This window comes from Mangifera indica, chromosome 1 (assembly GCF_011075055.1).
Source record: "Mangifera indica cultivar Alphonso chromosome 1, CATAS_Mindica_2.1, whole genome shotgun sequence".
Lineage (NCBI taxonomy): Eukaryota > Viridiplantae > Streptophyta > Magnoliopsida > Sapindales > Anacardiaceae > Mangifera > Mangifera indica.
Genome location: NC_058137.1, coordinates 2,387,890 through 2,531,708, shown reverse-complemented (window position 1 = coordinate 2,531,708; position 143,819 = coordinate 2,387,890). Strand labels below are relative to the sequence as shown.

The following is a 143,819-nucleotide window of genomic DNA, read 5'->3' as shown; positions in this document are numbered from 1 at the left end:
TTTGTTTGCACTCAGCCACAGTACGTGGCTCAAAATCATCATCATTCAGAATTTCAGTAGCTACTGCAAATGAGAATATATCATCAACTATAATTATTTCACGATTCCACAATTTTTGTGTATGAACATAATTTAAAGATATTTCAATATTTTCATTTTCCTGTTCTTCAGGATTTTGTACCACTTCAGGGGTTTGTGTCACTTCAGGGGTTTGTACCACTTCAGGGGCTTGTGCCACTTCAGGGGCTGGAGTCTCTTCAGGGACTATAACCTCTTCTGGAGGAATATTTGTTTGATTATTTGCCTTTCTTTTTCGAGGAACAGTGTCCTTTGATCCAACAGGTCTACCACGCTTCTGGCGTGAGGTAGATGGATCAGTCACGGCTCGAATGGACTGTTCAGCAGTCACATTGATTCTTGCTGGTGTATTAGCAGCTGGAACATGTGATCTTGTCACTTTTGCTGTATCAACAAATGCATCAGGCATTTGGTTGGCAATAATTTGTAATCGCACTATCCTTTGCACTTCAGTTTCACTTTGGGATGTGCGAGGATCTAAATGAGACATGGTAGGTACATACCAAGTAAGTTCATGCCTAACTTCAGGAGGCATTTTCTTTTCCCCTAAAGATGGGAAAGTTGTCTCATCAAAGTGACAATCTGTAAATCGTGCAGTAAAAAGATCACCTGTTAATGGTTCCAGGTACCTGATAATGGATGGTGAATTATATCTAACATATATTCCCAAACGACGTTGGGGTCCCATTTTTGTGCGTTGAGGGGACGCAATAGGGACATATACAGCACAACCAAATATTCTCAAATGAGATACATTAGGTTGGTAACCAAGAACCAATTGTAGGGGAGAATATTGATGATAAGAAGAAGGTCGCAAGCGAATTAACGCTGCAGCATGTAATATAGCATGTCCCCACATAGAAGTAGGTAATTGACTTTTTAATAATAAAGTACGTGCAATTACCTGGAGTCGTTTGATAAGAGACTCAGCTAATCCATTCTGTGTGTGGACATGCGGGACTGGATGTTCAACCTCAATCCCCATAGACATGCAATAATCATCAAATGTTTTGGATGTAAATTCACCAGCATTATCAAGCCGTATTGACTTGATCGAATAATCTGCGAAATGTGTCCTTAATTTGATAATTTGTGCTAACAGTTTAGCAAATGCAACATTTCGAGTAGGCAATAAACAAACATGAGACCATCGTACAGATGCATCAATTAAGACCATAAAATAACGAAATGGCCCACTTGGTGGATGAATGGGTCCACATATATCCCCTTAAATCCTTTGCAGGAATGATGGGGATTCACCTCCAATTTTGGAGGGAGATGGTCTTATTACTAATTTACCTTGAGTACAGGCGGTGCAGAATTGTTCACTAGACAATAAAATTTTATGATTCTGTAATGTATGTCCATGTGAATTTTCAATAATCCTACGCATCATTGTAGATCCTGGGTGGCCTAAACGATCATGCCAAAGCGTAAATGCTTTTGGATCAACGAACTTCTGGTTCGATACTGCGTAGGTTTCAATTGCCTTTATGGTTGTATAATACAATCCAGATGATAAAGCAGGTAACTTTTCTAGTATAAGCCTTCTTCCGGAGGCATTACTAGTTATACAGATGAATTCTGCACTATTTTCATTCATGGTTTCAAGATGATAACCATTTTTTCTTATATCTTTAAAACTTAGTAGATTTCTTCTGGATCTACTTGAATATAATGCATCATTGATGCTTAATTTGGTCCCATTATTTAACATAATTGTGGCTCTTCCTGAGCCTTCTATCAGATCAATTGATCCTGATATGGTGGTTACTTTAGCTTCAATTAATGCTAAAGATAAGAAAAATTTCTTTTCCTTAAGAATTGTGTGCGTTGTTGCACTATCCACCAAACATATGTCTCCCACATTAGCTTTTGAAGTCAACGCTTCAATTTTGGAGTCCATTTCCTTTCATTTAAAAATTACGTTAGTTATAACGTATACAAAATATTGAAAGGAAGAGAACATGATAATAAAATACAAAATAATATGCATGACTCCAAAATAAATATATATGATGGATTTAATTATAAAAATTTTTGGGCATTTCATACTCATAATAACTACTTCTGGTAGTTGCGTTCACTTCAGGGAACGATATATAACGAGAAAAATATAATTCATAATTTTTTTTCTGATATTGCTACTACAGGAGCAAAAATAAAATGTGGAGAATATTTTATCTTCCACATTCAGGAAAAGATTCTGAATATTACAGATTTATACTAAATATAGAATCATTGTATTCATATTTCGGCTTGCAATCCTTCAGGGATATGATGCCAAAAGATAATAGTCTCGTATTTGTCCTTCTGGGATATTTTATTTAGTTAGTTTTTCAAGGCTCACAAATTTTAAGTGGAGACTCATGTAAAAATCTCATTTAATATTATCCATCTAATTTTAGGAACTTCAGGTTCAATTATTGTTATATTTACAAAACTTCTGGTTTTGTAAACAATATATATGAGTTAATCTTTGAAACTTCAGGTTCAAATATTATTTCATATTTACAAAACAGCTGATTTCGTAGGAGAAATATTGGGATTAATTTTGGAAACTTCAGGTCCATATATTATCCCATATATACAAAACTTCTGACTTTGTAATTAGTTTTCAGAATATTATAATACGTATTCTGATTATATTTTGGACTTCAAGTCCATATTTTTCACACTTTATGCAAACTTCAGGTTGCAAAGGTGATATCATTATTAAAATAAAGACTTTGATGAAACTGGGGACTTCCGGCCCATATTTATGAAACTGAGGACTTCCGGCCCATAAACATGTATTCTCATGATTTTACAAACTTCAAGTTGTAAATTGTAAAATTCAAGACTTCGAGCCCATATATGATTTTCTCACGATTTTACAAGCTTCAGGTTGTAAATCGGATATAAATAAAAATAAAGATTCAAATAAATATGCGAATAAATAAATATTCAAATAAATGAAATACAATAAAAATAAACATTTAAATAATATCAGGACTTCCGGTCCAGATTCTTGGTTTTGTAAGCTTCAGGTTACAAATAATATTTATGACTTCAGGTCACAAATTTATAATTTCGTAAACTTCGAGTTACGAATGATGTTCAGGATTTCAGATCCAGATTCATGATATTCAGGACTGCAGGTCCAGATTAATAATTTTGTAAACTTCAAGTTACAAATAGGATTCAGAACTTTGGATCCAGATTTATAATAGTCCAGACTTCAGGTCTAAATTCATAATATTGTAAACTTCAGGTTACAAATAATGTTCAGGACTTCGGGTCCAGATTTATGATATTCCAGACTTCAGGTCTAGATTCAAGAGTTTCAGAACTTCAGATCCAGATTTACAATTTTGCAAACTTCGGGTTGCAAATATTGTATAATTATAAAGAAAAATTAAGCAGAAATATAACAGAAATTAAAAATCAACTGGGATATCACAACTGGGATATCCGTATTTATAATATTTAAGCAGCATAACAGCATAATATAAAGATATTATATACCTGAGCTGATCGTGCTGATAACGTGTTATAAAATTAATACACAAATATACAAAGATGTGTGGGTAAAAAATAATTGAGAAGAAAAAAAGAGAAAGCAATTGAGAGAATTTATAATATCCGGATGAAGAGAAGAAGAAGAAGATTTCTATATATTTCATGAAGAGTAAGGGGGCAGTATTTATAGACATTTGGCTGCCCCATTAGTCAACAAATATGGCTGTAAACATAGCCAATTTTCCAAGCTAATTTAATGCATTCCCATTGCCTTTTGGCCAAAGTCTTCTCACGTGGTGGAAAATCCACCTTCTGCAACAATATATATATATGTTGCAGATGGTGGATTTTTCCACCCCATATTGTTGATTTTGGCCAAAAAAAGATGGGAAGACATTAAATGCCTTAGAAACTTAGCATGGAAGAAACTATTTTTACCGCTGAAGGGGCGGCAATTCTCTTATAAATACCCTCTCTCTCTTCATGTAATATACACACAATTCCTTGCTTTCTTCTTGCTTCATCTTGGTTTTTTCTTCCTTTTTGTCGTGACTTTGCCTTAATAAAATCATAATTTTCTTTTGGCAATTCAATCATTTTACCATTTATTTCATTATATTTATAACACGTTATCAGCACGATTCGTGATAGGGGGGTGTGTTATGACCTGAAGTTTCATATCGCTCCCGTGTAGTCTACTGAACATGTATATAGACAGGGGCCAGAAGCCGTTAACTCAATAGACGCGTTTTAAAGCCGTAAGGGTCTGAAGCCCAAAGCGGACAATATCCGTTGGGCTGTTTATAACACGTTATCAACACGATCAGCTCAAGTATATTATATTTTTCTATTATATCGTTATACTGCTTAAATATTATAAATACGGATATCCTAGTTGTGATATCTCAATTATCTTTTAATTTATGTTATGCTTCTATTTACTTTTCATTATAATTGTATCATATTTGCAACCTGAAGTCCTGAAACTCTTGAATCTGGACCTGAAGTCCTGAAACTCTTGAATCTGGACCTGAAGTCCTGCATATTATTTGTAACATGAAGTTTACAAAATTATGAATTTAGACCTGAAGTCTGAAATATCATAAATTTGGACCCGAAGTTCTGAATCCTATTTGTAACTTGAAGTTTACAAAATTATGAATCTGGACCTGCAGTCCTGAATATCATGAATCTGGATCTAAAATCCTGAATATCATTCGTAACCCGAAGTTTACGAAATTAGAAATTTGTGACCTAAAGCCATAAATATTACTTGTAACCTGAAGTTTACAAAACCAAGAATCTGGACCGGAAGTCCTGATATTATTTAAATGTTTATTTTTATTGTATTCCATTTATTTGAATATTTATTTATTCGCATATTTATTTATTTGAATATTTATTTTTATTTATATCCGATTTACAACCTGAAGCTTGTAAAATCGTGAGAAAATCATATATATGGGCCCGAAGTTCCGAGTTTTATGATTTACAACTTGAAGTTTGTAAAATCATGAGAATACATATATATGGGCCGGAAGTCCCTAGTTTCATATATATGGGCCGAAAGTCTCAAGTTTCATCAAAGTCTTTATTTTAGAATAATAATATCACCTTTGCAAACTGAAGTTTGCATAAAGTGTGAAAAATATGGACTTGAAGTCCAAAACATAATCAGAATACGTATTATAATATTCTGAATACTAATTACAAAACCAGAAGTTTTGTAAATATGAGTTAATATATGAACCTGAAGCTTCCAAAATTAATCCCAATATTTCTCCTACGAAATCAGCTATTTTGTAAATATGAGATAATATTTGAACCTGAAGTTTCAAAGATTAACTCATATATATTGTCTACAAAACCAGAAGTTTTGTAAATATGACAATAATTGAACCTGAAGTTCCTAAAATTAGATGGATAATATTAAATGAGCTTTTTGCATGAGTCTCCACCTAGAATTTGTGAGCCTTGAAAAACTAACTAAATAAAATATCCCAGAAGGACAAATACAATACTATTATCTTTTAATATCATATCCCTGAAGGATTGCAAGCCGAAATATGAATACAATGACTCTATATTTAGTATAACTCTATAATATTCAGAATCTTTTCCTGAATGTGGAAGATAAAATATTCTCCACATTTTATTTTTACTCCTGTAGTAGCAATATCAGAAAAGAAATTCTGAATTAATATTTTCTCATTATACATCGTTCCCTGAAGTGAACGCAACTACCAGAAATAGTTATTATGAGTATGAAATGCCTAAAAATATAATTAAATCCATCATATATATTTATTTTTGGAGTCATGCATATTATTTTTTATTGTCATGTTATCTTCCTTTCAATATTTTGTGTACGTTATAACTAACGTAATTTTTCAATGAAAGGAAATGGACTCCAAAATTGAAGCATTAACTTCAAAAGCTGATGTGGGAGACATATGTTTGGTGGATAGTGCAACAACGCATACAATTCTTAAGGAAAAAAAATTTTCTTATCTTTAGCATTAATTGAAGCTAAAGTAACTACCATATCATGATCAATTGATCTGATAGAAGGCTCTGAAAGAGCCACAATTATGTTAAACAATAAGACCAAATTAAACATCAATGATGCATTATATTCAAGTAGATCAAGAAGAAATCTACTGAGTTTTAAAAATATAAGAAAAAATGGTTATCATCTTGAAATCATGAATGAAAATAGTGCAGAATTCATCTGTATAACTAGTAATACCTCCGGAAGAAGGCTTATACTAGAAAAGTTGTCTGGTTTATCATCTGAATTGTATTATACAATCATAAAGGTAATTGAAACCTACGCAGTATCGAACCAGAAGTTCTTTGATCCAAAAACATTTATGTTTTGGCATGATCGTTTAGGCCACCCAGGATCTACAATGATGCGTAGGATTATAGAAAATTCACATGGACATACATTACAGAATCATAAAATTTTATTGTCCAGTGAACAATTCTGCACCACCTGTTCTCAAGGTAAATTAGTAATAAGACCATCCCCCTCTAAAATTGGAGGTGAATCCCTATCGTTATTGCAAATGATTCAAGGGGATATATGTGGACCCATTTACCCACCAAGTGGGTCATTTCGTTATTTTATGGTCTTAATTGATGCATCTGCACGATGGTCTCATGTTTGTTTATTGTCTACTCGAAATGTTGCATTTGCTAAACTATTAGCACAAATTATCAAATTAAATGCACATTTCGCAGATTATTCGATCAAGTCAATACGGCTAGATAATGCTGGTGAATTTACATCCAAAACATTTGATGATTATTGCATGTCTATGGGGATTGAGGTTGAACATCCAATCCCGCATGTCCACACACAGAATGGATTAGCTGAGTCTCTTATCAAACGACTCTAGGTAATTGCACGTACTTTATTATTAAAAAGTCAATTACCTACTTCTATGTGGGGACATACTATATTACATGCTACAGCGTTAATTCGCTTGCGACCTTCTTCTTATCATCAATATTCTTCCCTACAATTGGTCTTTGGTTACCAATCTGATGTATCTCATTTGAGAATATTTGGTTGTGTTGTATATGTCCCTATTGCGTCTCCTTAACGCACAAAAATGGGACCCCAATGTCGCTTGGGAATATATATTGGATATAATTCATCATCCATTATCAGATACTTGGAACCATTAATAGGTGATCTTTTTACTGCACGATTTACAGATTATCACTTTGATGAGACAACTTTCCCATCTTTAGGGGAAAAGAAAATACCTCCTGAAGTTAGACATGAACTTACTTGGTATGTACCTACCATGTCTCATTTAGATCCTTGCACATCCCAAAGTGAAACTAAAGTGCAAAGGATAGTGCGATTATAAATTATTGCCAACCAAATGCCTGATGTATTTGTTGATACGGCAAAAGTGACAAGATCACATGTTCTAGCTGCTAATACACTAGCAAGAATCAATGTAACTATTAAACAGTCCATTCGAGCCATGACTGATCCATCTACCTCACGTTAGAAGCGTGGTAGACCTGTTAGATCGAAGGACACTGTTCCTCGAAAAAGAAAGGCAAATAACCAAACAAATATTCCTCTAGAAGAGGTTATGGTCCCTGAAGAGACTCAAGCCCCAGAAGTGGTACAAGCCCCAGAAGTGACATAAACCCCTGAAGTGGTACAAAATCCTGAAGAACAAGAAAATGAGAATATTAAAATATCTTTAAATTATGTTCATACATAAGAAATGTGGAATCGTGAAACAATTATAATTGATGATATATTCTCATTTGCAGTAGCTACTGAAATTCTGAATGATGATGATTTTGAACCACGTATTGTGGCTAAGTGCAAACAAAGACATGATTGACCTAAATGGAAAGAAGCAATTCAAGCAGAATTAGCTTCTCTGGCAAAACGTCAAGTGTTTGGGCCTGTAGTTTCAACACCTCAAGACGTACAACCCGTTGGATATAAATGAGTATTTGTGAGAAAAAGAAATGAGAAAAATGAAAATGCTAGATATAAAGCCAGACTTGTAGCCCAAGGCTTTTCCCAAAGGCCCGGTATAGACTTTGATGAAACATATGCACATGTGATGGATATAATCACATTCAGATATTTAATCAGTTTAACAGTCTCTGAAGGACTGGATATGCATCTAATGGACGTAGTTATTGCTTATTTATATGAAAATTTGGATACTGAAATTTACATGAAACTCCCTGAAGGATACAAATTGTCTAAAAGGGTTAATTCAAGAGGCATGTATTCAATTAAATTACAACGATCATTGTATGGATTAAAACAATCCGGACGTATGTGGTACAATCGCCTCAGTGAATATTTGAAAAAAAAGGACTATGTGAATGACCCTATATGCCTATGTGTCTTTATCAAAACGTCAGAATCGGGATTTGCTATTGTAGCAATTTATGTTGATGACATGAATTTAATTGAGACTCCTGAAGAGCTCTCAAAAACTGCTGAATATCTGAAAAAAAAATTTGAAATGAAGGATTTGGGAAAAACAAAATATTGTCTCGACCTGCAGATCGAGCACAATTCAAATGGAATACTTATCCATCAATCAGCGTATATTGAAAAATTATTAAAACGCTTTAATATGGATAAGACTTATCCTTTGAGCACCCCAATGGTTGTTCGGTCTCTCGATCCAAAAAAGGACCCATTTCGTCCCAAAGAAGAAGATGAAAAGATACTTGGTCCTGAAGTACTATATCTTAATGTCATTGGAGCCTTATTATATTTGGCCAATGCACAAGATCGGATATATCCTTCGCAGTTAATTTGTTGGCCCGATTTAACTCTGCACCAACCCGTCGCCATTGGAACGGAATCAAACATATTTTCCGTTACCTTTGTGGAACTAGAGATTTGAGATTATCCTATTCTGTCAAATCTCCTAAAAATCCTAGTTTGGTTGGATATGCAGATACTGGTTATCTTTCTGACCCCCATAAGGCCTGTTCACAAACGAGATATATTTTTACTTATAATGACACAGCTATATCATGACGCTCCATCAAGCAGACCTTGGTTGCAACTTCTTCAAATCATTTAGAAATTTTAGCTCTCCATGAAGCCAGCCGAGAATGTATATGGTTACGGTCTGTCATCCATCATATTCAGAATGCATGCAGTCTTCCTTCTACAACAAACACTCCTTCCATATTATATGAAGACAATACAACATGTATAGCCCAAATTAGAGGTGGGTACATCAAAGGAGACAGAACCAAACATATCTCACCGAAGTTCTTTTACACTCATGAGCTCCAGCAGAGTAAAAAAATTGATGTCAAGCAAATCAGATCTAGTGAGAATCTTGCAGATTTATTCACTAAGACACTACCAACATCAACATTTGAGAAGTTAGTGTATAACATCGGTATGCGGCGGCTCAACAAGCAACCAAGTTAATCCTACTACAAAGAGGGGGAGCGTTCATCAGGGGGAGCATTCATCAAACAAAATTTTGAAGTTTATCAAATATTAGACAAAAGGTGCACTGTACTCTTTTTTCCTTCACTAGGTTTTGTCCTACTGGGTTTTGTCCTACTGGGTTTTCCTAGTAAGGTTTTTAATAAGGCAATTTAAGCACGTCCAATGCCAACTTACAGGATATTTAATAATTATGTTTTTTTGCTTTGGTTTTTATCCCACTGGGTTTTTTCTTAGCAAAGTTAATATAATTATCTGTAAGTGGTGGAAATCCAAGGGGGAGTGTTGCAGATGGTGGATTTTTCCACCCCATATTGTTGACTTTGGCCAAAAGAGATGGGAAGGCATTAAATGCCTTAGAAACTTATCATGGAAGAAACTATTTTTACTGGCTGGAGGGGCGGAAATTCTCCTATAAATACTCTCACTCTCTTCATGTAATATACACACAATTCCTTGCTTTCTTCTTGCTTCATCTTGGTTTTTTCTTCCTTTTTGCCGTGACTTTGCCTTAATAAAATCATAATTTTCTTTTGGCAATTCAATCATTTTACCATTTATTTCATTATATTTATAACAATATATATATATTATAATGTAATATATATAATATAATATAATATTTTTTATATATGTATAAAATAAATGCGAGAAGTGCATGCGTGCACTTCCTTGCACTCCTATATTTATTATATTATAATATTTTTACACTGCACATATTTTACTCTCTAAGCACTCGCACTTATGTTATATTTTTGTTTTGAATTGTTTTATACCAAAAATTGATTTGATTTTGAATCTTCCAATAATAATTTGTCAAACACAAAGTATATTTTGAAAGAAAAGGTTATCAAAAAAAAATTATATCGAATCTAATATAGTTTACAGAAAGGAGTATTATTGGAAATAAAATTAAATTTACGTAGACTAGTAAAATCGTTTAAAGTTTGTCTGAAAAAGTTTAGGCAAAAACTTTCGTACCTATTTTAATTAATATCCCCTAATAAAATTTAGAATTAAAAAAAAAAGCCAAACATGATATATTTAGGAAAGTCATAAGGGATTTATTTTAAGGAAACAGGAAAAGGAGATACGTGTGAGATATCAGGGGTAGAACAATATTATTAGTATATATTTTTATATATAATTTAGATACATAAATAATATGTTATCATGTGATTGAATATTATTTTATATTTAATTTAAAATCATCTAATTATATGATGATATATTATTTGTATACCTAAATTATATATTAAAAGTATATACGCATAGTTTTATTGATTGTGAAATCAAGTTTAATAAAATTATATATACTTAGTTTTAAATATATAATTAAGTATTTTGATGATATATTTCATGTGATTGAATGATTTTAAATTAAAGATAAAATAATGTTTAATCATATTATGATAAATCATTTATATGTTTCTTCAGTATTCAAAACTGAGTATATATAACATTGTTAGTATATAATCTTGGTATCAAGTTACATAATATATAAATATGAATATGTTGTATATGACTTAAATAAAAAGGGTGAGGATTTGAATATTATTAATCATTTATAGTGACATATGCATGAAATATTTAAGAATAAATGTTTGGAAACAATGATGGATTCTTGATATTATAAATTATTAATCTTTTTACTTTAAAGTTTGGGAAATTTTATTTAAACTAATTTATAAAATATCATATATATAATTTATTTTGGTGTTAAATTATATAAAATATTGAATTATAATATATTATGTCAATTGAGTGATTTTTCCCTACAAAGTTTTATGAAAGTGATATTATATGACTTTGTTTATTATATGTTCATTCTTTATTTTCAGTTTTATAAATACAACTTCATTACTCAAAATATTGTTCTATGTGACTTCTAGTATAAAATCAAAAATTGAAAAAAATAATCAAAATATAGCATCTAATGCAAAGCCAAATGCTTTAAAATGTTAATTCTTCGGATGTCTCTGGATATCCAAAGTTTTCTTATGCTTGCTACCTTCCACCACGAGCCATCGAATGAGACTAGCGTATTGGATGACAAAGATATATATGGTGGCTAAATACAACAAGGACCCTTCTTTTAGTGTCAATTTGTTAATAAGATTTAAATTATGGTAGCATTAATAACGATTTGGTAAAATACTATAATATTTACAATTGTGTTATTGAATAACGTAAAAAAAAAGGGTCAAATGACTATTTCTCACCCAATGTTTGGTGAAAAGACCAAAACAAACCTATGTTGAAAAACTCAAATATTTACTCATCCTTAATTTCTATTAAAATTGTCGTTAAATATAAGAATAAAATCATTATCTTAATAATATTATTAAAAAATATAAAAATCTCATTTTCCCCCTAAGTTTTAAAAATAGACTTTCACCCCCAAATCTCAACTTTGAAAAATGATTTTTCTACCTCCAAATCCTTAGGTTTTCTCCTTTCTGACGACTCCACTGCTGACAGCCACCATCTCTATCCTCTCTTCTCCCTCTGTCACCGTCAACGACTCCGATGACATGCAAAGAAGCTCTGACTGATGAACAATCAAAGACGAATCGGGGATGAATTGAAGACCATCACGTTTCTGTCGATTTTCATCGCGTTCTGTTGACTCAGCTACAGTCATCGTGTTTTTGTGGCCTTCTGGTCTTCTCCTAGCCCATGGTTCCAGACGTGGCTGTCGATTTCAGTTGACAAAGCTGAATGATATCCCGGATGCATTTGTAATATTATAAACCAGCAAATCTGGTGCTAAAAAATTATAGAATGATGCTGAGACAACTGAGAAATGAAGAAGAGGGACTTGATATTCTTGAGCAATATTGACCAACCAATGATTATAAAAATCACAGACAATCCAGTCTGGGGATTGCTCAGCAACAGACTTTTTCACTGGATGTTGAAGCATATCGTAAGCAATCTTTAAGTGCTGAATTTGATCAAAAGAAGGAAAGTCCACTGTTGCCTCTGCACCTTCTGGAAAAAGTTCGTCATTGCCCAAGGATGGTAACGGAAACTCCACAAACTGATAGGGGTCACCGAATTTTGAGGAGGTTCAGGCAGCTTCTTGATGTTTCTTGGGGTTGATATGAAGGAGACTTCAACTCCAGATTTGGCTAAAGCTATGGAGAGGTGAAAGAATGGCGTCAGGCGACCGAAGGCTGACCATGGAAGCATCACTACGTGAAGTGGTTTAGCCATTTTCGATTATTTGCAAGGGTAGATGGCAAGCTTGGACGGCTAAAATAGAAAATATCAAACCATCAACAACTACTATGACCCTTCAAATAGAAAATATCAAAAACATTTTCCTTTCATATCATGCATGCATGCATTCATTCCTAATATAAATATCATTAAACCCCCTACCTTCATCTGCACCCACCTACCCACCATGCATGACTATTTTCGTGTTCAGTTCTAATAATTTGTTTTAATCACATAAACAATTATAAAAATCCAAAAAATCATAATTGATTCAATCAATTTCACACAGAATCACTAAAGCTGAAAAACTTTAATCTCATATTTGTAACATCTCAATTTTAATTATAAAACCATGTAGATCTCAACTTTCTTAGTAATAAAAGATAAAAGAGCAAGAAAAGATGCCGGTGTAAACTAGAAGAATTGACAACAAGTTGAGTATGCGAGTTTTGAAATATTGAAATTGATTCTAAGATAAGTTTATATAGGGGATAATTTTGCCCTACTAACCATATTTGTATAAACACCAAATGCATTTTATTTTATTATTAATATAAATGATAATCACCATTGGTAGGTGACCGCATTTGTCTTCAGATAGTCAACAAATCTACCAAGATAATCTTCTTGCAGATTCTTATCATTCAAAATCGAAGTGGCTCCTGTAGCTTGAACCGTCAACCTCTCTCCTTCCACGGAGACCATCGCTCGTCTCAAAGCCTTGGCAATGTCATCCCTGCTAAACGATCCATCTTCTCTTCTTTCCACTCCCAAAGCAAGACCCTTTTCAATCAATAGCTTTGCATTAGAAGGCTGATCGACTAAGAATGGTAACACAACAAGACGATGCCCAAATTTCAAAGTCTCTATCATTGATCCCCACCCAGCGTGAAACAATGACCCCCCAATCGATGGATTCCCTAAAATTTCTAACTGTGGTGCCCAGCCGATGCACACCATCCCTTTGTCTCCATTGAAACATGGAGGCAAAGCTTCAAGATCATCAGCAGCCCACTCAGGTTTCCTCAGTGCCCATAAGAACGGCAATTCTGATAACTCGAGCCCATATGCTATCTCATATACTTGATCCTTTGTAAGCTTACACTCACTACCAAACCCAACAAAAACAACTGATTTTGGTTTCTGCTGATCAAGCCATTGAAATATCTTCCACCATCTATCATCAGTAATTTTATCTCTTCTGTTTTCGTTTTCTGGCGTGAGTAAACCCACAGGAATCACAGGTTTGCCAATTTGCTTTTCAAGTAAGTTCAAGCGTTCGCCTTCAAATTCTGGACAACTACGAATAGCCACTGCTTGACATCCATTGAGAACGCTGCCAACCCTTTGCTTAGATGATATCCCGGATGCATTTGTAATATTATAAACCAGCAAATCTGGTGCTAAAAAATTATAGAATGATGCTGAGAAAACTGAGAAATGAAGAAGAGGGACTTGATATTCTTGAGCAATATTGACCAACCAGTGATTATAAAAATCACAGACAATCCAGTCTGGGGATTGCTCAGCAACGAACTTTTTCACAGGATGTTGAAGCATATCGTAAGCAATCTTTAAGTGCTGAATTTGATCAAAAGAAGGAAAGTCCACCGTTGCCTCTGCACCTTCGGGATAAAGTTCGTTGCTGCCCAAGGATGGTAACGGAAACCCCACAAAATTGATGAGGGTCACCAGATCTTGAGGAGGTTTAGGCAGTCTCTTGATGTTTCTAGGGGTTGATACGAAGGAGACTTCAACTCCAAATTTGGCTAGAGCTACGGAGAGGTGAAAGAATGGGATCAGGTGGCCGAAGGCTGACCATGGAAGCATCACTACGTGAAGTGGTTTAGCCATTTTCGATTATTTGCAAGGGTAGATAGCAAGCTTGGAGAGCTAAAATATACAACCGCTAGAGAAATGCTAGATCTTTATATATAATTTGTCAACAACATCCAATTAGGTCGAGACGTATTACCTAAATATTTTTTTAAATGCTCAAAATTAATGCACGTTTATTTTTTAAGAAAGTATACCAAACGATTATGTTAACGTTAGTGCAATAAAAGGCAAGTGCATGCAAGCTGATTGTCCTAAAAAGTGTGTGTCTATAAATATAAATATATATATATATATATATATATATATATTAATGAAAAGAGAAATGATCATATGGGTAGTGTCTCAAGGGACTGGCAAATGTCTTTGTCAGCGGAGAAAATTATGCTAACACTAGTAAAAGAAATATTAGTTAAAGTAATCATTAAAGATTATGTCTTTTGTCAGCGGAGAAAATTATGCTAACACTATTAAAAGAAATATTAATTAAAGTAAGGCCAAACGACTATTTCCCACCCAAGGTTTAGCGTTTTCTCAAATATCCCCCCTTTAACTATGGAAACACCAAATACCCACCCATGACCGGTTAGATTTAACAGAACCCTAACGCCTAAAAATTTAATCTCATTTTCCCCCCTAAAAGTTTAAAAACTAACATTTTTTCCCTAAGCTAAGTTTGCAAAGATTACATTTTCCCCCCTAGGGTTTATTTCCAAACCCTTCCAATTTCCAAACCCTTCTCCGTCGCTTTCTCCGGCGCCATCACCGGCCGTCTTCCCCTCCCAACGGTTTCTCTTCCACCGACGACCCCTCTCAACTCGACCTCAACGCATCCGATGATCTGGGAAGCCGTCTGGGAAGAGAAATCGTCTTCCCAGACGACGAAGACGAGATCGATCGATCTCGTCTTCATCGTCTGGGAAGACGATTGTCTTCCCAAATGAAGACGACTCGTCTTCCCAGAGGACGACGAGTCGTCTCGTCGTCTGGGAAGACGTCGTCTTCCCAGACGACGACGACGACTGGGAAGACGAAGAACTTCGTCTTCCTCGACGAAGTTCTTTGTCTTCCACAGCTTCTCCGACTCCGATTGGAAGTCCAAATGGGAGGAAAGAGATCTCCGGAAGGTGAGGATGCTTTGGGAGGGAGAGACTGTCGGCAATGGAGCCGGAGACCGTCGGCAACGCTTCGGGAGGGTGAAACTGCGATTTTTTAAAACTTAGGCTGGGGAGGGAATTTTAGTTTTTAAAGTTTAGGGGGGCAAAAATATTCTATTTTAGTTTATTTTTAATATTCTAGAGAAAATGACGATTTTACCCTTATAGGCGTTAGGGTTTGGTTAAATCTAACCGGCCATGGGTGGGTGTTTGGTGTTTCCATAGTTAAAGGGGGGACATTTGAGAAAACGCTAAACCTTGGGTGGGAAATAGTCGTTTGGCCTTAAAGTAATCATTAAAGATTTTGTCTAAACTTTTTTAGGAAAATCTTGAATGATTTTATTTTTTTTTAAAGTAAATTTTATTTTATTGTTAATAATATCTCTTTCTATAATTATATTAAATTTGATATAATTTTTTTGATAATTTTTTTAAGAGTATATTCTATGTTTGATATATTATAATTTGAAGGTTTAAAAATTTATTCAAAAATAAATTAATTTTTAATGTAATATAGATCAAAGTAAAAAAATGAATATAAAAACAAAAAATGAGTGCAAGTGCGAGGGATTGTGTGGATGCGAGTGCACCAAAAATATGTGTGCAATACAAAAAATTATAAAATATATATATGGTGCGCAGACATTATATATATATATATATATTATAATGTAATATATATAATATAATATAATATTTTTTATATATGTATAAAATAAATGCGAGAAGTGCATGCGCGCACTTCCTTGCACTCCTATATTTATTATATTATAATATTTTTACAATGCACATATATTACTCTCTAAGCACTCGCACTTATGTTAATTTTTTGTTTTGATTTGTTTTATACCAAAAATCGATTTGATTTTGAATCTTCCAATAATAATTTTCAAACACAAAGTATATTTTGAAAGAAAAGTTATAAAAAAAAATTATATCGAATCTAATATAGTTTATAGAAAGGAGTATTATTGGAAATAAAATTAAATTTATGTAGACTAGTAAAATCATTTAAAGTTTGTCTGAAAAAGTTTAGGCAAAAACTTCCGTGCCTATTTTAATTAATATCCCCTAATAAAATTTAGAATTAAAAAAAAAACCAAACATGATATATTTAGGAAAGTCATAAGGGATTTATTTTAAGGAAATAGGAAAAGGAGATACGTGTGAGATATCAGGGGTAGAACAATATTATTAGTATATATTTTTATATATAATTTAGATACATAAATAATATGTTATCATGTGATTGAATATTATTTTATATTTAATTTAAAATCATCTAATTATATGATGATATATTATTTGTATACCTAAATTATATATTAAAAATATATACACATAGTTTTATTGATTGTGAAATCAAGTTTAATAAAATTATATATACTTAGTTTTAAATATATAATTAAGTATTTTGATGATATATTTCATGTGATTGAATGATTTTAAATTAAAGATAAAATAATATTTAATCATATTATGATAAATCATTTATATGTTTCTTCAGTATTCAAAACTGAGTATATATAACATTGTTAGTATATAATCTTGGTATCAAGTTACATAATATATAAATATGAATATGTTGTATATGACTTAAATAAAAAGGGTGAGGATTTGAATATTATTAATCATTTATACTATAAATGATTAATAATATTCAAATCCTCACCCTTTTAACGATTGCATCTAGTCGGTTCACAATTTTGCAGATCATACCCCCACAGGCCAACCCAAAATTGAGAGGTTGGGCCATATTGTGGGCTGGCCATTGTCATCAATTATCATATTTTCTTCAATTTACCCTGTAAATACGCTATGTTTTAAACATATGTACATGTATATTTATTGTAAGTGTCAAAGGACTAAGTCCCACAGAAAGTTTGTTGTACTATCAAATTAATACCCTTTAAGTATTAAAAATCTAAATAGTTACTTGTAGGTAGTTGAAATTAATAAAACTAATTAAAATTATCTATTTCTTCCCTAAATTTAAAAAATTAATAATTTTTCTTTTTGATTAAATTTTGAAATATTATATTTTTTCATTAAAGTTTTTTTCTTTTCTTCCTCTTTTTTTTTTCAGCACTGTCATTGATCAGTTCTCTTTCCCTCTCATTTTTTCTCCTTTTCAGTTAAAACTCCAGAAGTGAAAATATAATATTTTAAAGTTTAATCATGAGAAAAATTATTAGTTTTTTAAACACAGAGGAAAAAATAGATAACATTTATTATTTTTAATATTAAATGATGATTTTACTCTTAAAACTTAACTATTATATTTAATTTTAATTGTCTATAGGTGAAAATTTGAGCTTTTAATAGTTAAGGGATATCAATTTGAGAATGTAATAAACTTTGGGTGGGAAAAGGTCCTTTGGCCTATTTTATATTAAATTTACAAATTACAATATTTATGTTTAATACCTGAAGAACAAATTTTGTCTAAACGAATGCAAGTTTATTTTAAGTTTCCCATTTAACACGTGGAAAAAGTTTTGCATGCAACTCCATTTGATACTCATTGTTTAAGTTTAAAGTATTGTTTGAAATTTCAATTACAACCTTAATTAGATCAATGGATTTTTATTGATTCTCTACTGAGCAATGTAATGAATATATAATTTAAAGTATTTAAATATTCAGATAATATACCATCATATGATTAGATAATATTTTATTTTTAATTAAAAATTACTTAATTATCTGATAATAAATCATTTATATACATAACTTTATGCTTAAAACTGTGTATATATGTTATTATTGTTCTCTATATTCTTTCTCTTGTTTGCTTTATCAGCATTTAACAAAATTTATCCCTTTTCTCGATATGAAGTCTACTTTTACTGTTGTTTCGTGTTAGTTGAACTAAACGGTTTAAATATGGAAAATGTTAAATGCAAGTTGGTAGAATTTTTTTGTATGTGACATTGAATCTGCAAAATATAATGTTTATTCATAAGTTAAATGCTTTAAAATGAATCATGCCTTTATATTTCACTTTCAATATGTCAAAAATATTGAAAATAAAAAAGGGTTGCATCTTTCAAATTATATATATAATTTTTTACATTCAATTTGAAATAAGAATAATTAATATAACATATAATTAGTTTAAATATAATTTATTTTGTGACACATGGTAAACTTGTTGTAATATATAATACTATAAATAAATTATTTATATAATTATTTTAATCAATTTTATTAGTGTTTGATGAGTGAGTACAAGAGGCACAATAATCAGTTCAAAGTTTAGTGTCAAAGATCATAGTTATATAGTAATTGCTGTTTTCGAAGAAAGGGCAAGGAAAATGTGCTCCCACTAATTAATTGTGTAGGAAAAATGTTTTGGTGTGATCCAAATAACCAACCAATTATGCATCATTACTCATTGGGATTCATTCTAGAATAAAGTTTCACCAAAATAAATAAAAATAACGATAATATTTAATTATATAATGATAAATTAATATATATAATATATATATATATTATAATATTATATGTACATATTTATAGTATATAAATTATGTATACAGATAATATGTTATTATATAATTAAGTATTATTTTATTTTTAATTTAAAATCATTTAATCATATGAAAACACATCATTTATATACTAAAAATATATATAAATAATTTTATTATATATTATTACTCTTTATATAATCTCAAGTACAGTTTTATCCATTAAGTTCTGGAATACAGTTGAGAAGCAAATCCCCTTAGGTTCTCTTCAGAATTCTCAGGGCTTAAGCTACGGGCTGTTCTAATTTCTAAATATAAAATTTAGTGAATATTCGAGGTTGATTTTTTTAAGATTTATCTACAGGCTTATATGATTAGGCGATGTGTGTATGCATATATATATACACACACACACACACATATATATATATACACAAGCCTCTCATAGCCACGCACACGTACATGTGTGTATGCAATAATTGTGTAAGGAAGGAAAAACATCTCTTACAAAGCCAATTCTCAGTTAATGGCTGATCGAAGAATTACTCCGGTAACGTCAACTCCTGACCGCGAAATAGAGTTTTATCAAAGTAGCAGGTTCTCATATGATGGGCAAGCTGAATCCTTTCATAGCCAACATGTTATCGAGGTGAATTATGGCAGTAATAATGGTGAAACATCAGCATATCCTTTCCTTCTTTCGTTTAACAACTTATCATACAGTGTCAGAATTCGTCCCAAAATGTTATTTGCTCCGATTCGAATGAGTGGGGGAGAATCACAAGAGATCCGCCGCAAGGTTTTACTCAATAACATTTCTGGAGAAGCACGGGAGGGGGAAGTTATTGCAGTTCTTGGTGCTAGTGGAGCTGGGAAATCGACTTTGATCGACGCACTTGCAGGCCGCATAGAGAGAAAAAGCTTAAAAGGATCCGTCACTTTGAATGGCGAAGCTATAGAATCGCATGTCTTGAAGATTATTTCTGCGTATGTAATGCAAGATGATCTTTTGTATCCAATGTTAACGGTTGAAGAGACGCTGATGTACGCCGCCGAGTTTCGGCTTCCTCGGATGGTCCCTAAGGCAAAGAAGAAGGCGAGAGTTGAAGCGTTGATCGATCAACTCGGGCTGCGAAGAGCAATGAACACTGTGATCGGCGATGAAGCTCACAGAGGCGTATCTGGAGGCGAACGCCGACGAGTTTCGATCGGAATGGACATTATTCACGATCCAATTCTCTTGTTTCTTGATGAACCCACCTCGGGGCTTGATTCCACCAGCGCATTTATGGTGATTAAGGTCTTGCAGGGAATTGCAAGAAGTGGAAGCATTGTGATGATGTCTCTACACCAACCCAGTTACAGAATTCTCGACTTACTAGACCGTCTACTCCTCCTCTCCCGTGGAAACACCGTATACGACGGCTCACCGCTTGATCTTTCCCGGTTCTTGAAGGATTTCGGCAATCCGGTCCCTGAGAACGCGAATCAAACTGAGTTTGCCCTCGATGTGATTCGTGAACTTGAAGATTCTCCTGGCGGAATCACAAGCTTGGTTGAGTTCAACCATTCATGGCAGATGATGAACAAAAAGAAAGAGGCACAGGAAATGCCAAATCTTTCACTTAAAGATGCAATCAAGGCAAGCATTTCAAGAGGAAAATTAGTCTCTGCTGATACATCTACAGATAATTCAAACTTCACCTCTATTCCAGATTTTTCTAATCCCTTTTTTATCGAAGTGACAATTCTTTCCAAAAGATTGTTAAGAAACTTATCAAGATTGCCTGAATTATTTGGAATGCGGCTAGGTACAATCTTTTTAACCGGGCTTATTTTGGCTTCTCTTTATTGGCACCTTGACAATTCACCAAAAGGCTCAGATGAGCGATTTGCTTTCTTGAGTTTTACACTAATCACCATCTTCTTCGCCTGCTTAGAAGAAATCCCCTTTTTCATTGAAGAGCGATTTATTCTCATAAGAGAAACAGCTTATAATGCTTACCGTATATTATCTTATGTCCTCGCTCACACTCTCCTGACCATTCCTGCTTGCATCACCCTTGCTCTTGCTTTATCTTTAACAACCTTCTGGTCAGTTGGTCTTTCAGGAGGCTGCTCAGGCTTCTTCTTCTACTTCCTCGTAATCTTATTCTCATTCTGGGCTGGAAGCTCCTTCACAGCATTCATATCATCAATTATTTCAGATACCACAATCAGTTTTACAGTTTCAGTTTCCATTTTGGCTTACTTCTTACTTTTCAGCGGCTTCTACATCCACCGTGAGTCAATTCCCAAATACTGGAAATGGTTTCATTATATTTCCATGGTGAAATATCCGTATCAAGCAATTACCAAAAACGAATTCAGTGATTCCAGCAAGTGTTTCATGAAAGGAGTGCAACTTTTTGACGTGACGCCATTCGAGGGTGTCTCAACGGAGACGAAGGTGACCCTTTTAGAAGACATGGGCACAACTTTGGGCACTAATTTCACAACCTCGAGCTGTCTCTCAACTGGTATGCAAATTTTGCAGCAGAAGGGAGTGACTGATATAAGCAAATGGAATAACTTATGGATTACTCTTGCTTGGGGGTTTTTCTTCAGGACTATGTTTTACATCGTGTTGTCTTTTAGGGCAAAGAACAAGAGGAAGTGAGGTCGATCGTTCTGTTTTACGTTGACTATGTCTTATGCCATGCTTTTTTATTTTATTTTTCGTTTTTTTAATTTATTTTTTATAATGTATCAAGAACAATAAAACTATGTGTACCTACTTTGGGTACACAAATGTGTACATATTTATATGTGTCATCATGTGATTGAATGATTTTGAATTAAGAATAAAACAATAGCCAATCACATGATGACACATATGAGTGTGTATATATTTATATACCCAAAATGGGTACACATAGTATTGCTATATCAAGAATTAGTTGCATATTATTTATAACTGAATGCAAAGTTTTATATATACGTATAAATTATTTATCCGGTTCTGTTCTAACTCTGCAGGGTAAAATCACTCAATTGACATAACATATTATACTTCATTATTTTTATATAGTTTAATACCAAAATAAATCAATTCATTTGAAACACACTTGAAACTATATATTCATTAGTATCGAGCAATATTTTAAAATTTTATATCATTTTTTTTAAATCATAAAAATTAACAATTTTTTGCTTAATTCAATTCTAAAAAATCACATTTTCCCTTAGGATTTATATTTAAATATCCGACCACTCTCTCTAGCGATCTCTCTCTCCCAATGGTTCTTTATCCTTTGGCAGTCTGTTTTAATATCTATTCTCCCCATCTAAATTTTAATCTGTTAGGACATACTTACAAATTTTTTGTTAGGGTCAAGGGGTAAATTCATTATTTTATCAGTAATATTAAAATAATTAAAATTATATCTTATTTTTTCCCTTTAGTTTAGAAAACTAATTTTTTCCTTAGGATTAAGTTTTGAAAAATTCACTTTTCCCTCTAGGGTTTCGATTTTTTCGTGAAACTTCTCTTTCCGCCAATTGACATTGATCAACTATTTCTCTCACTTCTTCAGGCCTCGTCTTCATCAGAGAAGACTAGTCATCATCTAGACAAAGACGAATTGACGAGGCCATCATTCAGCTTTGTCAACTGAAATCGACAGCCACGTATGGAACAATGGGCTGGGAGAAGACCAAAAGGCTACAAAAACACAACGACTGTAGCTGAGTCAACGGAATGCGATGAAAATCGACAAAAACGTGATGGTCTTCAATTTATCCTCGATTCGTCTTTGATTGTTCATCAGCCAGAGCTTTTTCACATGTCATCGGAGTCGTTGACGATGACAGAGAGAGAAGGGAGGATAGAGATGGTAGCCGTCAACGGTGGAGTCATCAGAGATGAGAAAACCTAAGGATTTAGAGGTAGAAAAGTCATTTTTCAAAGTTGAGATTTGGGGGTGAAAGTCTATTTTTAAAACTTAGGGGGAAAATGAGATTTTTATATTTTTTAATAATATTATTAAGATAACAATTTTATTCTTATATTTAACGACAATTTTAATAGAAATTAAGGATGAGTAAATATTTGAGTTTTTCAACATAGGTTTGTTTTGGTCTTTTCACCAAACATTGGGTGAGAAATAGTCATTTGACCCTTTTTTTTTACGTTATTCAATAACACAATTGTAAATATTATAGTATTTTACCAAATCGTTATTAATGCTACCATAATTTAAATCTTATTAACAAATTGACACTAAAAGAAGGGTCCTTGTTGTATTTAGCCACCATATATATCTTTGTCATCCAATACGCTAGTCTCATTCGATGGCTCGTGGTGGAAGGTAGCAAGCATAAGAAAACTTTGGATATCCAGAGACATCCGAAGAATTAACATTTTAAAGCATTTGGCTTTGCATTAGATGCTATATTTTGATTATTTTTTTCAATTTTTGATTTTATACTAGAAGTCACATAGAACAATATTTTGAGTAATGAAGTTGTATTTATAAAACTGAAAATAAAGAATGAACATATAATAAACAAAGTCATATAATATCACTTTCATAAAACTTTGTAGGGAAAAATCACTCAATTGACATAATATATTATAATTCAATATTTTATATAATTTAACACCAAAATAAATTATATATATGATATTTTATAAATTAGTTTAAATAAAATTTCCCAAACTTTAAAGTAAAAAGATTAATAATTTATAATATCAAGAATCCATCATTGTTTCCAAACATTTATTCTTAAATATTTCATGCATATGTACTAGATTGTGGACTTTACGATTGCATCTGAGTTATAATTTGTCCTGTAGATGGATCAAATATGACTCATTAAGAATATTAAAAATTTAATATAATGATTGGTCAACTTGTAAAATTGTACGGATTAGTTTATTATTAAAAATCTTATTTTTTATATTATGTATTATATAATGTATTTTTTAAATAAATTAATAAAATAATAAAAAAATTAATTAACACATCATCATTTTAAAAAATATCATAAATACCGTTAAAAATTTAAAATTTATCATATTACATTGTAAAATACGGAAACCCATACTGAGTCATACCCTAATCTTGTCATGCAAGGCCGGACTGGCAACAATACAAATATTTAATCCTCAGGCTGCAAGGGCAAGAACTAAATCCATCTGGCCCAAATCCCTTAGTCTGGGCCGTTTTGCTCTATTTTTTTTAATTTCTGGATCCTTAATTCCCTTGCTTTATAAAATTTGGCTAGCCTAAATCTCCACTTCCACCAACTACATTTCTAACATATGCAATTTCTTCTGCATACACAGAATTCGTCAGCTACAAAAGAAGAGAAAACAAAGAATGAAACTGTCTTCCATTTAAAATCTTACAAATTAAGAAGCCAAATTGCCCACCAGCACTCACACTTCATCCACTCTGAAAATCAACCAATTCTTGTATAAACAAGAAACTAATGTATTAAATCATTCATGTCCTCTTGTTCTTGCTGCCTAACAACAATGTAAAGTAAAACAGAACTCTGAAGAAAAATCCCCAAGCAACTGTAATCCATAAGCAATTCCACTTGCTGAGGTCTGTGATTCCTTGTTGAGCCAATACGTCAGCCCCAGTCGTCACACAAGTGTTGCTAGTAATATTTACGCCAAGAGCACTGCTCATACTACTCAGAAGCTTCAGTTTTACGGCCATCGGCACTGCCCCCAACGGCGTGTTGTCAAACATCTGCACTCCTCTCACAAAGCACTTTGTGGAATCATCAAATTCGTTCTGCATAACGCCTTCGTATGGGTACTTCACCAGGGAAATGTAGTGAAACCAAATCCAGTAGGGAGGAATTCGGTCGCGGGAAATGAAGAAGCCGCTGAAGAGGAGGAAGTAAGCCAAAATGGCGACAACGACTGTAAAGCCTAACATCACATGAGACACTACACCGGAGAGGAAAGTTACGAAGGAACTTCCGGCCCAGAAGGAGGCCAAGATTGTGAGGAAGAAAAAAAAGAACCCGGATGAACCACCTGAGAGGCCCACAGCCCAGAAGGTTGTTGCAGCAAAGACAAGAGAGAGGAAGATTAAAGAAGGAAGAGAAATGATTGAATGAGAAAGAACATAGGAAGAACGGCGGTAAGCATTGTAAGCCGTTTCTCTCATGAAAATGTATCGTTCTTGAAGAAAGACTGGGATGGCTTCTGCGCATGTGTAGAAAGTTGTGGACATGGCAAAAGCGAAGAAGCCTAAACGCTCTTGAACGCCTTTGGGTGAATTGTCGAGATGCCAAAACATGGTAGCGAGGATAATCCCAGTTACAAGAACGGCTCCCAAGCGAATTCCGAAGAGCTCAGGCATTCTTCTTGAATTGGTGAGTGATCTTTTGGCAATAACTATCATTTCAATCCAAAATGGATTGGCAAAAGTTGGAAATGAAGAAGTTGAGCTGGAGTCACATGGGGCACCAGAGACAAGTTTCCCCCTTGAAACGCTTGCACTTATTGCATCTTTGAGCGATAGGTTTGTGTTCTTGGATTCTTGTTTTCTTGGATTCTTTCTGTTTTGCCATGACTTGTTGAATTCCACCAAGTTAGAGGTTCCACCAGGGGTTTCTTCAAGCTCACGAATCAAATCAAGTGCGAATTCTGTTCGATTCTCATTCTCAGGAATCGGATGCCCGAATTCGGAAAAGAATTCAGGAAGATTGGCCGGTGTGCCTCCATAGACAGTGTTGCCATGTGAAAGAAAAATCAGCCGATCAAGCAAGCTCAAAATTCGGTAACTTGGTTGATGAATAGACATGATAACAATGCTTCCGCTTAGTGCAATTCGCTGCAGAACTTTGACAACCATGAAAGCGCTGGTTGAGTCTAGGCCTGAAGTGGGCTCATCGAGAAACAAAAGAATTGGGTCGTGAATTATATCAGTTCCGATTGACACTCTCCGGCGTTCACCTCCAGAAACGCCTCTATGTCCTTCATCACCAATTACTGTGTTGGCTGCGTTTCGGAGACCAAGTTGGTCAATCAGAGCTTGAACTCTAGCCTTCTTCTTCCTCCTTGAAAGCGAACGAGGAAGGCGAAACTCAGCCGAAAACATAAGCGTCTCTTCCACGGTTAACATAGGAAACAAAAGATCATCTTGCATTACATAAGCAGATATCACCTTCAAAAGCCTCGACTCCAAAATTTCACCGTTCAAAGTCACTGTTCCTTTCAAGCTTTCTTTTGCAATCCTGTCCGCAAGAGCATCAATCAACGTCGATTTTCCCGACCCACTAGCGCCAAGAACGGCCATGATTTCACCTTCTCTGGCTTCCCCAGATATATCATTGAGCAAAATCTTCTCTGGTGAATCAAGAGCGCCGTTTCCGAAACATGGAAGCTCCAGTTTTTTACCAACTTTGACACTGTATGTTAAGTTGTTAAAAGAAAGAACAAAAGGGTGCGATGTTGGCACGGAACTGCAAGAGTAGCTAATCTCAAGGACTCTATGATCAATCGGAGTGTTGTCGCCCGAACTATTGGCATCTTCAACACGCATTAAGAGTTCTGCAAGAGTACGTGAGACAACAGGCTTTTCTGTTCTCGGGTACTGTTGGAGCTCAAATGGCTGGTTTTGTTTAAAAAATGGAAAGTCGTCACCGGCCATTGGCTTCGCCAGGGACTTGGTTGAGCCTCCAACACGAGACATTAGGACGCTTATTTGGTGAGGTTTAGCTACAATTACTCTCTGGAAGGGATTTATAGCAGAAATGACCAAGACTAAAAGAGTAAGGTCAATATGTTTGGTGATTGAAATTATCTAACTTTCAATCCTATTTGCTTGCATTTAGTTTTTCATTATCAATGTCTAATTCCCTGGGCAAAAAACTTAAACTAGAAACCAATAGTTTATAAATACTATTTAAGTTACAATGCACTCAATTGGATATTCAAATTTTATTATATAATTAAATAATTCTGGTGATATTGTGATATATTATTTAGATATTTAATTAAATACTAAAAATTAGACGTGTATAGAATTTGGTATTTGCTAAGCAATTGTTTTAGTTGCGCCATAAATGCCAAACCCCAATTTCCTTCCTACAAAAATACCAACTGGCAACAAGTATAATAGGACCCATAACTTTTTATCATGAAAGTGAACATTCACTTGTGATGTCAATATAATGGCTTCTCTCATCTTCTTACTTGAATTTGGAATCCTGGCCAGTATTGGGATAACAATAGAATTATATATTCTTACTTTGAATATATAAAATATGTACACAATTATGTATATCATCATATAATTGAATGATTTTAAATTTAAAATAAAATAACACTCAATCACGTGATTATATATATAACTATACACTTATTTATATACTTAAAATAGGTACTGATACGTATAGTATTACTCTTGGGATCATTATTATTTATCAAGTATTTTTTAGTGCAGGAAGTTAAGGTTAGGTAGGATGTCAAACACATACTTGTTTTCACAAGCTAATTCAGTTGAATTATAATATCTAAGACCATGATCAATGTTAATGAAATGAAGGCATCAAAATTGGGAATAGCCAATTTTGTGTCACAAATGGTGGCCTACACTTCCTAATCTCTTGTCCGCACGCCTTCATTCCTTGACGATAACTCAATTTGACTGCAACCACAATTGTCATGCACGTAGGCTTCTTTTTTATCTATAATTTTTCTATTATAAATTGGATTTTCCTGTTAATGGTAGGTGTGGATGTTATATCTACTGTGGAATGGCTTCATGGGTGTTCATCTACAATTGAATCCCTCATAAAACTTCCAAGAAAAGTTCCGTCAAGTTTTTAAAAAATTAAATTGCTTTTGGGTGGCAACCATTTTCGGTTGAACCTAATTCTCTCCACGGGTGAACCGTGAAATTGCCATTCTGGCACGGGGTTTCTTCTGAAACGGATTGAAAGATGTCGCTACTTCACTTTGATATAGAATAATAAATAGAGCTCCAATGAGAATAGAGAATACAAATGTTTTGTGAAGTAATTCAAATCAGTCAACATCCCTGTTTGTGTGAACGGTTGAATAGGCTGCAGTTTTTAGGTAAATCTGTTGTCGCTGCTATTAAGAAAGAAAACCCAATTGTACACTACATTTGTCTATTATGGAAGAAATCATACGCAAGTTTTCCACCGAAACTGACCTGTGTTTTGAAGACACTTTCTTTTGCATTAAGCTAATGTATTAAATTCTCCGAGCTATCCTCCTAAATAAGTTTCCTCGTTTATAAACATTGTTATGTGATCAAAACAATAGGTATGATACTTACACCAGCACACAGGTCAAGTGAAAAAGTAAAGAAAACACGATTTTATTCCAAAGTTATAAATAAAAAAACAAATATATCATATCAGATAAGTTAAGAGGTTCGAATTTAGATTTTCACCGTAAAATTTTTAATGTTTTACTAGTTTTACTAATCTTTGGAGATATTATATAATTTAATAAATCAAAGTTTTATAAATATAAAAGAGATTCGAATACAAATATTCTAATTTTGCTAAACTGTATAAATATAAAAAAAGTTAAAAGACTGACTTTTACCTTGAAATTTTTAATAATCTATCAATTTTGTTAATCCTGGAAATACCATATAATTTAATAAGTTATATAGATAATCCTAACCCCACAAATATAAATTCAACACAGTTAAAAATGTTAAAAAAAAAAAAAATACTTCTAAGCATTCAATCAGAACTTGGAGCACTCTAATTCTATCTTTATAAGTTTATACTTTTCTATTAAAATACATTAAAAATCAACTATTATTATTTATCTTCCCAAACTATTCCTATCTTTGCCCTGAATTTTCAATGGTTAAGTGTATTTCTTGGTGCAAATATCTTCACCGACGCAAAAATTCTTTCTTCTTTTTTGTGGCCGAAATAAGGATATGGGCAAGCATAGTCACATCATTGTCTGCCAATCGCTTCAAAGGTTTCTTCTGTTTTACTCATTTCTCACATCTTGTATTTACATGATGTGCTGGCGTCGATTTTTGGATTCTTTATCAAGTTGTTCTTCGTAGCGTTTAAAGTATTCTCGATCAAGTAAATCAGAGCAGACAAATAGTAAAGGTGAAATGGAAACTGCTCTTGAGGCTCTGTTTCTTTGCTGCATTATGTTCTGAGACTTTTCTAAGAATGTAGAAAGAAGTGTAGCCTTTCTCCCTGTTACAAATTCCGGGACATTTCTGAAAGTTTGACTCTGAGAAATCTAGTAAACATCATCAGGGTTGTTTTTTGATGATTTAAGATCAACAACAGGCAACATAAACGTGAACAAGCAAGGAAAATTAGTCAACAGATTAATAGGAGAATCGACTTTGATGAATGATTGGAGCCAGACGTCCCATTTTTTGCAAGGATATATATGTGGCCAAAGGACTATTTCTCACTCAAGTTTGAGTGTGTTTTGAAAGTTCTACCTGTAACGTTTAAAAAACTGACAATTTTAACTGTAATTAAAATTTTTCATTAAATGTAACAGTAAAATCGTTATTTTATTAAAAATATTAAAAAAATATACAATTAATTCAATTTTTTTTTTTAAAATTTTAAAAATTAACAATTTTACCTCTTTCTAAAGTTTTTTAACTTTCAAAAATAATATTTTTACCCTCAAAACCCAGAGATTATTTTCCAGATGCTCTACGACCACTGGTTTTAATCCACCATCTCAAATGACCATATCTTCACTCTTTGGCGTAAGAAGCGATGAAGACCCATCTTCGTTGCATTATATGGAAGCTTTAGAGAGATGAAGGTGGCTAGCAATTCATGGATTAAAGCGTTTTCTCCGATGGTCAAAGAGTCTCCGGAAAATAAACTCCTGGTTTGGGAAATAAATGTTACTTTTGAAAGTTAAAAAATATTAGACAAATATAAAGTTGTTAATTTTTAAAACAGTGAGAGAGAAAACATAATGAATTTTATATTTTTTTAATATTATTAATAAAATATTAATTTTACGTTTACCTCTTTTAACGGAAATAAACCCATAGATAAAATGTCTTTTAACGTACACACACACACACATGAGAGTGAAGTCAATAAAATTTTGTACACCTAATTGTGAGTAGCACTCAATCAACCAATCACATGATGACTAATCATTGAATTATTTAATTAGTATTCAAAATTAAATACATATAATATTACTCTTATGAAATTCAACGCAAAATGAATTTAAGTTTATTAAATAAAGGTTTTTGAAATCTTAAAATTATATATAGCCAGTTTTGAATATTCAATTGGATACATAAATAATATTTCATTATGTAAATAATAATTAATCACATTATAATAAATCATCTAGATACTTAAATGAATACTTAAAACTATGTGTATTACTCTCTTGAAATAGCTTACAAATATTTTTTCTATAAAGCTAGACCACTCTATTGAAAAATGAAAAACGATTAAATCATATAAAAAATAATAAAATTATGTATATAATTTTATATATAAATAATAATATATTATTATATAATTAAATATTATTTTATGTATAATTTAAAATTATTTAATTATATAATCATATATCATTATTTGTATATAAAATTATAGGGTAATTAATTAAAATAAGCAAAATTTTAAGCGTTTATACGTTTTTAGGCCACTCTAGAAAAGTTTTATCAAAATAAGTAAACCGTATTTTTTTTTACCCTTTTTACCTTTATGTTGAAAAACCAAGTAAAAATATTTTTTCTGAGAATGTGCGTCGGTTTATGGTGGTTACGATGGTAGCTAGAGATTTTACAGTAAAACCCTAAATATGTCAAATTATGTATATGAATATTTTTGAATGTTTCAAACGCTTAAAATGATATAGTTTCAATGTTAATAAATGTCTGGAAGTATAGTCGTTGAGAGACAAATGCGTAAAAAGTGAACAATGTCACGCAAAAGTGAACAGTGTCACACAAACTGCGCAAATCGCGCAAACACTGTTCAACTGCACAACTGCTTGCAAAATCACGCAAAAATACTGTTCACAGACTATGATATCTACTTTTGCGCAATGTGAAAAGTGTTTGCGCGGCACTGTAAATTTGCGCAGTTTGCGTGACACTGTAAATTTACGCGCTTTTGTCTCTCAACGGCTACACTTTCAAACATCCATTAACATCGAAACTACATCATTTTAAGCATTCGAAACATTCAAAAACATCCATATATATAATTCGACATATTTAGGATTTTAGTGTAAAATCTCTAACCACCATCGTAACCACTATAAACCGACGCACATTCTTAGAAAAAATATTTTTACTTGGTTTTGTCAACATAAGGGTAAAAATGTTAAAAAAATATGGTTTGCTTATTTTAGTAAAACTTTTCTAGGGTGGCCTAAAAACGTATAAACGCTTAAAATTTTACTTATTTTAATTAATTTCCCAAAATTATATATATTATTTATACCTATAAATTAGTTAGAAAAAAAAAAAAAAAGCTAGCCTAAAAATGAGTCGTTACTACTAAATTACAATGATCAAATAAACTATCATAAGCAAACGTATTTGGTGGGTATTTATATTGTTTTTCTTCCTTACCAAGTTTTGGTAGAGCCGACTAAGAATTTTGATTTGACATTTGGTTTCTTTATGAATGTGAAGTCCCCGGATCGTATAATTTTATATTGTTTTTTCTCAACCATGAACCTCATAGAAGAGAAAAGACAGACGCCGTTTAGGAGCAGACTTATAACAAAGAAAATATCATATCATATTGGCAATATATAAGCTCTTTATGCAAAGTACGTTATCATCTTTGGTTTTAGTAGGTGAAGGCTGTTCTATCATCCTTGCTTTGTTGGTACAGCTAATCTTTATTTATCCCAGGTATTAAACGTCTTCAATTCTCACCAAACAGATGCCTCATTTCCTCATTTACACGGCCTTTAGCATATCAATTAGACGGCAAAAAAATAACTGAGCTTCTGTTGATTTCCATCACTATAGTGTGGTTTGAAAGAATGTATAAAATTAGAGACCTTGTGGAAGTCCATACAATTCCTTGTTGACTGGAGAAGGGTTACAGATGGAAGCAAAATTCAAATTCACACTGCATGTTTGATGATACTATGCTAGGGCAGGCATTATCAGGCTTACTGAGCAACTTCTCCATGAAGCTGTCAAAAATTGACTCACTCTGCTTTCGATTTTGAAGATTTCCTCCTTGACGTCTGAGATCTGTTTGTATATCTCCCCACAAACTTTAGAACCTCGTCGATAATAATGACAGGGAATGAAATGACCAAAACCAAGAGCCACTCATGAAAGCTTAGAGGCACAATGCCAAAAACTTTAGCAAGGAATGGCACATACAGGACCAAGAAGTGCATACCAAATGAAACAAACGTTGCCACTAGTAGCCAAGGGTTGACCCAAGGGGGCATTGTCAAGAGGCTCCCATCCTCCGAAAGGGCATTGAGGGAGTTAAACATTTCAATGGCGACCAACACGGAGAGGGAGAGTGTCGTTGCTTTTACTTTCCCACCTTGAAAATAATCACAAGGGTTACCATTGAAGGTGAAGACCTGACTCCCGGCTGTGAAGGGTGAAACAGTAAAATTCCCCCACGATGAGCACTGACCCCAGTTGGCAAGCTGTGAATAAGTGACAAGGGTGTGGCCATCCCTGAGAAGATCAATGCCCAAGAAAGAACCATGTGTATACCAAATGATAAAAATACCAACAGTTGCTATTCCAACATAGAGCCCGATGACCTGCACGGAGAAGAGAAGTAGATAAATTGCAGGCTCTAGTAAGATATTTAATAGTGTTCCCATGTGAGAATAAGTAATACACAACTATGGAAGTTGAATGCCTAAAATATGGGAACTGATGAGAGAGTAAGCAATAACCAAATATGAAAATTAAATGCTTAAAACATGTGAACCGAAGAAGATTAAATACCATGTAGCGGAATAAAGTCCAAGCATTAATGAGAGAGTCATCACTTCTTCGAGGGGGCTTCTTCATTATGTCTTTATCCGGGGGATTGAATCCCAATGCTGTTGCAGGTGGTCCATCAGTAACAAGATTTACCCACAGAAGCTGGACAGGTATCAGGCCTTCAGGAATACCTAAAGCTGCTGTTAAAAATATGGAGGCAACCTCTCCAATATTTGAAGATATCATGTACCTGAAACAGATGTAAAGTCTCAGTTGATATAATCCATGTGTTAGTGTCTGGAAATGAATTCCAGGGGAAAAAGTAAATAATAGGAGTACAGTAATTAAAGGTCATAATCAAGGATATATAAGAAAATTTGGTTAAGGGTGCCATTCATTGTGGTTAGTTCATTACAGTCAATGGAAATAAATGAGTGAGGAAACAAAAACAAAATACTGCTTCACAGGGTTATCAAGTGGGAGTTTGAACTCTAATTTTACAACCAAATCAGTTAGAAGACCATGCATCAAAGAAAACTTCAGCCAGGAATGACATGTTATATATCATTCAACTAGCTACACCAGAACTGTTGCAATTTACTGTCTTGACACCAACATATATCATTAGTGACCATTTCACTTCAGTCTTTAATGGCTAAAACGCATTGAATATCAACTTTCAGATAAAAGCATGTATCCTTTGAATATTACTATAGAAGCTGCACGAATGAGAGATAAAAAATAAAAACCTGATAAAAGCCTTCATGTTGCTGTAAATGGATCTGCCTTCACTGACAGCAGTAACAATTGTACTAAAATTATCATCTGCCAACACCATATCAGAAGCTTCTTTTGCAACCTGAAAATAGAGAATATAAAAATTATGAGAATGAAAGGAAAGGTAACAAATAACTAATTCAAACTAACGGGTATGACCCAGTAAACATAATAATTATTAACAATATAAAATCCCTCACAATCTCTTACCCAAAGGGGATTGGTAAGATAAATACTGTTGCATGATTCCCACTGTTCCACACTTAATAAAGTATTATACCCCTGACCCAATTAAAAAAGCGACATTTTGATTGCCCTTATTTTGCTCTAGACCTCACAAACCTAATTCTTCACATATCTGTTTTATTAGAATCAGGTGCCCTTCCTTACCTCAGTTCCAGCAATGCCCATGGCGATTCCAATATCTGCCAGTTTCAGAGCAGGGGCATCATTCACTCCATCACCAGTCATGGCAACCACTTCCCCATCTTCTTTGAGCAACCTCACTATCTCTTGCTTGTGGCTTGGTTCAGCCCGAGAAAACAATAGCCCACCACTTTGTCTTAGGTGCGCTTTCTTATCATGCAGCTTCATGAACTCCTTACCAGTCAAACTTTTCAAACTAATGTCTTCGCTAGGTTCAAATACACCTATTTCACGACATATAGCTTCTGCGGTATTCTTGTTATCTCCTGTAATAACCATGACACGAATTCCAGCTGCTCTGCAGTCCTCAATTGCTTGAGAAACCTCTTCTCTTGGAGGATCCTTTTAAGAATTCAAAAAAAAAAAAAATCAGTTCATCGAACAGAAATATAACTGCATAAGTGAGCAATATTCAAACATATATGATTACTCACCCTCAATCCAACCAAGCCGACAAAAGTAAGTTTGCTCTCAATTGATGCATAGTTGGATGGATTAAGTAAAAGTGCATGAGCTGGATGATCTTCACTACCATCATAGGTTTCAAAGTCAGGGAGCTCATCCTTGTATGCAAAACCCAAGCAGCGTAATGCACCGGTTGACATTTCGTGATGGGCTTGTAAAATAATGTTCTTTGAATTATGGTCTAGTGGCACAAGAGAACCATCTAGCAACTGAATCTTTGTGCTCCTTACCAGCAAATTTTCCACAGCACCCTGACATATTAGCACTGCATCTAAGAACTTTAAAAAAATCTTTTACAACTGACAAAATAAACAGAAATCATTATCACAGAGTATATGAGAGATAAAGTAATTATTAGTGGACGAAGGAGCATTCCATTTCCCGGACTACAGAGCTCTAGATATAGGTAGATGACAAAACATTCAAAATATAGAAAAAGTTAAATTAACCGTGAAGTCCTGGGTCATAGACTATCAAGACTTGAAAGAGCCCTAATGAGTGAAACTGTTGCCAATAGAATTTAGCTTGTGTGATGGGCCAGTCATGTGACCATGTCAAAATTCCTAGAAATCCAATAAAGCAAATAAGATATCTTTTGATAAAAAAGAGCCCTCAATATTTTCTGCCTTTACTCAACCATAAAAAGGGATGAATATGTAAAACTGTGCACCATTTGGCCACTTATAAGAGTGCAAAACAGCATTTTACATCTGATTTTCAAAATCGGTATATGTTTTATAATTGAACGTCATTCATATTAGCGGGTGGAGAAAAAGAAGGAACACCTTCACCAATAATGATTTCTTCCCAAAATGAGAGTTGGCAATAACGCCCATGGACTTCCTATCACGATCAAACTCAAGAGTTGCGATACGTTTTTCATATTCACTCCATTTGCGGCAACAACCTGGGGAAACATAGAACATTAAAGCAGAGTATATGAATTTCTAAATTCAAACAGTTCAGTAGCAAAGAAAATTGATTGAAAACAGTATGTGGAGTATTTAGCATACGTAGAATGTCATCCTTAGCAATTGCTGATGCATCACTAAACCCTTCTGGAAGACCCATTTTTTCAACTAGAACCTGAAACGAAAAATGGAAGAAATAAGTCAAAATGCGGAACTCCCCATAGCAGGTTGCATCAATACTATACAATGCAGAAATTCTAAGAAGAGCAAGAAAAGCAACCAATAGGGTTAAAAAAATTCCTCTTCAAGTTGCATCCTCCAAGAAGGTAGAAGTTGAGTAAAACCCAAAAATACACAAATAAAAATAAAATAAAAAGAATCGCCAAAATAACTATAAGGGTTAGATTCAAACTGAACTCATTCAAGGTCTAGTTCAAACTCGACTTAAATGAGCCCAAAACAAGCTAATTTTATAAAAACTCGATCTAGCTTGAATTCGAGCAACTTGTCAAATTTTTCAATTAAAAATTTTAATACAAAACGATATCGTTTTGATCAATATGTATTAAAATAATATCGTTTTAATAATAAAACAGTTAAAAACTTGAGTTCAAAATGAACCGAGCCAAATTCGAATTTGACTTCCATGAGATCTGCTATTATGAAAAATATGTTTGCGCAAATCATTAAATAATACAGAAACTTTAAGAAGCAGGCACACAAATAGAAACTATAGAATAAACATCAAAAGAGCGTACTTCAGAAACGATATTATAGAATAATACAAACATCCAAAAGCATAACAGAACAAACAAAATTGAATACAAACAGTCAAAACTAGATGGTCTCACCTTCAGAGCTGCCTCAGTAGGCATCCCATGAGCAACGAATTTATGATCTGACGGTGCAATACCAGCATCATTACACACAGCAGCTATCTTGGCGATCATTTGAAGATTAGCATCCAATTGACCCGGCTTCCAATCATGTATATATCCATCATAAGGATTATATGTAGTCCCATCAACCTTAAAACTTCTCAACTCATCAACTGTACCACCCATTGCTACAAGTTTGGTCACAGCCATCTGATTGGTTGTCAAAGTACCAGTTTTATCAGAACATATCACAGTCGTACAACCCAATGTTTCAACACTCGGCAACTTTCTCACAAGCGCATTCTTTTGAGCCATTTTACGTGTACCAAGCGCTAAACAAGTGGTAATCACAGAAGGTAAACCTTCAGGAATTGCAGCCACGGCCAATGCAACAGCAATTTCAAAGTGAAACGTACATTTCTCAAATGAAAACTTGAAATTCCTAGGCCACCCGTTAACGTACTCCCAATTAAGAAAGTGCTTAATATTAATTAACCACACAAACACACATGTAATTCCAATTATTATCGTCAAAGCCTCTCCAAATTCATTCAACTTCTTCTTCAACGGCGTATCTTCTTCACTTTGCGAAGCAGCGTGTATTTGCCTATGCACTTTCCCAATTTCAGTCTCCATACCCGTCTGTGTGACCAAACACGCACAATTCCCACTCACAATTGTAGTTCCGGCAAAAAGAATACACTTTTTCCCTTGAATATCAGCATCTGGAGGAACCACTTTATTATTTTTATTAACAGCCTCACTTTCTCCAGTTAACGAACCTTGCTCAGCTCTTAAAGTTGAACTAGTCAATTCCACAATACGCATATCGGCAGGAACTTTATCACCAACCTTGAGCTCCACAATATCTCCAGGTACAAGTTCCTTAGCCGGCAGCTTATGGAGTTTACTACCGTCACGAATCACCGTAGCGTGCTCTGATTGAATCTCCATAAGAGCCTCTAAAGCTTTCTCCGCATTATTTTCTTGCCAAACACCTACAACAGCGTTAATAATCAGTATAAGGAAAATCACTAACGGCTCTACAAACGCCGTTATTCCCATCTCGCCGCCTCCTTGGCCGTCATACCAAGCCAGCACGAACGAAACAACCGCCGCCGCAAGTAAGATTCGAACTAGCGTATCGTTAAACTGCTCGAGTATTAAACTCCACACGGACGGACCTTCGTGTTTTGCTAGTTCATTCGAGCCATAAATTCTACGACGCCGTTCCACGTCCGCCGAGTTTATTCCCGATCTTCTGTCAACCTGATAGTATTTTTCACACTCTTCAACGTCTTTCGCCCAGGCAGGGAAGACATCACGATGGCCATTAGATTTGGAATTAACTGTCTCCGGCTTACCGTTTTCTTCACCTCCTTTCCCCATTTAGATCCACCGCAACCGAAAATAGGTGTTTCTCCGGGAGAAAAGTTATGTTTGTATGTTCGATGTAGAAAAAGCAATATAAAATCTGAAACTCCAAAATCAATGAAAATGGATTCTATCATGCACAGCCTCGAGGTCTGTCTCCAATCACACTTCGTTATCTTATTCTACCTTTAATAAATAATCTCCAAACCGCCTCACTTACGTCACACCATTTTTTAATCAGGATTTAAGTTTAAACTAATGGAGAGGAAGTTTCGGCGCAGCATCCTTGGAGTTGTAGTTCAAATTTTTTAAACCAGAGAAGAAGTGAAGAACTGGTAACTGCCACGGCGATGGAGACAGACGTTATTAAAATATGACAGCTGGCAGAATAAAAGGATTTGGCATTATTTCATTGGACAGTTTCTTTCGGCATGGTGTCCTATTGGTTAGGTGTATTTTTCAAGGGAGTTGTTCGTTCCCTCCTTCCCCACGTAGATAAATTAATTTAATATTGTTTTTGCACTAATTATTGTTCCAACTAGGATGTTGACTTCAATTGAGTCCTATCCTCTACAGTGATTTTCCTAGTTTGACTAAATAATGTAATTATAATTATATTTTGGGCTTCCAGTTAACAATTTCCCTCAAGTTCCTCGTAATTACTATATAGCCGTTAAGCTGTGTGATTTTCGAATTCATACATGGGCAAATAAGTAACCATTGCAAGAGTAGCAACAAATCCACTCCAATTGTCAACTTGCTATGGCAGGTAATTACATCTCAAATATGGTTACTTTATTCATATTTATCTATAATCTACAAATAAAGTAATTGCCTTATTATATTACTTTGACTTAAAATATAAAAACTTAGATATATTCCATTCTTATAATTAAAGGTGGTTATGAATTAAGCCGAATTTAAATATTTATTAATTTAAATTTGATTTAAATAAAAATAATTTAATTTAAATTTATTAAATTAATATTAAAAATTATTTAAATTTGATTAAAAAATAGTTTAATTGAAATTTATAATTTGATTTAATGTACAACTGCAATGGAAGTGATAGACCTTGACGGACAATTGAGAAGCACAAAGCATTTCAAAAAGTCGTTCAAAACAAGCAGGAAGTCGCCAAGCAGTAAGCAGATACAGCTTCTTGTCAAAGTAAGAGAAACTTATGTCTGCGTCTGTTTTCGAATTTTAGCAATGATGTGACTGCCCACAGCCTTTTTTGTTTTTTCTTTGCCTTTGATCTGCAAGACTTTGACCGACGGAGAAAGAATTTGACGCACACTGAACGGAGGAAAAATGAGCACAGAAAACAGGAAAAAGATCTGGCGCAGACGCACCTCTAAGGTAACTTCTCCAAAAGGTAAAGCATCTCATTTTTCAAATCTCGATACATTACTCGTCATTTTAGAAATTAAAGTAAGATCATAGGCGTCTGCTATTCTCTCCTCAAATAATTAAAAATTGAACTACAGGTTTAGAGAAACTGCCGAGAAGATTCCTCTTTCTTCTACACCAAGCATATTCCATTTATGTTTATAATACACATACGTACTGGTAAGAAACTCTTATTTTAAACAATCAAAGATCCACAAAATGTGCATTTCTCACTTAATTTGACCACTAAATAGTACAACTCTATTCGATGTGCTGTGTTTGATTTTTTTTTTTTTTGATAATCTGGTTGTGATTTTGTCATTCTTGATGCTTTTTCACTTTGACTATTAAACTATGTATTTTAGATAAATTAATTTCAAAATAGTCTGCCCACCGTATATTAGAGTTAAGTGTTAATGGAGCTTAAAATTAAAATGATTAGCTTTACCTAAAAGTCTAAAACTTGAATTTAGATCCCAAACTGGTCATCGTTTTGAAAGCTACGGCAAGACTGACTGACTTTTTCTGCTATTTTCCTTTATCGAGTCGCCCGTCAGGAAGTTTCACGGAATTTTCTGAATGAATTAAAAAAATAAAAGTCAAGAGCGGTTGGGGAATGGTTGATGATGCATCTATTATAAATATATAAATAAATACATATAATTAAATATTATTTTATTATTAATTTAAAATTATTTAATTATATAATAATATATATTAATTATATATTTAAAATAAATATACATAATTTTATTATTCATGATTTTTGTTTATTTATAGGTAATATCCTATAATCAATTTATCATGTTCCCAAAACTAGAATATTATGTAACTAGGAATATAATTACTATAACAGCAAGAGTCTTCTTTTTTTTTTTTTTTTTTTTTTTGGGATCATTTGATTGTAAATTAAGTAGTAATTGTTCCAATCTTGTTATTCTTGGTGGATTTTACTGGGTTAAGGAAGCCCTTTATAATAGATATTTTATGACCAATTTTATATTTTAGAAATATTTAACTATTCTGCTTCAATTAGTATGATTTTTACAAATTTGTAAATGCTACTAATACTTGCTTAAATTAACAAAATCTATCAATACTTTATCATATATAAGGTATTTATGTAAATACTGGGTTGCCTCGCTCGCAAGAAATGTGAAATAGTTAAGCCAAAACGGTGCGTTTCTGATCCCCAGAGAAAATGCTTGAACGTGGCCATAACTTAGACTGTCGCTGTCGGTTGTTGTTGCCTCTAATTTAAGTTTCCAAGGTGTCAAAGCATATACTTCAAATTTCAAACACGTAAAGTGACGCCATATCATCAAAACCGCAAAACCAATTCATTACTGGCGGCTTGATGGGGCTTGTGATTTTTAAATAAAAGACATAAATGAGTAAAGTCAAATTTAAATTTGTTGATTCATAAGATCAAATGAAATTGATATATAGAGACAGGGAAATAGGCAAAAGAAGTTGGCAGTTGAATTGGAGGTACAGTACAAGGACGGCCGTAGAGATTTTAAGTTTCGTGTCTGAGACAAAGAGAAATTTCACTATCAACTTGAACAAAATTCTGTCGCCCCGAATGAAGCGGACGGTTCCACCAGATCACACAGGGCCCAAAATGTTTCTGCATATTTAGTGACAAACTAAAATAAAATCTCTTTTTAAGATTTTGATATTATTTATTTATTTATTTATTTTTTTTGAAAAAAGACACTGGATGGTCTGGATTTAATGATGGATCCATATACACGCGAAGAGAGGTAAATGTTAAGCCCCTTTTTGGGCTGAAAGCCTATAAATATAGAGTGATGTATGTGGCCTTCATAATACTCTATTTAGCCCGTAATTCATGTTAGTTTATTTTAATTCCAAAATTGCCCTTGTCTTTATTTTATTTTATTTTAATTAACATTTCACATATGAAACTTACATAATTCAAGCATAGAGGGAGATGTAGTCAATAAGAAATGAAGAATTCAATTAATTTTCTTAATATTGTACATAAAAGTATTGACCAATTTCGCGGATATTCTTAACTAGGTTTTTATTTTTTGGGACTAGCTCTATTTGAGTTTGAGGACACTTGTTAGCATAAGCTTAAGATGTGATATTGATACAAAATTATGAACTTTATATTATGAGAATTAAGGGTATTCTAGTCAAATCATTTCATCTCTATTAATTTTCAAGATTATCCATATCTATTTCTATTATATAGGTGTTCTATTATTTTGATTGTTGCAAATGAACCTAATTAGGAAAAAAAAAATCAATAGAAGGGCAATTTTAATGGTAATTGTCTTTAAGTGGGCAAGTTATTTGCCCACCATAAGTGAGTCATTATAACATTGTTAATTCTTACTGGGGTTCTAAATTTATCATCATTTTATAAGACTTTTTTTTTTTATGATTTATTATAATTATTTGAAAGCTTATTAAGCAGGTGTATAATTCATTCTGAATGTTGATTTCTAATTAATTTCTTATATTTAAGAATGATAAATTTATATATACAAAAAATGAGCACAATCAATGACACATCATCATGTAATTGACTGTTATTTTATCTATAATTTTAAACTATTTTATCACATTATAATATGTCATTAGTTATACATATTATTTGTGTATATAGTATTATTTATTTAGGAAACTTACTAATTGCCTCTTCACATAGTAAGGGAAAATAAGGGAAATTTAAGACCCATAAGATCACATATATTGTGATAATTCAGTTCAGTGGAACCAATATCATACGGTGATTGATGATCCAGTTTGAATGAGATTTTTTATTAAAAATATACATATATTATATAGTGCTGGGGTGGTATATTAATTAAAATAATGAGAGGGGAAATTCATGGTGGGTTCAATTATAAGCAACAATTATTCAGTATAATCTGGTTCATAAATATACAAATATAGCACTGCTGTAAAAGTTGCCTCTCTCCGATGTGCTAAGTAATCCAATAATATTAATTAAATATAACACACCTAGCTAGCTAACTTATAATAACACTTCTTCACCCTCTATTTAATTTTAATAATTATGGAAGCCAACTTGTGGAAATGCTTGGTAGGTTTAATCATTAAATCCCCAGGCCCAAAGATTCAAGAAACTATTTGAAGTGTGACTGACTCCATATGCACACTTCAATTTCAATAACACCTAGGCTAGGGAGCTTTGTTAAGAGATTATCACATCTAAATTAAATCAAAATTATCAAGATAATTTCTATTTATTATAAATTTATATTAAATTTTTAAAAAATATAGAAAATAATATTTTAAAAAAATATTAGCAATAAAGTAAAACTTTAAAAAATTAATTTCGTAATTTGATTATATAAAAAAAAAACTTAATATTAGAAAATATTAAAAAAATCTAATAAATAAATATTTAACATAATACAAATTAATTTAACCAAATACAATATCAATGCAATAATATTTTAAGGGTATTTAAATAAAATAACATTTTAATATTTTTTTACTAATATCAACTAAATGCAGTATTTTATAAATATAATAATAATTTATATTACTAGTCTTTCAACTAATTTATTTCTATAATAATATTTTATTTTTTTAAATAAAAGATTATTCAAAATAAATGCACCCCTTTAGTTGCTTGATGACCCTAGTGAGATATATTTCAAATTACGTTATTCTCTCTAAATTAATTACTTTGAAATCTTTTAAATTTGAGATTCGATTTCCATATATTTGACAAATATTTTTTTCCAAATTATTTTGAAATTATAAAAATACTTAAGATAGAATATTTCTTAAAATTCATGTAGCACAAGTATATTCATTGATATATATATATATATATATATATATATTAAAATTTTAAATAAAAATTTAGCTGAAAAAATTTTGACATTGAAATAAATTGATGAGAATTTCTCCAAAATAATGATGTTATATTCTTTTACAGGGAAAACCTTTAAGGGGCGTTTGGTTGGGGAATTTTAAGATTACCTTGATAATCTATCTTTTTGGTTTGTCAGTAATAAAATATTACAGTAATCTTCTATTATCAATGTTGACGTGACAAGTAATATAGATGGTAATCTGATTACCACCTTTACCTTAAGTATTTAAAGATTATTGGGGTAATCTTGAGTTTATTATAATTATATTATTATTTATTAATTTTTTTAGATAAAAATAAATTTATTTTTAATTAATATGATAAATAATATAAAAAATATTTAAAAATAATTATATTTAAGAGCATTTAAATAAAATAATTTACTAGTAATCTTTCATTACCTTTAATCAAACACAATAATTATTTATACCTATTAAATTTTATCAAACATAGTAATCATTTATACCCAGTAATCTTTTAAGTACTCTATTTTCAAGGTAATCTTTCTATTTTGGTAATAAAATATTACCCAAACTAAATGCCCCTTAATTTATTAGAGAAGATAAAAATTTTTCAATGAACAAGCCATCCAAACACATTCCATCACAGCCATTATGAAATGACCTATATACCCTTTGAATTCGAACAATTTCAATGATAAAACACTTTACTCAAGGCTAATTTCGTCATAAAAAGTAGGTTTTCGTTTAGACTGTCTACTCATCCAAATTCTCGCCAAACACAGCACATCACCCCCCCTGCTAAAAACACAGTGATGGCTAATTATTCCGAATCATAATCCCACTAAAAAAATTCCACTTTCTCTCCGTTTCCACGAATCTTTTCTTCCAATCTAAGCCTCCGATTCAGTTTAAAAACCCTAATTCCCATTTCAATTCCCTGATCATCTCCCGCAAAAACCGCTTCTCGAACCAATAATATGACTTCCGTTTGCATATCCAGCTGTGTAAACGACGCACGTGACCCGCGCGTTCCGGTCCGCGCCACCTACGTCAATCTCTACAAGTGGCCGGAGTCTGACGCCGAGTTCGTCCGATCAGTTACGTCGAGGTCTAACGTGCGCCGAGGGGTGCATGTGTATGGCCACCCTAGGGTTGTTGACAGCATCTCGTGCAGGCAGATGTACCTGAGAAGCTACCAATTCTCGCGAGATGATAGTAAGGAGACGGAGAATGAGAAGACGGCCATGTGTTTTGGGAGAGTGAAGGAGAAAGACAAAGAGAAAGAGAAGGATAATAAGAACGGAAGGATGACGAGTAAAAGAAAGGAGAAGGAACGACGTCGTAGAAGGGTTAAGTGTATGAGGAAATTCTCATGGAATGCATTGTATAAGCTTTTTCACAGGTTGCTGTCTTGTGGTGCTAGCATAGATGTCGCTGATCGTTGATTTCTTCAACATTTTCATGAGTTTAAAATAATCTGGTTTCTGGGTTATTTATTTTTAAGAAAATTATTGGTGTTCTTCTTTTCTTTTTTATTCATAATGTATTTCTTTTTGCAACGGGTTTCAACCAATCACACCAAATACGTACAAATTCCATGTCTAACTCTATAAAAATTCATTAAAATTCTTTTTTTTAGTAAAATCAGAGATAGAACCCAAAATTAAAAAAGAAAATAAATCGAGTTAAGGTTCCATAAAATCATAATTTAGAATCTTTTGAAGTTCATCCGGAGTCTCAGAAAACATAAAAAAAGTATTTGCAGAAGTAAAATTCTTTCTTGCAATCCAATTAGCAGCATAATTTGTTTGTATGTTAGTAGTAAGACTGATATTATAGAAATAGTGTCAACCGTTTCCTTACAATCAGACTCTATCTGAAGATTTGATAGATGATACATTCAAACAAACAGAGATTTTAATATGTTTTGATGAATGTCGAACTTATTATTTTACAGTGGGGATCCTACGTCCTTTTGACACTCAAACTGCCACTAATTAGCCGGCAATAGAGTTTATGGAAATCTTCATAAAATTTATTTATTTTGACCAAGTATAATTAAGTTAGCTATTGTAGCATATTTATTTTTGGCAGGTGTGTGATTTATCGATAAGTTAATCATGTTTAAATAAGATTAATTGTGAATTAACAGTGACGATTAGCCTCCAGAATATATTTTCTTTCGGTGCTTTTTGGCTTCTGGTGAAAGTGACAATGGAAAAAGAATGTGGTAAAATATGCATTGGATTCTGTTTATATACTTACCAAATATGTTGAATTTGTTTCGTTGACTAGCTACAGATAATAAAAAGGATGCCGTGAAACGAGGAAGGTTGATTAGGTTGAAGAAAAATATCTGTCTCACTGGAAAGCCTATAGTTTCAGTGATAAATATTTTGAGTGACAAAAATAAAATATTTAAATTATATTTTAATTTACAAAAAATAATATTTATAGGGTTGGATACTGAACCGATCTTTAAAACTCAAGATTTTACCTGTTTAATAAAATCAGTTTAATTTAAAAAAGATAATTTAGTTTGAGAAATTTCTGGTTATAAAAGAAAAAAGAATGCCAATGACCTTGCCGCTACAGAAATTTGAATAGCTGTTTTGCTATCAAAGTTTCACGAAACACTCTAACTTTGAGTTTTAATTTACCACTCACAAACGAGTTAAAATGGCGACTTGTAGTGGAGATTCATTGCTTTCAATTCATCATAGAGAGACTGTGATGACAATGACAATTCCAGGCCAGAAAAAAAAAACAGAAAAAAAAAAAGAGAAAAAAGAAGAGATAAGGTATAATCATAACAGTCACCAAAGGCAAGGGCTTTCCTGAAGGAAACTTTAGTTTTAAGGGAACCCAATTACTTATTTTCCCTGGTGAAATTTGATTACTCTTGTGGGGCAAATGAATCGACAACTTACATATATGGTGCCATAAGAAAGAAATGCAATCATCATTTATATAAAATTTATTCAAGCTTATAATGATGTTGCCATCTTTTCTGCTACTATCCAGATTTTACAGGTTCCATTATTTTTCCAAGATAAGAACACCATTATTAGGAATCCATCAGGCTCAAAAAGTTGCCAAGTTTCCCCACCTCTTTTAACAGTAGTCTTCATTTCACTGGAAGCAAAACCATGCATGTACAGACCAGTGTTTATTTCCTGAAGGGTGTTGCTTGACAGATCATTTGCTTAAAGGAAAATAAAAGGGAACTGAATTCTACAAACTAATAAAAGAAAGGAAGGACCAAGTTTGCATTAATTGTTTGCAAAAGCAGAAACAGCCCATATAATCCAATTGCAATTTGCGAAAGGTACAAGACAAATTAATGTTGACTTAATACATTCCATGTCTTGCATGGCTCGCATTACAGTTGCATTGCAAATGTTGCTGCATTTAACGATGGATATCACCTGTTTCATAGCACCTCATTCATATGATCACATGATAATACCATTTTCCATTTGTCTTTGTAGGTCAATTGCCATGTATTGACACTCAATCATATGATAACATATTATTTAAGTATTGAATTAAATACTAAAAAATAATTACACATGATATTTTCCGGTGATCATAATGTTCACCGTAAAGTGATTACACATAATATTTTGATGGAAAAATAAGGAAATAAACTTCTTCACTGTTTATAAATATTTATCACGGAAATGTCACTGAATCCTAGTACAAAAACCTTTTCTTTCATAATCACATGATAAATTATTCTTGTCTCTAATAGAAACCCCAAAAATAATTTCAATACCTTCAAATACAGTAAATCAATTTTTTTTTTGTTTTTTGGCCTAAATCTTACTGGATCAACCACAACAATTTTCTTAGTTTTGGATAGAATTTAAGTTGGAAATGAATGTGAAATGGTTTGTAACCACAAACGAACCATGTGCTTTATGCCCTATTTAGCCAAAAACAGCAGAATTCGTTTATGATTTACCAGTCATATAGGGTGAGATTTTCTTTCGTTCTTTTTAAGAAGTTGTTCAAAAGAGTAGTGCATGTTAGTTTGAACCATAAAATTATCTGTGAGGATAGTTAATTTTATAATAAAGTTATGTAATTAAATATTATTTTAACTTTAATTTAAAATAATTTAATTAAATAATGATATATAATTATTGTACCTCATTTTTTAAAGATAAAAATTGTTATTTGGTGAATCTATATTGACTATGTTATTCAGTTTATTTGTTTTGGTTGTCTTTTGTTGAGAAAACTCACATTTTTACCAAATTTTATAGGTGATGTCAGACGTGTCATCCAATATAAAGATGTCAAGTATATTACCGGTGGTAAATGCAAGAACAAGGGAATAATATGTTGAAGTAATAATAATATATGTGCCTTATGATAGCAAGTATGTAGATGGTAGACACCAAGTAGACATACAGTCGAGTATTTGACAAGATTTAGGCGTCATAATGCATCGGGTACATGAATATGTCAATGGCATCATCTTCCGTTAATCAAGATTTTTGTGTATGACTAATAAAGTAATCAAATTTGTAGAGAAAAATTCTAAATTCAAACTTCTTACATTCTTCCCCTTATTTGTCTACAATTAGTCTTCTTGAAGTATTTTTTCTCTCCCTTCAGCGTCCAATCTGTCTGACAATTCCAAGCCTTTTCTCACACATGGTTCACATACGACGCCGTCACTCTTTAATATCCGAAATATGTTAGAACTTAAAAAAAATATATAGCTTTTTTTTGGAAAAATATTATCAATACTGTAAAAAAAGAGATATTAATTAAAATATCCTATAGAGTCACTTTTTCTTTTTTATTATACATAGATACCCTAACACATAAAATATTTAAAATATCTTTATGTTTTATACTCACCCAACAAAAACTCATTCAATCAAACATAAACTCACCTAATCAAGATATAAAACTTAGGACTAGATTCGAACCGAATCAAGCTCGACTCACAGCCAGCTCAGACTCAGCTCAATTTATTTATGACCGACTCGAACTCGACTCAAGCCGAACTCGACTCGATTCGAGTTTAACTTGACTCATTTTTCATATCAAAACGACATCGTTTTATATATATATATATGATCAAAACGACGTCGTTTTGTATAAAAATTTTTTAAAAAAATCTATCGAGCAAATCCGAACCAGCTCAAACTCGATCGAGCCAAGCAGAACCCGACTCGTTTTGGACTCGAACCGAACCGAACAGAGCTCAAGCTCAAACTGACTCGGCTCGAGTCCAACCCTAATAAAACTTATCCACTTATTCAATCAAGATTAAAATATGAGATAAAATAAGTAAAATATAAAAAAATTTTATAACTTTGACCGTGAAAAAGTTGGGTGGGTCGTTGGCTGACTGACAAAACACCTAACCAACCAATTTATTTTTAGAAAATTGGTTGGCTAACCAAGATGATTGATTGACCAACCTATCCGACCAACCACCCGATCAACCTCAAATCTTATAATCTTCTTCTTTCAAAAATAGGGTCAACTTAATTATATAGGTATAAAAGACAAAATAAATCACTATTTTGTTTGTATCCCTTAAAAAAAGAGTATTGAATAACAACACCCATCTTTTTAACTTCCTAAATAAAAGCTCTAGTATTTGGACCTTATAGTCAGAATGAACAGCATCAACACGACTTTGATCTTATGGGTCAACGTTTGGGCCTTTGAGGCGATCCAATTTCTCCTATATATTGGGCTATTCGTGTGAGCCGAGGGATCTGCTGCTGTCTGTTTGTAACGGACTACGGCTGTTACTTGAGTTCATCCTGGTTTCAGACTCTATTTACCTTAACTTAATCAAGAAGAAACCGAGGAAAATGAATATTTATAATAAGCGCTCACGAGATCTTCCTAACATTTTCTGGAAAGCTGGTCATAGATACTTGCACCCTAAGAAATTTGAAACAGAACATAGATTTAAATGCCCTCTCAATGAAAGAACAGGCAGATAATATTATTCAAAACTAATTTTCTTGCAGGTATCTTCAAATCAAAGTAATTGTTCTCATTCCTTGCCAGCCAGCCCCCCCTTAGTCAAACGTACAGAATTTATTAGGAAACCATAGCCAGAGAGAACAAACCAAACATAACTATTCCAATTGTTTTTGGAGAAAACCAAGAGATAAACAATAGTTAGCAATTAGCAGGTTAGAGAAGCAACAATGACTCCAAGAAGTTACAAACAATGGTGAAGATGCAGATCTGCATACATGCTAAACAGATATTGGTTGGAAATACTAAAATGAGGCATGATTCCTCAGCAACTTTTGTAAGGTAGTCTTGTGACTACAACAGTTTAGCCTAGATGATTAATTGGCTCTCTAAATTCTTATCACTTCCTATCAATACATTCCTTGGTTGCCCCATTCAATTGATAACAAACTTACCACAAATCAAAGCGCATCACTTACAGAGTATGAGATATCCAAGTTGTGGACCAAAGGAATTTGTAATTAGAGTTCCACAAAAATCACACTTTAGGTTATTTCACACTAGGATAAAAGCATTGGCAAATTAAATCTCAAAGGAAAACAAATCTTCCCTGGAAAGCAGGGCACTGGACAAGATGGCATATTATATTCTAAACGTCTTCCTAATGTCTAACATAAGAACAAATTAAATCCCAAAAAGAAAACCAAGTCCACGTAAGATACTCAAGTTATGGTGCAAAACAGAATGGAAGGAATGAATAAATTATTGATAAAATTCTTTTGGCAACTCACATATCACATAAATTCCACAGTCAATTACAGAAACAAAACATGCGTCATTGTCCTCATTCAGAAAAAAAGTAGATATGAACTTTCGACGAGATTAATTGGAGAAAGAAGCAATAGGAGATGTTAGATGTAATAAGCACTATCGCAAGAAAGTGCTGCGAGACATTGTTATAATTAATAAGAGAAATATTAACAACTCTCTCTTTATCACTCTTTCACACTCCTATTGACAAATGCACAAAACACAAAGAAAGTCACAACTTAATAATATATTAAATACAGGATAAGATATTGTAACACAAATTTGTGACATAGTCCTAACCATTGATCCAAGACAATCTAATGATTTAGAAGCTCCTAACTTGGTAATAAAAATAACTACCTTTCACTTATTTCACTTATCTATTGGATTACATTAGATTAATGGCCAAAAGTTTGTGTTACAATAGCCCAACCCATAAAAGAATGCGATGAATTTTTCAGTTACATGTGTTAAGAATGAAGAGAGAGTGTGACAAGGAGAGTTTTGCTAGCATCCCTCACATTAAAAAATAACTCAAGGGTAAAGGAGATTGAGAAAATGAAATATAAATTTGTAGTCTTTCCAAATATGGCATCCATTTGATGCATTCAACTCAAAACTTAATGAATAAGCATCACAAGTATGAAAATGCATGTTTATCATTCCACACATGCACTATGCACTTTATAATTTCACAGTACAGAACTAAAAGTGACACTCAGACACTTTCTTCAGACCCAAAAACCCCTTAAATCCCTAGACCTTCCTCTACAAGTTGATGTAGGTTTAAACCCTTAATATATTGTTGATATCACAATTTCCCCACTAAGCCCAAACCTTTTGGTTAACCTATACCAGTCACATGTTTTAATAGCACAAATACTCCTTGGATTCCATAATCCATGAAGAATAGGATCTTTATCAATTTTAACCAAAAGCACAACATACAAGAGACAGACAGAAGGATATCACACTTTAGCCTATGCAACATAAAAGCAAAGACTAAAATCAGCAGAAATATTTTAAGTAACATAAGAATTATACTGCATGGCACATGTTCCAAATACTTCTGCAATAATTCTCCTTTTAGGCAACAAAATTTCTCTGTGTGCTACTATTATCTTATCAAACTCTGCAGAAGAAAAGTAATCCTAAAAAAAAAAACATTGGATCTCATCAAATTGCATCCCACACCCACCGGCAAAAGGAAAAAAAAAGTACATTTGATCTTCACAAGAAAATTCCAATAACAGTAAAGAAACTATCATGAACTCAATGTTCCAAATACTTCTGCAATAATTCTCTTTTTAGGCATCAAAATTCCTGTGTGCAACTATTATCTTATCAACCTCTGCAAAAGAAAAGTATTCCTAAAAAAACAACATGCAAGCAAAAGAAAATATTGGATCTCATCAAATTGCATCCTACATCCTGCTGGCAAAGGGAAAAATAATACTACAAGTAGGGCTGGACTCGAACCGAGCCCGTTCGAGCTCGAGCTTGAGCTCGGCTAGAACGAGCCAGCCTTATACGAGCTCGAGCTCGAGCTACTCGCCAAATTTTTCAATTAAAAATTTTGATACAAAATAACATTGTTTTGACCAATATATATTAAAACAACATCGTTTTAATAACAAAAAATGAGCCGAACCGAGTTCAAACTTGGCTTTCGGGAGCTCAAGCTCAGCTATATGTAAACCGAACCGAGCTCAGCTATATGTAAACCAAGTTGAGCTCGAGCTTAAGCGAAGCTCAGCTCGGTTCGAATCTAGCCCTAACTACAAGTAGAAAGGAAAAAAAAAACAAAGTACATTTGATGTAACTCTATAATTCAGAATTCACTATCATCTTCACAAGAAACTTCCAATAATGGTAAAGAAACTATAATGAAATCAATGTTCTAATGACATAAATTTAAAAGCTGAAAAAAATAAAACCCAAAAAAGAAACAGACTTGATACAGATATTCTACCTGTAAATGAAAATCTAAATGATCGTATTATAACAATTTACCAAATTCAAAGCTCAAACTCCTCATCCCTGAGAGCCATCTCAGCAGCTTCTTCTTCCTCCTCATCGAGAACAAAGTACTCATTTCTCTCAACAGGCCTAAACATGTAGAAAATCACCATATAAAACACCAAACTCGCTGTCTCCTCAGCTGCATTGCTCACCCATTGATACTTATAAGCAGCAATGGTCTTAAGGGCAAACACCACAATTCGCGTAAAATACAAGTACCCAATCACCACAATATAAAATTGCCTAAACAAAGTTAACTTCGCCAAGTTTCTTGCCGCCTTCCCGTCAGTCTTTGATGTCTCCCTCAAAGACCTTATCGACCACACAATCGGGAAAATAATCGCGCAACAGCAGATAATATCTACCAACAAAAACACTTGGTTCCATGTCACCCAGTCCTTAATAAACGGCCCCGTTTCACCAATCACAATAGAAGCCACGTTGGCCAAAACCTGTAACGGAATCACAATCATCAAAACTTTCTTCTCCCTCTCTTGCAAAAATGGTTTCAAAAACGACCACCCTGTCCCGATCAAAACGATCACCGTAAAAAGCAAAACGACCCTCAAAAACTGGAAAATATAAAACAATATATCCCAACCGTGAGGCGTCCCTGTAACTTTCACGAAATGTTTATCCTCCGCTGCGCAAATCAAATTCAACGCCTTCGTCAAAAGCAACCCCGCCATCAACAAGTGAATTCTATGAACCGATTTCTTGTTCGTGACACAAATGTAAATCCAGATTCCTACAAACGCTACGTACAATAACGAGTAGAAGAAAAACATAGAAGGCAGCTGAGTCAAACCGGCCGAGAGATAATCTCTCGAACCATCGCGATCCAAGTTATAAACTTCGGTCCGTACGTCCATTGTGACCTGAGTTTCCGGCGCGCAATTTGCGAAGAAGAGAGAGTATTCATTGGGAGCCGTGACCGGATAGGATTGGTTGAAGCGAGAGTGAGGCGGTGGAGAGAGGTCACGGAAGTTGAATAATCGGAGAATATAATGAGAATCGAGGACGCAGAAGTTAGGGTTTTGTTGGATCTCAACGAGGACTTGAAGAAGGGATTCTTCGGAGAGAAGGAAGAAGCCGAGACGAGAAGGGTTAGGGTTAGAGGCGGAGGTTGAGGAAGAAACTGAGACAGAGCTGACGGAGATAGTGACGTGACCGGTGTGTGTGAATCCGAATTTTTCAAATAAAATCATGGGGCGGGAGTCGGCGGTGATGGTTAGCTTTCTGATCTCGGCAGTGGTGAGAGACACAAGGGAAAGGAGGAAGAGGAGGAACATCAAGAGCAAGGGTATTTTCGCCATTTTTTGGAAAAATGGGTGGAGGTTGCGAAGGCCGGTGGAAGTTTGCAAGGAAGCTAAAGAGAGAGAGAGAGAGTACAGAAATATAAAAAGTTGTTAGTTGTTGACGAAAACGCCATTGGGATCTCAGATCTAGTTGTTTGCTTGTGGTTGTGGAGTTGAATTGAAGTAATCTCTTCAACATAACGATGTCGTTTAGAGATAAGAAAGGTTTCTTCTTGCTTGTGACTCAGGGCTCATTGGTCTCGGTCGAGGGTCCGGCCCAGACAATAAACTAAACCAACCCAACATACATGTAGAAGGGTCCGGCCTGAAATTTTATAATTGATTGATCCGTGGTTGGGCAAGTAAACTATCTAATATATTTTTAAAGATAAATATTATTAAAAAAAAAAAAAACCTCTCCCTATCTCGTAAATTATTGAAAAGCCCGTGACTTAAGAATAATTGAAGACAAAATATGTATATCTTTTTTGGGACCATCTTCGTCTCATTCTTCATCTTTTATCTCAAAACTCAAGTGGTCCGAGAAGCATTGGAAATATCAAAAGCCAAAAACCAAACTTGTAAGCACATGAACAACACGTGCACCTTACCTGTTTCGTTTTCCACGACTGTATAGGTGTAGCTACCTCACGAATATCCGCTCTCATATATGTCAGTTGACCTTACATTATCAATTTTATCACCAAACCTTCCTTCCTTTGTTGTCGCCGATGTCATGTTTTGTATCTTTGAACAACTAATTAAATAAAAATTTAATTAATAGAATCTGGATTAATCTTTAATCATGAGATTATGTTTATATAGTTTTAAATATTTAATTAATTATATCAATAAGATATTAAAATATAAATTAAAAATAAAAAAACCATATAAAAATAAATTATTACCTACCTTTAGGTTTGATGATGGATTCAATACAATACGTGGTTTTTTCTGAATGCCTCGTATAAGAAAGAAGCGTTACTATTGGCTTAAATCAGGGATAGATAGAAGGTACAGAGAGAACAGGGGCTTTTCTGTGATTTTTGCAGAACTCTCATTAATTAAATTTTCTTTTCTTCAAGACAGGAGCACAACTTGGTGATGCCACGATTCGTCCATGGGAACCAGAAAGACATCTAAGTTTCATGAAATCCCGTAAAAACCCAACAGAAAATCGATATTTTCATATTACCTCTAAGGTATTCTTGTAATTTCATGCCATCTACGAAACTTCTTGTCCATTCTCTTCAAATAAATAACAATTAATTGTCAGGCATGAGTGGCATCTGTTTATGACCCTGGTTTTTTTTTTTTTTCTTTATTATCCAAACAGCCCTTGGTACTTCAAATTTCGAAGCCTCCAAGAATCTTTAACTTCCCAGAATTTGTAACACAAGAAACAGAAACATAGTTGAAAATTCAACACAATTACCGTGACTTTGAAGAAGGGATAGAGATAGACGCATAAGTCTTCGATTTTTTGAGCTGCTAGAACACTTCCGTCATCGGCTTTATCGATTGTTTGATTGCGCAGAAAATCTGGTAAAAGTCTCGAATGGAATTTTTATATTGTCTTTTGTACTTTATAAATGTTCCAACTTTCCAAGCTTGTTAATTGTACCTGTGTTTGATTGGTTGGGTGTGAAATGGCGGCTGTAATTTTCCAAGGTTTATTTTCTTGTGGCTTTTGTTTACTTGTTTATGTCTATTTATTCTTGATTTCTAAATTGAAATGCAGGTTCAAACATAATAATTATCTCTTGAGTTGAAGTATTGGGTAAGAATTCTTTTTGGGGATTATTTGATTGGAAACAAAGATTAGTCTGTGAATTTGAATAGGGTATAGTTCATTTTTGTAAAATTTTGAGAGGTTCTTAGTAGATCAATGAAATGAATGTGGTGGGAAAAGTTGGGAACCTGTTCACCCCGTTTCATCCCTTTGGTGGTGCTGTTGATGTGATTGTAGTTCAGCAGCAAGATGGGACTTTTCAAAGCACACCTTGGTATGTGCGGTTTGGTAAATTTCAGGGTGTTCTGAAAGGAGCTGAGAAGTTTGTCCGCATAAGTGTCAATGGTGTTGAAGCTAATTTTCGTATGTATCTTGATAATTCTGGGGAAGCATATTTTACTAGGGAGGTTGATTCTGGTAAAAGTAGTGAGGCAGATGGAAACATAGAAGCTAATTCTAATGGCAATGGTTTTCTTGATGGTAAAATTGATAATAGAATTGAGGTTTGTAGACTTGAACATAGTGTATCTGATTCTGGGGTGACTCTATTGCGAGATGAGCGTGATTCCTCTGCTGCAGATAGACTTCAGAGAGCAGAATCTGATGGGGATCGAGGGTTTTATGAATTTCAAGAGGAGCAATCCTCTTTGGAAGGTTCAGCTGAGTTATCAGATTATGGATCTAATCAGTATGAGAGTTTAGATGGTGAGAATTATCGGGAATCACAGGGCTCAGATTCAGAAGTTATCTTGTTTAGTGTTGATGGCCACGTACTGACGGCTCCCGTGTTGGCATCAGAACAGTCTACTGAGAATGTGCAACTAAGTGCACCTCAATCTCATTTGGGCCCAGCTGATGGGGCTGACGTTTGTGAGGGCAATGGGGAGTGTAGTTCAAGTGATAATACATGGGCTGATGATTATATTAGCAAATTGAATTCATCTACAGCTGATATGGCTTTTACAGAAGAGATGGACACATCATTGGAGGTTCAGAGTTCTCAGGATCAATTTCTTGAAAATCATTTAATTGGTAATGAAACTGAAGATGCATGTAAAATTTCCCCCCCATCCATATCTGATTCTCCTGCCAACAGCAGGTCTCCAAATCTACAGGTGGAAGGAAATCTAGCTGAGAACGTGGCAGTGGATTCAGGGAGAATTGATCACTCAAGTGAATCTATTGATCCTGTTGTTACTGACCCAGAGCGGATTGATGAACAATTTGGTAAATCAGAAGCTGTCGAAGGAATAGACAATTATTCTGGAATACCTGTGCCCACAGATGAATGCTGTAAAAGCACAACTTCTGGTGAAGAAAATTTATCAGGCATAAGTAAGGACCTCCTATTGGCTTTAATTTGTAATAATGAAAACTTGTACCACTGACTGATTCTTGTTGATTACTTATTTTCTTTCATTCATCTTATAATAGCAGGGTTTGAGATATCACTCTGTGGGAATGAACTGCATGCAGGGATGGGCTTGGATCCTGCAGCTGAAGCCTTTGATTCACATCGCATATCAGAAGATGAATTCAGAAGCAATGCAGCTTCAATTACTAAGAATGGAAACTTAGTTGTCAGATTTAGAGAGAGGTACTTATTGTGGGAAAAAGCTGCTCCTTTTGTTCTTGGAATGGCTGCATTTGGCATAGAATTACCTGTTGACCCAAAGGACACAGTTCCGGTGGAACAGGAGGATACACAGAAGTCTAAGGATGATGAATCTGGAATTACATCTACTCCTTCTGGTCGCAGGTGGAGGCTCTGGCCTAATCCATTTAGAAGAGTCAAAACACTTGAGCACACCAGCAGTAATGCATCAAGCGAGGAGGTATTTGTCGATACTGAATCTGGTTCACTGAACTTAGAAGATGCTCCAACATCTGATGGCAATGTTGAGGGTCCTAACAAACAATTTATTAGGACAAATCTTCCCACTAATGAGCAGATAGCATCTTTGAACTTAAAAGATGGTCAAAATATGATTACTTTCAGTTTTTCTACCAGAGTTCTGGGAACACAACAGGTCTGCCCACTATCTATTATTAATTTCTTTTCCAGATGAGGATTATTGGTTACAGAGTTTTTTTTATTTATTTATTTATAGTCGCTGCTGATTCACATTAGTAATGAACAGGTTAATGCTCATATTTACTTGTGGAAGTGGAATGCTCGAATTGTAATTTCAGATGTTGATGGAACAATTACCAAGTAAGCCATCTAATTTCTTCATTGAATAATCTTCCGAATTCTAGTGTCTTACTTGCCACAAGTTTCTTAGTCAATGAGGAGGATACAGTTGTTACTTAATAAATTTTAATCCATACATGCTTTTCTTTTACAAAGTTATAAATTTGTAACTATTATGCTAGAGATTTTGCTGTACTTTGTGTATGTACAAATTAAGAGATCAGAAATTATTTGTACAAATGATTAAATTTACTGAGTAGAACAATTCATTGGAGTTATCAAGTGTGTGCACATACATTAAAGTTTTCATTCCAAGGAAACCAAAATGAAATGAGATAGGTCGATTACTCTTGTTTGATGTTTGATCATCTAGGTTGTTGTCATCCCTTGGCCAAAACATGTTATGTCTCCATTTGTGAGTTAAACTGGGTTTTAATTAACAGCCTATGTCTGCTGTATTCACCACTTACATTTTTTCTCCTGTATTTTATCTTTCCTTACTATTTTCAGTCATTGGTCAAAGCATTTGACAGAAAGGTTGTTATATGCAAATACTTGTAAAATTTGCTGGCAGCATGGGTAATTAGCAATGCATTTGAAATCATAATATTATGAATGTTCATTAGTGTAGTCTTAATACCTTAAGTTGTCATGTAAGTATTGAAGTTGTCGAAACTTCCATGTTGTTGATCTCTTTTTCAATGAAAATTTTCTTCATAAGGTAGAACCTCCCAGTTCATGCTGAAACTTTGACAAGTGATTAACTGACTGAATTATTATCCTGGTGCATTGCTGTTTTCTGTTGTAGATGAAAAGTGTCTTTTTCTGGAGTTATTCTTATTTCTTAGTTTTTAAAACCAGGTTGCTTGTTTGATCATTATAGCAATTATTGTTTCAACTGCATAAGCATTCTCATGCAGGCCTTGAGATGATCAATGTTTTGTATCCCAGTCAAGTATTGTTTATTATGAATTGTGCATCATGTTGGTGCATTTTCTTTCAGGTCAGATGTTTTAGGCCAGTTTATGCCTTTGGTTGGAAGGGATTGGACTCAATCTGGTGTAGCAAAACTTTTTTCAGCTATCAAGGTTTGTCTCTTCTCTGATCTGCCTTATTTCATGAAATAGAAAGAAATCTGAGAGGCATTAATGTATCTGGAACAGAATGGATTGATATTGGTTGATTGACATTGAGTGGTAAATATTATGCATATTACAGGAAAATGGATATCAGCTACTATTTCTGAGTGCACGTGCTATTGTTCAGGCATACCTAACCAGAAGCTTTTTGCTGAATCTGAAGCAGGTACTTAAATGACCCAGTTTCTGACATTTGCATCTACTACTATGAGTAATTGTGTTTATTTGTTTGCAATAGTAACTATAATCATTAAGAGTCAAAGTTAGAGTAAGTAAGATGGGCTAGTTTTTTCGTGAGATGATTGGCTCTGAAATTAGAAATTTTTAATGTGGTAGGGTCAACCATGGTCCAACCACTTAGGTCTATTAAATAGTTGTGTTTAATTCATCTTGAGAAAAGTACTTTTGGCTTATCTATGCCCTAAGTAATATGTTGGGCCACTATTGTTGGTGGTTTTCCTACTGGCTCAGTTTGTTTTGCTTTGTGGTTTGTGCTGGGCTTGCACTGTTAGGTTGTGCTTACTATGTTGAGAGGATAGCAAAAGCTGATATGATCTTGTCTATTCTTGCAGGATGGAAAGGCTTTACCCAGTGGACCTGTTGTTATTTCACCAGATGGACTATTTCCATCATTGTACCGTGAAGGTGAGGTCTTCTCCTTTTGAAAATTTATTTGATGAATTGAACTAACTGCCTTAGGCTTTAGCTGTATCTTTTCTGATGCCAATTGTTTTCTTTCTAGTGATATCATGATTCTATTTGAAAATTCTTACTACTATGAAGCATCTTTCATAACCAATTCCAAGGCCACATGAATAGATAACTTCATAATTTGAGTTTCAGTATTTCACAGCTTTGATATACAATGTTTGTGTGTGTTTCCTTGATATGCATGTTGTCTTGGTTTGCCATTACCATACAGAGGCAATAGATATTCATCACTGCATCATCGACCTTTTTTGAAGAATATGGTTTTCTTAGTAATTTGCAACTGATATTTTCTTCTAATTTCCTTAATTTGCATTTTGTGCATGCCTAATATGCTGGCTATCTTTTATCCTTTGTTACTTTTTTTCTTCAAATGACTTTTCACTCCCATCGCTGATTTCTTTTCGCCTTGTGTATGACTAATGGCAGTGATAAGAAGAGCCCCTCATGAATTTAAGATTGCTTGTCTAGAGGTAAATACCATCCAATCAGATCCCATTAAGTTGAAGCTGATAGCAGCTCTCCAAATCCTTGTTTCTAACTTCTCACACTTGCTAACCCTCAAATCCATTCCTTGCAGGATATTAAAAAACTCTTCCCATCTGACTACAATCCCTTTTATGCGGGGTTTGGTAATAGAGATACTGATGAACTCAGTTACAAGAAAATTGGCATCCCAAAGGGGAAAATTTTTATCATTAACCCTAAGGTGCAAAGTTTTCTAATATCTACCAGTTATTTTTCTTCCTGTTCTTCATGGTTCTACTAATTCACTTGAATTAACAGGGCGAAGTGGCCAATAGTCATCGCATTGATGTTAAGTCATACACATCTTTACATAAGCTTGCCAATGACATGTTTCCCCCGGCCTCTTTGCTTGAGCAGGTATGATTCATGAAGGTTGAAAAAGAAGGCAACATAGCAATGGAATATGTTGTTTGTTATTTGTTTATAATACTGCTTTTTTTAACTCTGCAGGAAGATTATAACTCATGGAACTTTTGGAAAGTTCCATTGCCTGATATTGAGATTTAGTCAATTCATTTTGGGGTCAGTTGCCGGAAATCAATTTGTACAATGGCGAATGAAGATGCCGATTGGTTGCTGGAAATCGCTTGCGAAATGCAGATCATACTGAGATTCTTCCTGTGCACAATCTTCACACGGATATGAATTTGATAATAGTGATTGGCCCATTTATGTTACATTGTGACGGCTTTATGATTTGTATACTTCATCTCAGACTGTAAGATAGTCAATGAATCTAAAGCTCTCATTCACAATAAAACTTCCCTCCCTGCACATGATCACTGACACCAGTAATTTCCAGAGTCAAGGCCGTAGAATGTTTAACATATTAACAGCCTCTCTGGCTATTAATTTTTTTTCCAGATGAAGATGATTGGTCAAAAACCCTTAGCACCTATTGTAAATTATCAATTAACTCACGGTAGCACCCGCTACAATGTCACTTAACCCCTAATATGCCTTTGGAAAATGTCACGTACTGTCAGCTCACGTACCATAATTTCATGAAATTCCCTAAAAATGTTTACCAAACAATGTCATTTAATGCCCTTCGTAAAAATATCCCAACAGTAGGTGTGATTTGCCTAATAAATGTGATCACGTCAATTGGGCAAATGACACGTAGCTATAGACTTTTCCCTATTTCCATGCCAAATCCTTTTTTTTTTGGCCAAAAATATAAGATAATCCATTCTAAATCAGTTTCCTATTAATATTGAAATAATTTTCTCCATAAGAAAACATAATATTCATTTATTCAAATTCCAAAATTCATACCTTAACATTATTCTAGTGATTCTATTCTTATAATCTCCAAAGTGTTGGCTAAAATCTATAACCTCCACCCAAATAGTTAATTTAATTAATTACATAAAATATTTTAACCTTAGTTTAAAACTCCGGCTAAAAAATTTCCACCTTGACTAAATTCTAACTATCAATGTGCTTAGGCCTCTTGTGCTAAGAGATGCCAAATGGAAAAGCTTGGTTTCCTTATTATTTTTTGGTAATATTCAATTTAATTAATAATAATATATTTTTATTTAAAAAAACATAGAAATTCCTCAACCAAACAGTAAATTAGTTGGAGTGAAGGGGCCAAGCCCGTTAACATGAATCCATTAACACCGCTTAGAAGGAGAGACGGGCCGGACCTTTTTTTTTTACAGTTCGGGCCAGATAAAGCAACCCAGAAAACAACAATAACGAAAAACAAAAAAATAAAAAATGAAATTTAAAATAACAAAGGTCAACAAGTCACGTGGTAAAGCATCAACTAGACGAGCTGAAAAAAATGATCACGTGATTGAAGACGGCAACGCGAAACCGAAGGCATATGACTCGTGCTAAAACCAGAAAACAGCGCGCTCAAGCGTGACTATATCGATTTTTTCTCATAAATTTTTAAAATGCTAATCATCACAGCAGCTCATGAATTGATTTCCATTTTCGTTTTTATAAGCAAACAGATGAGCAAGAACAAGAACAGAAACAAAATTAACATTTAATATCTATTTTCTGAAATGTCTTGGCTAAAAATCGCGGTGAATAGAGCCGTCATAGCCGGCGGAAACGGAAACATCAGACGCAACGTTTGGAGCGTTGCCGATGCCGTGGTTCAACAAGCTGGAAATGCCGTCACTGGAGGCGCCAAACTTATCCAGGACCGCATTGTAATTTCACTCTTGACATTCTCTATCTTATGTTATCAACTTAATAGATTTTTCAGCCTGTTTTTGAAGTTTTGAATTGTTTTTTTTGCGAGTTAGGCCTCTAGGAGTTTGAAAAGCTTTAGACAGACGGTGAAAAGACTGGAAGAAGTTTCGGTGTCGTGTAAAGGAATAGAGAGAGTTCAGATGTTAAGAAGATGGTTGGTTGCCTTAAAAGAAATCGACAGATTAACCGCATTTGGTCTTTCCAAAGATTCCAAAGACCAGCTCAATTCTGATGAGGCCATAGATTCTTCTCGGAAACCTACTTTGGTCAGTTATTTATTTGTTTTACATGTTTTTCTAAATTGTTGGTGGTGTTTTGATGATTAATAATTTTGTGTAAATTGAGCAGGTTTATTATGCGGACCCTGATATGGATTGTGAGCCGAGGAATTTTCGTGATGTTTTCCTTTACAGTCAAGCTCTTGAAGGCATAATAATGTCTATGGTAAGCCAAGTAAAATTTTGTATTCAGTGTCAAGATGACAGTGACATATTTCCTCTATCTTGATGATTGAATGTTTGGCGATTGTTTGAGATTAATAAGGAGGCAAATTTTGATCATTTTGGCAAGGAGACCAAAGGTTGACTAATGATTTACTTTGTGTTCTTGGATGATACCATGAGCTAGTGTTTGAACTTCATAACTAAAAAATGCAAGTTTTTAAATCTTGACCTTTGTTAAGAAATTTTAGAACAAACGAACAATCTGTATTTAGACAGACTTTTACTCTTGTTTCACATCATTTTGTATTTGATAAATTATCATTGCTAACTTCAAACTCAAGAAAGGCTTGTATAATTCTTGTTTGATTCAATTTTCCATTTGATTGCATTACTCTTGTTTCATATCATTTTCACAGATTTTTTCATTTAATAGTGATAAGAAGAATGTATGTTGTGTTTTTACATACCATTCTATTTATATAATATATATATATATATATATATATATATATATATATATATAGATTTTCTTTTTCCTTTTTTTTTTTAAATTTGAGTGGGTTCTACTGTACTTGAGCTCTAATTACTTATTTGGCAAAATTTGGGATTGATCACAGAAAGCCATATCATTGCCATACTCACTATTACCTTTAAGTATAATGTCTTTATTTCAAGTATTTACTTGGGCTTTGTATTTGCTGATCCATTGAGTTTAACCGCAGGTTTATACTTTTGTATGATTCAGATTCTTGAAGAACCAGCTGAGGAGGAGGTTTCACTATTATTGGAGATATTTGGGTGAATTTTCTCACTCTTCTAGTTTTTTAATGTCTAATTACAGTTTTGTTGGTGATCTTGAAGTTGTCTTTTTGGCTTATTTAATTATTATGAACATATTTTTAACGATTTAGTGCTACCAGCTTCATATCTTTTGAATTCCACATAAATCTGTTTTGGTTTGGTTATATACAGGCTTTGTCTTGCAGGAGGAAAGGAAGTTCACAATGCAGTAATGAGTAGCATATGGGATCTAGCAACAGCATTCTCAAAGTACAAGGATGAAGTTCTGGTAAGGTCATCTACCATGTGCCTTTGGCATACATGTGCAAATTTCAGTGAAAACTTACTGTTAATTCTACTCTTAAAAATATTGAAATTGGGAGGAACATGCAAGCATTTTGTTTCAGATGCTGTCTACCTTTTGTTTTAGAATAGGTCATAATAACATGACCCTGTGTGATCCAAAACATACCGAGTGTTAATATTGGGGCTTCATTGTTGGAAACAATATATACAAGTAAACTTACGGCCCCCTTTTCACACTTCAGGTAAAACGAGAAGAGTTACTCCGATATGCTCAAGGTGCAATTGCAGGCCTGAAGATCAATGCTGATCTATCAAGGTGGTTGAGGATAATCTACATGATTACACATTTCTTCTAGCTTAAAATTTTCAAGTTTAAATTTCATTGGCATTTTTGTCAGTCTGCAACATGTAATGCTGATGAGTGGTCTTTCCTGCACTTGAGCTATTGGTTTCTGACGTTGCTCAATTGAAAACTGATGAATGTTTTTATTTGCACACGATGATAAAGAATGAAAATTTAATTCTTTCCCTTTACTTGTTTTGGCTCTGTGCTCTCAGAATAGATGCTGAAGCATCCAGTATAAAGGAAAAACTTGATAAAATAAAGCCAATTCAGCAACAATCGAATGAAGGTGATGATAAATTATCAGAAGAGGTAAGGTTGATTCAACTAATCATGGATGCTCAGTTATATAGACATAAATATATCTAGTAGCTAATCTGGTAGCTACTCTTTATCTAGAGTTCTATTGCAGTGACATCCCAAATTCATTTAAAACCATGAAAACAAAGCAACTTATCCTATTTCTGTGGCTCATTTCAACTATTTTGATCATATATATCTGTCACTATACTAATGGGTTTTACCACTTCTATTCAGTTTTATGCTTCTAGGGGAGATAAGACAGCTTCCAGGTCAGAATCTACTTTGCATAACTGAACATGATGCTTTGCATTTCCTGCAGGATCTAAAAGAAGCTCTTGGGCAAATTCAACTGTGTTCCAAGTTGGAAGAACTATTGGTAAAGAAGAAGTCTTTGAGCAATGGGGATTCTCCAGAATTTCATGCTGAAAAGGTTTGAGTTTCTTGATACCTGTAATTTTATTTATTTATTTTTATTTTCAAAGTTTTCCTCCTGAAGATGTTCATTGTTTGTTTATAAGAGTAAAATTTGTATCCAGTGAAACATCAACCAAATTTGGGTGACCATGACATTGACCGGTTCGCCATTCTCATATTGGGTTGAGAAAGGACCAAGGTGTTTCTGAAGTGAGTGACCAATCTGATGTTAGGATTAGGTTGAATTTTTTCTGAGCCAAATAGCATGGTTACTTTTGCTTAGGAGGAATAGTCCAGAAATAAAGCATCAGGCTTCTTCTCTTTTAAACTCGACTTCTAAACTGTAATTTAGAAGTTGTATATGTCATATGTTCCAAACATGACTTCGCACATATGTCATATATTCTTCAATGAATCAATCAAGCTTCATCTTATTTGTATGGTTGAAATATATGATTGTCAAATTTGACTGAAAGATCCTTCCTACCGAACCTAAACTAATTATCCAAGTATATGATATTATTAGGTTTAAAAAGGGTAATGTTGAAACATGCATGCACATACACATCTTTCTTTCAAACATAGTATTTTTTAAATTTATTTTGGGGTAAACAAGTTCATTCAAGCATAATATTGGGCCATCTCTACACAAACTAATAAAATAAACATTATGATTCTGTTCTCTTTATTTTGCCATTAAGTTATTCTACAAGCTATCTATCCATCAAAAGTTTTTGTTTGTGGCAGCTGGAAATGGCTACTCTTGATCTTCCGTTTGTTTACTTCATGCCTAATGCACCTAATCTGCTCCTAGTTTTGTCAATAACGATCTGTGATCTGTCTATCTTGTAGGTTCATAAGTTAAAAATATTTGTGGAATCACTTGCTAACTCAACTTCACAAGCTGAAAGGCGCATTTTAGACCACAGGTTCTATTAAACTATCTCAGAAGTGCTTTTGCGTGTATACCCTTGTATGTGCTTGTACTTATAATTGACATTGCCTGTGTATGTGTGTGTGGACTGTGCATAGAACAAATGAGAAAAAAAATATGGGAATCCAGTTTTCAATTTCTATGTTTGTAAAACTTGTGTGTGGTCATAGGAGTTCTCGTGATCAAGCTTGTATGCTTGTTTGTGTCTAGGTGGCTGCTCACAGGCTTATATATTGAGATTTCATATGTAGTTAGAGTGGTCATTTGTTATCTGGATAAGAAATGTTTATTTTTCTTGAATATGAATGTTATTTTAATAGTGAGCTTGAGAAATTAATTAATTTATTGGTTACCTAAATCCGGTTCTTTTAGATCATGACATATAAAGTGCAATTCCTAACCATTTTTAACTCATAGTTGACAAATTTTTAGATGTATAGTTACCACAATAACATTATCTCAGATGAAGTTAATTTAAACAAATAAAAATAAAAGAAAGGAACGAAGATGTCACTTATGCTATGTATTTTTCTTTATATTCATTTAATCCTTTGATTTTCTTTTTATTGCTCCTTGACCCTTAACAGCATATTATTTATGTACATTGCATTCTTTTACCTTTGACTCCATCTTTCTAATCAGATCTCAGAAAGAAGAAGCAGTTAACTTCCGTTTGGCAAAAGCCAAAGAAATTGGCCAACTTGAGAAAGTGAGCTGTCCAACTTGTGTACTTTCTTCCATTTATCCGGTTGCATCAATAAATACTGCCAGATTCTACTGGCAGATCTTTGTTTTTCAATGGTATCTTGAAACTTTTCATCCTTATACGCTAGTCTTGCATCTCTTCTGACTTGTTAAAGCTCCAATCAAGTGGCGGGAAGTTTCACACCTGTGCTAAACTAATTTCTCCCATCTTTCCTAAATATAAAAAGCAAATCTGTTGTCATTTCAAGAATATATTTTTTGAGTAAATGAAAATTGAAAGTTAAATCTTCTTGGGGCTATTTATTTGGATAATCATGAGAAAGCTTTTTTATTTAATTTATGTTTAACACCATGCTCACTAGGAAGGTTGTTTCTTTCTGATCTAGTTTTTTTTCTCTGGAAATATTAAACACACGTGTCGTAGCATTTTCCAGGAGTTAGCCGTGGAGATTCAAGAGTTTGAGAAGAAAAAGGATGAACTGGAAAGTGAATTGAAAAAGGTCCTTAATTATATCTCCATCTTATTTTTATTTCCTTTATTGTCAAAATCATAAACACTTTTATGAGATTTAGTAACATTTGATATTGCTCATTTCAATCTCAGTTTTTATTATCATTTCATTTCTGTCATTTTTGTTGCTATTTACCTGAAGCTGTGTTTTGTGAGTGTGAATGTGAATCACTTGTGAGAATAGAACTGTTTTATATTTTGTCACATCAGTCCGACAAGTTTCATCAGTCTTTTTAGTTCCTTTCCTATCCTCATCTAGCTAAAATCTCAGCATGAGCATGGTTTTTGGTATAGGTCTGCACCTCATTGGCTGTTTCTCGTGCTCGCCTTCGAAATGCCAGGGAAGAACGAGAGCAGTTTGATAATGCTAGCAATGAGATATTAATGCACTTGAAGTCAAAGGTATCCTTACTTTAGTTCTTGCTTTAGGAACTATTTATATTAAGTTTGTTAAGAGTTTATAATCCCTATTTGGCACAGAATATTTAGAGACTACTGTGGATTCATTTTATCAGCAATCCCTAATCTGTTTACAAAATGTTCTATCATAGGAAGATGAGCTTTCAAGATCAAGTTCTTCATGTAAAAAAGAGGCAAATGTGGTCGATACATGGATTAACTTTCTGGAAGACACCTGGAATCTCCAGACAGCCCAAAATGATATGAAGGAGAAGCAGGTTAAGTATGTCTCTGTTTTGTCCTGCTCAGTAACGAATATCATGGAGTTCTTGTCTCTCAAACATCATGGATGGGATTAGTGTCTCATTGCTTGCCTCGTGCTTTACACTTGCATTCTCAAATTCACCTCTTAACCTATCATGATTTTTATTTATTTATTTATTATTTTATTTTTTGTTTCTGATGATTTTAACATATGCACATGTTTCAAGTGATGACTTGGTGAAATGTGGAGACCGTTTTGTGAGTCTGGTTATTCGTCTTCTCTCTGCTTACAAGGTATACTGGCTAAGATTGCTCTATAATTTTATATCTCGAGTTGCTGTTTCTAAGTTTTGTGTATATTCTCCTTTTTTTTTTTTTTTTCTAAATGGCATCTTTGTTCTTCTGGTGGGTTTGTGTGTTTACTCAGGAACAACTTGCACTCTCAATCACAAATATCCATAAACTTGTTGAGAAATTGCGATTAAATGAAGGGTATCATGCTTTGTTTTTTCCTTATTTATTGCTCCATTAAATCAAGAATCCTTATTGCTTTTAAATAACAGGTCAGAGATAGCACTGAGCAGAGACAAGGAAAGTCCAAAAAAAATAATTACAAGGAAATCTCTTGAAGAGGAATATTTGAATCTAGAAGGAAAGGTAACGGTGCATCTTCATCTGCATTTGCTTACGCTCTTACGAAGTGTACCTCCTGATTAAAATCAAAATGCTTATTTTTCCTATTCAATTTCCGATTATGAATTTGTATTATGCCCATTTCCCCCCAAAATATCATCCTAAAGAGTTATATTGTCTTGTAGTGGCAGCAATTGGGTCTGACACAATCATTTCTATTGTTTGTTCCTATTATTATGAGATAGTATACCTTATTATTTTTTTCCCTCCCTTTCTGCTAGTTTATAAAAACCTTAAGCATAGTGGATGCAATGCAGAAGCAGTTTTTCATGCCGAATGAAGACGTTTACAGGTGCACCGAATCTTTACTTTTGTGTTTTCTTTTTTTTTTTCCTTCTTTTACATGCACTTCTATGTAACACATTGACCTGATCTTGTTGAAATGGAACATGATCCAGGAAAGAGATTGAAAGGGTCAAAGAGCTATTTGATGCTCTTGCAAAAATAAAAGAGGAATATGAATCCATTGAGAGACCAAATTTGAGAGTTGAGACTCCAACTGGAAGACCACAATCGCCGTTGTGTGATAAAAATTCATCTCCTTCCTCTAGCCAATTTTCTGAAACACAGAAGAACAAACAAGAGAAAATCTCAAATAAGAAAGATAAAGTGTCGGATGTGACTGCAGAACTGGAGAGATTAGATTCAGGTTCTGGGAGGAGTAGCAGAGACGACAACTCAGACGAGATTATCGAATGGGAGTTCGATGCACTTGACAAAGATCTACACATCAGTGGTTGACCAACCACGACAGCTACTTAAGTACAGATATCTCTTTGTTATCTAACTTTATAGCAGGGTGATACAGAAACACAGATTTCTCCTTACCAGATGAGTAACAGGCCTTTATAGTACCAGAAATCTAATCACTTACTATCGAGTCCAAGTTAACGGAAAATTTGCAGTGGAACTGGACACTCAGTAGATTTATTTGATGCGTAAATGTTCGAAAATCTGACGACCAAATGTAGATAACTCAATGTTATGTGTATTCATGTCTTATTAATCCAGCTGGGTTTTCATTTTCATTTGTATTAAGCTATATTCTGTTTGTTAATTCATTGATCATGTTATGTGAAACATTGAATGATGGTTGAAACAAACAATGATTGGAAAGTAGTACTGGAAGGAAAAGCAGTTTAAAGTGAGGAACATGAACACTTGGAAAGGCACTTTTCCCAAAATGCTTTTTTTTTTTATCTCTTTTGATTGCCAATTCAATGCAACTTTTGAAGGGGGTGCTCAGTACAGTAGCCAATTACTCATGATATGGAAGTATTCTACAAAGGCCGCAGAATGGAACCCATCATGACAATGTTAAAAGGGTGAGCCTGAGCCTGATCCTGGGTCCTTTTAACCTGAACTTCACTTTTTTTAACGGTCCGATGAGCATCACGTGACCATCTCCTTCACGTGCTTGTCAGATCCACCAATAAATATGACTATATTTTCTAATGGACTTTGAAAATGAAGATGAAATATATAATAATTTTATATTAAAATCAAACTCCAAATGCATGAGACTAATGTTTAAAATGAAAGAACAGAAACTAGCTATAACTGTAAGTTAATTACCTTTAACCTCTTACGTCAGGCCAATTAAGGTTAAGCCTAAACGTGCTATTTATAATAACCCATAAAAATATGTATATATTTATATTTCTAAAATAAATATATATAATATTATTCGAGAAATAAAGTATATAGGCTTTTAAGATTATTACAACATTAAAATGAAAGTTATTTTGGTTTTTGAAACATAAAAAGAAGGGTGAGTTAAAGTATTCTAAAACTCAATGTCTCTGAACAAAGCTAGGAATAAAGTGGTGAAAGATGAGACAAATAAATGGCCAAAAGCTTTGGATAAGTCATTTTCCATTCTTCAATGTTTTGTTCTGGTTACCTGAACCGTGAAAATATTGGCCTTTCTGCTTGTTCTTAGTGACCCCTAGTTAAACTTTCAATACCTAAAAATAATCAAAGCTAACATACCAAGTCAAATGAAGTATTATACTTATACAAATGATTCTCTTGTTAGCATAAATTAAATAACAGAAAACTTAGGGTATAATAATGTTGGTACTGAATAGTAATACTTCATGTATTAATGAATATTTTGATATAAAGACAAAATAAATAATTAGATTACATAATCATAATATATCAGTCGGTAATATCTATTAATCTTTACTCGTTAGTGTATGTAATATTAGTCAATATTGAAAACTCTCTTTCTCTCTAAGACATACACTCACTCACTCTATTATTGAATTCAAGAATTGAGAGTTCAAAAAACTAGGTTTTGAGAGATGGGTTTACTTTTATATAATTATAATATAAAGTTTTTGTTTCAATAAGTGTTTGGATGTTGCATGGATTAACAATACAGCCTTCCCATCTTCCACTGTAACTATAATATGTATGTATGTATGTATGTATGTATATGCTCTTTAACTAACATAACCTTGTTCTATTTTATTTGTTTCTCTCAAAAACAGAAATGTCAGATCTTTCCCTAATTAAACCCTTCAAAGTTCTGAGAGGTAAAGAGCACATGCAGAGTTGCAAAAAAAAAAAAAAGTGAACAAGCCTCAACCCAATTGATTACTCCTAAATGGATACACTTTTATTTTATGCATATCAGTATCATTTCAAATAAGATTCCATCTGAATGCTGATCAATTCATTTCCCTTCTGCTTTCATTTTCTCAACACTGTTGAACAGGTTCTCAAAGTGTGGCACTTACATTGAAACTATCAATAAAAACAAAGGAACCCACTCTCCCCTTCTTCATTGTAGTGGAAGGAAAGGAAGGTGCTCACCCTTCTGCACAAAAAGTTTCAAATTCAAAGTATTAACACCATAACATCCATCAATGCAAGAGAGCCTGGAAAACTGAACAAGACAAACGAGAGTGCTCCAGCTACTTTATCCACTAGTTTTTAGTCCTTAGCATAATCCTGCTACATGTTAGAAGCACTGAAACTTTGGTTTTTGTTAACAATAAGTCTCAATCTGAAAAGAGTAAATCTAGAAAAATGAAATTTGAATAGTTTAACATTGGAATGCAGAAGTTAAGTAGTGGGAAAGGTAGAAGTGAAATGAAAAGATAAAACATAATTCAAACAAAAGTAACTGCATAGGAGCCACATAAATACTGATGAAAAAGAAATAACCAAAGACATTGAGGTCACTGAGTGCCTAGCTGCTGAATCCACATTTCTTTCTGCATTTTATTGTTTGGAACCATTCAAAATATTTGAAAAAAGAAAAGAAAAATCTGACAATGACTTTTTTCTCTCTAACTTGTCTACATCTTTACTTTAAATGATGCTCTTTCTGCCCTCCTCCTCATTCACCAAGTTCATCTCTCCATAACCATCTTCACACACAAGCAGAGAGAGGAGAGAAAGAGAAAGAGAAAATATTTCACATGAGATGGCAAAAAACATAGCTTCATGTAATCATGTTGAGGATGATTACATTGATATAGAGGTCAGTTCTTCCCCAAAATTCTTGTGTTACACCATCAACTCTCCACCACAGAGCAGTGAGTTTGAGTTCCAAATGTGTTCTGTTTCTCATGACAGAGAGTCCGCAACTTCTCCTGCTGACGAACTTTTTTATAAGGGTAAACTCCTTCCTCTTCACCTTCCTCCTCGTCTACTCATGGTTCAAAAACTCACCACCTCTGAGAAAAAAACAAAAGATTCATTAGAAGAAAACTGTCTCATTCCCTTTGTTACTACTTCTAGTACTACTGCACCTGATACAAGTACCCCAGTTGAATTTTGTAATGTCTCACCTTCAGAGTCTTGCAGAGTTAGTACTGATATGAACCGAGATGAATACTTCTTTGAATGGTCGACTGAAATGAGTGGCTTCATTGACGGCGGCCAGTCAAAGAAATCTTGGACCAGAAAGCTCAAACTGATCAAGAAATCTTCGCTGGGTCAAAAGCTCAAAGCTTCGCGGGCATATCTTATGTCTTTGTTCAGTAAGTCTGGCTGTTCGGATGAGTTCTCTGCGAAAGCAGCCTGTGATGTTGAGCCAGAAAATATTTCAAAAAGAAACACTTGTTTAAGCAAGTCCCAGTTTGGAAAAATTGTAAATGATAGATACAAGATATCTACTGCTTTCTCCAAGAACATTAGAAGGGAGATGGTTGAGAATGGTGCTAACATCCACAGAAGGAGCTTCTCAGGAGCAATTCAAAGGCATTCTACAATGAAGTGTTTATCTTCATCAACATCTTCATCTTCGTCTGGTTCTTCTTCATCTTCATCGTTTTCATTTAGTTCAATCAGGTTTTATGATTTGCAGTTGCTCAAGAGGAGTAGCAGTACGAACTCAGAGATAGAAAATTCAATAGAGGGAGCAATTGCTCACTGTAAACAGTCTCAGCAGCTGTTCACTTCAAGAAAAACAACAAATGAAGCAGGGTTTTGTTCACTATCTACTTCAAGGATTTCAGTCTGTGGAGACCGAGAAAGACCTGAAGTCTGCACTTGCAGCATATGAATATGGTACCAATAAAAACCAAAAAAAAAAAAAAGCCCACCGGGGCAAAAGTTAATTGATTCAGAAGATGCACCAGAAGCATCACTTTCAAAGTGGCTTCCATTTAATGCAGTGTAATATTTATTTTCAGCTGGACCAGAGTTGTCTATGATACTGAATATCACGTGGAAAAAAAAAAAAAAAAACCATTTAAGTCAATTATTTGTTCAATAAAAGATTAAATCCTACATGTTTAATTATCAGATCTCTGTTGTCCTCCTTTTGTACCTGTATGTACAAGTTATTGCTTAATTACAATGGCTTTGAGCTCAACTAAACTCAAGATTTCCAAATATATTTTATTTTCAACAAAGTCTCTCAGCCCTGGTAGCAACTTTTTTTTTTTTAAATGATTGGGATCTTGCTCAATTTTGTCCTATAGGTAAACTCAGAGTATAGTAATCGGATTTACAACCATTACATCGATTATGACAGGTTTCATTTCGTGTAGCACCTCATTATTCTATTCCAAGTTAATTGGTCCAAACTCTCATCAGTCCCTAGTAGCAACTTTAAACAAATCATTGCAGGCACTCATTTTACTCTGTTGATGACTCCCTTTTTATCAATTAAAGTGAATAGAACAGTTAAAGAAACACAACTAGCAACCACTTCTAAATGATGGAAACTTTATGTGAAGTCACCAAAACTTTTCTAGTGCTATGGATTCTGTACAATCTAGGTGTTCTTTTGCAACAACAATTCTTTTATGCTACTTTTTCCTTGAGCTAGATTTCAACGACTATTCTCGGCTTTACTACTGGCTCTGTTTCAACAAAAACCTGTGGGAGGTAAAGCATATCTGCATAAAAGTGAGAATCCACCTTTTTTTTTCCTTTTTATCTTTAGAAAAGGAAAAGTATAGATTCAATCTGATGAAGTTACACAAATTAACCTGCTGCATCATTGCACGAGATTGAATTACTTACTGAACTTCCAAGTCTTCATCCCTTCTCCACTTATATCAGAAACTAGTACTAATTTATCCAGAAATTCATCATTTCTAATTCATTTCTGAAGTATTAGAATATTTATAATATGGTGATTGTTATCACAACATGTCGCCTGGCTGCACTGGCAAGAAACCAACAGGCATATTGCATATCATAGTATGTCTATGTAAAATTTTCTTGACAGGAAATAATATTATACCAAGATTGGTTGATGATTTAATGAAATCTAATGTAAATTTACTGAAAGCGAACAAATTGTTCCTACGATTTACCGTTTCTAATCCTGATTGTGACACAATATTAAACTAAGCAAACATGTCAGCTAGATTTTTGACAACAATAAACTTACAAAACTGAAGTAACAAAAAATTTAAGCAGAAGATGCTGAGAGGCAAAGTAATGAAAGCACACGACAACAAGTTATGCTCTTCCCCGCTGATGACACGCTTTTCTCCTTGCAGAACAGGTTGCAGTGTCCTTAGTGAAACAATTTCAGTGGATTATGATACAGACTATGGATATGTGACCCAAATTATCTATATCACTTGAGCAAATTGCTTAAGGGAGGCATAGGGAAAGGCACAAGATAAGCAAAACTGTTCCCCACCAGTGGCACTTTTTTGTCCCCTTGGAGAAGGTGAGCAAGTGTCCAAGGTCCTTGGTTAAGCCTTGTTTTAACAAATTATTGAGCAGATTGATGACATGTTGGACAAATTGTCCAGATTACTTCATAAATAGCGTAAGACTCCGGAAGAACATCATGTATATGCTTTGTGAATTGTAGTTTTATAGGGATTCATAGCTGATGACAAGTGGAAGAAGGCACATTTAACTCAGGGTTAATAAAGATGCAGCAATTTAGGAAAACTGCCTGTCTTGAAAGGAAAAATTGATTTGATCTCTTCAACTGAAAGTTTGGTTTCAAATGTATCTCTCCCAAATCAAATAGCCATTTCAGAAACAATATTCTGGCCCTCAACAGGAAACTGCATTCAGTGCTTCTGGTCTCTGAGTGATTACATTAACTCCACTAACGCAGACAATGGATTCAAGAACAGAAAAAAGCACTGCTCTTTCTGATATGATTGCAAAGAAGTAGTGAAAAATAAACCAAAACATGGAATCTTGCAGAAGTGCCAGAATTCCCATCTTCTGAATCACTATATTCTTATATATTTTTTCCCTATACTTTTTCTTGCATCTAAGCTATGGCAATGCATTTTGTGAATCAAAAGACATAGAGTTATGCAATTTAGTAAAATCTGCTTAAAAGTTAAAGTGACAGAAGATTTCTTAAACTCTTTCTTGCCTTCATGTCCACCCAAAAGCAAAATAGGCAGTCTATATTACCAAAGAACTAGGTACCTTTCAGCAGCCAAATTTACTAAACACTGAATAACTGTTTCAACTTGTGGCTCAGAAATTGATCATGATTGCTTATTGAAATCTAAGTGGGATAAAGATAAGTATAACTACATTTCTTACACTTTCCAAATTTAAGGTTCAAAAAAGTTTTGTAGCGTCTTCTGATGGACCTTGAAGAGATCCATGTGGCATTGCTGGGACCAGTGAGCAAGTGGAGCATGTGAATAATGTCAGGTGAGATTCAAGACATCAACATTACTTTTTTAAAGATTTTAAAATATAATTCTATATTTATATTGTCATCTTCTCATACTTTATTCTCATGAAGGTTCTCAATAAAGTGGGCATTAAATTCAGAATGAAAGCAAAGGGAGATAATCCCTCTCTTTTGCCTACTTTTTTCAGATATTCCCTCGTATTAAATTAAATGCAATCAAACTTTGTATTTTCAGTTATCTCTAGCTAGCTTTTTAAGTAACCTTACCTCCTCTGACCAGGTTTTAATATATTGCCGTCTAAATCTTGCAAGTATCTTTGTATCAGAATTCTGAATCTTCCATTTCTATATTGAAAATTTTAGCTTAAGAATTCAAGGCCATAAGTATAGAATTAATGATGTTTGGAAATCTTTATCAACCAAAAATAATTCAGTAATGAAAGAGTAAGGCACAATAATTGCTGAGCAATGTGTCACCTGCGCAGGTCCATGTGCCAAAATGTTGTCTGATTCATTTGGTGGCCTTTTTCCCAATTGGTTGATCCATTAAAGCTCTCTATGCTACTGTCCTGATTCTTAAAAAGAAAGAACAACCATAAGAAACTCCAGGCAACCATCCTGATTCTGTATAAGAAAGAACAATCATGAGAAACAGTATATTTGTACAGATATGAAGAGGGTCCTTCATTGCTTTTAGCATAGATTGAAAAATATCAGACTGCCTTTTATGATTCAGATAAAGCACTCATTGAAGAGTCATACAGAATACCCCAGTAGTGAAACTTTGATGTCAGCATGCTACGCGCATGCAACATAATGCTGACCGATACTGATAGATGAATTGCATTAATCATAATGTTCAATGTTACTTTCAAAACCACTAATGTTGGTACAGTTCCTCTGAAGATGACTCAAATTTGGATTTTACATACTTAGTATCAGTGCTGAATAATACCATGAATCTCCATTTCAGAAGAAACATTTTGCCTTCATTCCAACAAAAGAGAAACCCCTCACCGGCAAAGGTTTATTAAATGGCATACATTTGGAGTTCTAAATCAGTATCTAAGTGATGCCATGCATTCAATCTTCTCTTTTCTCTCCTCACTTCTTGCTTCCGCTTTCTCTTCAATATGTAATAGATCAATGCAGTTAGAACTCCAGCCATTATAGTTCCTCCAATGCAAGTAACAAGAATTGCAGCCCAAATGTTACGCTGACCAAGCACTATAAATGAAGCAGCTAAAAATGACACAGTAGTGCACACAGAAGCCAACCACATCAACTTATTGATCACCTTAACAACCCGCTTCTCTGACTTTAATTCTCCCCTCACAATTGTTATTTGTACCACCACAACAGCCAATGAAGTGAAAAGTGCAATGGCATTGAAGATGAAGAAGATCTTAAATGACACAGAGCCTATCGCCGCAGCTGACCCATCATCTCTATCTCCACCAGGAAGGACAAAAATAGAAGCAAATGCAACTGATGCAAAAAGCACAGCAACCACTGTGACTGAGTTAGTTGTGTTATACACTCCTAATCTATGGAGCCTGCGGAGATCTTGGGCAATTCCAGTGACATTCCAGTTGGTTTTGCGGGCTTGTTCAAGCTGTGAATGCACGTCTTTCTTGATTGCTGTTACAGTATTATGAAGCTCATCTCGTGAAAGCTGGTTTAATTCTCCTTGTCTAACACCACCATGTCTGACACCACCATAACTAGCTAAACAGTCCATTATCTCTTCAGTTTCTTCAGAGAGTGGAAGTCCTTCAACAATGTCCATCACTGTTCTTCTATCCCTTGTTAGTACGTTCACGTCGGTCTCAGGATGTTGTATCAACTCATTCACGATCTGCGAAAGATTACAAAGCTCTACATGATTTTGGCTTTTCTGCATATTCCATAAAATATTGTATACTGCTAATATGATAAAAATTTCACTTATGCATAAGATCATGAAGCTTAAATTTAAACCACATTCTTGATGTAGTAGGAAGAGAAATTACGGTATAAAGAAATAATTCTGTCAAAGAATATAATGATACACTATTTACAGGGCAAAACAACTTAAAGGTCATGGAAATAACAGCAACTACAATTAATCATTCCCTTAAATTGTACTACTGGTATTTCATCAAATATAGCAGCAAACTATAGACAAAGAGATGACTTTCTAGCCATACAAATTCAAATTTATGATTCCAGGAACTACAATATTTTTGAAACCTTGGAAGAGATGTGAGCATCCAACTCAATTCTGAAGCATCTAAGGAATTCAAAATCACTGCCCTATAACTGGGTTCATTCTGACAAGCTTGAGACCAGTGGAGAAAAATGACAAGGACTGAGATAGAGCCATAATAAACAACAAATCCCTAGTTTACGAATTACAATATAAAATATACATGCTAATCTAGAAAAGGTTAATGATAATAAATTTTTCAGGTATTAAGATTATAAATATTGCATCCAACACCTTGACCTACTGCAACTTGGTAAATCTAACATTACACACACACAGAACTTGCGCCATTAGAGCTCAAGGCCGAGCAAGCATGAACATCAATTTCTCAGAAACATTGACCAAGTGGCAACGTCTAAGCACACATAATTGTAAAAACTAACCTCATCGTTAATAAAGGAAGATAACCAATAACAAAGACTCAGCAGTGATTAATAATACCTCTACCCGCTTTTTCCTGGCAGCTATATGCAATGCCGTATTACCAAACTTATCAGGAAGCATGACAATGTTTGCATCTGCTGCAAGAATCAATCTCACAACTATACAATTAGCACCTTTTACAGCCATGTGCAATGCAGTTTGACCTTTCTTATCAGTCCTTCTTGCCAATTGCAGATCCTTGTCAAGCAATGCTTTTACAATATCTACGTGCCCCTGCCTGGCAGCTAAATGTAATGCATTCTTCCCGTTAGATTTAGGTATATATAACAAGCTAAGATCTCTGAAGAGCAATACATTAACTACTGCTGCATGTCCTTTACTAGCTGCTGATATAAGTGGAGTCGCATTTGATTGGCCAAATGTTTTGATAAGGCTTGGATCATGGTCCAACAACACCTGGACAATGGCTGTATAAATATTGTTACTAAATTGAGGCTGCCCAGTTCAAATATATAATTTCCCCCAGTAATCAGAGTGCATAAGAGAATTGGCATGCATTCAATTTTCGAAACAGCAATGGAATGGCAATAAGTGACACTCAACATTTCTGAAAGATAAAAAAGGAAAAATGCTACAGAAGAGCTTGCGTAGCTTTGAGGCCCAATGGTTGCAGCCTCATATATTATCTATAGTATTGTTTACCATTATAAAACTCATCTACGGACAAGTACTCAGGATTAATATCTTTTGTTTTCAACTATGTGTTGAGAGTGTAAAATAAATGTTACAATATTTCAATTTTGCTATTATGCTGAACAAAATTCGTTGCAACGTTCCTTTGCAAACAGCACTTTCAAAGTGTACCACCACAATTACAACTTTAATTACCTCCCTCTAACATGATAAATCAACAACATAAATGTATAACTCAGATAATATGCTTTATATCAACATGTGGTCTTGCTAAGAAACACCACACTGGTGAAGTTTAGTATAAATCAACCCCTTACCATCATGGCCTTGACTGGCAGCAATGTGCAATGGATCAAAGCCAGAGCGGTTCTTCAATGAAATAGCCTCCTCAGTTGTGTAATGCAACAGCTCCTTTACAACATCCAGATGCCCCTTCTCAGCTGCAACAAACAACGCCGTCTCTCCCAAGTCATTCACCTCATTCACTATAGCTGCCTTTATCTCCCAGACCTAATAAACATTACTTAATCAAATTAGGATTAAAATTTCTCAACAAATTGAAAACAGTAATTAAAAGATTAACAAAAAACTTACCTCAGCATCAAAATCAGCCCCACCAAACATCCCCATCATGTGTGCATCAATTTCATCCAGAATGTGCTTAACACCCTCCAAATCTCCCCGCTGTGCAGCCAAATGCAGCTCGGTGTCATTGTGGCGGCCTGTGACCTGTCTCACATACTTGGTTTTCTGATCCAATCGCTTACTGGAATTCGACAGAACCAGGGACTTACTGGATTGGCATACCGACAAACATTTACTTGAATTGGACACCAACAACGCCTTGCCAGAATTGGACATCACAAGAGCCCCTCTTGGCAGAGTTGATGCTCTTGGAGAACATGGAGAAGCTAATAAATCTGAATGAACACGGCAATGTGCAGGAAGATTTGGCCCTCTCTCCAAATGCCTGTTGTTGCTTTCATCATTCATATCTTTTACAACTATAATTACACAACAAAACTTTCATTTATTATTCATGTTATTACAATTTTCGCATGTCACGTAACAAAATTATATGGAGTTTTATAATACAAATTTCGCATTCCTGAATCTACAATCGTGAAAATTTTAGATGAAAAATCAATATATTTCAAAGGAAGACACCTTTTTCTTTGTCCTCGAACTCCATTGAAGAATTCAAGACGGGATATGTTTCTGCGTTTTCATGTCATAAACTATGAGACACAGAGAAATGAAGCGAAAACTCAATCGTTGAGTTTTGATTTTTATGAATTCCTGTTTTGGTTAAAGCCGCCGGTTGGGTTTAGCCATTTGCTACCGGGGCCGCCGAGGTCCACGTCTCTCTCTGCCGGGTTGTTTAATTTGAACTGGAAGGCCGTTACTCGTTTGGTTTGGCATGTTATGGTTCGTTATTTGCCATGTCAGCATCGATTTTATTTTTTATTTAAAAGCGAAAATAGATGTTTTTGTACCTGAATTTACGATTATTAACTTATAAGTTATAATAGTAATTAATCAATAACAATTAAGACGGTGAGAAAATTGCATTAAAACACTTTTTCATTCTTATCAGTAAAAAAAAATATTTTTTTATTCAAAATTAAATATAAACGATATTTTTACATTAAAATTAAAATTTTAATAAAATTATATTATTAAAAAATAAAATTAACAGTGTACCTTAATTATTTTAGTTTTTAAAATAATTATTTAATGTTAAATTAACAAATTATAAGATCTCTCATTTTTTAAGAGAAAAATGTTTTTATTGTATAATTATATATTATGAGATAAATTATAATTTTTTTAAAATATTCATATTTTTAATTATTGGAGAATTTTTAAAATTTGAAAAAAAAATTAGAAATCTTTAAAAAAAATTTTAAAATATCAATCTATCTTTATTAATTCAAAAAATGATAATTATATTGTAAAAAATTAAATAAATTATAAGTGTAAATATCATATTATAATTATTAGAGTTATACAATAGTTTTTAGAATATATCTAATCTAAAAAAAAATTTAAAAATGAATTTACAAATTTATTATTTTTTTAAAAGTTAAATTATCATATTTAAATTGTTAAAATTTGGTTAAACAATAAAATTATAATTTTTTTAAATATATTTTAATTTTGAATAAAAAAATATTATTTTTATCTATTCAAATACCCATGGCTGAAAATATTATTTACTCATTTTAATATTTAATTTTATTAGAATTATATGTGAAAAGAAATCTTCCAGAGTGGAGCGAGGAAATATGCGTAGCTGGGAATGTCAGCAGTGAGCTTTGCCCTCTGTCGGTCTGAGCAATGAAACGCAGTCGTTTTAACAAAGTTACCTGTAACAGCCAGAGCTTCTTTAAGATCCGTGTATTGATATAGCTATCGTTTTCGGTTAAGATGGTAGCATTATTAATGATCTGAAACTGAAAGAAACGTTTTCGGCCATTAAAATGGGCAACTGTCAAGGTCATCAGCGTCATCGCAAGAACCGTAACGCTAACTGGTCGAGCGCTTCTGTCGGAGATAAAAAGGCTACTCCCTTTAAAAATGCTCCCTCTGAGCATCATCAGCATTTCCCATCACAAAGCCCCGCGCCCGCCACAATGTCTTTGCCTTATGCTCAAGTTGACTCCTCCTTACGAGCGCTCGCCAGCCAAGCCGAAGGCTTCGGCCGCTTCGCCATTGGTGGGCTACACGGTCCTCTCTATCATGTCACCTCTTTACGAGGTAATACTTTCCTTTGCAATAGTTACTATTATTTATGGGAAAATTCTTCATTGGGAAGTGACGAAACCAATGTTACGATTAATCTTGTGTTTTTATATTTGTGTATGTGCTGTAGTTGTCAAAATTACTGAATTTTAGCAGGATTTGTGAAAGAAGCATTATCTTTCCACTGGTTTGAAAATTATGCTCTTGGGTTTAGACTGATTATGCTTGTTGAATTTTCGGTAATGGTAACTATAGTTAGAACCATCTTTTTTGTAGTGGGTTTTGATATCAAAGATGCCTTTTTTGTGCTTTTGTGTATGGGGTTGCAGATGATGGACCAGGATCTCTTCGAGAAGGGTGTCGAAGAAAAGAACCACTTTGGATTGTGTTTGATGTGTCAGGCACCATTCAGCTTTCATCTTTCTTGAGTGTGTCGTCTTATAAAACCATAGATGGCCGTGGCCAAAGGATAAAACTTACAGGGAAGGGTTTGAGGCTGAAGGAATGCGAACATGTTATTATATGTAATTTAGAGCTTGAGGGTGGCAGAGGACATGATGTGGATGGCATTCAAATAAAGCCTAACTCAAAACATATATGGATTGACCGATGTAGCCTCCGTAATTACGATGATGGGCTGATAGATGTAACCCATGCCAGCACAGATATTACAATATCTCGGTGAGGTTATCTCACTCTGTATGATCTTGTGATAATAATAGGATTGTAGTTGTTGATATCTTTAAGCATTTTATGCAGGTGTTACTTTGCATCCCATGACAAGACAATGCTCATAGGAGCAGACCCCTCTCACACTGGTGACAGATGTATTAGAGTGACCATTCACCATTGTTTTTTTGATGGGACTGTACAGCGGCATCCTCGAGTTAGATTTGCAAAAGTACATCTTTACAATAATTACACCAGAAACTGGGGAATTTATGCTGTTGGTGCCGGTGTGGAATCTCAGGTTATAATAATTCCCACAATTCAGATTTTTTTTTTTTGAAACTTTTGAGTCCATAACTGATATATGGTTTTGTTCTCCTAATATCTTAATTATTTCTATTGACATCAGATATACTCCCAATGTAATATATATGAAGCTGGACCAAAGAAGGTAGCATTTAAGTATTTTACTGAGAAGGTGAGTTTTGGTTTTTTCTTTTTCTGCAATTGTTTATCTGCAGTACCATGTAGATTTTTAGGCTCCAACCACGTATGGGCTTAAAATAATGACGCCATTAAAAAATAGAGAAAATTTTCTGGGGTAGAACATTGTCAGAATTCAGTTCAAGTGTATGCTCTGGAGGACCTTTTAATCATTTATACATAAATACCCAAGCTGTGTTAGTATCAAAAACAATCGGTCTATCCTAGTGATTGCCAGTATCGCTTTCCAATTTCAGAGGAAGAATGAATGATCTCATCTATCAGTGTGGGACTGTGGGGATACAGATAGTTGACAATGGCTTTTTTCACATAATTCCCTGAGGGCAGTAAACTTTCTTGTCCAGAAGCTTGTGGCCTGAGTATCTTTCTAAAATTATGGTGAAAGAGACTTAGGAGCTCAAAACCATCAAAAGTGCCCCAAGTTTAAGGATGCTGAAAGCCTCCTCCCCACAACAATTTTACTTCTTTTAATGTCAACCTCATAAGAAATTTTTTTAATGAACTTATAAATGTTAACACAATTTATAATGGTAATTAGATTAGATTGCACTAGAAACACTTCAGGATCTTTGGATATCATCGACTTTTTACTGTGTTAGATCTCAGCATGTTCAAGTATTTAATAGGATGTTAGGAGAGTTACTTTAATAGATTCATCCTTATTGTTAATTTAGTTTATGCAGAAACCAGGTTGAAACCCCTAATCCTCTGCCAAAATTGACCTTCTCATGCTATCTGATTTGCCTCCCTCTAGATACAAAAAAAAAAAAGAATTATTATATTTGAATTTCATTTATAATGTTATTTAGACACTAAATCCAAAGCTTGAGCTCTGAAAAATTTAATAATAGCAGTTAACTCTTACTGCCTCATGTGAATTGGATACATCACAAACTTAAATGCAAACCTGACTTATGGTTTAAAAAATGCGACTATGTATTCAAACACTAAAATTTTTGTTGAATCTGACTCAAAAAAATAACTATAGAAGATTCCAGTTGTGTTCCTGCAAATTTTATTTTCCAGGGCTGTTACCCAAATAAACACAACAAAAATGCCTCATAATCTTGCTGCTGTTCCTACCAAAGAAGTGCCTATGTGATCATTTTAGTTGGGAACCATAGAATATGATTGTTTGCTCAGTACTTTAAGATCCAACTTGTATTATGGGAATTCTTTTACTGAAATACTTGAATATTGCTCATCAATGATATATAATCTTACCTATAGCTTTATATTTTGATTGATGAGAAATGAATTTGTTAATTGTTCTTTTGATTCCAGGCAGCTGACAGTGAGAGGGAAAAGACTGGCTTCATAAAGTCAGAAGGGGATATGTATACTGCCGAAACTCAAGCGGGGTTGATGACCGAGGTTGGTGAACATAGCATCTTTGACCCAAGTGAAAACTACCCAATATGGACGGTTGAACCTCCCTCCAACACACTCAAACAGCTGCTTCAACATTATGCGGGATGGCAGAATATCGAACGGCCAGCTGATCAAGTAGCAGTTGCTAATTAACCTTAGTATAGATATCTATAAACATATATGATTCAATTTCTGTCTCTTTGTTTCTGTTTTCGTTTGGATTTCCTCTTTCTGATCTTATTGCCTTCCCATCTGCTGTGTAAATGTTATTGCTTCTTGTATATTGCAGCCTATCTTTAAATATCTTAAGCATAACAAATATGTAATACTAAAATCACCATGTGTCACTTTGTGAGCCTCTACACTATAGATTGTTGACAATGGCAAATTTGGAATTGACCCATATTGTATTTTAAACATTACATTTAATTAATGATAATATGATCATGTAGGGCTGTGGCTTTATTTAAATTTTAGCCTTTTTTGTCTATTATTTCTTTCAACTTTATATGTGGCCAGAATTGCCTCCACTTTCATTGAATTTCGGTGCCAGCTTCAACCAATAGTTCCTGAACTGGCCACCTCCAGGCGCCAACATTACAAAGGAGACAAACATTTGGCGTTGAAATTTGATATTTCCCACGAAAGCATGCAAGTTGAGAAAGCAGGCAAATCTTTTTGAAATTCAATTAAGAACTGAAAATTCTGTAGCTGTATTCATTATTTATGATATTTCTGAATGGTAAATTAATTATCTTAATTAAAGCTTAAGAATCCTCCGTTTCGCCATGAAAATTTGAGAAATCTCATTCTTTTGTTCTTAATTCGTGGCTTCTATTATTTTCGAACCAAAAATTTACATCCTAGAAGAATGGTATAATAATAATGAAAAAAACATATAAAATAATGCTCCACTTCAAAACTCTAAGCTTTCAACCACGAATGCCGCCGATGAGAAGACGAACTCCGACTTCCAGAACCAGAAGCTTCAATCTTTCCAAAGAACAGCTCTGACAAGTAATTTCCGACGTCTCCTGGCGAAAATCTCACCACCATCCCGGCATTATTTTCTCCTTCCACTGTTAATCTATGCTTATCATACAACTCCCGATATTTCGCCACCAGCTTTCTCTCGATAGACAACTTAATATAGTCCCGCAATTTCGAGTCCGGCACGATACACGATCTCTGTTGCTTGTACACTTGCTCAAAACTGGACTGAAATTTCGTAAAATAATCTTTCGCTTGATCCGGTGCAATCGCGGCCGTCGGATTCGCCGGTAATGATTTGAAAACTTGGTCCCATGCTACCCGCTCGTAGTTGGCAGCAAACTGTCTCACTTTCGCTTCGTGCCGATTAATCCATTCGTCGCCCAGGAGGTATTGCAAATTCGATGTACGGACTTTTGATACGACGTGTTGAAGATTGTTTGCCAAGAATAGGTATGACAAAGAGACGTCCTTGTAAAGTTTTGCCTTGGTATCAAGTTTGCATAGAAGAACAAGAATGAGCCACGCCACGTGTAAAGTGATGGACGGCGCCGGCCCGTCGGTGGAGTCTGGACTGTCGAAGTAAGATTCCGGCAAGGATGATTTTGCTGGCGGGGGCCAGTCGGCGAGAATATCGGTTAGAACGTTGCTGTAATCGGCGAGGAGGGAAAGATAATTCATTGCTTGGACGGTTAAGGGATGAATTCCGCCGCCGGGGGCGAGGAATTTTGACGAGTCTTTCTGTATTGACGACTCGAAATCTGAAATCATTCCACGGACTGACTCGTTGAGTTTAACGAGTGAATTAATAGCCTGTAGTCGGACGGTGGAGACTGATTCGTGGGAGAAGATTGATTCAATCTCCGGCCAGTTTTCAGCTATGGCTGTGTACATCCCAAGCACACGAAACATTTTCTCCGGAGGCGATTTCTTCGTCTTAGCGACGAGCTCTGGGAAGCTAAACAGAATTAAAGCCCCTTCTTTGGAGATATCGCTAAAGCAAGACTCTTTAATGGAGTCTGAGGAAGCGAAGACGTGATCGCAGAGTATTCTTTCTCCGTTGAAGAGTGTTCTCATGGCGATCTTCACGGCGTCTAACCAGTTCTTGATTTTAATATCAAGAGCTTCCCAGTCCATTTTGTTGATTTGAGAATTGCTGAACCGTTCCACACCAAGACGATAGATACCTTCATCGATAATTGATTTGCGTATGATTTTGTAAATGCTTATACATTCTTTAGCATAGCCTGCGGAAATCATGCAATCGGCTATGGATTTCAAATCCGCCATGGCGATTGAAGATTCTTCTTCTACTTCCGTGATGGAATCGCCTGCTACTCGAACATCATCCTCTCCGTCGTCTTCGTAATCTGAGATGCTCGATCTGGTAGATCTTGATGATCTTGTGGAGACTGATTCTGGATCCAAGTGCGCCCGATTCATGGAGAGTATTTGGTAAAACTCTTTTTGCAGTCTCTTCATCGCAATTTGCATCAAATTTTGAGCTTGGATTAGTTTTTCAGAAGCCGAATCTTCTGAAACTAACAAATGCATAGCTTTCTGTAGACCATTAACGCACTTCAAGAACTGCATGGCTTCTCTCTTATCCTCGTAAAAGAGAGAAGTCACTCTAGCAAACGTCGATGAGTCGGGATCCCATTTGGTGATCATTTCCGTCGCGGATTCAATGATTTTCTCCATTGTTGATTCAGAAAAGCTGGGACGATTTGTTAACAGAGCCGGAGTAGGTCTTGGTTGACGAGGGATGGAGATCAACGACGTCGTTTTGGGGTTAAAGCAGATGCTTCTCATTCCCTTTCTCGGCATCTTATATCAGAACGAGTATCGGTTTTCTGTTCGTTTCCCAGGAAAATTTTGTTGGTGGGTGATTGATTATGAATGAGAAAGAGAAGAAAGCTACGGTTCTTCTGAGCAATCGTTTCGTTTGCCAGCGTTGCACTGTCCAGGGGAATTTATAGACGCAGGGTTGACAAACAAGGCCATTGCTTGGACATTACAAGGTGCGTTTGTAGACTTTTTGACTTTTAAAGTCATTTACGCGGTACACGTGTGAACCTTCCAGCTTAGTAGCGTGGCAACAGAACTGAATGAAATAGTAACAAGTAAAAGAAACGATACTCGTTAGTCGTTACTCCATGTTTCCACGAGAGAGTCATTAGATACGTTGCATAAGAATGCCGGCGCTGTAACGCTGTAACGATATAACCATCGGTTCAAAAAAAAGCCAAAAGAACCTTTCCCACCAAGATTTGCTGAAACCACAATTCCAACTTTAATTTTCAAAAAGTAAGGTTCACATCCGTCATCTACAATAACTTTGGTTAAAATTATTTCGTATAGATTTTTTTATTTTTTTATTCTTATATTATATTTTTTTTCTTATTTAAAAATTATTTTTTTATTCTTATATTAAAATTATTTCGTATAAATTTGGTTGAAATTTATATAATTTAACTTTCCCTGAATTTCAAAGTAAAATGTTTGAGTGTATTTTTAAAAATGAAAAATAAAGACTGGCATGGCATGTCAATGTGAAAATCTCAGTGCACACGTGAAGCAGAGAAAGTAAATCCAAATTAATTATTTTTTAAGGCCAACTTGACATTAAATTATGGATTAATTAAGTTTCGCTCCACCTTCTCAGGAAATCTTTCTTGAACGCTAAGGCAGAAAAGGCCATGGATTTGGGTCCACCTTAAAAATTAACACGTAAGCGTTCAGATCACAAACAGTCTTTATACCATCAGATGTGACGATATCCGTTTGAAAAATAAGAGCGATTCCTCAAGGGAAAATTCTGGGAGTTTGACAAATTTGAATTGGAACCAATTCATTAACGACGGTCGTCTCGTCTGCCTTGTTTCTTCATGTAAATTCACAAGTAATTCTGGATTAATGAGATTTCAATTCAAATTGAATGGATAGGGTCTTCAAATATTCATCAGTTAAATCAAAGTCTCATTTTTTGAATGCGGCAAAAAAGAGGAAATATGATTATTTATAAGAACATAAATTTTGATTTTGAATAATTATTAGGTGGATTTGCTGAAAATTAGTTTAATTCAGTGTGAAAGCTTGGGTTGCATAATGCTATAAGTTATTGGCGGCGTCATTAAATTACCCATAATCTTCTCGCGTAAAATAGCTTATACGCTGTGTCATTTAAAATTAGCAGAATTCTACGTGAAAGCTCACCTTTTGGACTGTATATTTATTGGAATATTACTGAGATGAATGAGACTAGGTTCAAATTGAGTTTATTTGAGTTCGATTTCAATAAATCTAAAACAAACTTGATTTAAGCAAATTCAAGCATGGGATTTTAATATTTTTGAGTTCAAACTCAAACTTTAAGGGTATTCAGCTTGTAATGCTCATGAACATAAAAAATTAGATACAAATCGACTAAAACAATATTATTTTAACTAATATATACTGAAATAATATTGTTTTAGTATTGAATCAAAACTTAAAGCTCAGTTTGAGCTCAAACCCAAACCAAATTCTAACTCTAGCTTCGCTATATTGAAATAAATTTGATTCAGTTCAAATCCAGTCCCAAAGATGAACAAACCCACTTAAAATAGTGCAATTAGATTGTTACTGTTTTTATACATAATTATTAGAGATTGGCAATTTGACCAGCCAAACAAATCCCTAACCTATTTCTCTTTTAGCACGAAGAGAATTCTTAAAAAGAAATGGAGACAGAGACGATGATGTGATAACTAAAATCTCTATAATTGAGAATGAGGCTCAGATAAAAATAAATATATCATCAACTTATTCTCTCCCCAATTTATCTTTTTTCTTACCTATCTTATATATCATTAAATATTAAAGTACACTTAAATTATGAATTATTAAAAATACATCATAATACATAATAATCATCTCAACAGAGAAGACGAGAATTTCTCATCATTTTTGCATTGAAATAGGGTAGGACCAAAAAATAAATTTTCTTACAAAAACAAGAACAAGGATTAAGATATTCGACCTCCCTCACCCACACATTATCACCCCTATTAATTATGAAAGTAGAATAAAAGTGTCTCAAAGATGGTCATTGGAGTGTTTAGTCAAAAGCTAATGGACCTTGATGTTAACATCTGTATATAATTTTAGTCATAAGGAAAAATGCTTACACGAGTGATGATTTTTTTTCCTTCGTTTCTGATAATCAGCCCAACGTAACAATCTTATTCTCCAAATAAGAAATGGATGGCTGATAAAAGTAAAGCCATCCGTGTTCGACTTTTTATAGGTCAAATAATAATCAAAATTAGCCTTACGTGGTTTCTGAGGTCACCACGTAGCTAAGGCAAACAGAAAAGTATTGCCTGGAATGGAATGGAATGGAATGGAAGGAAGAAGAAGAAGTCTCCAGCACGGCTCAAATAAATCACGCACGTGATCATGACTTTATAAACAACGCATTCATCGAAGACAATGTGAGAAGATTCGAGCAGATTTTACTCGTTTTCTTCTTCTTAATTTGTCATGCTCAAGCATGTACAATTATTTATATATAATTGAAAACTTAAAATTCCAATATAAAGATATGCTGTCTGTCTCCATTAAGTTCATATCGTATTTTCTTGGATCCAACTGATCAAAAAATTAACACTTCATGAAATCCGTACATCTGGTAATATGAAACACTGAAACACATGATGAGCAAAGTTGGTATTAATGTCAACATGCGCGTGTGGAACACTTAGACATTATACGGATTTTAATTTGTGCCACAATTGCCAGCTTGAATGAATGAACGAACGAAGAAACTTTTTAGCTGGATTTTAGGACTAGAAATAAAATTTAAAAAGTTGAAGATTGAATAAAAATAAAAGGGGAAAAGCACCTTTTCACACCTAAGTTTTAATCCAAATAAAAAATTGTACCCACAACAAAAAATAAAAAGAAACCTAAACACCTACATATGAGTTAATTGTCATCCAAATTTTCAATTAGAAATAGAAGTAAAATCATCATTTTCTCTATAAACTTTAAAACTTAAAAATTTTATATTATTTTTTTCCTTTTAGTTTAGAAAACTTATATTTATCCTTTATGATTAAACTTTAAAAAATTTATTTTTTTCCCTTTTCAGGTTTCATCTTTGTGGCTTAGAGAACTGGCTAATAATCGAAAAGAGGTGAATGTCTTCTTTGACTAAGGACGACCCTTTGTCATTCAAACTTAGACAATAAAACATCATCCAGATCGGAAAGACTTGACGAAAAATAACGTTTCATCGTCTTTCATCCCGTTGTCTAAACACAACGATAAAACATTGTCCTTTGTTGTATAGATGACATAATGATGGACGATGTTTCGTCATTTTTTCATTGCTTCTGGATGATGAAAAACGATGAAGGATGATGTTTCTTCATCCTTTGTTGTCACATTTGGATGGTTGTCTTTCATAACAAGATTTGAAAAATGGATAAAAAGCGTTGGTCATCGGAAATAAACCCTAAAAGTGAAATCTAAACTTTTTAAACTTTGAGAATGGGTTAAAATTTAGTTTTTAAAACTTTGGAGGAGGGAATGGTATAAATTTCAAAGTTTTAAGATTTATAAATAAAATAACGATTTTATTCTTATTCCTAACTAAAAATTTGAATAACAAGTAATTCATAGATAGATGTTTAAATTTTTCTTCTATTTTAGATATAATTTTGAAATTTACATATAATTTAGAATATATAATTTATTATATATAAAATTAAAAAAAAAATTAAAATCAATAAGAGTCCGTTGACATTTACGTACGCCAAAGTGAAAAACTGTTAAAGTCAAAGAGACTCAACTAACTCCTTTCGTCTAAAGAATATTTCATCGTGTCTAATTATAAAACAAATTAATTATTAAAATGCTTACAAAATATTTGGCTTTTCTTTGTGCGTACAGGTTGGAATGAGGAAATAGACAGAAGCCAAACTCATCCAGTTGACTAATTTAGTTGCTTGAGATATTTACAAGTTCGAACAAGGAAATTATCATATTGATATTCATTTATGCACAAGTATATGATATTGTCAAAGTATCAAACCATAGCCAAATTTTTTCCCTCGCCAAAAAATTCAAAGTTAAATAATGAGATAAATTCCACCAAAAAAAATGTAAAAAAATATTTAACCAATATTCTGTAACTAAATAGATATATATTTTTTTATATATAAACAAATATATATTTGATATATTTTATCAAATAATTTAATAATTTTAAATTAAAGAAAAAATAATATTTTATTATATTATAATATAATATATTTTATTTATTTATTTATTTATTTATTTATATATCTAAAAATGGGTATACATGGCTCTGATAATATTCTTTTAAAACAAATTAATTGGATCATCACCCTTTGCTAGAGTAAAATTCAAAGAGGAATTAAAATTTAAACTAAAAACTGTATTGCCCCAGTAACCAGATGACGAAGACAATCAATTCACAAACAACCCAGGTTCAAGTTCGTTGGCCAACTACGCTCAGAGTAATAAAGATGATTGGTGACATTAAAAGAGACATGGTTTGGAAGGAATCTTGCCGGACCAATGTTTGATATATTGTACCACATTATCAAAAGAAAAGTCAAAACTTTTAAAGACAATGGAAAAAGAGTAACACATTGCTCAAAAAAAATCCTAGAGAAATAAGAAAAAAAAAAATTCTCAAAATAGTCTTCACCTTCACTCGTCTTGATAAAAAATTTAAGGTTGTAATAACTTTATACTTTCAAAGGACGTTTAGTTAAATGTTTATAAAAATTGTTCTAATAAATTGTTTTTTATTATTTATATTATTTTATTTATTTTATACATTTTTTTTATAATTTTATAGTAGTAATAATGATGCGATAGATAATATAAAAAGTATCAACACCTTAATTTATTAAAAAATATTTTTATTTATTAATTTATTAATAAAAATAATCTTATTTTTAATTAATATAACAAATAACATAAAATAATTTTAAAATAATTAAACCTTATAATATATTATTATGCTTTTATTACATTTAATCAAACAAAATAATTATTTATATCTATTTATTTTTACTAAATTTTATCAAATATAATAATAATTTATATTCAGTAATCTATCTTCAAAATAAGTTTTCTATTTTGATAATAAAACATTCTCTAAACCAAATACTCTCTTAAAACAAAACAAAAATAAATTGATTGACTCATATTAATGCGTTTTTGGCATCTCAAGGAGATGGTAGACAAAAAAACTAATCCACCATCAAAATGTTTACAAGAAAATGACCAACAATCAAATGGCCCCTTATAACAATTATTGTGATATATTTTCACAATCCAATAAAATAGTTTAAATGATAAAAAATGAGATTTCATGTAAAAAAAAATATGAATTCAAATTTTCTTTGACGATACTTTAAAATCGTTAACTTCAATTATTGTAAAGTCAATGATTGAGTTTAGAGATTTAAATCTCCAATCACTCTATTTATTTCATTATTTCTTTATAAATTTTTTATATTTTATTTTTATTTAATTTTGATTTTTTAAATTTTATGTCTACATCTACCAATGTCAAACTCTCTATCCCCAAGCTTCCAACCTTCCAAATAATTAAAGAAACAAGTACCTCTCTTTGTACACGTAAATGAAATATTGTACTTGAACTTGGTATTGAATTTTTTATGATAACGAACAAATATTTCAATGGATGATGATGAAATACAGTACGGGAAGGTAATTTATGATTGCCTTAGAGATTCAGGAACGATGACTTTCGATGTCCATGCATGATGAAGATGGCTTTCAATATTCACCGCCCTTTTTTGGCTGAAAACGATAAGAAAAAGACAGCGTACGTCGATCGATGGGGTGGTTCAACGATGACTGGCGACTGACATTGATGCTTTGAAAAATATACAAAAGCGTTTTTCATGTTGTCAATCTACAGACTCTGGACGGCCATTTTCAGTTTTCATGGAGAAAACATATCCATTACCGTATGAAAGTTAAAAGCCTTCATGCACAGGCCATAGTTTTTTAGTTTACACAAACACATCAACCCATACGACTCCCACTTTGGTCGGTTTTGCCGGATTTCACTTTGAATATTAAGTCTCAAACCACTAGTTCAGATAAAAGAAGAGTTTTATTTTGATATATCATCAAAAAAGTTTAATTTATACCTTATTTTTTATTATTCAAACTATTTTTTAAAGGTTTTACTTGTGCTATATTGGACTTTTTATTAGTCAATTAATAATCAGCATTAGCCTGCACGAAAGGAAGAAGAGATCTTCAGCACATGCATAAAATAAATTACGCACCTGATCATCACTATTTCTACATCAAGTAATGTCAGAAAACTAATGTAAAGAACATAGTTTTGATCGGGCGGTTTAATGATGACAGACGATTGGCATTGATGATGCTTCGAAAATATACAAAAGCGTTTTTCATGTTGGCATTGACTGTTGGTAAAGAGACTCTGGATGGCTTTCTGGTTTTCACATAAAAAATTAATCCATTCTAGAGGTTTTTAGTTTCCTTTATAGTTGTTGATGTCCGATATATTTTCTATAATATGAGTTAATATAAATAAAAAATAATATATATTATAAAATATATCAAATTTATATAATATTATAGATATGTTATATTATATATATATTATTTACATGAATCAAAATATATATTTTTGAAAATGATGACATGATAAAAATGTATATAATAAATTTTAAAATTTTATGCAACATTTGTTATATTTTCTAAGATGATGAAGCAGTATTTAGAAATTTTTTATTATTATTTTTTAAATGATTTGAAAGAAACAAAAGTCTTCTTTAACTAAGAATGACCTTTTGTCATTTAGATCTGAACGACGAAATATCATCTAGATCAAAAAGACTCGACAAAGAACGACATTTTATCGTCCTTTTTCTTGTCGTCTAGGCACAACAATGAAACGTCATTCTTTATCGTTTGGATGACACAATAAAAGACGATGTTTCATTGTCCTTTGTCGTCGCTTCTAGACAATGCGACGAAGGATAACGTTTCTTTGTTTTTCGTTGTCACTTTTGAACGATTGTCATTCATAACAAAATCTGGAATATGGGTGAAAAACATCAATTGTCAGTCAAAACGATGCTGGATGGAGAAGGAAACAAATCCTAAGGGTGAAATCTAAATTTTTTAAACTTTGAGAATGAGTTAAAGTTTAGTTTTTAAAACTTAGAGGGGAATGATAAAATTTTAAAGTCTTAAGATTCATAAGTAAAATGACGATTTTACCTATATCTTTAACTAAAAATTTGGACTGTAATTAGTTTATAAATTAGTGTTTGAGTTTTTTATCTATCGTAACTATGATTTTGAAATTTACATATGTCAAAAATATATATATATAAATTATATATAAAAATTATATATAATTATATATAAAAATATATATATAATTTTATTGCATATAAAATTAAAAAATTTTCAAAATCAATAAATAAAGTGAAAAATTTTTAAAATCAAGAGACTCAACCAACTCCTTTCGTCTAAAGAATATTTCATTGTGTCTAATTATAAAACAAAGTAATTATTAAAATGCTTACAAAATATTTGGTTTTTCTTTGTGCGTACAGGTTGGAATGAGGAAATAGATGGAAGCCAAAAACATGCAGTTGACTAATTTAGTTGCATGAGATATTTACAAGTTCGAACATGGAAATTATCATTTTCATCTACATTTATGCACAAGAATATGATATTATCAAAGTATCAAACCATAGCCAAATTTTTTGTCCGGCCATAAAATTCAAAGTTAAATGATGGGAGAAATCACACAGAGAAAAAATGTAAAAGAGTATTTAACCAATATTTTGTAATCAAAGTATGCAATAACTCATAATATTATAAAATTAACAAAATTATATATATCTATTTTATGTATATAAATAAGTATATAATCATTAAAAGATTAAATAATTTTAAATTAAAGATAAAATAATAATTAATTATATAATGATATATTATATATATTTATTTATATATCTAAAGATGGGTATGCACCGCTATGATAAAATTCCTTTAAAACAAATTAATTGGATCATCATCCTTTGCTAGAGGAAAATCTAAAGAGGAATTAAAATTTAAACTAGAAAATGTAACAAGATGACAAAGATAATCAATTCACAAACAACCCAAGTTCAAGTTGTTGGCCAACTATGCTCAGAGTAATAAAGATGTCTAGTGAGATTAGAAGATACATGGTTTGGAAGGAATCTTGCCGGGCCAATGTTAGATTATATTGTACCACATTGTCATAAGAAAAATCAAAACTTTTAAAGGCAATAGAAAAAGAGTAACACATTGCTCAAAAAAAAAAATCCTAGAGAAACAAGAAAAAAAAATATTCTCAAAATAGTCTCCACCTTAACTGGAAAAGAACAGGTCTTGATAAATAATTTAAGGTTGTAATAACTTTATACTTCAGGAGATGTTTAGTTAAATGTTTATAAAAGTTATTTTAATAAGTTATTTTTTATTATTTATATTATTTTATTTGGTCAATAAAAATAAAAAAATTTAATAATTTTTTATTAATAATAATGATGTGACAAATAATATAAGAGGTAATTTGATTGTCATTTTACCTTTTAAGTATTAAAAGATTGTTAGGCTAATCTTGATTTTATTATAATTATATTTTTATATATTAATTTTTTTAAATAAAAATAACCTCATTTTTAATTAATATAACAAATAACATACAAATATTTTTAAATAATTATACCTAATAACATTTAAATAAAATAATATATTATTATTATTTTATTATATCTAATCAAACATAATAATTATTTATACCTATCTATTGTTATTAAATTTTATCAAATATAGTAATAATTTATACTTAATAATATATCTTCATAGTATTTTTTTTTATTTTGATTAAAAAACATTTCCTAATCCAAATATCCTCTCAAAAGAAAACAAAAATGAATTGATGGATTCACATTAATGTGTTTTTGGCATCTCAAGGAAATGGTAGACCAAAAAACTAATCCACCATCAAAATGTTTACAAGAAAATGACCAACAATCAAATGGCCCCTTGTAACAATTATTGTGATATGTTTTCAGAATCCAAGAAGGTAGTTTAAATGATAAAAATAAAATTTTATGTATAAAAGAGTGTGAATTTAAAATTTCTCTAATGAAATTTCAAAATCGTTGACTTTAATTATTGAATTTAGAGATTTACATCTTTAATCTCTCTTTTTATTCCATTATTTCTTTATAAATTTTTTATATTTAATTTTGATTTTTTAAATTTTAGGTCTACATCTACCAATGTCAAAGTCTCGATCTCCAAGCTTCCAACCATCCAAATAATTAAAGAAACAAAGTACATCTCTCCGTACACGCAAACGGAACATTGTACTTGAACTTGGTATTGAATTTTTTATGATAACAAACAAATATTTAAAGGAATGATGATGCTAGGAATTGAAATACAGTACGGAAAGGTGATTCGTGATTGCCTTAAGAGGTTCAGGAACGATGACTTTTAATGTCCATGCAGGATGAAGATGGCTTTCAATATTCACCGCCCTTTTCGGCTGAAAACGATAAGAAAAAGACAGCATACGTTGATCGATGGGGTGGTTCAACGATGACTGACGACTGACATTGATGCTCTAAAGAATATACAAAAGCGTTTTTCATGTTGTCATTCTACAGACTCTGGACGGCCATTTTCAGTTTTCACGTAGAAAACATATTCATTACCGTATGAAAGTTAAAAGCCTTCATGCATAGGCCATAGTTTTTTAGTTTACACAAACACACCAATCCATACGGCTTCCACTTTGGTCGGTTTTGCCGGATTTCACTTTGAATATTAAGTCTCTAACCACTAGTTCAGATAAAATAAGGGTTTTATTTTAATATATCATCAAAAAAAAATTTTAAATCTATATTCTTTTATATATATAAAATCTTATTATTTATTATTTAAATTATCTTTTAAGTATTTTATTTATATTATATTTGACTTTTCATTAGTCAATTAATAATGGATATTAACCTATACGAAAGGAAGAAGAGATCTTTGGCACGCACATAAAATAAATTTAATCAAATAATGTCAGACGATTGACATTGATGATGCTTCAAAAATATACAAAAGCGTTTTTCATGTTGGCATTGACAATTGGTAAAGAGACTCTGGATGGCTTTCTGGTCTTCACATAAAAAATTAATCCATTCTAGAGGTTTTTAGTTTATTCTATAGTTATTACATATGCTATGATATATAATATGTTTTTTTTATAATATGAGTTAATATAAATAGAAATTGATATATATTATAAAATATATTAAATTAATACGATATCATAGATATATTATATGATACATATTATCTATATGAATAAATATATATATTTTTTAAAATAATGATGTAATAGGAATGTATATAATAAATTTTAAAATTTTATGTAACACATGTTATATTTTCTAAGATGATGATGTGGTATTTAAAAATTTTTATTATTATATTTTAAATGATATATTATTTGATATGATATACAATACACGATACAAAAATTGAATTTTTTATATATGATACGATACATCATTCAATTGTCAGAGTTTATACAATAAAAATCACACATTTATCAATATTTTAAGTTTTAAAATGAATTTACAGTATGAAAATTTTAGTTTTAAAAATGAATACATTTATATTATTGGAGTCAAACTCAGATAAAATAAGGAACATGTAAGGATTGGTTGATGAAATAAACTCTAACCAAACAATTAGGTAATCTAATCATGTTAAAACAAGCATCTTTGACCCAAGGGAAAACTACCCAGTATGGACGGTTGAACCTCCCTCCAACACACTCAAACAGCTGCTTCAACATTATGCGGGATGGCAGAATATCGAACGGCCAGCTGATCAAGTAGCAGTTGCTAATTAACCTTACTATAGATATCTATAAACATATACGATTCAATTTCTGTCTCTTTGTTTCTGTTTTCGTTTCGATTTCCTCATTGTGATCTTATTGCCTTCCCATCTGCTATGTAAATGTTATTGCTTCTTGTATATTGCAGCCTATCTTTAAATATCCTAAGCATAACAAATATGTAATACTAAAATCACCATGTGTCACTTTGTGAGCCTCTACACTATAGATTGTTGACAATGGCAAATTTGGAATTGACCCACATTGTATTTTAAACATTACATTTAATTAATGATAATATGATCATGTAGGGCTGTGGCTTTATTTAAATTTTAGCCATTTTTGTCTATTATTTCTTTCAACTTTATTTGTGGCCAGAATTGCCTTCACTTCATTGAATTTCGGTGCCAGCTTCAACCAATAGTTCCTGAACTGGCCACCTCCAGGCGCCAACATTACAAAGGAGACAAACAGTCGGCGTTGAAATTTGGAATTTCCCACGAAAGCATGCAAGTTGAGAAAGCAGGCAAATCTTTTTGAAATTCAATTAAGAACTGAAAATTCTGTAGCTGTATTCATTATTTATGATATTTCTGAAATGTCATTCTTTTGTTCTTAATTCGTGGCTTCTATTATTTTCGAACCAAAATTTTACATCCTAGAAGAATGGTATAATAATAATGAAAAAAACATATAAAATAATGCTCCACTTCAAAACTCTAAGCTTTCAACCGCAAATGCCGCCGATGAGAGGACGAACTCCGACTTCCAGAACCAGAAGCTTCAATCTTTCCAAAGAACAGCTCTGACAAGTAATTTCCGACGTCTCCCGGCGAAAATCTCACCACCATCCCGGCATTATTTTCTCCTTCCACTGTTAATCTATGCTTATCATACAACTCCCGATATTTCGCCACCAGCTTTCTCTCGATAGACAACTTAATATAGTCCCGCAATTTCGAGTCCGGCACGATACACGATCTCTGTTGCTTGCACACTTGCTCAAAACTGGACTGAAATTTCGTAAAATAATCTTTCGCTTGATCCGGTGCAATCGCGGCCGTCGGATTCGCCGGTAATGATTTGACAACTTGGTCCCATGCTACCCGCTCGTAGTTGGCGGCAAACTGTCTCACTTTCGCTTCGTGCCGATTAATCCATTCGTCGCCCAGGAGGTATTGCAAATTCGATGTACGGACTTTTGATACGACGTGTTGAAGATTGTTTGCCAAGAATAGGTATGACAAAGAGACGTCCTTGTAAAGTTTTGCCTTGGTATCAAGTTTGCATAGAAGAACAAGAATGAGCCACGTTACGTGTAAAGTGATGGACGGCGCCGGTCCGTCGGTGGAGTCTGGACTGTCGAAGTAAGATTCCGGCAAGGATGATTTTGCTGGCGGGGGCCAGTCGGCGAGAATATCGGTTAGAACGTTGCTGTAATCGGCGAGGAGGGAAAGATAATTCATTGCTTGGACGGTTAAGGGATGAATTCCGCCGCCGGGGGCGAGGAATTTTGACGAGTCTTTTTGTATTGACGACTCGAAATCTGAAATCATTCCACGGACTGACTCGTTGAGTTTAACGAGTGAATTGAGAGCCTGTAATCGGACGGTGGAGATTGATTCGTGGGAGAAGATTGATTCAATCTCCGGCCAGTTTTCAGCTATGGCTGTGTACATCCCAAGCACACGAAACATTTTCTCCGGAGGCGATTTCTTCGTCTTAGCGACGAGCTCTGGGAAGCTAAACAGAATTAAAGCCCCTTCTTTGGAGATATCGCCAAAGCAAGACTCTTTAATGGAGTCTGAGGAAGCGAAGACGTGATCGCAGAGGATTCTTTCTCCGTTGAAGAGTGTTCTCATGGCGATCTTCACGGCGTCTAACCAGTTCTTGATTTTAATATCAAGAGCTTCCCAGTCCATTTTGTTGATTTGAGAATTGCTGAACCGTTCCACACCAAGACGATAGATACCTTCATCGATAATTGATTTGCGTATGATTTTGTAAATGCTTATACATTCTTTAGCATAGCCTGCGGAAATCATGCAATCGGCTATGGATTTCAAATCCGCCATGGCGATTGAAGATTCTTCTTCTACTTCCGTGATGGAATCGCCTGCTACTCGAACATCATCCTCTCCGTCGTCTTCGTAATCTGAGATGCTCGATCTGGTAGATCTTGATGATCTTGTGGAGACTGATTCCGGATCCAAGTGCGCCCGATTCATGGAGAGTATTTGGTAAAACTCTTTTTGCAGTCTCTTCATCGCAATTTGCATCAAATTTTGAGCTTGGATTAGTTTTTCAGAAGCCGAATCTTCTGAAACTAACAAATGCATAGCTTTCTGTAGACCATTAACGCACTTCAAGAACTGCATGGCTTCTCTCTTATCCTCGTAAAAGAGAGAAGTCACTCTAGCATACGTCGATGAGTCGGGATCCCATTTGGTGATCATTTCCGTCGCCGATTCAATGATTTTCTCCATTGTTGATTCAGAAAAGCTGGGACGATTTGTTAACAGAGCCGGAGTAGGTCTTGGTTGACGAGGGATGGACAGCAACGACGTCGTTTTGGGGTTAAAGCAGATGCTTCTCATTCCCTTTCTCGGCATCTTATATCAGAACGAGTATCGGTTTTCTGTTCGTTTCCCAGGAAAATTTTGTTGGTGGGTGATTGATTATGAATGAGAAAGAGAAGAAAGCTACGGTTCTTCTGAGCAATCGTTTCGTTTGCCAGCGTTGCACTGTCCAGGGGAATTTATAGACGCAGGGTTGACAAACAAGGCCATTGCTTGGACATTACAAGGTGCGTTTGTAGACTTTTTGACTTTTAAAGTCATTTACGCGGTACACGTGTGAACCTTCCAGCTTAGTAGCGTGGCAACAGAACTGAATGAAATAGTAACAAGTAAAAGAAACGATACTCGTTAGTCGTTACTCCATGTTTCCACGAGAGAGTCATTAGATACATTGCATAAGAATGCCGGCGCTGTAACGCTGTAACGATAGAACCATCGGTTTAAAAAAAAGCCAAAAGAACCTTTCCCACCAAGATTTGCTGAAACCACAATTCCAACTTTAATTTTCAAAAAGTAAGGTTCACATCCGTCATCTACAATAACTTTGGTTAAAATTATTTCGTATAGATTTTTTTATGTTTTTATTCTTATATTATATTTTTTTTCTTATTTAAAAATTATTATTTTTATTCTTATATTAAAATTATTTCGTATAAATTTGGTTGAAATTTATATAATTTAACTTTCCCTGAATTTCAAAGTAAAATGTTTGAGTGTATTTTTAAAAATGAAAAATAAAGACTGGCATGGCATGTCAATGTGAAAATCTCAGTGCACACGTGAAGCAGAGAAAGTAAATCCAAATTAATTATTTTTTAAGGCCAACTTGACATTAAATTATGGATTAATTAAGTTTCGCTCCACCTTCTCAGGAAATCTTTCTTGAACGCTAAGGCAGAAAAAGCCATGGATTTCGGTCCACCTTAAAAATTAACACGTAAGCGTTCAGATCACAAACAGTCTTTATACCATCAGATGTGACGATATCCGTTTGAAAAATAAGAGCGATTCCTCAAGGGAAAATTCTGGGAGTTTGACAAATTTGAATTGGAACCAATTCATTAACGACGGTCGTCTCGTCTGCCTTGTTTCTTCATGTAAATTCACAAGTAATTCTGGATTAATGAGATTTCAATTCAAATTGAATGGATAGGGTCTTCAAATATTCATCAGTTAAATCAAAGTCTCATTTTTTGAATGCGGCAAAAAAGAGGAAATATGATTATTTATAAGAACATAAATTTTGATTTTGAATAATTATTAGGTGGATTTGCTGAAAATTAGTTTAATTCAGTGTGAAAGCTTGGGTTGCATATTGCTATAAGTTATTGGCGGCGTCATTAAATTACCCATAATCTTCTCGCGTAAAATAGCTTATACGCTGTGTCATTTAAAATTAGCAGAATTCTACGTGAAAGCTCACCTTTTGGACTGTATATTTATTGGAATATTACTGAGATGAATGAGACTAGGTTCAAATTGAGTTTATTTGAGTTCGATTTTAATAAATCTAAAACAAACTTGATTTAAGCAAATTCAAGCATGGGATTTTAATATTTTTGAGTTCAAACTCAAACTTTAAGGGTATTCAGCTTGTAATGCTCATGAACATAAAAAATTAGATACAAATCGACTAAAACAATATTATTTTAACTAATATATATTGAAATAATATTGTTTTAGTATTGAATCAAAACTTAAAGCTCAGTTTGAGCTCAAACCCAAACCAAATTCTAACTCTAGCTTCGCTATATTGAAATAAATTTGATTCAGTTCAAATCCAGTCCCAAAGATGAACAAACCCACTTAAAATAGTGCAATTAGATTGTTACTGTTTTTATACATAATTATTAGAGATTGGCAATTTGACCAGCCAAACAAATCCCTAACCTATTCCTCTTTTAGCACGAAGAGAATTCTTAAAAAGAAATGGAGACAGAGACGATGATGTGATAACTAAAATCTCTATAATTGAGAATGAGGCTCAGATAAAAATAAATATATCATCAACTTATTCTCTCCCCGATTTATCTCTTTTCTTACCTATCTTATATATCATTAAATATTAAAGTACACTTAAATTATGAATTATTAAAAATACATCATAATACATAATAAATGTCTTATTATTATTCTAATAAGGATGAAGAAAAAAAAATTCCTCACCAAGATGAGACAGAGAAAGCAAGAGCAATCATCTCAACAGAGAAGACAAGAATTTCTCATCATTTTTGTATTGAATTAGTGTAAGAACCAAAAATAAAAAAATTTTTGTAAAAACAAGAACAAGGATTAAGATATTCAACCCTCCTCACCCACCCATTGCCATCCCTATTAATTATGGAAGTAGAATAAAAGTGTCTCAAAGATAGTCATTGGAGTGTTTAGTCAAAAGCTAATGGACCTTGATATTAACATCTGCATATAATTTTAATCATGAAAAAAAATGCTTACACGAGTGATGATTTTTTTTCCTTCGTTTCTGATAATCAACCCAACGTAACAACCTTATTTTCCAAATAAGAAATGGATGGCTGAAAAAAGTAAAGCCATCCGTATTCGACTTTTTATAGGTCAAATAATAATCAAAATTAGCCTTACGTGGTTTCTGAGGTCACCACGTAGCTAAGGCAAACAGAAAAGTATTGCCTGGAATGGAATGGAAGGAAGAAGAAGAAGTCTCCAGCACGGCTCAAATAAATCACGCACGTGATCATGACTTTATAAACAACGCATTCATCGAAGACAATGTGAGAAGATTCGAGCAGATTTTACTCGTTTTCTTCTTCTTAATTTGTCATGCTCAAGCATGTACAATTATTTATATATAATTGAAAACTTAAAATTCCAATATAAAGATATGCTGTCTGTCTGTCTCCATTAAGTTCATATTGTATTTTCTTGGATCCAATTCATTAAAAAATTAACACTTCATGAAATCCCTACATCTGGTAATATGAAACACTGAAACACATGATGAACAAACTTGGTATTAACGTCAACATGCGCGTATGGAACACTTAGACATTAGAAGGATTTTAAATTGTCCCACAATTGCCAGCTTGAATGAACGAAAGAACGAAGAAACTTTTTAGCTGGATTTTAGGACTAGAAATAAAATTTAAAAAGTTGAAGATTGAATAAAAACAAAAGGGGAAAAGGACATGTTCACACCTAAGTTTTAAACCAAATAAAAACCTAAACACCTATTTATAAGTTAACTGTTATCTTAATTTTCAATTAGAAGTAGAAGTAAAATCATTATTTTCTCTATAAACTTTAAAACTTAAAAATTTTATATTATTTTTTTCTTTTTAGTTTAAAAAACTCATGTTTATCCCTTATGATTAAATTTTAAAAAATTTATTTTTTTCCCTTTTCAGGTTTCATCTTTGTGGCTTAGAGAATTGGCTGATGATCGGAAAGAAGCGAAGGACTTGACGAAAGATAACGTTTTATCGTCCTTCATCCTATTGTCTAAACACAACGACAAAGTATTGTCCTTTGTCGTACGGATGACATAATGATGGACGACATTTCGTCATCTTTTGTCATTACTTCTGGATGATGCGATGAAAAACGATGAAATATGACACTTCTTCATCCTTTGTTGTCACATTTGGATGGTTGTCTTTTATAGCAAGATCTAAAAAATGGATGAAAAACGTTGGTTGTCGATCAAAATAATGATAGTTGAAGAAGGAAATAAACCCTAGAGGTGAAATTTAAACTTTTTAAACTTTGATAATGGGTTAAAATTTAGTTTTTAAAACTTTGGAGGAGGGAATGGTATAAATTTCAAAGTTTTAAGATTTATAAATAAAAATAACGATTTTATCCTTATTCATAACTAAAAATTTGAATAACAAGTAATTCATAGATAGATGTTTAAATTTTTCTTCTATTTTAGATATAATTTTGAAATTTACATATAATTTAGAATATATAATTTATTATATATAAAATTAAAAAAAAAATTAAAATCAATAAGAGTCCGTTGACATTTACGTACGTCAAAGTGAAAAATTGTTAAAGTCAAAGAGACTCAACTAACTCCTTTCGTCTAAAGAATATTTCATCGTGTCTAATTATAAAACAAATTAATTATTAAAAAACTTACAAAATATTTGGCTTTTCTTTGTGCGTACAGGTTGGAATGAGGAAATAGACAGAAGCCAAACTCATCCAGTTGACTAATTTAGTTGCATGAGATATTTACAAGTTCGAACAAGGAAATTATCATATTGATCTTCATTTATGCACAAGTACATGATATCGTCAAAGTACCAAACCATAGCCAAATTTTTTCCCTCGCCAAAAAATTCAAAGTTAAATAATGAGATAAATTCCGCTAAAAAAAATGTAAAAAAATATTTAACCAATATTATGTAACTAAATATGTATCTATTTTTTATATATAAACGGATATATATTTGATATATTTCATCAAATAATTTAATAATTTTAAATTAAAGATAAAATAATATCTAATTATATAATAATATATTTTATTTATTTATTTATATATCTAAAAATGGGTATGCATCGCTCTGATAATATTCTTTTAAAACAAATTAATTGGATCATCACCCTTTGCTAGAGTAAAATCCAAAGAGAAATTAAAATTTAAACTAAAACTGTATTGCCCCAGTAACCAGATGACGAAGACAATCAATTCACAAACAACCCAGGTTCAAGTTCGTTGGCCAACTACGCTCAGGGTGCGTTTGGTTGACAGTAAGATAGATTACCTTGGTAATCTATCTTTTATTCTCTTGTTTGGTTTGTCAGTAATAAAATATTACAGTAATCTTCTATTACCAATGCTAACGTGGCAGGTAATATAGGTGGTAATCTGATTACCACCTTCACCTTAGGTATTTAAAGATTACTGGGGTAATCTTGAGTTTATTATGGAAAAATTATTATTTATTAATTTTTTGAGATAAAAATAAATTTATTTTTAATTAATATGACAAATAATATAAAAAATATTTAAAAATAATTATATTTAAGGGCATTTAAATAAAATAATTTACTAGTAATATTTTATTACCTTTAACCAAACACAATAATTATTTATACCTATCAAATTTTATCAAACATAGTAATCATTTATACCCATCAAATTTTATCAAACATAACAATCATTTATACCCAGTAATCTTCTAAGTAATCTATCTTCAAGGTAATCTTTCTATTTTAGTAATCAAACATTACCCAAACCAAACACCCCCTCAGAGTAATAAAGATGATTGGTGACATTAAAGAGACATGGTTTGGAAGGAATCTTGCCGGACCAATGTTTGATTATATTGTACCACATTATCAAAAGAAAAGTCAAAACTTTTAAAGACGATGGAAAAAGAGTAACACATTGCTAAAAAAAATCTAAGAGAAATAAGAAAAAAAAAAAAAGGTCTGGATAAGTAATTTAAGGTTGTAATAATTTTATACTTTCAGAGGATGTTTAGTTAAATGTTTATAAAATTTGTTGTAATAATTTATTTTTTATTATTTATATTATTTTATTTGTTTTATAAAAAAATTTTATAATTTTTTATTAATAATGATGATATGATAGATAATATAAAAGGTATTTACACTTTAGTTACTAAAAAAATATTAAACTAATCTTGATTTTATTATAATTATATATTTATTTATTAATTTTTTAAATAAAAATAATCTTATTTTTAATTAATATAATAAATAATATAAAAAATATTTTAAAATAATTAAACCTTATAACATTTAAGTAAAATAATATATTATTATTCTTTTATTATTTTTAACCAAATAAAATAATTATTTATACCTATTTATTTTTACTAAGTTTTATCAAATATAGTGATAATTTATACTTAGTAATCTATCTTCAAAGTAATTTTTATATTTTGGTAATAAAACATTTCCTAAACCAAATACTCTCTCAAAAGAAAACAAAAATGAATTGATAGACTCACATTAATACGTCTTTGGCATATCAAGGAGATGGTAGACAAAAAAACTAATCCACCATCAAAATGTTTACAAGAAAATGTCCAACAATCAAATGGCCCCTTGTAACAATTATTGTGATATGTTTTCACAATCCAATAAAATAGTTTGAACGATAAAAAATGAGATTTTATATATAAAAAGGTATGAAGTCAAATTTTCTTTGACAATACTTTAAAATCGTTAACTTCAATTATAGTAAAGTCAATGATTGAGTTTAGCGATTTAAATCTCCAATCACTCTATTTATTTCATTATTTCTTTACAAATTTTTTATATTTTATTTTTATTCAATTTTGATTTTTAAAATTTTATGTCTACATCCACCAGTGTCAAACTCTCTATCCCCAAGCTTCCAACCTTCCAAATAATTAAAGAAACAAGTACCTCTCTTTGTACACGTAAATGAAATATTGTACTTTAACTTGGTATTGAATTTTTTATGATAACGAACAAATATTTCAATGGATGATGATGAAATACAGTACGGGAAGGTAATTTATGATTGCCTTAGAGATTCAGGAACGATGACTTTCGATGTCCATGCATGATGAAGATGGCTTTCAATATTCACCGCCCTTTTTTGGCTGAAAACGATAAGAAAAAGACAGCGTACGTCGATCGATGGGGTGGTTCAACGATGACTGGCGACTGACATTGATGCTTTGAAAAATATACAAAAGCGTTTTTCATGTTGTCAATCTACAGACTCTGGACGGCCATTTTCAGTTTTCATGGAGAAAACATATCCATTACCGTATGAAAGTTAAAAGCCTTCATGCACAGGCCATAGTTTTTTAGTTTACACAAACACATCAATCCATACGACTCCCACTTTGGTCGGTTTTGCCGGATTTCACTTTGAATATTAAGTCTCAAACCACTAGTTCAGATAAAAGAAGAGTTTTATTTTGATATATCATCAAAAAAGTTTAATTTATACCTTATTTTTTATTATTCAAACTATTTTTTAAAGGTTTTACTTGTGCTATATTGGACTTTTTATTAGTCAATTAATAATCAGCATTAGCCTGCACGAAAGGAAGAAGAGATCTTCAGCACATGCATAAAATAAATTACGCACCTGATCATCACTATTTCTACATCAAGTAATGTCAGAAAACTAATGTAAAGAACATAGTTTTGATCGGGCGGTTTAATGATGACAGACGATTGGCATTGATGATGCTTCGAAAATATACAACAGCGTTTTTCATGTTGGCATTGACTGTTGGTAAAGAGACTCTGGATGGCTTTCTGGTTTTCACATAAAAAATTAATCCATTCTAGAGGTTTTTAGTTTCCTTTATAGTTGTTGATGTCCGATATATTTTCTATAATATGAGTTAATATAAATAAAAAATAATATATATTATAAAATATATCAAATTTATATAATATTATAGATATGTTATATTATATATATATTATTTACATTAATCAAAATATATATTTTTTAAAATGATAACGTGATAAAAATATATATAATAAATTTAAAAATTTTATACAATATTTGCTATATTTTCTAAGATGATGAAGTAGTATTTAAAAATTTTTTATTATTACTTTTCAAATGCTCTAAAAGAAGCGAAGGTCTTCTTTGACTAAAAACAACCCTTTGTCGTTCAGATCTGAACGATGAAATATCATCTAGATCGGAAAGACTTGACAAAAGATGACATTTCGTTGTCCTTCGTCTTGTTGTCCAAGCACAACGATGAAGCGTTATTCTTCATCGTTTGGATGACACAATAAAGGATGATGTTTTATCGTCTTTTGTTGTCACTTCTAGACGACGTTTCTTTATCTTTCGTTGACACGTTTGAACGGTTGTCACTTATAGCAAGATCTAGAATATGGGTAAAAAACATTGGTTGTCGGTCAGAATGATAGTAGATAGAGAAGGAAACAAATCTTAGGGGTGAAATCTAAACTTTTTAAACTTTGAAAATGACTTAAAGTTTAGTTTTTAAAACTTAGGGGAGAATGATAAAATTTCAAAGTTTTAAGGTTCATAAATAAAATAACAATTTTGTCTCTATCTTTAACTGAAAATTTGGACAATAATTAGTCTATAAGTTAATGTTTGAATTTTTTATCTATCGTAAGTACAATTTTGAAATTTACATATATCAAAAATATATACATAAATTATATATTAAAAATATATATAATTTTATTGTGTATTAAATTAAAAAATTTTCAAAATATTTACATATATCAAAGTGAAAAAATTTTTAAATCAAGAGACTCAACTAACCCCTTCCGTCTAAAGAGTATTTCATTGTGTCTAATTATAAAACAAAGAAATTATTAAAATGCTTACAAAATATTTGGTTTTTCTTTGTGCGTACAGGTTGGAATGAGGAAATAGATGGAAGCCAAACACATGCAGTTGACTAATTTAGTTGCATGAGATATTTACAAGTTCGAACATGGAAATTATCAGTTTAATCTACATTTATGCACAAGAATATGATATTATCAAAGTATCAAACCAAAGCCAAATTTTTTATCCGGCCATAAAATTCAAAGTTAAATGATGGGAGAAATCACACAAGAAAAAAGGTAAAAGAGTATTTAACCAATATTTTGTAACAATAACTCATAATATTATAAAATCAATAAAATTATATATATATATCTATTTTAAGTATACAAATAGGTACATAATCATTAAGAGATTGGATGATTTTTAATTAAAAATAAAATAATAACTAATTATATCATGATATATATTTGTATATCTAAAAATGGGTATGTATCTAAAAAGATTATTAGGCTAACTTGATTTTATTATAATTGTATCTTTATTTATTAATTTTTTTAGTAAAAATAATCTCATTTTTAATTAATATAAAAATATTTTTAAATAATTATACCCAATAACATTTAAATAAAATAATATATATATTTTTTTATTACATCTAACCAAACACAATAATTATTTATACTTATTCATTGTTATTAAATTTTATCAAATATAGTAATAATTTATGCTCAATAATCTATTTTCATAATATTTTTTTATTTATTTTGGTAATAAAACATTTCTTAATCCAAATACCCTCTAAAGAGAAAACAAAAATGAATTGATTGATTCACATTAATGTGTTGTTGGCATCTCAAGGAAATGGTAGGCCAAAAAACTAATCGACCAATCAAAATGTTTACAAGAAAATGACCAACAATCAAATGGCCCCTTGTAACAATTATTGTGAATCCAAAAAAATAGTTTGAATGATATAAAAAAGTATGAATTCAAATTTTCTCTAACAATGTTTTAAAATCATTGATTTTAATTATTATAAAATCAATTATTAAATTTAGAGATTTACATCCTCAATCTCTCCTTTTATTCCATTATTTCTTTATAAATTTTTTATATTTTATTTTTATTTAATTTTGATTTTTAAAATTTTATGTCTACATCTACCAGTGTCAAACTCTCTATCCCCAAGCTTCCAACCTTCCAAATAATTAAAGAAACAAAGTACATCTCTCCGTACACGCAAACGAAACATTGTACTTGAACTTGGTATTGAATTTTTTATGATAACAAACAAATATTTAAAGGAATGATGATGCTAGGAATTGAAATACAGTACGGAAAGGTGATTCGTGATTGCCTTAAGAGGTTCAGGAACGATGACTTTTAATGTCCATGCAGGATGAAGATGGCTTTCAATATTCACCGCCCTTTTCGGCTGAAAACGATAAGAAAAAGACAGCATACGTTGATCGATGGGGTGGTTCAACGATGACTGACGACTGACATTGATGCTCTAAAGAATATACAAAAGCGTTTTTCATGTTGTCATTCTACAGACTCTGGACGGCCATTTTCAGTTTTCACGTAGAAAACATATTCATTACCGTATGAAAGTTAAAAGCCTTCATGCATAGGCCATAGTTTTTTAGTTTACACAAACACACCAATCCATACGGCTTCCACTTTGGTCGGTTTTGCCGGATTTCACTTTGAATATTAAGTCTCTAACCACTAGTTCAGATAAAATAAGGGTTTTATTTTAATATATCATCAAAAAAAAATTTTAAATCTATATTCTTTTATATATATAAAATCTTATTATTTATTATTTAAATTATCTTTTAAGTATTTTATTTATATTATATTTGACTTTTCATTAGTCAATTAATAATGGATATTAACCTATACGAAAGGAAGAAGAGATCTTTGGCACGCACATAAAATAAATTTAATCAAATAATGTCAGACGATTGACATTGATGATGCTTCAAAAATATACAAAAGCGTTTTTCATGTTGGCATTGACAATTGGTAAAGAGACTCTGGATGGCTTTCTGGTCTTCACATAAAAAATTAATCCATTCTAGAGGTTTTTAGTTTATTCTATAGTTATTACATATGCTATGATATATAATATGTTTTTTTTATAATATGAGTTAATATAAATAGAAATTGATATATATTATAAAATATATTAAATTAATACGATATCATAGATATATTATATGATACATATTATCTATATGAATAAATATATATATTTTTTAAAATAATGATGTAATAGGAATGTATATAATAAATTTTAAAATTTTATGTAACACATGTTATATTTTCTAAGATGATGATGTGGTATTTAAAAATTTTTATTATTATATTTTAAATGATATATTATTTGATATGATATACAATACACGATACAAAAATTGAATTTTTTATATATGATACGATACATCATTCAATTGTCAGAGTTTATACAATAAAAATCACACATTTATCAATATTTTAAGTTTTAAAATGAATTTACAGTATGAAAATTTTAGTTTTAAAAATGAATACATTTATATTATTGGAGTCAAACTCAGATAAAATAAGGAACATGTAAGGATTGGTTGATGAAATAAACTCTAACCAAACAATTAGGTAATCTAATCATGTTAAAACAAGCATCTTTGACCCAAGGGAAAACTACCCAGTATGGACGGTTGAACCTCCCTCCAACACACTCAAACAGCTGCTTCAACATTATGCGGGATGGCAGAATATCGAACGGCCAGCTGATCAAGTAGCAGTTGCTAATTAACCTTACTATAGATATCTATAAACATATACGATTCAATTTCTGTCTCTTTGTTTCTGTTTTCGTTTCGATTTCCTCATTGTGATCTTATTGCCTTCCCATCTGCTATGTAAATGTTATTGCTTCTTGTATATTGCAGCCTATCTTTAAATATCCTAAGCATAACAAATATGTAATACTAAAATCACCATGTGTCACTTTGTGAGCCTCTACACTATAGATTGTTGACAATGGCAAATTTGGAATTGACCCACATTGTATTTTAAACATTACATTTAATTAATGATAATATGATCATGTAGGGCTGTGGCTTTATTTAAATTTTAGCCATTTTTGTCTATTATTTCTTTCAACTTTATTTGTGGCCAGAATTGCCTTCACTTCATTGAATTTCGGTGCCAGCTTCAACCAATAGTTCCTGAACTGGCCACCTCCAGGCGCCAACATTACAAAGGAGACAAACAGTCGGCGTTGAAATTTGGAATTTCCCACGAAAGCATGCAAGTTGAGAAAGCAGGCAAATCTTTTTGAAATTCAATTAAGAACTGAAAATTCTGTAGCTGTATTCATTATTTATGATATTTCTGAAATGTCATTCTTTTGTTCTTAATTCGTGGCTTCTATTATTTTCGAACCAAAATTTTACATCCTAGAAGAATGGTATAATAATAATGAAAAAAACATATAAAATAATGCTCCACTTCAAAACTCTAAGCTTTCAACCGCAAATGCCGCCGATGAGAGGACGAACTCCGACTTCCAGAACCAGAAGCTTCAATCTTTCCAAAGAACAGCTCTGACAAGTAATTTCCGACGTCTCCCGGCGAAAATCCCACCACCATCCCGGCATTATTTTCTCCTTCCACTGTTAATCTATGCTTATCATACAACTCCCGATATTTCGCCACCAGCTTTCTCTCGATAGACAACTTAATATAGTCCCGCAATTTCGAGTCCGGCACGATACACGATCTCTGTTGCTTGCACACTTGCTCAAAACTGGACTGAAATTTCGTAAAATAATCTTTCGCTTGATCCGGTGCAATCGCGGCCGTCGGATTCGCCGGTAATGATTTGACAACTTGGTCCCATGCTACCCGCTCGTAGTTGGCGGCAAACTGTCTCACTTTCGCTTCGTGCCGATTAATCCATTCGTCGCCCAGGAGGTATTGCAAATTCGATGTACGGACTTTTGATACGACGTGTTGAAGATTGTTTGCCAAGAATAGGTATGACAAAGAGACGTCCTTGTAAAGTTTTGCCTTGGTATCAAGTTTGCATAGAAGAACAAGAATGAGCCACGTTACGTGTAAAGTGATGGACGGCGCCGGTCCGTCGGTGGAGTCTGGACTGTCGAAGTAAGATTCCGGCAAGGATGATTTTGCTGGCGGGGGCCAGTCGGCGAGAATATCGGTTAGAACGTTGCTGTAATCGGCGAGGAGGGAAAGATAATTCATTGCTTGGACGGTTAAGGGATGAATTCCGCCGCCGGGGGCGAGGAATTTTGACGAGTCTTTTTGTATTGACGACTCGAAATCTGAAATCATTCCACGGACTGACTCGTTGAGTTTAACGAGTGAATTGAGAGCCTGTAATCGGACGGTGGAGATTGATTCGTGGGAGAAGATTGATTCAATCTCCGGCCAGTTTTCAGCTATGGCTGTGTACATCCCAAGCACACGAAACATTTTCTCCGGAGGCGATTTCTTCGTCTTAGCGACGAGCTCTGGGAAGCTAAACAGAATTAAAGCCCCTTCTTTGGAGATATCGCCAAAGCAAGACTCTTTAATGGAGTCTGAGGAAGCGAAGACGTGATCGCAGAGGATTCTTTCTCCGTTGAAGAGTGTTCTCATGGCGATCTTCACGGCGTCTAACCAGTTCTTGATTTTAATATCAAGAGCTTCCCAGTCCATTTTGTTGATTTGAGAATTGCTGAACCGTTCCACACCAAGACGATAGATACCTTCATCGATAATTGATTTGCGTATGATTTTGTAAATGCTTATACATTCTTTAGCATAGCCTGCGGAAATCATGCAATCGGCTATGGATTTCAAATCCGCCATGGCGATTGAAGATTCTTCTTCTACTTCCGTGATGGAATCGCCTGCTACTCGAACATCATCCTCTCCGTCGTCTTCGTAATCTGAGATGCTCGATCTGGTAGATCTTGATGATCTTGTGGAGACTGATTCCGGATCCAAGTGCGCCCGATTCATGGAGAGTATTTGGTAAAACTCTTTTTGCAGTCTCTTCATCGCAATTTGCATCAAATTTTGAGCTTGGATTAGTTTTTCAGAAGCCGAATCTTCTGAAACTAGCAAATGCATAGCTTTCTGTAGACCATTAACGCACTTCAAGAACTGCATGGCTTCTCTCTTATCCTCGTAAAAGAGAGAAGTCACTCTAGCATACGTCGATGAGTCGGGATCCCATTTGGTGATCATTTCCGTCGCCGATTCAATGATTTTCTCCATTGTTGATTCAGAAAAGCTGGGACGATTTGTTAACAGAGCCGGAGTAGGTCTTGGTTGACGAGGGATGGACAGCAACGACGTCGTTTTGGGGTTAAAGCAGATGCTTCTCATTCCCTTTCTCGGCATCTTATATCAGAACGAGTATCGGTTTTCTGTTCGTTTCCCAGGAAAATTTTGTTGGTGGGTGATTGATTATGAATGAGAAAGAGAAGAAAGCTACGGTTCTTCTGAGCAATCGTTTCGTTTGCCAGCGTTGCACTGTCCAGGGGAATTTATAGACGCAGGGTTGACAAACAAGGCCATTGCTTGGACATTACAAGGTGCGTTTGTAGACTTTTTGACTTTTAAAGTCATTTACGCGGTACACGTGTGAACCTTCCAGCTCAGTAGCGTGGCAACAGAACTGAATGAAATAGTAACAAGTAAAAGAAACGATACTCGTTAGTCGTTACTCCATGTTTCCACGAGAGAGTCGTTAGATACATTGCATAAGAATGCCGGCGCTGTAACGATAGAACCATCAGTTTAAAAAAAAGCCAAAAGAACCTTTCCCACCAAGATTTGCTGAAACCACAATTCCAACTTTAATTTTCAAAAAGTAAGGTTCACATCCGTCATCCACAATAAATTTGGTTAAAATTATTTCGTATAGATTTTTTTATTTTTTTATTCTTATATTATATTTTTATTCTATTTTTTCTTATTTAAAAATTATTATTTTTATTCTTATATTAAAATTATTTCGTATAAATTTGGTTGAAATTTATATAATTTAACTTTCTCTGAATTTCAAAGTAAAATGTTTGAGTGTATTTTTAAAAATGAAAAATAAAGACTGGCATGGCATGTCAATGTGAAAATCTCAGTGCACACGTGAAGCAGAGAAAGTAAATCCAAATTAATTATTTTTTAAGGCCAACTTGACATTAAATTATGGATTAATTAAGTTTCGCTCCACCTTCTCAGGAAATCTTTCTTGAACGCTAAGGCAGAAAAGGCCATGGATTTGGGTCCACCTTAAAAATTAACACGTAAGCGTTCAGATCACAAACAGTCTTTATACCATCAGATGTGACGATATCCGTTTGAAAAATAAGAGCGATTCCTCAAGGGAAAATTCTGGGAGTTTGACAAATTTGAATTGGAACCAATTCATTAACGACGGTCGTCTCGTCTGCCTTGTTTCTTCATGTAAATTCACAAGTAATTCTGGATTAATGAGATTTCAATTCAAATTGAATGGATAGGGTCTTCAAATATTCATCAGTTAAATCAAAGTCTCATTTTTTGAATGCGGCAAAAAAGAGGAAATATGATTATTTATAAGAACATAAATTTTGATTTTGAATAATTATTAGGTGGATTTATAAGAGGTAATATGAATAATTAAAGCTCAATTTGAGCTCAAACCGGAACCAAATTCGAACTCTAGCTTAGCTATATTGAAATAAATTTGATTCAGTTCAAATCCAGTCTCAAAGATGAACAAACCCACTTAAAATAGTGCAATTAGATTGTTACTATTTTTATACATAATTATTAGAGATTGGCAATTTGACCAACCAAACAAATCCCTAACCCATTCCTCTTTTAGCATGGAGAGAATTCTCGAATAAGAATGAAGACAAAGACGATGATGTGATAATTAAAATCTCTATAATTAATAATGGGACTCAAATAAAAATAAATATATCATCAACTCATTCTCTCTTCGATTTATCTCTTTTCTTATATATTTTATATATCATTAAATATTAAAGTACACTTAAATTTTGAATTATTAAAAATACATCGTAATACATAATAAATGTCTTATTATTATTCTAATAAGGATGGAGAAAGAAATTTTTCTCACGGAAATGGGACAGAGAAAGCAAGAGCAATCATCTCAACAGAGAAGACGAGAATTTCTCATCATTTTTGCATTGAAATAGGGTAGGACCAAAAAATAAATTTTCTTACAAAAACAAGAACAAGGATTAAGATATTCGACCTCCCTCACCCACACATTATCACCCCTATTAATTATGGAAGTAGAATAAAAGTGTCTCAAAGATGGTCATTGGAGTGTTTAGTCAAAAGCTAATGGACCTTGATGTTAACATCTGTATATAATTTTAGTCATAAGGAAAAATGCTTACACGAGTGATGATTTTTTTTCCTTCGTTTCTGATAATCAGCCCAACGTAACAATCTTATTCTCCAAATAAGAAATGGATGGCTGATAAAAGTAAAGCCATCCGTGTTCGACTTTTTATAGGTCAAATAATAATCAAAATTAGCCTTACGTGGTTTCTGAGGTCACCACGTAGCTAAGGCAAACAGAAAAGTATTGCCTGGAATGGAATGGAAGGAAGAAGAAGAAGTCTCCAGCACGGCTCAAATAAATCACGCACGTGATCATGACTTTATAAACAACGCATTCATCGAAGACAATGTGAGAAGATTCGAGCAGATTTTACTCGTTTTCTTCTTCTTAATTTGTCATGCTCAAGCATGTACAATTATTTATATATAATTGAAAACTTAAAATTCCAATATAAAGATATGCTGTCTGTCTCCATTAAGTTCATATTGTATTTTCTTGGATCCAATTCATTAAAAAATTAACACTTCATGAAATCCCTACATCTGGTAATATGAAACACTGAAACACATGATGAACAAACTTGGTATTAACGTCAACATGCGCGTATGGAACACTTAGACATTAGAAGGATTTTAAATTGTCCCACAATTGCCAGCTTGAATGAACGAAAGAACGAAGAAACTTTTTAGCTGGATTTTAGGACTAGAAATAAAATTTAAAAAGTTGAAGATTGAATAAAAACAAAAGGGGAAAAGGACATGTTCACACCTAAGTTTTAAACCAAATAAAAACCTAAACACCTATTTATAAGTTAACTGTTATCTTAATTTTCAATTAGAAGTAGAAGTAAAATCATTATTTTCTCTATAAACTTTAAAACTTAAAAATTTTATATTATTTTTTTCTTTTTAGTTTAAAAAACTCATGTTTATCCCTTATGATTAAATTTTAAAAAATTTATTTTTTTCCCTTTTCAGGTTTCATCTTTGTGGCTTAGAGAATTGGCTGATGATCGGAAAGAAGCGAAGGACTTGACGAAAGATAACGTTTTATCGTCCTTCATCCTATTGTCTAAACACAACGACAAAGTATTGTCCTTTGTCGTACGGATGACATAATGATGGACGACATTTCATCATCTTTTGTCATTACTTCTGGATGATGCGATGAAAAACGATGAAATATGACACTTCTTCATCCTTTGTTGTCACATTTGGATGGTTGTCTTTTATAGCAAGATCTAAAAAATGGATGAAAAACGTTGGTTGTCGATCAAAATAATGATAGTTGAAGAAGGAAATAAACCCTAGAGGTGAAATTTAAACTTTTTAAACTTTGAGAATGGGTTAAAATTTAGTTTTTAAAACTTTGGAGGAGGGAATGGTATAAATTTCAAAGTTTTAAGATTTATAAATAAAATAACGATTTTATCCTTATTCCTAACTAAAAATTTGAATAACAAGTAATTCATAGATAGATGTTTAAATTTTTCTTCTATTTTAGATATAATTTTGAAATTTACATATAATTTAGAATATATAATTTATTATATATAAAATTTTAAAAAAAAATTAAAATCAATAAGAGTCCGTTGACATTTACGTACGTCAAAGTGAAAAATTGTTAAAGTCAAAGAGACTCAACTAACTCCTTTCGTCTAAAGAATATTTCATCGTGTCTAATTATAAAACAAATTAATTATTAAAAAACTTACAAAATATTTGGCTTTTCTTTGTGCGTACAGGTTGGAATGAGGAAATAGATAGAAGCCAAACTCATCCAGTTGACTAATTTAGTTGCATGAGATATTTACAAGTTCGAACAAGGAAATTATCATATTGATCTTCATTTATGCACAAGTACATGATATCGTCAAAGTACCAAACCATAGCCAAATTTTTTCCCTCGCCAAAAAATTCAAAGTTAAATAATGAGATAAATTCCGCTAAAAAAAATGTAAAAAAATATTTAACAAATATTATGTAACTAAATATATATCTATTTTTTATATATAAACGGATATATATTTGATATATTTCATCAAATAATTTAATAATTTTAAATTAAAGATAAAATAATATCTAATTATATAATAATATATTATATTTATTTATTTATATATCTAAAAATGGGTATGCATCGCTCAGATAATATTCTTTTAAAACAAATTAATTGGATCATCACCCTTTGCTAGAGTAAAATCCAAAGAGAAATTAAAATTTAAACTAAAACTGTATTGCCCCAGTAACCAGATGACGAAGACAATCAATTCACAAACAACCCAGGTTCAAGTTCGTTGGCCAACTACGCTCAGGGTGCGTTTGGTTGACAGTAAGATAGATTACCTTGGTAATCTATCTTTTATTCTCTTGTTTGGTTTGTCAGTAATAAAATATTACAGTAATCTTCTATTACCAATGCTAACGTAGCAGGTAATATAGGTGGTAATCTGATTACCACCTTCACCTTAGGTATTTAAAGATTACTGGGGTAATCTTGAGTTTATTATGGAAAAATTATTATTTATTAATTTTTTGAGATAAAAATAAATTTATTTTTAATTAATATGACAAATAATATAAAAAATATTTAAAAATAATTATATTTAAGGGCATTTAAATAAAATAATTTACTAGTAATATTTTATTACCTTTAACCAAACACAATAATTATTTATACCTATCAAATTTTATCAAACATAGTAATCATTTATACCCATCAAATTTTATCAAACATAACAATCATTTATACCCAGTAATCTTCTAAGTAATCTATTTTCAAGGTAATCTTTCTATTTTAGTAATCAAACATTACCCAAACCAAACACCCCCTCAGAGTAATAAAGATGATTGGTGACATTAAAGAGACATGGTTTGGAAGGAATCTTGCCGGACCAATGTTTGATTATATTGTACCACATTATCAAAAGAAAAGTCAAAACTTTTAAAGACGATGGAAAAAGAGTAACACATTGCTAAAAAAAATCTAAGAGAAATAAGAAAAAAAAAAAAAAGGTCTGGATAAGTAATTTAAGGTTGTAATAATTTTATACTTTCAGAGGATGTTTAGTTAAATGTTTATAAAATTTGTTGTAATAATTTATTTTTTATTATTTATATTATTTTATTTGTTTTATAAAAAAATTTTATAATTTTTTATTAATAATGATGATATGATAGATAATATTAAAGGTATTTACACTTTAGTTACTAAAAAAATATTAAACTAATCTTGATTTTATTATAATTATATATTTATTTATTAATTTTTTAAATAAAAATAATCTTATTTTTAATTAATATAATAAATAATATAAAAAATATTTTAAAATAATTAAACCTTATAACATTTAAGTAAAATAATATATTATTATTCTTTTATTATTTTTAACCAAATAAAATAATTATTTATACCTATTTATTTTTACTAAGTTTTATCAAATATAGTGATAATTTATACTTAGTAATCTATCTTCAAAATAATTTTTATATTTTGGTAATAAAACATTTCCTAAACCAAATACTCTCTCAAAAGAAAACAAAAATGAATTGATAGACTCACATTAATACGTCTTTGGCATATCAAGGAGATGGTAGACAAAAAAACTAATCCACCATCAAAATGTTTACAAGAAAATGTCCAACAATCAAATGGCCCCTTGTAACAATTATTGTGATATGTTTTCACAATCCAATAAAATAGTTTGAACGATAAAAAATGAGATTTTATATATAAAAAGGTATGAAGTCAAATTTTCTTTGACAATACTTTAAAATCGTTAACTTCAATTATAGTAAAGTCAATGATTGAGTTTAGCGATTTAAATCTCCAATCACTCTATTTATTTCATTATTTCTTTACAATTTTTTTATATTTTATTTTTATTCAATTTTGATTTTTAAAATTTTATGTCTACATCTACCAGTGTCAAACTCTCTATCCCCAAGCTTCCAACCTTCCAAATAATTAAAGAAACAAGTACCTCTCTTTGTACACGTAAATGAAATATTGTACTTGAACTTGAACTTGGTATTGAATTTTTTATGATAACGAACAAATATTTCAATGGATGATGATGAAATACAGTACGGGAAGGTAATTTATGATTGCCTTAGAGATTCAGGAACGATGACTTTCGATGTCCATGCATGATGAAGATGGCTTTCAATATTCACCGCCCTTTTTTGGCTGAAAACGATAAGAAAAAGACAGCGTACGTCGATCGATGGGGTGGTTCAACGATGACTGGCGACTGACATTGATGCTTTGAAAAATATACAAAAGCGTTTTTCATGTTGTCAATCTACAGACTCTGGACGGCCATTTTCAGTTTTCATGGAGAAAACATATCCATTACCGTATGAAAGTTAAAAGCCTTCATGCACAGGCCATAGTTTTTTAGTTTACACAAACACATCAACCCATACGACTCCCACTTTGGTCGGTTTTGCCGGATTTCACTTTGAATATTAAGTCTCAAACCAGTAGTTCAGATAAAAGAAGAGTTTTATTTTGATATATCATCAAAAAAGTTTAATTTATACCTTATTTTTTATTATTCAAACTATTTTTTAAAGGTTTTACTTGTGCTATATTGGACTTTTTATTAGTCAATTAATAATCAGCATTAGCCTGCACGAAAGGAAGAAGAGATCTTCAGCACACGCATAAAATAAATTACGCACCTGATCATCACTATTTCTACATCAAGTAATGTCAGAAAACTAATGTAAAGAACATAGTTTTGATCGGGCGGTTTAATGATGACAGACGATTGGCATTGATGATGCTTCGAAAATATACAAAAGCGTTTTTCATGTTGGCATTGACTGTTGGTAAAGAGACTCTGGATGGCTTTCTGGTTTTCACATAAAAAATTAATCCATTCTAGAGGTTTTTAGTTTCCTTTATAGTTGTTGATGTCCGATATATTTTCTATAATATGAGTTAATATAAATAAAAAATAATATATATTATAAAATATATCAAATTTATATAATATTATAGATATGTTATATTATATATATATTATTTACATTAATCAAAATATATATTTTTTAAAATGATAACGTGATAAAAATATATATAATAAATTTAAAAATTTTATACAATATTTGCTATATTTTCTAAGATGATGAAGTAGTATTTAAAAATTTTTTATTATTACTTTTCAAATGCTCTAAAAGAAGCGAAGGTCTTCTTTGACTAAAAACAACCTTTTGTCGTTCAGATCTGAACGATGAAATATCATCTAGATCGGAAAGACTTGACAAAAGATGACATTTCGTTGTCCTTCGTCTTGTTGTCCAAGCACAACGATGAAGCGTTATTCTTCATCGTTTGGATGACACAATAAAGGATGATGTTTTATCGTCTTTTGTTGTCACTTCTAGACGACGTTTCTTTATCTTTCGTTGACACGTTTGAACGGTTGTCACTTATAGCAAGATCTAGAATATGGGTAAAAAACATTGGTTGTCGGTCAGAATGATAGTAGATAGAGAAGGAAACAAATCTTAGGGGTGAAATCTAAACTTTTTAAACTTTGAAAATGACTTAAAGTTTAGTTTTTAAAACTTAGGGGAGAATGATAAAATTTCAAAGTTTTAAGGTTCATAAATAAAATAACAATTTTGTCTCTATCTTTAACTGAAAATTTGGACAATAATTAGTCTATAAGTTAATGTTTGAATTTTTTATCTATCGTAAGTACAATTTTGAAATTTACATATATCAAAAATATATACATAAATTATATATTAAAAATATATATAATTTTATTGTGTATTAAATTAAAAAATTTTCAAAATATTTACATATATCAAAGTGAAAAAATTTTTAAATCAAGAGACTCAACTAACCCCTTCCGTCTAAAGAGTATTTCATTGTGTCTAATTATAAAACAAAGAAATTATTAAAATGCTTACAAAATATTTGGTTTTTCTTTGTGCGTACAGGTTGGAATGAGGAAATAGATGGAAGCCAAACACATGCAGTTGACTAATTTAGTTGCATGAGATATTTACAAGTTCGAACATGGAAATTATCAGTTTAATCTACATTTATGCACAAGAATATGATATTATCAAAGTATCAAACCAAAGCCAAATTTTTTATCCGGCCATAAAATTCAAAGTTAAATGATGGGAGAAATCACACAAGAAAAAAGGTAAAAGAGTATTTAACTAATATTTTGTAACAATAACTCATAATATTATAAAATCAATAAGATTATATATATCTATTTTAGGTATACAAATAGGTACATAATCATTAAGAGATTGGATGATTTTTAATTAAAAATAAAATAATAACTAATTATATCATGATATATATTTGTATATCTAAAAATGGGTATGTATCTAAAAAGATTATTAGGCTAATCTTGATTTTATTATAATTGTATCTTTATTTATTAATTTTTTTAGTAAAAATAATCTCATTTTTAATTAATATAACAAATAATATAAAAATATTTTTAAATAATTATACCCAATAACATTTAAATAAAATAATATTTTTTTATTACATCTAACCAAACACAATAATTATTTATACTTATTCATTGTTATTAAATTTTATCAAATATAGTAATAATTTATACTCAATAATCTATTTTCATAATGTCTTTTTATTTATTTTGGTAATAAAATATTTCTTAATCCAAATACTCTCTAAAGAGAAAACAAAAATGAATTGATTGATTCACATTAATGTATTGTTGGCATCTCAAGGAAATGGTAGGCCAAAAAACTAATCGACCAGTCAAAATGTTTACAAGAAAATGACCGACAATCAAATGGCCCCTTGTAACAATTATTGTGATATGTTCTCACATTCCAAAAAAGTAGTTTGAATAATATAAAAAAGTATGAATTCAAATTTTCTTTAACAATATTTTAAATTCATTGACTTTAATTATTATAAAATCAATTATTAAATTCAGAAATTTACATCCTCTACCTCTCCTTTTATTCCATTATTTCTTTATAAATTTTTTATATTTTATTTATATTTAATTTTGATTTTTTAAATTTTATGTCTACATCTACCAATGTCAAACTCTCTATCTCCAAGCTTCCAACCTTCCAAGTAATTAAAGAAACAAGTACGTCTCTCTGTACACGCAAATGAAACATTGTAGTTGAACTTGGTATTGAATTTTTTATGATAACAAACAAATATTTCAATGAATGATGATGAAATACAGTACGGAAAGGTAACATGATTGCCTTAGAGATTCAGGAACGATGACTTTTAATGTCCATGCATGATGAAGATGGCTTTCAATATTCACCGCCCTTTTCGGCTGAAAACGATAGGAAAAAGACAGCGTGCGTTGATCGATGGGGTGGTTCAACGATGACTGACGACTGACATTGATGCTCTAAAAAACATACAAAAGCGTTTTTCATGATGTTGTCATTCTACAGACTCTGGACGGCCATTTTCAGTTTTCACGTAGAAAACATATCCATTACCGTATGAAAGTTAAAAGCCTTCATGCACAGGCCATAGTTTTTTAGTTTACACAAACACATCAATCCATACGACTTCCACTTTGATCGGTTTTGCTGGATTTTACTTTGAATATTAAGTCTCTAACCACGAGTTCAGATAAAAAAAAAATTTATTATGATATATCGTTAAAAAAATTTAAATTTATATTCTTTTATATATATAAAATCTTATTTTTTATTATTCAAATTACCTTTCAAATATTTTATTTATATTGTATTTGACTTTTTATTAGTCAATTAATAATTGATATTAGCCTACACGAAAGGAAGAAGAGATCTTTGACACGCACATAAATAAATCACATATCTGATCATCACTATATATACATCAAATAATGTCAGAAAACTAACGTATACAATACACGATACAAAAATTGAATTTTTTATACATAATATGAGACATCATTCAATTGTCATAGTTTACGCAATAAAAACCACGTATTTATCGATATTTTAAGTTTAAAAATGAATTTACAATATGAAAATTTTAGTTTTAAAAATGAATACATTTATATTATTGGAGTCAAACTCAGATAAAATAAGGAACATGTAAGGATTGGTTGATGAAATAGACTCTAACTAAACAATTAGGTAATCTAATCATGTTAAAACACATTAGTTTATAAAGATTAATTAATGAAAAAAGGTTAATAAATATGATTTTTATTATTCATATGAACAAAAAGAAGAAGACTCTTATTAGCTGCAACATTATATCACAAGATTTTTAAAATGTAGAATCATGAAGTCTAAAGATTGTGTATTCAAACATTGAAACTTGATTTTAATGGGTTCAATCAATTTTCATGTGTATATTTTAATGGATTACGTTACCTTACCTCAGTAATGGTAGTACCCATTTGATAAAACTGAATAAAGTGAGTGATATGTAACTGTATGAATTAGATTTTAATATAAGTTAATTAGTTTTGTGTAATATAGATTTTGACCTCTATACTTATAAATCAAATATATTCTGACACTAGCTAAGATGGCACCAAATAATGGGCAATTTGTAAGGCATCAAGCACCCATAAAATAAATTATCATATTATATGGGTTTTTATTATCGATAAAGCTTGACAGATGAATAATTTTAGTAACATTTTGACAATCACTACGAATTGACCGCATAGCGCAGTGGATTAGCGCGTTTGACTTCGGATCAAAAGGTCGTGGGTTCGACTCCCACTGTGGTCGCTTTTTCTTCTCTACCACTAATCTGTTTTGACGTCTTTCATATAGGCTCATTATTAATTGTTCAAGCCCATACGTTTTTATGATTTTTACCCGCTATCAACTGTTCAGGCCCAAACTCTCCTACGATCTTTTACTGTTATTTACGGTCCAGTGCACTTCGACAGACACTTGTGTTGATCTAAGCCCTTTTATTTCAATAAAACATTAAGATGAGCCATCAATGATTGGATTCGAGCTTGATATCAAGTTTGATTTGAATGAGTTTAAATTCAATTCAATAGTTAGTTCGTAAAACTCATGAACTTAAAAATTTTGATATGAATGAGTTAAAACGATATTATTTTAATTAATATGTATCAAAATGATATTGTTTTAGTATTGAGTCAATGTTAAAATTCGATTTGAGTTCGACTTTTTTCAAACAAACTGAATTCAAACATTCTTTTGGCTGGAATCCAACTCTAGAGTCATCCATGATGATCATTTTCTCACTCTATAATATTCTTATAATTTTATAAAAAAGTGAATTAGAACCATCAATCCCTTCCCCTTGTCCAAATTTTTTTTTTGGGTCTAAAATCAAATTCCATTATTAAAAAAGATTTTTGACACTTGCTAGAAACTACGATTTTCTGCATTGAGAATAAATGACGATAGGAAATGAAGTTATGTAAGTAATGAAAGTGACTAAATTATTGTAGATAGTGAAAACAAATAAGTGATAACCAGAATTTGATTTTCAAAATTTTATAGGGACTAAATTGAAAGTTTTTAAACTTGTAAAATATTCAAACCGTTATATATAAATCCTTAAAATTCGACCTTTAAAATAATTATTCTTTTTTATTTTTTTAATATAATTTAGATGATGTGTTTTATTTTTAGGGGGTGAATTTTTCAAAACTAGGTTTGATTTTATTAAAAAAAATGTTATTTGTACCATCAGGGGTGTTAAATATTCAATTTTAAGGAGATCTGCACCGTTAAAGCGCTCTTCGTGTCAGAAGGGGCCATTTAATTAAATGAAAAATCTAAAATCAAACAACGTCAGTACCAAAGCTGCGATGCACCAAATAGAAACCTCGTCATTCAATTCCGTTAACTGAATCCAGTAACGGACTAACGACGTGAATCGTTAACGGTTTTTCAATCAGAAGCCACACCATTTTGGCTCTTGAATGGTTTTAGCTACTGCTTCACTGCACCAACCGCATTAGCAATCCATGAAGCTCCACAAGCAATCGAGCTTAATACACAAGAGAGAAAATGAGATCGGCTCCGGCCAAAACTCTTACATACCAAGAAATCCAAAGCAACCCAAAAATCTCCCCAGATCCATCAACTACCTCCTCAAAGAACAGCGCCTCTTATTCATCCTCGTTGGAATTTTGATCGGCTCCACATTCTTCATTTTCCAGCCCACTCTGTCACGTTTATCCTCGCACGAAACCTCCCATCCTTTCTCCACTTTGATAACTCGCCACACCCATCATTACCCCGCGAATTTTGCCGCCAAAATTGGGAGAGTTCCGGTGGAAATCGGACATCGGAGATTAAGGATTGTCGTGACTGGTGGGGCCGGATTCGTTGGGAGTCATTTGGTGGATAAGTTGATGAATAGAGGGGATGAGGTGATTGTGATAGATAATTTTTTCACTGGGAGGAAGGAGAATTTGGTTCACCATCTTGGGAACCCGAGGTTCGAGCTTATTCGACACGACGTCGTTGAGCCGATATTACTCGAAGTTGATCAGATCTATCACTTGGCTTGCCCCGCCTCACCGGTTCATTACAAGTACAATCCTGTCAAGACTATTATATCCTTGTTTGGTTTTATAATTTTTGTGTTCATGTTTTTATTTAGTTTTTTATTTTCTAAAAGAATGAATTTGAGATTCTTGATTGTGTTATTCACAAGACGAATGTGATGGGTACTCTTAATATGTTGGGACTTGCAAAGAGAGTTGGAGCCAGGTTTCTGCTCACGAGCACAAGTGAGGTTTATGGTGACCCACTTGAGCATCCACAAAAGGAGACTTATTGGGGAAATGTGAATCCAATTGGTGAATTTATAGTTGCACATTCTTAATTTGTTTATTTTTATTTAATTTTGTCAGTGTCGCTATTAGGATTCGTTTGTTTTGTATGTTTGGATTTGATAGGTGTGAGGAGCTGCTATGATGAAGGAAAGCGAACGGCCGAAACGTTAGCAATGGATTATCATCGAGGTGCAGGTGTTGAGGTGATTCTTTTTGCAATTTTGTTGAATGCAAGCAATTTTAGGATGTCAAATTTCTTATCAAAATGAATGGCTATGAAGAAGTTATTTAGCAATATTCCGTTATAGGCCTTTGTTAGTTTTTATAGTTATTATTGGTTTTGATTTTTAAATTTATTGATACATTGTATAAGATTTGAGTACTTTGGGAAGTTTGATTCTGCTTTATCATCTGTAACTGTAATGGTATCCTCTTTAGATCAATGCGTGCTAGAGGTCAGACACAGCTTCTGTTTAAGTTATTATGGCTGTCTTGTGTAACTAACACACCATGTGCATTCCTTCCAGCATATGTGAGAGATTGAAATCTATGCATGACTTTGATGGCTTAGTTAGAATCTTTTTAAAATAATTAAAGGTTTGTGTAAGGTAATATGATTAGTATGATGTGAAAAATCACAGTGGATGTAATTAGTAAGCTATCTCAATTTACAGTGGCATTGATAAACAACTGGAAAGGCTGGGAAAAACAGAATTGCTTATAGAGTGCTAAAGGTTTTTGGTAGCAGCATCTTCAATTGCCTCAAATATGAAGTACATTTTGAGAGTGCTATACAAATTTGTTGGAGAACTTAAACATATTGATAAAAGTAGATAATTGCTTTGCTTCTTATGGTTCTTATTTTTAAAAGCAAGCAAATATGGTACCTTTATGTTATTAATACATAGACATGCTTGATTTTTGTTACAGACAAACACAGTAGTTAAGGAAAACAGCATGGTTATGATGTGAGTTTGCATCTCAGCATTATAGCTTAACTATATGTTTTGGGCAAACTCCTCAACGCTTATGAACTGCCGAAATATTGCAATTTGGCATGTCCTTGTAAAATTATCTAGCGTTTCTTTTGATTTACAACTTAGTTGCCTATCCATGGGCAATTCATTCTTGTTTTTTGAGCTCCAACATGCAGATCAAAGTGATACGTGTTTAGGTTTTATTGAAATTTCTTTATGATCTTTGTCATTCTGTCACTTCACTGCATTTCTATTGTCAATTGTCAATATCAACTAATGGAGCTAAAGGGGCCTGGTTTCTGCAGGTGCGTATTTCTCGAATATTTAACACATATGGGCCTCGCATGTGTCTAGATGATGGGCGTGTTGTCAGCAACTTTGTCTCTCAGGTTCTGTCTTCCCTTTAATAATTTTTTGTGGTTTTTAGCAGTGGAGCCATTCTAACATTGGTCATGTATGTTGACAGAGAACTTTATCTATTTTGTGCAGGCCATCCGCAAACAACCTATGACTGTTTATGGTGATGGGAAACAGACACGGAGCTTCCAATATGTGTCTGACTTGGTATGATAAAGTATTTTCTTACCTTTTAATGACACTACCCTGTAAGTGTGGGGATTTCTTTGGATGACAAATCACTACTGATTTCATTGTGTCCCTTTAACCTTTAACTCCTAATTTAGTAAGAAGGAAATAGGATGAGAGGAAGCTTAGAGAAAGGAATAGAAATAGAAACAAAACCTTTCTCCTGTTAGTTTGGAAAGACATGAAGAGAAGGAAGGGGAAGATTGTGCATCTTCCAACTCATTCAAATCTCATCTCTTCCATAAATGAATGAAAAATGGATGGAAAGATGAAACCTTTAGAAAGACAAACTTACTTTATAATTTAACCCCTAGTCTTAAATAAAATTTGCAAATTTATTTGATATATTATATATTTCCACATAAAGCAATAATGATCAGAGTAGAATATGATGGTTTCTCTTCCATCCTCTTTCACACGGTGAGGAATTGGAATTTTCTTCTGTCCCTCTCCCTTCCATCCTATTGACTAATGAATAGAAGGATGAATCCTTTTTTTCTTCCTTTTATTCCTCACGCCTTAACTCTTTTCATTCCTTTATTTTTCGTTGCATCCTACTAGACATATTATAATAATGCAGCATATGAAAGTACCTTTATGTTGAACTCCTGCTCCAACAGGTCTCTTAACAAAATCCAAACTACATCCAGTGGCATAAAATTTCATCCATGATCATTATGGGTTAATAAACTTTAGGACCATGAATTAGTTTGGTCTCAGTTTCATAAATAGAGAAAATAGAAGTCCAAGTAATGTTCAATTAATGTTCATGGCTGATTTTGCTGTGTTTAATCTGACTTCATATGCTGCTGCTAGGGTAACTTTCCGTAAGTGATCAATTTGTCTTTTTGCATGTATCAAGTCAATCCAAATAGAAAGAAAGAATAAACTTGCTAATGTTGGAAGAAATATAGGCCCTGCTGATATATTGGAGTTCCAATTTAACCATTGAATAGACATCGTTGAGGACCTTATCAATGACAGGTGGATGGACTGGTGGCATTAATGGAAAGTGAGCATGTGGGTCCTTTCAACATGGGTAACCCTGGAGAATTCACCATGTTAGAGCTTGCCGAGGTTTGCCTTTTCTTGAGGCTGCTTATTTTTATTTTTATGCCTCATTTTTTATTTCTAAATCTACACTCTTCAGCATATTATATTAGCATTTCTATTCCCTAATTATTTCCAATACTCAAGGAAAGACTAAAATTTTTCTTTCCATAATTCACATGACAAATTCAAATCCTTATTTTTTGCTGATGTATAGGTGGTCACAGAGATAATTGATCCAAGTGCGACAATAGAATTCAAGCCAAACACAGCTGATGACCCTTCTAAGAGGAAGCCAGATATTAGTAAAGCTAAGGAGTTACTTAACTGGGAGCCAAAAATCTCTCTGAGACAGGGGTTACCTCGGATGGTAAGTGATTTTAGGAATCGCATTTTGAATGAAGATGAGGGGAAAGGGATGAAGTAAAAAATTACAGGATTTTAATATGTACAGTATGGAGAGCATTTCTTATGTTGTTGATTCATCCTATCTTATTATTATCATTTCATTAATCTCCATTAGTTGGAAAATTTAGCTAGTTCCACTTCTGTAGGAAGATATATCTGTTTTTTCACGAAACATTATGTGCATCGGTTGCACAAATTGTAGTCTTGTTTAATTTTGAGTTTGGATTGCATTCTTTTACCTGCTGTTCTGTCACTGCATACAAAGAGGTAGATTTTGTTGGTCCAGCAAAATGTTGCACGTAAGCTTAGCAAAATAAAAATTGTTGCATGTACAAACCAAGTAGACAAACTGATATGCTACAACCCAATTATCGCATTATTCATCTAATATGAATTGAGTACCTGCTGAGTCAATCTTTTTTACAAACTCATCCATTCATTTTGTGTTGCATCAGTTTGTATAAAAGAGTATGTACCTCACGTATTATTCTTATGAGAAACAGAGCATCCAGTATTATTCTTATTTGGGGAAAAATTATCATTTTCTTAAGCGTTTATAGCGTACTTCATCCGTAAGCACAAATTTCTGATTCTTTGGATTAGTGAATCAAATCCAGGGCTTGGGCTCAGGCTGGATTTGAACTGAGTTGGTTCGGTTTGAATTTGTTTAATTTGAATTCGAATCGAAAGATTCAGCTTATTTTTTAAATCAAATTTAACTCAAGTTAGGTGGTATTGGGTTTGGTTTGACTCAAATTTACAATTTGAATTAATGTTTCAAATTAGTGGTTCGCTTATGTTCGAATTCATAGATTGAATCAGTAATTTTGTCTATTATTTGGACAAAACAATGTTGTTTTATCAATGAGTCACAAACTCAAGTCACGAATTTGAGCAATTAATTACAACCATGAATTTGATTGGAGTTTCAAATTTGAAACATCGATTTGAACCATAAATTTAAGTTGAATTCAAGTTTAATTGAAATGAATTATTTTTTATTCGAATTGAACTTAAATCATAGAGTGTTTGGATTTGACCCGATTTATATCCACTCCTATCTCGAGCGAAGGTTTTTGGCAATGTGGGCCAGAAGTTGGCCCTGATGTCATAGGATGATCCTGAAGCACCCAAATCCAAGTCTATAAGCGACCTGTTACCAAATCCAAAACGAATTATCATCCGTATTACATCAGGCAAAATAAGCAGATTCCTTTTCCTGACTCAATTTCCTATCTCAATCATAAATCCTGGACAAAACTTGCCGACCCAATTAGAAGAAAAAAAAAGAGATGAGTTTCTTTCTGCCTTTAGCTTTTGATGGGTTTGTTGGGATCAAAATAAAGCAACGGCTTCAATATGGAACACTTGGGGCGGGACCATACATAAGAAAAATAAAGTGTAAATGCCGTGCCAAACTACTTACTGTTCTTCCTCTACCAACCTGTCCCTCCTCCACTTGAATTATATGGATAACTAGATAATTTGACAAGCAAAGGCAAATCATCGTAACTCTTAATTCATCTCATTTCTTTAACCCAAAATAAAGAGATAATTGTGAGGTTGACCACAAATTCTGATGGGCTTTCTGACCATAATGGTTACATAATTCATGATCTATAAAAGGGCAAAAAGTAAGTTAGAAGACTCCATAAAGAAAAAGAGAGAACCCATTTGAAGTCCTGAACAAAACTCCCACAAACCACTTGAATAATTAAAACTTGATGAAGAACAGCCATAGATTGATCTATATCTACATTGATAAGAAAAGAAATTTGTTCATGGGACACTTTGATTGTTCATAGGATTGGGATGGAATATAAAGTAGGTAAAGGAAGAAAAAAGGGAAAATCAAAGCCAAAATAATTAAGCATCTGATTCCATTGTCAATGTGAAGAAGATAATTCTTCTAGTGAATGGAAGATAAAGAAAATGGCTTTGTGGCTCATCCTGATCCAGAAAATACTTTTTTCTTTCATTTTCTTCAGAATATGTTGAAAGAAAAGAAAAGAAATTAAAATGATTACAAACGGTATTTGACTATCTGGCAGCATATGTTCTATCAGAATCCAGCCACAGTTTCTCCAGGAATAATTTTTTTTCTTCCAGAAAACTTTTTCCAGACATTTTGCTTTTTCTAGAATAGCATTCAGGGACCACGAGGTTTCAGTCTTCCACAACCACCCCATCAATGGCGAATTAAAGCTATGAAGAAGAACGTTCATTTTCTGCTACGGTAAGCACATGATGATCAAAAATTTCAAAACCCTATAACTATTTCAAGAGAAAAATTACGCCAACAATTCAACCCACAACCCAGTTAAATGAAACATCAATATCTTCTGGGTACTTGGAACATAATTTACTTGAACGTTTTTAGTTCAAACTGGAATAAATTAAAACTTACTGGAACTAGCCTGATTATTTTACCGTTGGTCTGTCTCATTCTGAGCTTTTAATTTGTCTGTGCTGTGAAACTGATTCATCGACAAATTGCAGAGATGTAGGCAGAACAAACAATCCTCAGAGTTCACGTTAACTTGCAGTAATATTAAAAATTACAGGAGACGACAATGCATGAATTTTGTTCTGACAGGCCAACGCAGCTTTTGGAATCTTGCATCACTTGAATTCGTCTCATTGTATCTAAATAAGATTAAGTTTATCCTTTTGCTTTAACCAGAAGATTGAGCATTTTACAGCTTTTTTTCATCCTCTTGTTGGAGCACGCTTGCTAATCATAATATTTAAAGTATTGTAAGAAGTGGGTTCCAATTTGGATGCTACATAAACTTATTATACATAATTATGACTTCTAATTTTCTTCTCATCAATTTACACATATAAGATATAGTTATATACATATATATAAATTTTGAAATGCAACATACTTATTTTTTTCTATAAATGTTGCCCCATTTAGTGTAACAACTAACATGGAGAAACTAAAAGGAGCAATATTAAGTGTATTTAGTTTTCAAGAGTTAGCAAAACTAGTAGAACATTAGAATTAGGTTTAAGCTCAATTCTCTGTCACGTTTACCTAATGTAGTATACGTATGGTTATTATACTCTAGATTTATTCATTCAATTAATACAAACGGGATCTTTGATTATTATATGCATCTAGTGCTGAGCATCTGATTGGATACTCAATGATATATAGTTTCATTATTAAAAAAGAAATGATAATTGTGAGGGTATGGTTTTATATCAGCAAACAAACTTGAAAATAACATTTTACCTAGCTACTGCGATAGATCATTCTCATCTATTAAAGCCATAGAAAAGTTGTTGTGCCTCATAAAGATCATATGAAGACAGTTTGGCCCCCCAAGTATAAGAAACTTTCACTTTTTTTTCCTCTCTCTTTAATTTCTTCTTTTGCAAACTTTTTTGTTGTTTATTATATCAAATTTCCTATCAACTTTAGGTCCCGTTTTGATATATAAATAATATTCCTTTTTTTTTTTTTTAATGTGCATTTGTGGTTTATCTTCAAAATCACTCGCCTCTCTATCTCTCACAAGAGAGAAGAGACCAGTTAGCTCAGGCATAAAGGCAGAGGAACCAACTATCTTTTGGAACTTCTTTCTTTTTCTCTTTCGTGCAGATTCTGTAAACCACTAGTTATCTCTTCTGCATGTTTTGTTCAGCATTATTCAAAGATGAAAGGAATAGACATCTTCTGTGTATCTCAAGCTTCAACTGCCATTTGTTTAAGCATGGATCAAGCTTCTTCTTCCTCCCCCTCCTCCTCCATTCTCCTCGGCGGCCGTGCCATTGACCGCCATAACCCCATCATCGGAGACGGAAGAAGATTCCCCAAAGGTCTCCCCACCGCCCCTTGTGTTTCTGACCCGCCGCCTATCAATCCCAAACCTTACCACCAACTTCAAAAGACGAGAAAAACTTCTTCCAATAAGTCATCATCATCAGGTGATCAAACCAAGAAACACTCAAGCGATCAAAAGAAAAAGACTTCATCCAAATCATCCGATGTCACTAAGAAGACCAACACTTCCAAGGCCAGTGATACTGCAGATTGCAAGAACAAAGGTTTCGATGAGATTATCGACGTCAAACAGAAGGGATGTGTTAAGTCACTGGGTGATCTAATCACTCCACCTGGCTCGTCTAGATATCTCTTGAGTGACGCTAATTTCTTTGATGGGGTATCGGATTATGACCCAGTTTTGGCATTGGCTCCAGTTGAACCCAGAAAAAAGCCTCTGCAGACTGTTAAACAAGATGTTGAATCCACTGCTTCCAAACTCTCCTCCTCCTTCTCCTCCTCCTCATCTCGCTCTGAAAAGCCTTCTTCAAACCAGGTTTTTCTTTTCACATTTTCTGAAAAATTATAGCCTGTCATGAGTAGTCTGTAACTGTAATGATAATAAAAGCAATGAATAATGGGAGCAATTTAGTAACTTCATTTAATTGGTTTGCAGGTCGTAGTTTTGAGAGTGTCATTGCATTGCAAAGGCTGTGCAGGAAAAGTAAGGAAACATCTATCCAGAATGGAAGGTAAGTATAAATATGACTTATCATATCCTTTTTAATCTTTTAGCATTTGGAAACATCAATTTTGAAATAAATTTCAGAACTGCCACTTTTGTCTCTGGGGCCTATGCCCTCTGCTGTGCCCGCTTAATAATTTACAGTCCAAGACCCCAATCTTCCAAACAATATTACAATTAAAGTTATGTCTTTCATCTATGTTTTTTACCGTGCACAGGCGTCACATCGTTCAACATAGATTTTGCGGCCAAGAAGGTGACGATTGTTGGAGATATAACCCCCTTAAGTGTCTTAGCCAGCGTCTCAAAAGTGAAGAATGCGCAATTCTGGCCAGCTGCACCACCCCCAGATTCGGCTGCATCTGCAGTTTCTTCCGCTAATAATCAAGAAATCAAGAAATAAGATCTAGAGCTATTACTGTACATGTAAATTATGGGGTGTGCTGATTAGGATGGTGAGGCCGAATCGGAATCTTTGTTGCTTAGAAAAAGAAAGTACGAAAAGTCTTTTATTTTACCAGAACTTATGCTCTGAGACTGCTGTAGCTTATATTAACCTGGAAAAAAGCCTGGAATCTTTTAGAAATTATTATGAAATATCAGAATTCTGATGGAATTGGCCCATTGTGGTTTCCTAAACATGCATTATTTAAAAGCTTTTCACCTGAATGCCCTGGAACATGTTGTTTAGAAATCACAAAACAACTACAATTGGATAGACATGACTATTTGGTCTAATAAACAAGATTTGGAGATTCCTTGATAAAAATGACAAAAGTTAAAATCTCTACCATTGAGGATGGGTAAAAACGAAATAAAATGTATCTTTAACTTGTCATTTTCCATTTCATCCCCGATCATATATAATTTCTAAACCCTTAATATTGAAATACCAAGTTTCCCCGTAAGAAGGGAGAATAAGTATTCGGTTCGATCTCTATTTGTGGCTAAGACTCTAGCATGTTAGTTCTTAGTATTTTACAATGCCTACGAAATATCTCAGGCTCGGAATACAGGCAACACCATCAATAGGCTTAATTGTGTCCTGGAAGCCTTCGTTTAAAAAACAGGAAAAGGCATCTGATTCTGTCAGGTCAGGCCCTACTTATTTATGCTTCCACTAAAAAATTGTGACGTTTTATACAAGACAAGTGTTGGCAAAATGAAGCATCGAAATGCTGATTGGAAAGTTTAGGCCATAATAGTTTCCATTTGGGTGGCTAGTTCACCAAGAAGTTAAGCAGATTAGCATCATTAATCTCAGTTTTTTCTTATTAATTACTCTCCACTTTATGGGATTATCTTATTAAGTTTCATTAACGACTCACCACTTTTCTGAACCTTTTGATTAAGAAGCATCCCATGGCATTGAGCATTGGCTCCCACAAATCTGACTTCTCCTCTTTTAAAAAAATGTCCATCTTTGCTTTTAGCAAAATGATGAACTTTTTCTGCTTAATTCCTGAAAGCGTAAAATGGAAGGTTATGACAGCTACACGAAGGTCTTAAAAAATATGCATGCTTGAAATATTCATATTATATCTAATAATATGGTTTTTAGAGAGGTCAATTAAATATGCACAGGCCCTAGGGGTAGTCCAAAGAGTAATTTGAATGGGAGTTAAGTATAAAAAAGTTAAGATTCAAATTCCCTCCTACAACATCAATAATATTTTAAAATTAAACTTGATTTTCATAATTATATTTTAATTATCAAATTCAAAGTTTTATCTGTTTAACGTAGTTTGATTGACCTCTTTAAAATATCTTACTCAAGTATAGTTGCTTAATACCAATAACAAAAAAAATAAAATTAACATGCACACGTCATCAAATAATAGCAAAGCGTCCATTACTAGTAGAAGACAAAAAAAGAGAGTTGAATTTAAAAATGGTTTTTAGAGGAGAACAGTAAGCAGGCCAGCCCACTCAACCGGAGTAAAATTTTCGCCCAGAGTGAACTGTTGAATTATTTTAGAGTTTGTGGAGATAAACAAGGGATTAACATAAAAACAGATGTTTAAGGGATTACAATAGAAACAGACGGATAAGTTTGACAAAACTTACAGTTCTACAGGGAATCTATATCTACTGTTTTCTCTGTAAGTAGGACAAACATGTATGCTTTCTATCTCTTTGTATGAAAATTGCTAAGTAAACCCATTTAACACTTCTTAATTCTTATTATGTTTTGATGCTTATAAAAAAAAATAGAACGACCAAGAAAAAAAAAAAAGAAATAACAGAAAAATTACAGAAAGAAGTATTCCTTTGACCCAAATGACCGCTGTGCTTAAAATGCTTCACTGGCTAGCTAATTCTTCTAGTAAATCACATTGAAAATGTTTATTTTTTACATGATGAAGATGAAGAATATGCCTTATCTATTATAGTTCCTGATGAGAAATCTGAGTTAGTGTAGAATAGTTATGTATTATATATGTTCTTCAACCTTCATTTAGATACATATCAGATCCATTCGGTAAGATTTGCCAAAATTAGTTTATAGATTATAGCCACGAACTTGAATCTGACAATATATATCTCAACAACGAAGTCTGGTATAAATTTCTAGAGGCTTAAAAGTTCCATAATATTGTTAATGAAATGTTACAGAATTATTGGGCTGAGAGCAATTACAACAAGACCAACAAGAAGAAATGAAGAAAATTTTGTATGATGTCTACTGAATTCCTGTTGCGTGGACAGCCACGTTTCTGAAGCTCCGTAAATTTACACTGCCCATATCCAAAACCGTTGTTATAGTCAAAGATAACTACGAATTTGCAGATTTACTTCAAATCTCAATTTTAATTTTGAAGAACTTCAATCTAAACAGAATTTTAAATGGTCACCATCTCTTTTTGTTTCTGTTGTCTTCACTGATTCAATTAGTCTTCAATTTTTCTTCACAGTTTCTTGTAATTTTCTTCCTACAGCATTGTCTCCCCTCAATTATCTTCTTTTTTCTTTATCAATTTTTTGTCTTCCTCAATTGTTTCGAAGATTTTCTAGGGTTCCTGTCTTTCTTATATCATTAGTTTACACTTTCTAAAATTTTCCCAAATCCAAAAATCATGAAAAGGTCCTTCTCTTCTTCCCACATCTCTGACAAAGACGAAGAGGGCCGAATAAATCTAAATCTCTCCCTCTCTTTGCCGCCCTCGGATTCAATAGCTGAAGAACAAACAAATTCTCCTTTTCAGAATTTGAATTTTCTTCCATTAAAAGCTCCTCTTTCTCCACTTTCTTCACACGAATCCCATCCCCTCAGCCAGGAGATAACCCCCAGTGCCGGCCCGTCCCGTTCATTGCGAACTCGAAGATCTTCAGCTCAAAAGCTCAAGCCAGGGAAAACAGAAACCGTGCCCCCACCCTACCCGTGGGCGACAAGTTATCGAGCCACAGTTTACAGTCTTGAACATCTGTTATCAATTAACATAACCAAAATCACAGGCGAGCTTCAATGCAAAGGCTGCGATATGATTTTTGAGATTGAATATGATTTGCAAGAAAAGTTTATGGAAGTTGCATCGTTCATTTCAGAGAATAAGTTTACCATGCATGACCGAGCACCACAGATTTGGATAAACCCTAATCTTCCTGCTTGTGAGAAGTGTCGTCAAAATAGCGATGTGAAGCTACTTACTTCGAAGAAGAAATCAATAAACTGGCTGTTTTTGTTTCTGGGACAAATGTTAGGATGCCTCAAACTTTCCGAGTTGAAGTATTTCTGCAAGCATACGAAGAATCACAGGACGGGGGCCAAAGATAGAGTTCTCTATCTTACTTATTTAGGTTTATGTAAACAATTGGATCCCAATGGACCCTTTGATATTTAAGATATCATGTTTCTTTCAGTCATTTTAATGCCTTTGCTTATAGATTTTTGATTCTGTCCTAGGTTAAGTTTCTCTGCTGATTGATTTGGTTTTAGTCAATAGATACTGTAATTTCTATCTTGAATGTGTGAAGGGAGATTTCTTTGTGTGAATGGAGAAAAGGGTTAATGCATATTCTATTAATTGAATAGTGGTCGTATCCTATCAATTAAATGAATATTCGGAAAATCAATAAACTATATATTTTGTATATAAACAATGTCATATTATGATGTAATTAGGTTTTAATTTATCTCTAATTTAAAATTATATAATTATATAGTAATATATCATTGTTTGTACACATAATATTATTTTTCAAAAAATATATATATTTTTATGTGAATGGAGAAAAGGATTGATGCATTGTAATTGTGATCTTTTAAAATATATGGTTTTCAATTGAAATCAAGAAAAGTTCAATGGATTCGTCCATATCCAAAAATTCAAGGGATTTCATTCCTTATGATGATAGATGCCATTATTGTTCGAGTGAATTACATTTCCACACCAGGGTTTAGGAAAAAAAAAAAAAACCACTTTTTCATAATTGGATGGTATAAATCACACATTGGTTTAGGGTTTAAGGGAAAAAAATCACACATTGGTATAGGTTTTATGGGAAAAAATAGCACATTGGTTTAGGGTTTAAGGAAAAAAGCGTACATTGGTTTAAGTTTTAAGGAAAAAAATCACACATTGATTTTGGTTTTAAGGAAAAAAATCACACATAGGTTTAGGGTTTAAGGAAAATTCTATACTAAAAAGGTGAAATTATCAATTTAATTTCTTAAAATTTGAAAAAAGGTTAAATAAAATTTGAATCATTTACACCAAATATGGAAAATAATAATATGGGCAAGGCGTTGAAAACGATAGAAATATAGAAACATTGAATTGTGGCATATTTCCAGGAAGACAAATAAGGAAATTGTTTTTCTCTCAACTCAACACTTGGTGGCATGCCTAGCCAGACTATATTTAAAAGCGAGTGTGAGGTTGCAAAAACCACAAAAATCAAATTAAGAAACTTTACATTACAAAAAAAATGGGGAAAGCATTTCAAAAACTGCTGTTTGTTGTGTTTGTGATTGCAATGGCTTCAAGTTTTGCATTCGGGCCATCTACTGCCAGAAAGCTTGAGATGAAAACAATTGGAGATGTACATTTGCCAGTTGATCAAAACAGCGTTGAGAGGGTAAAAGATTTGCCATTTTCCAGAAATTGGAATTTCGGAACGCTGCCTAAGGGTGTGCCTATTCCACCATCTGGGCCTAGTAGACCATCACCACCACGATCACTACTAGAGGTAGGGGTGTTCAAAATTATCCAATAACTGAATCGAACCGATTTTTAAACCAAAACCTTAACCGAAAAATAGGTTATTCGAAAAATCGGTTCGGATATCGGTTCAAAAATATATAAAAACCGAATTTTCGGTTCGGTTACCGGTTTGCCAAATTTTCAAAACCGGTTAACCGAACCGAACCGGTTTTTAAAAAATCGAATAAAAATTTAATAAAATATTAATAGAATATTGGATAAATTTTCAAAAAATTAGAAAAAAATAATAAAATATGATAATTTTTAAAATTCAGTTCAAAAATTGGTTAACCAAAATTTCGGTTCGGTTAATTGATATTTTCGGTTCGGTTCAAAATCGGTTAATTTTTAAATCGGTTCGGTTTCGGTTCATTATTTTTTTCAAACTGAAAATTCGGTTCGGTTCAAAAAATGAGCAAAGCGGTTCGGTTAACCGGTTTTGAACACCCCTAACTAGAGGATTTAACATTTTTCAAAAGTTGAAAATTTGGAAAATTGCCTAAGGGTGTACCAATTCCTCCATCAGGGCCTAGTAGACCATCACCACCACCACCACCACCACTACTAGAAGATTTGCCTTTTTTCCAAAAATTGGAAATTCGGAAAGCTGCCTAAGGGTGTGCGTGTGCCTATTCCTCCATCTAAGACTAGTACTCCATTAGCACCATGAACACTATCAGATAATCTGCTCGGGTAAAATGGTTTAAATTTGATATATTTATTGTTGTATTTTTCTGATAAAGTTTGTTTGAATCAGATTGATCTTATTAATCAATGGAAATATGTTTTCATTTTATAAATTAATTTTGCATTTGAAATCTTTCATTGAAAATTATTTTTGGATCATGTTCTTTGTTGACGAGAGTTTTCAATAATGGATATTGATATCCATTACGGTGACAAATATAATATAAAACTCAGAGCCTGAGGATTAGAATTTGATAAACTTTGATATAATCAATCATACCTAAAGATGTTCAATGATTCCCCTCTCTCTATTACTCTTCGCACCCTTTATTTATAGTGGCCTTTTGCATTTATATGATGAAGAAGTAAGTTACAGGCAAATAATTAAATCTGAATATTTATGTTTTAAATATGATTATTAGGATATTAAAGAGGTTTTTCAATATAAAAATTACTTGAGTTATTGCATTTTTCTTTTCTTTTAGATTAATGATATTGTATTATTTCTTTTAAACTAGGTTTTATGATTTGTTTTTAAAAGCTTTCTCACTAATTGACCTGTGAGACCCCTTAGGCAAGGACCTTGGGTATGCCACTAAGCCCATTGGACCCTTTATTATTAAGATATCAAATTATCTAAATTGATGGGCATGGCATTGCAAACAATAGATTTCAAATGGCCAAAAGATTTATTGCCACCTAAGGTATGGTGAAATCCCAAATTCCCGTCCTTCAATTTTCAAAAACTCAAACACCCACATATGATTTGAAAAACTAATAATTTTTCCCCGAAATTAAATTAGAGTTAAGGGCAAAATCACTATTTAACAATAATATTTAAAGTTTATATCATTTTACCTCTTTAATTTGACGAACTAATAATTTCTCTCAAAATTAAGTTTTGAAAAGTAACAGTTTTCCCCTACCTAGGGTTTCCAATTCCATCAACAAATTTTTAGCCAACGATGGCCAATCTCTCTCTCTCTCCCAGTGTTGTCACTCCCTCAAGTGCTCAATATCGGATCGATGATATTTGGATTCAATGAAATCCAAACAAAGAGTTGAAACTCTTCATCTAGATCTTCATCGTTTAGACCAAGTTGGTTTTCTCTGGACAACGACGACAATCCAGGCGAGGTTGATCTCCTTATCTAAACTGTCGTTATCATCATTCAGACGAAATCAACTTTGTTTAGACAATGAAGATTTAGACGAAGAGTTTCGACTCTTCATCTGGATTTTATTGAATCTAGATATCATCGATCTGATTTTGAGTACTGGAGGGAGAGATGACATAAGGAGGGAGAGAGATTGGCCATTATTGGTTGGACATTCGTCAGCGAAATTGAAAACCTTAGGCAAGGGGAAAATTATCACTTTTCAATACATAATTTTAGGGAAAATTGTTAATTTTTTAAATTAAAGACGTAAAATTATATAAAACTTTAAATATTATTGTTAAATAATGATTTTACCTTTTATCCGAACTAAATTTTGGAGGGCAATTGTTAGTTTTCTAAATTATGGATAAGTGTTTTGGTTTTTTAAAGTTGGAGAGTCGGAATTGGATTTCACCGTACCTTGGGGGGGTGGGGAATAAGTTTTTTGGCCGATTCAAACATATAAAAATTGAATCGAGGCATATTGCAAGGAAGGCAGATGAGGAAATCGTCTTCCTCTCAACACTTGTAGCCATGCCCTGTGGATGCCAAACAAGACTATATAAAAGCGAAAGTGAGGTTTCAAAAACCACAAAAATCAAATCAAGAAACTTTGCACTAAAAAAGAAAAATGGAGAAAGCTTTTCAAAAACTGCTGTTTGCTGTGTTTGTGATTGCAATGGCTTCAAGTTTTGCATTCAGGCCATCTACTGCCAGAAAGCTTGAGATGAAAACAATTAGAGATCGCCATTTTCCAGTTGATGAAAACATCGTTCTAAGCATTGAAGATTTACCATTTTTCAGAAATTGGAAATTCGGAAAATTGTTTAAGGGTGTGCCTATTCCTCCCTCGAGGCCTATTTCCAGGACATTTAATTACCCTCCGCCGCCGCCGCCACCAAAAGATTTGCCATTTTCCAAAAATTGGAAATTCGGAAAGTTGCCTAAGGGTAGGCCTGCTCTTTTATGTGTTATTTGAGCATTACAAGTCTACAACTAAAAACACGTCTTTCTTTCAATCCAAAATGATTAGGAATTCAAGGGTTTTTTTTTTTTTTAAATTGTAATCGATTAATGGCAGATTAAAACCCAGACACCAAGCCAAAAAAGAATCCTTCCAAAGCAAAAGTTATAAAATACTTTATCATATTCCAATTCAGAATCAAGCAGCTGTCAGCCCAAAACCTTCTTCCTTTTACACAAAGATCTACCCATTAAGCTGCAGCAAGGATAGCGTTAAGCTTCTTCTTCTTCTTCTTCAAATTGCTGGAATCATTCATAAGCAGAAGATGCAGTCTCTTTATATATCAGGAGTTTCTAATCGCTCAAGAAGTCTCTTTTGTAGGATATATTTAACCTAAATTTTAAAATAAAATACGTTTTCTCATATAAACTTCTTTAATAAGCCAATTATTTTTAAGTAGCGTGAATGTATTTGAAGCGAGTTCGAATTTAAAAACTTAATATTATCAAGTTCCAGAAATTTTTTATTTGTCAAATTTACGAGTATAAAAAAATGACACAAGAGGAAAGATATGATAAGTCAAGCTGAATTTAAGTTAACTTAAACTCATATTCAGTTTGATTTAAATCCAATCCTACTAATTTGATATTATAAGGATATGTCACATACCAACAACACTACATATTATGAATCTATACAAATGATAATGCAACAATTATACTATAATAATAATAAAATTATATGTATATATTTTGAATATATAAAATAGATATATAATTTAATCCAATATGCAGTTCGACTATTATAATAGGAACACATAGACTATGTAATGACAGAGAGCAGTAGTAGTGTATCTACAATATGTCGTCCATATAAAACACGAGTACTAGTTTGATCTCTTATAAGAAAAGACATGTCGCCATGTCGGAAATCAATAAAACGACTTGTCATCCATCTATGCAAAAGATATAACAGCACTTACCACCATTTAATATTTACCAATATGGTAAGTTGTTGATAAGAATTAACTTTCTCTATACAAAGTAATTAATTAAACTCAACTTTTGGCAACTACAGGGAGGAAAAATGATAAATATTAATTATATTGCATTTTTCAAATCCAACAATTAATATTGTAATTAAACTCTGTAACGGAAATTTTAGCAAATATAATATGGTAAGAAGTTTGAATTATTTCCTTGCACGCGAAGTCTAGATTATATATAAACGCTTAACCGGGGCTTCAATAGCTCGCTTAAATAATGGGACTAGTTATAATGAATCTACTTTCTATCTGCACTGTGCTTTCACTGGCTTCAGCCTTTGCCTTTAGGCCGTCTATTGCCAGAAAACTCGACATCGGCAACGACATTTCTGTCACCTATTCCGGGCCTAGTCATGAACCACCGCGTTACGAACAACGTCTGCCTTCACCACCCGCTCACAACAGCTTTTCTATCACTTATTCCGGGCCTAGTCATGAACCACCACGTTACGAACAACCTCCACCTTCACCACCAGCTCACAACAGCTTTCGTATCACTTATTCCGGGCCTAGTCATGATCCACCGCATTACGAACAACCTCCACCTTCACCACCAGCTCACAATAGCTTTCGTATCACTTATTCCGGGCCTAGT

General features: G+C 32.8%; 16 protein-coding genes and 1 non-coding gene across 21 annotated transcripts; 9 read left to right on the top strand and 8 right to left on the bottom strand.

Annotated features, from left to right (window-relative positions):
* Positions 1–11,929: 11,929 nt before the first annotated feature.
* On the bottom strand, positions 11,930–14,679 carry LOC123200171 (putative UDP-rhamnose:rhamnosyltransferase 1). The gene is made up of 2 exons (XM_044615348.1): positions 13,347–14,679; positions 11,930–12,811 (listed from the first exon to the last, which is right to left on the bottom strand). Exons 1-2 carry the CDS (start codon positions 14,630–14,632, stop codon positions 12,751–12,753), a joined length of 1,347 nt encoding a protein of 448 aa, XP_044471283.1. The 5' UTR covers positions 14,633–14,679; the 3' UTR covers positions 11,930–12,750.
* Positions 14,680–19,530: 4,851 nt separating this feature from the next.
* On the top strand, positions 19,531–22,015 carry LOC123213613 (ABC transporter G family member 20-like). Its single transcript, XM_044633091.1, has one exon. The coding sequence runs from the start codon at positions 19,774–19,776 to the stop codon at positions 21,904–21,906; it is 2,133 nt and encodes a 710-aa protein (XP_044489026.1). The 5' UTR covers positions 19,531–19,773; the 3' UTR covers positions 21,907–22,015.
* Positions 22,016–24,599: 2,584 nt separating this feature from the next.
* On the bottom strand, positions 24,600–27,020 carry LOC123226245 (ABC transporter G family member 20-like). Its single transcript, XM_044650778.1, has one exon. It carries the CDS (start codon positions 26,945–26,947, stop codon positions 24,737–24,739), a length of 2,211 nt encoding a protein of 736 aa, XP_044506713.1. The 5' UTR covers positions 26,948–27,020; the 3' UTR covers positions 24,600–24,736.
* A 5,215-nt stretch (positions 27,021–32,235) lies between these two features.
* Positions 32,236–38,315, bottom strand: LOC123226234 (calcium-transporting ATPase 4, endoplasmic reticulum-type-like). Its single transcript, XM_044650768.1, has 8 exons — positions 36,621–38,315; positions 35,872–35,944; positions 35,644–35,765; positions 34,828–35,109; positions 34,358–34,735; positions 33,940–34,049; positions 33,212–33,440; positions 32,236–33,021 (listed from the first exon to the last, which is right to left on the bottom strand). Exons 1-8 carry the CDS (start codon positions 38,034–38,036, stop codon positions 32,440–32,442), a joined length of 3,192 nt encoding a protein of 1,063 aa, XP_044506703.1. The 5' UTR covers positions 38,037–38,315; the 3' UTR covers positions 32,236–32,439.
* A 5,719-nt stretch (positions 38,316–44,034) lies between these two features.
* LOC123230318 lies at positions 44,035–44,764 on the top strand. The gene has a single exon (XM_044656493.1). The coding sequence runs from the start codon at positions 44,240–44,242 to the stop codon at positions 44,705–44,707; it is 468 nt and encodes a 155-aa protein (XP_044512428.1). The 5' UTR covers positions 44,035–44,239; the 3' UTR covers positions 44,708–44,764.
* Positions 44,765–51,845: 7,081 nt separating this feature from the next.
* On the bottom strand, positions 51,846–53,507 carry LOC123227714 (protein CANDIDATE G-PROTEIN COUPLED RECEPTOR 7-like). Its single transcript, XM_044652835.1, has one exon. It carries the CDS (start codon positions 53,369–53,371, stop codon positions 52,052–52,054), a length of 1,320 nt encoding a protein of 439 aa, XP_044508770.1. The 5' UTR covers positions 53,372–53,507; the 3' UTR covers positions 51,846–52,051.
* An 890-nt stretch (positions 53,508–54,397) lies between these two features.
* Positions 54,398–60,414, top strand: LOC123225837 (phosphatidate phosphatase PAH1-like). 3 transcript variants are annotated; one of them, XM_044650146.1, is made up of 12 exons: positions 54,399–54,555; positions 54,690–54,898; positions 55,095–56,420; positions 56,520–57,115; positions 57,227–57,300; positions 58,283–58,367; positions 58,498–58,584; positions 58,991–59,063; positions 59,556–59,599; positions 59,707–59,835; positions 59,913–60,011; positions 60,105–60,414. In XM_044650146.1, the coding sequence occupies exons 3-12, from the start codon at positions 55,247–55,249 to the stop codon at positions 60,159–60,161; spliced, it is 2,418 nt and encodes an 805-aa protein (XP_044506081.1). In that variant the 5' UTR covers positions 54,399–54,555; positions 54,690–54,898; positions 55,095–55,246; the 3' UTR covers positions 60,162–60,414. The 3 variants fall into 3 exon arrangements, with proteins under 3 accessions (XP_044506074.1, XP_044506081.1, XP_044506090.1); XM_044650139.1 differs by having other exon boundaries at positions 54,398–54,898; XM_044650155.1 differs by having other exon boundaries at positions 54,402–54,898; positions 56,523–57,115.
* Positions 60,415–61,536: 1,122 nt separating this feature from the next.
* On the top strand, positions 61,537–68,994 carry LOC123215699 (polyamine-modulated factor 1-binding protein 1-like). 2 transcript variants are annotated; one of them, XM_044635905.1, is made up of 18 exons: positions 61,537–61,828; positions 61,925–62,137; positions 62,220–62,315; positions 63,060–63,112; positions 63,287–63,383; positions 63,643–63,716; positions 63,959–64,055; positions 64,366–64,476; positions 65,313–65,389; positions 66,037–66,103; positions 66,534–66,599; positions 66,905–67,012; positions 67,162–67,292; positions 67,501–67,567; positions 67,701–67,765; positions 67,837–67,930; positions 68,188–68,258; positions 68,365–68,994. In XM_044635905.1, the coding sequence occupies exons 1-18, from the start codon at positions 61,679–61,681 to the stop codon at positions 68,705–68,707; spliced, it is 1,980 nt and encodes a 659-aa protein (XP_044491840.1). In that variant the 5' UTR covers positions 61,537–61,678; the 3' UTR covers positions 68,708–68,994. The 2 variants fall into 2 exon arrangements, with proteins under 2 accessions (XP_044491840.1, XP_044491849.1); XM_044635914.1 differs by lacking the exons at positions 67,501–67,567; positions 67,701–67,765.
* A 2,192-nt stretch (positions 68,995–71,186) lies between these two features.
* LOC123216494 (probable membrane-associated kinase regulator 4) lies at positions 71,187–72,522 on the top strand. Its single transcript, XM_044636910.1, has one exon. It carries the CDS (start codon positions 71,406–71,408, stop codon positions 72,486–72,488), a length of 1,083 nt encoding a protein of 360 aa, XP_044492845.1. The 5' UTR covers positions 71,187–71,405; the 3' UTR covers positions 72,489–72,522.
* A 3,492-nt stretch (positions 72,523–76,014) lies between these two features.
* LOC123225084 (ankyrin repeat-containing protein ITN1-like) lies at positions 76,015–79,380 on the bottom strand. The gene is made up of 4 exons (XM_044648941.1): positions 78,982–79,380; positions 78,705–78,897; positions 77,752–78,161; positions 76,015–76,920 (listed from the first exon to the last, which is right to left on the bottom strand). Exons 1-4 carry the CDS (start codon positions 79,378–79,380, stop codon positions 76,093–76,095), a joined length of 1,830 nt encoding a protein of 609 aa, XP_044504876.1. The 3' UTR covers positions 76,015–76,092.
* Positions 79,381–80,665: 1,285 nt separating this feature from the next.
* LOC123221069 (probable pectate lyase 4) lies at positions 80,666–84,079 on the top strand. The gene is made up of 5 exons (XM_044643749.1): positions 80,666–81,147; positions 81,462–81,813; positions 81,892–82,102; positions 82,211–82,279; positions 83,590–84,079. Exons 1-5 carry the CDS (start codon positions 80,871–80,873, stop codon positions 83,827–83,829), a joined length of 1,149 nt encoding a protein of 382 aa, XP_044499684.1. The 5' UTR covers positions 80,666–80,870; the 3' UTR covers positions 83,830–84,079.
* Positions 84,080–84,488: 409 nt separating this feature from the next.
* LOC123221054 (exocyst complex component EXO70H1-like) lies at positions 84,489–100,352 on the bottom strand. 2 transcript variants are annotated; one of them, XM_044643730.1, is made up of 2 exons: positions 100,334–100,352; positions 84,489–86,498 (listed from the first exon to the last, which is right to left on the bottom strand). In XM_044643730.1, exon 2 carries the CDS (start codon positions 86,491–86,493, stop codon positions 84,601–84,603), a length of 1,893 nt encoding a protein of 630 aa, XP_044499665.1. In that variant the 5' UTR covers positions 86,494–86,498; positions 100,334–100,352; the 3' UTR covers positions 84,489–84,600. The 2 variants fall into 2 exon arrangements, with proteins under 2 accessions (XP_044499665.1, XP_044499674.1); XM_044643739.1 differs by lacking the exon at positions 100,334–100,352 and adding an exon at positions 86,564–86,582.
* On the bottom strand, positions 98,199–100,396 carry LOC123221046 (exocyst complex component EXO70H1-like). The gene has a single exon (XM_044643718.1). The coding sequence runs from the start codon at positions 100,261–100,263 to the stop codon at positions 98,371–98,373; it is 1,893 nt and encodes a 630-aa protein (XP_044499653.1). The 5' UTR covers positions 100,264–100,396; the 3' UTR covers positions 98,199–98,370.
* Positions 100,397–111,837: 11,441 nt separating this feature from the next.
* On the bottom strand, positions 111,838–114,057 carry LOC123214157 (exocyst complex component EXO70H1-like). The gene has a single exon (XM_044633909.1). The coding sequence runs from the start codon at positions 113,900–113,902 to the stop codon at positions 112,010–112,012; it is 1,893 nt and encodes a 630-aa protein (XP_044489844.1). The 5' UTR covers positions 113,903–114,057; the 3' UTR covers positions 111,838–112,009.
* A 10,454-nt stretch (positions 114,058–124,511) lies between these two features.
* TRNAR-UCG lies at positions 124,512–124,585 on the top strand. Its single transcript has one exon. It is a non-coding gene; the product is annotated as a tRNA-Arg (tRNA).
* A 1,176-nt stretch (positions 124,586–125,761) lies between these two features.
* On the top strand, positions 125,762–129,882 carry LOC123222981 (UDP-glucuronic acid decarboxylase 1-like). The gene is made up of 7 exons (XM_044646018.1): positions 125,762–126,402; positions 126,501–126,648; positions 126,748–126,827; positions 127,907–127,990; positions 128,091–128,165; positions 129,171–129,263; positions 129,454–129,882. The coding sequence occupies exons 1-7, from the start codon at positions 125,809–125,811 to the stop codon at positions 129,661–129,663; spliced, it is 1,284 nt and encodes a 427-aa protein (XP_044501953.1). The 5' UTR covers positions 125,762–125,808; the 3' UTR covers positions 129,664–129,882.
* Positions 129,883–133,120: 3,238 nt separating this feature from the next.
* LOC123222987 (protein SODIUM POTASSIUM ROOT DEFECTIVE 1-like) lies at positions 133,121–134,788 on the top strand. The gene is made up of 3 exons (XM_044646032.1): positions 133,121–133,975; positions 134,096–134,171; positions 134,383–134,788. Exons 1-3 carry the CDS (start codon positions 133,313–133,315, stop codon positions 134,565–134,567), a joined length of 924 nt encoding a protein of 307 aa, XP_044501967.1. The 5' UTR covers positions 133,121–133,312; the 3' UTR covers positions 134,568–134,788.
* The last annotated feature ends 9,031 nt before the right edge of the window (positions 134,789–143,819 follow it).

Excerpts from the sequence above, each read along its gene's own strand:
- LOC123200171 (XM_044615348.1), bottom strand. The coding sequence starts at position 14,632 with ATGGCTAAACCACTTCACGTAGTGATGCTTCCATGGTCAGCCTTCGGC. Across the intron at positions 12,812-13,346 it reads AATGCGGTCACCTACCAATG|CCGTCCAAGCTTGCCATCTA; the intron begins GTGATTATCATT and ends TTTCTATTTTAG.
- LOC123213613 (XM_044633091.1), top strand. The coding sequence starts at position 19,774 with ATGGCTGATCGAAGAATTACTCCGGTAACGTCAACTCCTGACCGCGAA.
- LOC123226245 (XM_044650778.1), bottom strand. The coding sequence starts at position 26,947 with ATGTCTCGTGTTGGAGGCTCAACCAAGTCCCTGGCGAAGCCAATGGCC.
- LOC123226234 (XM_044650768.1), bottom strand. The coding sequence starts at position 38,036 with ATGGGGAAAGGAGGTGAAGAAAACGGTAAGCCGGAGACAGTTAATTCC. Across the intron at positions 35,945-36,620 it reads CTACTGAGGCAGCTCTGAAG|GTTCTAGTTGAAAAAATGGG; the intron begins GTGAGACCATCT and ends TTTTCGTTTCAG. Across the intron at positions 35,766-35,871 it reads TGCTAAGGATGACATTCTAC|GTTGTTGCCGCAAATGGAGT; the intron begins GTATGCTAAATA and ends ATGTTTCCCCAG.
- LOC123230318 (XM_044656493.1), top strand. The coding sequence starts at position 44,240 with ATGACTTCCGTTTGCATATCCAGCTGTGTAAACGACGCACGTGACCCG.
- LOC123227714 (XM_044652835.1), bottom strand. The coding sequence starts at position 53,371 with ATGGCGAAAATACCCTTGCTCTTGATGTTCCTCCTCTTCCTCCTTTCC.
- LOC123225837 (XM_044650139.1), top strand. The coding sequence starts at position 55,247 with ATGAATGTGGTGGGAAAAGTTGGGAACCTGTTCACCCCGTTTCATCCC. Across the intron at positions 58,368-58,497 it reads AACTTTTTTCAGCTATCAAG|GAAAATGGATATCAGCTACT; the intron begins GTTTGTCTCTTC and ends TGCATATTACAG. Across the intron at positions 58,585-58,990 it reads TTTTGCTGAATCTGAAGCAG|GATGGAAAGGCTTTACCCAG; the intron begins GTACTTAAATGA and ends CTATTCTTGCAG.
- LOC123215699 (XM_044635905.1), top strand. The coding sequence starts at position 61,679 with ATGTCTTGGCTAAAAATCGCGGTGAATAGAGCCGTCATAGCCGGCGGA. Across the intron at positions 62,138-62,219 it reads CTTCTCGGAAACCTACTTTG|GTTTATTATGCGGACCCTGA; the intron begins GTCAGTTATTTA and ends TAAATTGAGCAG. Across the intron at positions 67,931-68,187 it reads ATTTGAATCTAGAAGGAAAG|TTTATAAAAACCTTAAGCAT; the intron begins GTAACGGTGCAT and ends CCTTTCTGCTAG.
- LOC123216494 (XM_044636910.1), top strand. The coding sequence starts at position 71,406 with ATGGCAAAAAACATAGCTTCATGTAATCATGTTGAGGATGATTACATT.
- LOC123225084 (XM_044648941.1), bottom strand. The coding sequence starts at position 79,380 with ATGAATGATGAAAGCAACAACAGGCATTTGGAGAGAGGGCCAAATCTT. Across the intron at positions 78,898-78,981 it reads GGGCTGATTTTGATGCTGAG|GTCTGGGAGATAAAGGCAGC; the intron begins GTAAGTTTTTTG and ends AATGTTTATTAG. Across the intron at positions 78,162-78,704 it reads TGCCAGTCAAGGCCATGATG|CCATTGTCCAGGTGTTGTTG; the intron begins GTAAGGGGTTGA and ends ATATTTATACAG.
- LOC123221069 (XM_044643749.1), top strand. The coding sequence starts at position 80,871 with ATGGGCAACTGTCAAGGTCATCAGCGTCATCGCAAGAACCGTAACGCT. Across the intron at positions 82,103-82,210 it reads GTGCCGGTGTGGAATCTCAG|ATATACTCCCAATGTAATAT; the intron begins GTTATAATAATT and ends TATTGACATCAG. Across the intron at positions 82,280-83,589 it reads TTAAGTATTTTACTGAGAAG|GCAGCTGACAGTGAGAGGGA; the intron begins GTGAGTTTTGGT and ends TTTTGATTCCAG.
- LOC123221054 (XM_044643730.1), bottom strand. The coding sequence starts at position 86,493 with ATGCCGAGAAAGGGAATGAGAAGCATCTGCTTTAACCCCAAAACGACG.
- LOC123221046 (XM_044643718.1), bottom strand. The coding sequence starts at position 100,263 with ATGCCGAGAAAGGGAATGAGAAGCATCTGCTTTAACCCCAAAACGACG.
- LOC123214157 (XM_044633909.1), bottom strand. The coding sequence starts at position 113,902 with ATGCCGAGAAAGGGAATGAGAAGCATCTGCTTTAACCCCAAAACGACG.
- LOC123222981 (XM_044646018.1), top strand. The coding sequence starts at position 125,809 with ATGAAGCTCCACAAGCAATCGAGCTTAATACACAAGAGAGAAAATGAG. Across the intron at positions 126,403-126,500 it reads ACAATCCTGTCAAGACTATT|AAGACGAATGTGATGGGTAC; the intron begins ATATCCTTGTTT and ends TGTGTTATTCAC. Across the intron at positions 126,828-127,906 it reads ATCGAGGTGCAGGTGTTGAG|GTGCGTATTTCTCGAATATT; the intron begins GTGATTCTTTTT and ends TGGTTTCTGCAG.
- LOC123222987 (XM_044646032.1), top strand. The coding sequence starts at position 133,313 with ATGAAAGGAATAGACATCTTCTGTGTATCTCAAGCTTCAACTGCCATT. Across the intron at positions 133,976-134,095 it reads AAAAGCCTTCTTCAAACCAG|GTCGTAGTTTTGAGAGTGTC; the intron begins GTTTTTCTTTTC and ends ATTGGTTTGCAG. Across the intron at positions 134,172-134,382 it reads ACATCTATCCAGAATGGAAG|GCGTCACATCGTTCAACATA; the intron begins GTAAGTATAAAT and ends TACCGTGCACAG.